At 43.0% G+C, this 144,179-nt stretch overlaps 1 protein-coding gene across 1 annotated transcript; it reads left to right on the forward strand.

The window, feature by feature from the left end:
• Nucleotides 1–8,233: 8,233 nt before the first annotated feature.
• Nucleotides 8,234–110,812, forward strand: sez6l2 (seizure related 6 homolog (mouse)-like 2; the record flags this gene model as incomplete). Its single annotated transcript, XM_080523017.1, has 18 exons — nucleotides 8,234–8,291; nucleotides 8,738–8,860; nucleotides 40,372–40,584; nucleotides 62,754–62,887; nucleotides 69,686–69,878; nucleotides 70,048–70,233; nucleotides 72,482–72,665; nucleotides 73,885–74,048; nucleotides 74,238–74,432; nucleotides 75,475–75,613; nucleotides 83,146–83,342; nucleotides 96,619–96,813; nucleotides 98,181–98,375; nucleotides 98,785–98,976; nucleotides 99,128–99,166; nucleotides 99,748–99,865; nucleotides 100,455–100,566; nucleotides 109,241–110,812. 18 exons carry the CDS (start codon nucleotides 8,234–8,236, stop codon nucleotides 110,810–110,812), a joined length of 4,209 nt encoding a protein of 1,402 aa, XP_080379143.1.
• Nucleotides 110,813–144,179: the final 33,367 nt, after the last annotated feature.

A 144,179-nucleotide genomic window follows, 5' to 3' on the forward strand; every position in this document is an offset into this window, starting at 1 on the left:
GTGACTCGTTAGTGTTACAAGGATTCAGGTGTAAACGATAAGCAGGGCTGTTAAATTTGGTGTTTTGGGGACAATTCTCTCTGAATGCTGGACAACATGGCACCTCATGGCAAGGAACACTCAGAGCGGCTGAAAAAAAGGATTATTGCGCTTCACAAAGATGGCCTTGGCTATAAGAAGATTGCCAACACCCTGAAAATGAGTTGCAGCACAGTGGCTAAGATCATACAGCGGTTTTCCAGGACAGGTTCCACTCGGAACAGGCCTCGCCAGGGTCGACCAAAGAAGTTGAGTCCACGTGGTCAGCGTCATATCCAGAGGTTGGTTTCCAAAAATAGACGTGCGAGTGCTTCCAGCATTGCTGCAGAGGTTGCAGAAGTGGGATGTCAGCCTGTCAGTGCCCAGACCATACACCGCACACTGCATCAAATCGGTTTGTATGGCCGTCGCCCCAGACAGAAGCCTCTTCTGAAACCGATGCATAAGAAAGCCCGCAAACAGTTTGCTGAAGACAATGAATCCAAGAACATGAGTTACTGGAACCATGTCCTGTGGTCTGATGAGACCAAAATAAACCTGTTTGGGTCAGATGGTGTCCGGCGTGTGTGGCGGCACCCTGGTGAGGAGTACCAAGACAAATGTGTTTTGCCTACAGTCAAGCATGGTGGTGGCAGCATCATGGTCTGGGGCTGCATGAGTGCTGCCGGCACTGGGGAGCTGCATTTCATTGAGGGACACATGAATTCCAATATATACTGTGACATCCTGCAGCAGAGCATGATCCCCTCTCTTCGGAAACTGGGCCGTAGGGCAGTTTTCCAACATGATAATGACCCTAAACACACCTCCAAGATGACAACGGCCTTGCTGAAGAAGCTGAAGGTTAAGGTGATGGACTGGCCAAGTATGTCTCCAGACCTAAACCCAATTGAGCACATGTGGGGCATCCTCAAGAGGAAGGTGGAGGAGTGCAAGGTGTCCAACATCCGTGGGCTCCGTGATGTCTTCATGGAGGAGTGGAAGAAGATTCCAGAAGCAACCTGTGCAGCTCTGGTGAATTCTATGCCCAGGAGGGTTAAAGCAGTGCTAGATAACAATGGTGGTCACACAAAATATTGACACTTTGGGCACAATTTAGACATGTTCACTATGGGGTGTACTCACTTTTGTTGCCAGCTGTTTAGACATTAACAGCTGTGTAATTTTCAATGGACAATAAATCTATACTGTTATTCAAGCAGCACACTGACTACTTTAAGTTATATCAACGTTTCATTAAGATAGTGTTATCCCCTGAAAGGATATGACAGAATATTTGCAAAAATCTAAAGGGTGTACTCACTTTTGAGATATACTGTATCTCTCTCTCATTGGAGAATGTGATGTGTCATGAATTGGCTGCTGTCCCACCTTCTCTCTTCTATGACGATGGGGCGATGAGAAAAACCACAAAAGCAGACCTTGCAAAAAAAAAAAAACTGGAGTCGGTAGTAGAAGTGATACAAGAGCTGTCTGACACCACAGAGAAATCTGCATACATCATTGATGGCATGGCTATGATTCAAAGCCTCCATGATTCAGCCTTCCAGACCTTCAGTGAGCTAGCAGAATGCATCCTGAAGAAGATCTTGTCACTTCTAAATAGAAAAGAAGAAATGCAGTGTGTGGTCATGGTATTTGACAGGTATGACGGCCCACAGTCAATCAAAGACCTGGAGAGGCAAAGGAGAGGTGCAAGTGATGGAAGGCCTACACATGTTATCACTGGCAACACACATGTCCCAAACTACAGGAAGTACTTGAGGAGTAGTGGAAACAAGACTGCACTGTGCATGTTTGTGAGCAACTACATTGTCACTGCAGCCCCACAGAGACTACACTCAGATGACTCCATCATCTTGGATTTGACAAAGGTGAGGAGGTGAAGAGCATCTGCACAGCAGGAGTCAGCAGCTTGACATCACTGTACTGTGATCAGGAGGAGGCAGACACAAGGATGGTGCTCCATGCCATACATCTTGCAGAGTCATATTCCCGCATCATTGTGAGGTCTGATGACACAGATGTGGAAGTACTGCTCATAGATTATGCAAGCAAAGAAATGTTTGGTTCATCTCTGGTGTACATGCATACAGGCCACGGAATGAGAGAGAGATATGTCCCCATCAACCCCATATCTGAGAAAATTGGAAAAGACATGTCTAACTGTCTACCAGCATGTCATGCACTCACTGGCTGTGACACAACAAGTAGTTTGTACAGAATAGGAAAGACAACAGCATTCAACAAACTCAAGACCCATCTCAGCGAGCTCAAAGATCTGGCCCATTTTGGACTCTCTGCCAGCTTGGAAGAGTCTTTGCCAGTCGCAAGAGAATTTGCGCTACTCCTATATGGAAATAAGAAAATGGAAAATGGATTGATGTGCACAAACCTAGATGAACTGAGGTTCATAATTGCATCAACATCAGATACAGCCTCTGCAAATCTGCCGCCAACAGAGGATGCATTTCAGCAGCATGTGCAGAGAGCAATGTTCCAGACAGCGGTATGGTGTCACAGCCACATGCCCAAACCCCTGTTATGGAGTCCTATTGGCAAGGGGTGGATTATCAGAGATGGGGCCATTCAACCTGTCCTTTTTACAAAACCCCCAGCACCTACAGAAGTGAGAGACATCACTCACTTATATTGCAAAGATGCAAAGTGTGGAGAGAGTGGAAGGTGCCAGTGCCTCTCTGTTGGCCTTCCATGCACAGAGTTCTGCACCTGCTGTGCAGAATGTCAAAATGTGTCCCCTAATGTTTGAGGACTTTATTTAATTGTACTTTGAATTAAGGTTCCAGTTTTAATAAAACCTGTACTATTTACACCTATGTTTTAGAGGCTTGCAATTTAGAACTAATACACTTTATTTTATTGAGTTACTCTTATTCTGACTATTTGGTGATGTAGTTCAGCCACCTGGTATTTCCCTCTCCAAATATGATGACCATCAGAGTGAGCATTCTTAACTTATAGGCTATTATGCCACTTATCCCCCATTCGGAATTTGACTGTATCAGAGAAGATGTAGGCCTATGTCTAAAGAAATCTAATTTGCAATAGAACTGTATGAGATATGTCCATACAACTACTGCTTAGTGTTCAATAGCACCCTAGACAATTCAGTAATGATATATTTTTCAGGGATTTCTGTTTTTCTGATAAATGAGAGAAAAGTGATGGAGTCCTATGTTCCTGTCACCAAAACGTACAATTTCCGTCTAAACTAAAGCTAAGTTTACAGGACTATAATTCAGCATTTATTTAGGTAAATAGTTGTCTGACTATATGGTGATGTAGGACAACCACCTGGTTCATACCTCAGCAAATTTGAAGAGGAAAAGAGTGATCATTCTCAAGATATGGGCTTTTTTGTCACCTTCCCCATATTCGGCCTGGTCTAATTTGGGTCTTTTTCAGGGATTGGGGTAGCTCTAAAGAACAACCAAAAAAACATATTTTCCCCCCAATTTTTTTTTTGACAATAATCAATTTCATTAATGGGAGACCCTAAAGATAAGAAAAATCATTGTTGTCATTTGTTCTACCTCGGGTAGGGGTATCTCGAAAACTAAAGCCTTTTTTGAGGACTTGCTGCTAGACTTGTTATGACACGGGGGCGAGGGAGCTCAAGGACACGACACCGGAGGCAGAATATAGTGTTAGCCCCGTAGGGTATTTATTTACAGTGCAGGTGGGTGGAAACACAGATGATGAGTCCGGAGGTTTCAGCCTGGCGGGCTGGGGGTTTCAACCTGGCGGGATGGCGGTAGTGGTTGGCATAGGCAGGTCATTCTTAGGGAAGAACTGACGATGATTGAAGGGAGTCCAGGGTAGATGTAGCCAGAGGGTTGATTGGGGAGTGGAGACAGGTGTGTGGGTTTGACTGTGGCTGGATAACCCTCCAATCACCGGGAACGAGCTTCACCTGCGGCGGAGAGCACGCTGTGCTCGGGTTGTGGGGGCGGGGGAGGGCGTGTGTGACGGCCCAGCCGTAACAAGACTAAGGCTCTCCAAACATATGTTTTCTATTAAGTAGGTATTCACGCATATTTTCCAACGAACTAATGTCTAAGATATTCTCATTTGATTTCATACCCTACCAAAGACATTGCGGTTGCATGATTTAATTATTCGGAGGTAATACTGGCACAGGCGATAGACGCTAATAGCTGATAGCTGATCGCTGCCTCTTCAAGTCGTGTGCACCACGGCTAATGTCCGACAGTGCTCCGTGCCGCTTTTAGCGGAAGGAATTGGTGGAAAATTGCCTCCGGGGGGAGGACTGACTGTTCCAAACTATATTTCACATATAGGCCCTTTCACATGACAGGCCATTGTGCACTGACAGCTCTATTATTGCTGATGTCGGGTTTCCTACCTCACTTGCACTCGCAGAATTGTTTTAATCACAGATGCGCCCTAGTGGCTGTGCATGCTTATTGCATAAACATAATCATAATGGTACTTACAAATGGATCATGCAAACCAAAAACGTATAGCTACATTATATCTCTCTCACGTTCGACTTGTTGGGCGAACATATTTTGTGGGGTGAAACGTATAGCCTACTGTCTCTTCATTCACAACACGGTTTGCCATGAATGACTTTAATATGTGTTGTATATCGGCCTGCCGAGGTATTCCGTTCAGTGTATTCATTATTCATTCAGCTGCATGCCTGCATGCCTCCCACAAGGTAAGTCACAGGCACCAGCACACACATCATTGAGCCATTTCACAAAACGTGTTTTGATATGTTAAATAACAATTGCTTTGTCTTTACAGACTACTTGCAATTGTGTTGATGAAGACATTAACATTGTACACTCACACAGGCATCCAAATAGGCTACTTGAAAATGCGGTGTTTTTTGTTTTGTTTTTTAAAATCCACCATTAAAAATCGGAAGCAAATCCTAATTTAGGGTCATAGGCCTATGCGTGCTGTTTTATAGTTGACTGTTGTTGATATGACTTACCACTCCTCCGATGTGTTTTTCTCAGTGGTTCAGTGTGTGTCCTCCTCCATGCAGGGGTCTGCTATCTGACACATCCAGCTCCGAGCTCGGAGGAGATTTCCGCAAAGCACCGAAGTACAGCTTCCTCCTCCTTCACGGAAAATACCGAAATGGGCAACCATACCAACCAGTCTTATATAATAGCATATAGCCTACCCCCCAACTCTGATTGATCATATGAAGTGAAGTGAACGACACGTGTAGGCGACGCTACATGTCTATCTATAATAGGCTACTATTTCAGTGAAGTGTCACTGCAGGCTAAATGTGAATCAATAGGCATATCCTATGGAAGTCTTGGATGGCATTTCAGCACTATGTTGGTGGACAGCTCCTCAGTGATGACTGCATTGAGTTAGTTTGAAGCAATAACTGTGCACAGCCGCTAGGCTACATCTCTGAGCTTTGACTCCCGACACAAGTGCCACTACACACACTGGCCAGCCACACGGAGACCTGCTCCTACACGCACTGACAAGCCACACACACAAGTGCTCCTACACACACTGGCCAGCCACACGGAGACCTGCTCCTACACACACTGACTGACCAGCCACACGGAGACCTGCTCTGCTGCGGCCCGACACAGACAGGCGCAGAGAGAGACCGTCAAGGAGAAAAAGGGGAGAAGAGGAAAAGGACAGCGGAGTACCGTTTCTCCTATTTGGTGAGAGTGATGGTTGTGATCGTTGAAAGGTTGGGTGTAGACTGTAGTCTTACCAAACATCGCTTCATGCTCATAACGAAGGAGGCCGGGTGCGAGCGGATGATTCTTTCAACCAATCTGACGCTCAGAATCCGCGCTGGTATTTTCGATAGGCGTATAGAAGGGACATAGTTGCTCGCCATTATCTTTTCTATTTGTACTGAAACTGGGAGTCGAAAGGACGTTTTGCAGGTACGTAGCCTAATTTCAGGCCTAACTATGTATTTTTAGGAGGTTGTCTTTTAGCGCTCCATCACCTTGCATTGGAAACGCTACCTGCAACGAGATCGGATGCGTTGTCATTTCAACACGAATTAGGATTTTATATCTGATGCAAATGCGTTTTTGATTGTCGTCTGGGGAGTGGGGACGGATTGAATTTGGCAGATAATTTGAACAGAACACATGGGGAAACGCAATTAACGGCCTGGAGGAGCCACATGAATGGGCGAAGGGATGGAATGAGATTTGGATATTCTTCAGCAGCACCTTATATGTTTGATCTTGATTTGTATTTATTTATTTATTTTAAATGATCGCTTGAGTCATTGGTTTCTCATACATTGTGGAGTGATGTGACAAGGTGACACAGGAGGTACATGTTAGAACAACACGTCTGCCGCGGATCCTAATCATGTGGCCTCGGGACTCGCATCATCTAAATACGTGTTAAAAATCTGAATTTCGAGACTGTTTTTACCTTTTTTTAGTAGTCTTTGGTGATAGGACATTTCTGGAATGGCAATAACAACCCAAACAATGATGATACTTCACTATGCTAATAAATATTACAATAGATCGTTCTGTTTTTGTTGGTCATAGCTCTGGGAAAAAAATAAGAGACCACTGCAAAATGATCAGTTTCTCCGGTTTCACTATTTATAGGTACAGTATAGGCTATAGGTGTTTGAGCAAAAAAAATATTTTGGGTTTTATTCTACAAACTACTGCCATGCCAATATTTCTCCCAAATTCCAAATAAAGATATTGTCATTTAGAGCATTTATTGGCAGAAAAGGCTGGGCAAAATAACAAAAAAGATCCAGTGTTTTCAGACCTCGAATAATGCAAAGAAGTTTGCATTCTTTTTTAAACAAAACAATGCTAATGTTTTAACTTAGGAAGAGTTCAGAAATCAATATTTGGTGGAATAACCCTGATTTTCACCCACAGCTTCCATGCGTCGTGGCAGCTCTCCACTAGTCTCTCACATTGCTGTTGGGTGACCTTATGCCACTCCGGGTTTAGAAAGTCAAACAGCTCAGCTTTGTTTGATGTCTTATGACCATCCGTATTCCATCTTGGATCACATTCCAGAGGTTTTCAGTGGGGTTCAGGTCTGGAGATTGGGCTGGCCATGTCAGGGTCTTGATCTGGTGGTCCTCTAACCTTACCATGGTTGACCTGGCTGTGTGGCATGGAGCATTGTCCTGCTGGAAAAAACAATCCTCAGTTGGGGAACATTGTCAGAGTAGGAGGAAGCAAGTTTTCTTCCAACCTTGTACGTGGCTTGATTCATGTGTCGCTCACAAAGGTCAATCTGGCCGTTTCCAGCCTTGCTGAAGCACCCCCAGATCATCACTGATCCTCCACCAAATTCCACAGTGGGTGTGAGACACTGTGGCTGGTAGGCCCCTCCAGGTCTCCGTCTAACCGTTAGATGACCAGGTGTTGGGCAAAGCTGAGAAGATGACCTGACTCCAGTCCTCAGTTCCAATCCTTATGGTCTTTTGCAAAACTCAGCCTGGCTCTCCTTTGCTTCTCATTGATGAAGGGCTTTTTTCGAGCTTTGCACGACTTCAGCCCTGCAACTAGGAGTCAGTTTCAAATCGCCGTGCACTTCACCCCAGCTGCTGTTTGTCTTTCTGTTTGTAGTTCACTTCATAACATATTATGGTTGTTGAGTGACATTCAAATGAGTCATCCTGGTCATCCTGGTCAGTGGAGAGTCAATTTCACCCTCTGCTGGTCTGTAGCTGTGTCGTCCCCATTGTCTGCTGATTGACCTTGTTCTTATGAACCGCCATCTTTGACATTGGATGGAAGCAACCTGCACTCACTGTATCCCTCTGCCAGTAGAACCAGAATTGAACCCTTCTTTTCCTCACTCAAAACTTTTCTTTTCACCTCTTTTGGCATGGTCAATAGTTATGTTTGGATTCCAGGTACCTTTGAGGTACTACTAGCATAGTAGTTAGCTGGTCCTATGATCACTTATCAGTACCTCACTAACTGTAATCAGGTGTGCCTGTGTTAGGATTCAACAGACACTGATTTCCAGAGCTGTGATAGAGGCATTGCCAAAAGAGGGGAAATTGTGTTTGCAGCATAATCATCTATGTCTGCTGTTTTTCTGCATTGTTATGTTGCAAAGCCAATTTCCAAAATAACGTTAATAATAATGATTTATCCTCACATCTTCTTTGCTTTCTTATCCCTCTCTCTTTAGGCTGTTTCAAATCATGGTGTCCACATTTTTGACTGTGATTATATCGGTCACCATCCTCCACCTAACTACAGGTAATGTGTGTGTGTGTGTGTGTGTGTGTGTGTGTGTGTGTGTGTGTGTGTGAGAGAGAGAGAGAGAGAGAGAGAGAGAGAGAGAGGGAGATAGAGAGAGATGGAGAGAGAGACAGAGAAAGAGAGAGAGAGAGAGAGAGAGAGTGAGAGACAGAGACAGAGACAGAGACAGAGACAGAGACAGAGACAGAGACAGAGAGAGAGACAGAGAGAGACAGGGACAGAGACAGAGAGGGAGAGAGAGAGATAGACTAATGATTACACACACAAATACACTGGTACACAGTCATGAAGCGAGAGAAAGAAACAGAGCAGGTCACAGAGGAGATACTGTATCTGAAGATAACTGTACATTCTGTGTGTAAACTCTTTTTTGCTTGTGATATAAAACCACTGTACTTGCTTGTTTGCTTATTCTAGTTTCCATTCCTCTACTTCCCTCTCAGGTGTGAGCTCTGTGGCCCCTGACCCTGGGGCCTCTCCCAACCCTGGCCCCCGCCCCCAGGGCGAGCTGATCCATGCAGCCCTCCGGAGTAAGGAGTACCTAGGACACACGCCTACGGACACAGGTAGGTCTGGAGTGGACATCGTGGTCCACTGTGGCTCAGTTGGTAGAGCATGGGCGCTAACAACGCTTAGGTTGTGCGTTTGATTCCCGCTGCGACCATATATACTGAAATGTATCCACTAATTGCAACGTATGTTGCTTTGGATAAAAGCGTCAGCTAAATGGCGTATATATACAGTATACCATGGTATGTTTGTTGGGGGGAGTCTATGTATCTATCTGAACCTGTGTGTGTAGCCGAGTTGAGATGGTCAATTCCTCACACCCGTGCCATCAAATGATCCTTTCTGTGGCGTAGCTGGTTTCCATCCAGTATACTTCGGACAGCAGTCTTGTGTCTTGGTAATTCAGAGTTCAAGACTTGTGTGAGAAACTCAGAGCGCGAGAACTGTTTACATTAACTTGATGTTGCACACATGTGCTTTGTTGTTGTATGCATTTGTAGGGTTCTGTGTCTTCAAATGTTGACAATTATTTAGACAGTAGAGGAAAAATGTATGGCTTAATCCAACTTGCCTAAGGACCATATAAACTACAAGGTTGAACTATGACTTTACGTTGCCAGGGTGGATATGGTGAATCGCAGTGTTGGGGAGTAGTTCCACTATATATTTGTGTTAACCTGTTAAGTTCAGAATTGATTTCAAGATCCTTCTGCTTGTTTATAAAGCTCTCACTGGCACAGCACCAGAATATCTGAAAGACCTTTTGCTAGCATCAGCTAGCAAGCAGCATCAGCCCAATAGAGCTCTCAGGTCTTCTGACGCTGGTTTTCTCTGTGTACCACATGTACAAAAGAAGAGATTTGGTGAGGCTGCATTCTCATTTTATGCACCCAGATTGTGTCTCACTGCCAGTTTACATTAGGGATGCAACCTCAGCAAATATGTTCAAGTCAAGACTAAAAACCCATCTTTTTAATATTGCCTTTAAATGACTAAATAATTAAATTATGATTATACAATGATTGGAGCACTTTGAGCTGCAACGTTTGCTGGAAAAGCGCTATAGAAATAAAGTTATTATTATTATTATTATTATTAATATTGTTATTATTAGTAGTATTATTATTATAGCTCTACTATTAGAGTAACAACATGTTGCTGTAGCTTGGTGGTTGTTAAACTACATTTAAGTCTAGTAGTTTTCAGTAGTGAAGTATTTTCTTTGTGCCATGTAGCAGTGTTGTGAGGTACTGTAACTACTCACTATCTTCACAACAAAACATTTTTTTAAAAATAATTGACCTATTATTATATATACCTATTATTCCAGCCCTTCAAATGTTCATACTATTTATTCCCTCATTGCTTTCTGTCTCCCTACTTTGCTCCATGTCACCTGTTGTCTTTCAACATTATTATAATATTTTTTACTTTTAAGTTTTCTTCTTTTTTTAAAGTAGCTTGATATTGAAAACTATAGCTTTAGTGTAGTTTAACTTCTTCCCTTGGTAACTGGTAATTGAATGAAATCCATGTTCAGACGAGCTTCCTCAACCCTGGGTGAATCATCACAGAGCTTTGGTCAGGACGGAGCCAAGCCTTCACAACTGTTTCATAGCTGAAAGTAGATGAATGAAAGTGAAATGAATTGTGTGATTTGTGCTTCTATAAGAGATAAAAATTCGAATATAGAATGACTAGACAAGCCAAGTAAATATCACTACACAGGTGATCTTGTTTTGAAGAAAGAGTCTGGAACACATATCAGGGAGTCAAGTCTTGATCTTTATTTCGTTTGACAGGAACAAGTACAGTCGACTTGTAGGTATATATCCTCACTAGCTCTGCAGCTAGGCTTCACTAGATCGGTTTTTGCGGGCCGTCCCTTTGTGATATTATCACAACCATGTACACCCTGGGGTTATCTCCTTCTAAGGCAAGGACAGATGTCCAGACATTAAACACTTGGATGTACACACACGTCTTAGCCTTATCATCTGACTGTCAGTTGACTAGCTGGGGCACAGCTTCTACTTGATCTGTTGGTAGCCACTTAATAATCATTGTTTTATTTGCCATGCAATCAACGTGTCAGTCAATTGTTGCTCGAGGCACGTGCCTTGCTCAATGGCACATGCAGCTCCCTCCTGAGGCGGGGATCGAACCAGCGACCCTCCGATTGCTAGCCAGCCTCTCTAACCTCTAGGCTACCGCTGCCCCCAACTCCCCATGAAACAGAACAAAATGTACAATAACAACGTCCTCAGTCCTCTTCCACCCTACTCAGCCTTCCCTGAACTGAACGTACTATGTAAATGGACTGGTAAATGGACTGCACTTATATAGCGCCTTTATCCAAAGCGCTTTACAATGGCCTCTCATTCACCCATTCACACACTAATGGCGGCAAGCTACCATGCAAGGTGCCGGCCCGCTCACTGGGAGCAATTTGGGGTTCAGTGTCTTGCCCAAGGACACTTCGAAATGTGGTCAGCCGGGGCTCGAACTGCCAATCTGCCAACCTTGCGATCATTAGACGGCAGCTCTACCTCCTGCTCCACAGCCGACCCCTATGTATTTATCTCTGTGTTGTGTTCTTTTAATATAAATATAACATGACATCATAATATCACCCATACTCTATGACAGGGTAAGCTAATACAACGATAGTACCTCTGCTAAATAGTTGACTATACAGCATGTAAACATAACACTATAACATCTACACACTGATTGGGTAAATAAGTAATTACAATGACTGGCAAATAGAGACTTAAGATGCATGAAACTGCCCCACGGAACTGCCCCCCCCTACCTCAAGGAACTCCTCCATACCCCTCAGACCTCCTCACGCACCCTCCGTTCTACTGCCACCCTAAGGGCACCACAGTCTGTGGATGCTTTTAAACGAGGCCTTAAAACCTACCTTTTTAATAGAGCCTTTCATTAGCCTTTTAAAACAAATATTGTATCTTTCTTCTTGTTTTTAGTCTGTAGCACTTTGATATTTCTTTATGTAAAGTGCAATACAAATACAATGTATTATTATTATTATTATTATTATTATTATTATTATTATTATCCTAGAATACACACATGTGCAACCCATGGCATGTTACAGCTCTATAACCTTCCTCTATTGTAATGTAGCACCCAGCACATGCACTCTACATGTGACCAAGACCTAACAAGGTGTACTTGAGGCTTGAAAGTGTGTTACATTGTGTCCTAGTATTGTTACAGTTTTTCTTGCTTTAATATGTTTTCTCAAAGCTTAGCAAATTTTCTCTCAACTCTTAACACAAATCCAAAAACTCACACACAAAACCCTGAACTCCACAAATCTCTTGCAAAAGCAAACACTGCATTCAAAATAATGTTATGTCTTAAAAATGACAATAAACCCATAAAATGACATTTTGACATCAAATTACAAACACACAGCATCAAATGAATATACACTTGTAACAACCAATTGAACACTGATGTGCACAATGGAAAACACTATGATCAGCGGAAAACAGTTTTTGTAAAGTGTTCTTCATACAGAACAAAAAATAGGAAAAAAGAAGATACTCTACACAAAGGCCACAACACCTCGTCGACATCACAGGCAATGTTCTCCCTTAACCAAGCAGAAGGGAAAGTATCGCCTGGCATGACGAATCCAGCCCTAAAATATATTTCATATATTTTCTGAGATATATTTCAACACAGGAGAGCTCACCTTTGGCCCTTTTATTGCTAATTCAAATGCAATAGGTGTTTTCCCATATGAGGAGTGTGATTGTGTGATTGGTGGTTTGAGTTTAGCATTCTGAATGGTAGCGTTTTCCATGTGAACACAAGAGATGTTACAAGGTGTGTGCCAAATGTAGAGAATTGTGTTTAGTGTGTTGTTAACTGTTAACTGGAAAACACTATGAGTCATTTCAACTGTTGTACAATTCAATTACATCCCCAAGATAGCATTCGAAACAGGTCCCATCTCCATTTCATGTATTCGTACCGAAAATTGGCGGTATGGGTCTTTCAGTTGACGAATGCAGTGTTGTTTCAACTACTGCTAGTGCAGAACTTTATGTTGAAGTAATCTCAGCCACTACGCATGCGCACACAAATGCCAAAGAGAGATTGTGGCAGAGCTGCCAAGTTTCACCAAAAGTTTGGAGTGAGATCTTTTGGCGGTGGAGCGACCCAAAACTGTGCGCGTTTTGGCAGCGGCGGCCCCTCTCTCCCACCCAATTATTTGTGCTAGTTTCCTGCAATTTTACATATTGTTCATAATAAACCAGCACAAGAAATGAAAATAATTAACATTTTATAAAACAAGAAAAAGATTCAGACAATATCTCATATTTATGAACTCTTAATAAACAAATACAGTAGCCTACAGACTCTAAAAGAAAAATGGGCCCCTTTAACAGGACTCAGCCCCTTGGTCAGCAGCAGAAAGACCCTTGATCATCATCTTATAGTGCATTGCTCATAGATGGCTATCATGTTATACAGTACATACCAGGGTTTTTCCTGGGTCAGAATGAGGGCTTGGTGGTTGCGCGCAGCGCACCCACATTTTTTTTGAGGGATCCCCAATTGTTGTATTTGTATTGTAAATTGAAATTATTATGAATTATTATTATTATTATTAATGTACCTGGTTATATTACAGTAGAGAAACAAAAAACAGTTACCAAAACTGAGTATTTACTGTTACGGCTGGGCCGTCACACACGCCCTCCCCCGCCCCCACAGCTCGAGCACCCGCCCCCACAACTCGAGCACAGCGTGCTCTCCGCCGCAGGTGAAGCTCGTTCCCGGTGATTGGAGGGTTATCCAGCCACAGCCAAACCAACACACCTGTCTCCACTCCCAATCAACCCTCTGGCTACATCTACCCTGGACTCCCTTCATTCATCGTCAGTTCTTCCCTAAGAATGGCCTGGCAAGTATCCTCTATTACCAGTCGTGTACTTTGCTCTTGTTACTATTTTTTGTGATTTGTATTTTCCCATATACAAACTCCCTTGTGCTTTTTTGGATGCGCACATACCTTTTTGTACTGGCCTACCGTAGAGACTTACGCTGTTTCTCTGTTCCTCTACAGCCCACGCCAGCCACTACCCCCAGCCCGCCAGGCTGAAACCCCCGGACTCATCATCTGTTTTTCCACCCGCCTGCACTGTAAATAAATACCCTACGGGGCTAACACTGTATTCTGCCTCCGGTGTCGTGTCCTTGAGCCCCCTCGCTCCCGTGTCATAACAATTTACTAGATTGGCGTGGTGCAACCGAAATTAGTAAACAACTAGTTTGAAACTAGCTAGTAACAACTAGGGGTTTAGTAACTACTGACTTACGCCATATTGGTGCAACCCAGTCCAGTAGGCTACCAGATACGATGTTGTAATGTACAGGTGCAACTCAAAACATTTGAATATCGTGCAAAAGTTCATTTATTTCAGTAATTCAACTTAAAGGGTTAAACTTAGATATTATATAGACTCATTACATGCAAAGCGAGATATTTAAAGCCTTTATTTGTTATAAATTTGATGATTATGGCTTACAGCTTATGAAAACCCAAAATTAAATCTCAGAAATGTTTCATATTACATGAAATCAATAAGAAAAGGATTTTAAATACAGAAATGTCAGCCCTCTGAAAAGTATAATCATGCATATGTACAATGCAATGAGTCTATATAATATTTAAGTTTAACCCTTTAAGTTGAATTACTGAAATGAACTTTTGCACGATATTCAAATTTTTTTAGTTGCACCTGTATGCACATATTTTGCTTGTGTGGTGATTCACAATAGGAGAGACATTCACCAAGGAGAGCTTGTACCTTTAAAAGTGGGTGTTAAAGGGGCTATGGTTTCCGGTTCCGGGATATACTAGTATTGTTACTATGGTTACTGTTGTTACTTACTGAGTGTATGTTTTGCATGTATCTAAAAGTGAGGAGAAGTAAACAACCTCGACTCCAGCCTACGTCTGTCGTCTCATTGTTACAACTCCCACACTACCACGGTTGCCAGACGGAATTGACAATGTCCAGCCCAACCAGTCTAAAAGCTGCCGAATGCACCCGTCCAGTGTGACCAAAGTAGCCCAATCTGGCAACCCTGCTTGCTACGTTCTTGCAGCTCGCGCGAACACAGGTTCTTCCATCAGCGCTCGCCTGCCGCTTCAATTGCAGACTCAAGTTAACGAGCGTGCAGAAAGATGCCACGAAACTCATGTCCGGTTAAACAAATTGTTATTTCTCGCCGTGAGAAATAGAGATGCGGCGTGAGAGCGTGAGAACTGGTTGAAATGCGTGTGTCTCACGGTGATTGCGTGAGACTTGGCAGCCCTGGATTGTGGGTAGGCCTACTTAGCAGAGTCCAAAAAAAGTTTGCAGACGACACCACCGTGGTGGGCTGCATCTCGGGGGGGGACGAGGCGGCGTACAGGGATGAGGTGGAGCAGCTGGGCTTGATGTTGGTATACACCAACATCAAGCTTGCTTACAAGGCTAGACCGCTAGCTCATCTAGGCATGTCTGACCACGTGTCCATCCTCCTGATCCCAGCCTACACTCCCATGAGGAAAAGTGCTCCCATCACCACTAAGACTGTCAGAACCTGGCCAGCAGGGTCCGCCCCACTGCAGATCTGCCTGAATGACACCTCATGGCAGGAATATGAGCATGAGGACCTGGAACAGTTCACGTCGTCGGTTCTGAACCACATAGTGAACTGCACCAACTCAGCCACCGTGGACAAACGTGTCCGGGTCTACCCCAACACGAAGCCATGGATGACTGAGAAGGTCCGAAAACTGCTCAAGGAGAGGGACAACGCCTTCTCAGCGAAGGACACACTGCTGTACAGCACCAACAGGGCTAACCTAAACCGTGGCATCCGGGAGGCCAAGGCAGACCACAGAGAGAAGATTGAGGAATGCTTCCTGAGCAACGACTCCAGGCGAGTGTAGCAGGGGGTTCAGCACATGACAAACTTCAGAGCCAACAGGCTCACAGCCGCGGAGGACGACCCCCTGCTGGCGGAAGAGCTGAACTCCTTCTACGCCCGGTTCGACGAGGGGCGAACGGAGGTAACCACAACACAAACACCACTCTCTCCAGCTCTCAGCAGCCTCACCCTTACAGAGCATGAAGTGAGACGCGTGCTGAAGGCGGTGGACCCCAGAAAAGCCTCAGGGCCGGATGGCGTCCTGGGACGGGTGCTGAGGGACTGCGCCGACCAGCTCGCCGGGGTTTTCACCAAATACCTTCAACCAGTCCCTGTCCCAGGCCACCATCCCACCCTGCCTGAAAACCTCAACAATCATCCCAGTCCCGAAGAAAAGCACGGTGAGCTGCCTAAACGACTACCGCCCGGTGGCACTCACACCAATCATCATGAAGTGCTTCGAGAAACTGGTCCGGACCCACATAGTCACACGCCTCCCGCCCAACCTGGATCCATACCAGTTCGCCTACAGAGCCCACAGGTCCACAGAGGACGCCATCGCGACGACTCTCCACTCTATCCCACCTGGAGAGGGGGAACAGCTACGCGAGACTGCTCTTTGTGGACTTCAGCTCTGCCTTCAACACCATCCTTCCAGACAGGCTAGTGACCAAACTACTAGACCTGGGACTATCACACTCCATCTGTGCATGGATCAAGGACTTCCTGTCTGACCGCCCCCAGAGGGTGCGGGTGGGCTCCCACACCTCCACAGCCCTCAGACTCAGCACTGGGTCCCCCCAGGGCTGCGTGCTAAGCCCCATCCTCTACAACAGTGGTCACCAACCTTTTTAAGCCCAAGATCCCTGACCTCGGCCTTGGTGAAGGCAAGATCTACCTATTGAAGCGTTGAGAGAAAAAGACAGCCAAGATAGTACTTTAAACTTAATGACGTTTATTTGCCTGTATTTTAATTAGATGCAATGCATTGGTCCAACATTAAAATTGATGCAAAAAAAAAAAAAGACTGTATCAAGCATATCAGGCAGCTGTCTTGCTTTAAGAATTGTACATAACTGAAATTCAATTCAAAGTTTGATTATGTCATTTCATTACAACACAAAAAAATAAAGGCATGGAATGATGGAATGGAGGAATGTATGATAAAATCATTTTGTTCATAGTAACGTTAGCTGACATTCTTGACATTTTGACACTTGACTGACTTAATTATTATTCTTACTTATTAACATTGACAAACATATTTACAATTAGCATTTTATAAAGTAGAACTGTAATGTGTACTTTCTCAGTAAGTGCTAAGTGCAGTCATCTTATGCAGCATCACTTTTCACATCAAAACAAAAGTAAAACTAATGTGTACTTTCTCATATTATTAACATTGACAAACATATTTACAAGTATAGCATTTTATAAAGTAGAACTGTAATGTGTACTTGTGTCTCAGTCAGTGCTAAGTGCAGTCATCTTATGCAGCATTACTTTTCACATCGAAACAGTCATGTTACTCACTCAAGTCAGTGTGATGGTTGTGACTGGATACTGTCTACAAGTGCTTTGTAGTTTGGCTCATAGCTACTGACTGCCAGTCTGAGACAGTCTGTGAGGTGTCTGTCAGTAAGGCGGCTCCTGTACTTTGATTTGATTATTTTCATCTGTGTGACAGAAAAAAAAAATGACATTTCACAGAGATATGTGGATCCAAAGTAGGCTCTCACTCTTAGTGCACATGCAGTGAGAAGAGGACACTTCTCTCTGCTGACAAGTCCCCAAAAGTCACTGTCCCTTGACCTGGCTTTCAGCTCTATGTCATTTTGTAAATCAACCATCTCCATGTCAACTCCACTTGGCAAAGTAAATACTTGCTGGAATTTGGCTGCTACCTGCTCTATATCAATGGGCACAAATGGGTTTGAGCAGGGCTGGACTGGGACAAAAATTAGGCCCTGGCATTTTTGGCCCAGACAGGCCCACCCCAATCGGTCGGACCACACCCACCAGCACAAAAATACTTGCCTTATATACTCGTCTTATATATTGTGCTGTACAGTCATATGACAAACTGTAGTATTCCCCCAAACCACTACAAAGACGACTACATACAGTAAGCAATGGTACCAGTGCAAGTAGACCAGTGTACTCAGTGATCAGATTCCAGAGCGAATTTACGAACGCAGCCTTGTTGTTCTAGATTTTTTTTCCCATTATCAACCTATCATTGCGCTTTAGAGTAAAACAAAGCACGCAACTGTCGCGTCTATCTTTTCATGGCAACTCTACATTGTGATTTACAAGGGATATTAACTAATATTAAGTAATATTATTACTTGGTTACATTTTGCAATTGATCCGCGGTACACATGCGTGCCGAACCGTGGGGGGCGATCCGTTACACCCCTAACAGCTACCTATATTTTCCTTACCGGGTCAACGGTTACAGGCTGACTCGGCCCCGCTTCTTCTGTATCCTCTCTATCCTCTGTATCTGTACCCTGCTCCCGCTCCTCCCTGCCAGCCTCCTCTTCAACCTGTTGCTGTTGCTGCTGTGGTAAACTTGAGGGTGCAGCAAACATGTCCCTAATGTTTACACATTTGGCAGCATCTGCCTCGAGTTTCTTTTTGTTTTTCTCCCTAAGTTTTTCCCAGCCTCCCTTCCGTTTTAGTGTGCTTTTGCGCTCCATCTCTCTCAGTATCTATCTAGTAACTATCCAGGCTAACTACATTTATTTTGCCGGCCGGCTCGGCCCAAAACTACCGCGAAACTGAGACGGAGGTCTGGTGCTGCGTGCGTGCGTGACCCCTGACCCCCCCCCCCCCCCTTCTCTCTGTTGATTGGGCCAGCCCAGTGTCTGTATAGAAAATTGACCAATGGGCCGCTGTCCCTGATTTATGGGCCATTCAATGGTAGCTTTCGATTTATGGTCCGTCCGATGGTAGCTTTCGGCCGGGCCGGCTGGTTAAAAAAAAAAAAAAAAAAAAAAAAAAAAAAAAAATATTTTGCCGGTCGGCTCAGCCCAAAACTACCGCGGCCCACCGGGCAAATGCCCGGTATGCCAGATGGCCAGTCCAGCCCTGGGTTTGAGACAAATGCAGCAATATCTCCCATGACATCTAACTCACCAAAACGCTGATTGAACTCTGTTGCCAGTTTGTCCAGGGGAGCACAGTACTGCTCAGGGTGAAAAGCATCATTGTCTTCCAAGGCCTGTGACATTTTCTCCAGGTTGGGAAAGTGTGTCAGCCTCCCATTCTTTAGGTGTGTGTGGTCCAAACACCGAGCTTGACCTTGAACCCATTTACTGTGCTTATCATGTGGGGAAGGTGTCGGTCTTTTCCCTGCAGCTCGTAGTTGAGTGCGTTCAGTTTTGCGGTTATGTCTGTCAGGAACCCCAGGTCCAGTAGCCACTAGGGGTGTAACGGATCACCTAACTCACGGATCGGATCGTGTCACGGTTTTTGAGTCACGGATCGGATCATTTTTCGGATCAACACAAAACATTTTTGTTTTTATAAAAACTGCTTTTTCCTTAAATTCTGTAAAAACACCACTTTTACTATGTGACAAAAACCAACAACATTCAAGATGTCAAAACTGGTAATATATATATATATATATATATATATATATATATATATACATACATATATATACATATATATATATATAATATATATATATATATATATAACATATTCTACACTCAAACATTACATAATTATACTGAAATACACTCAATTTAAATGATAGGAGAGAGGGAGGAGCCTCGCCTGGTTGCAGCAGTGAGTCACTGGGCTCTAGCAGATGAATAAACATGTTTTATGCCACTTTTAACTAAATAATAAAGTGAACCCTTATTTTGAACATGGTATGAAAAAAATGCCTACATTATCAGAAGTTGTCGAGCTACCTTTTTCGTGCCTCCCGTCATAGTTGACAGAGAAGCCAAAGTGCTCCAATACATGGGATTTAAATGATGAGGAGGCATTTCGAGTTCTTCTCCGCCGAACAACGTAACATGATACACTTGGGCCGCGTTCGTAAATTCGCTTTGAGAGCGCCGGAGCGCACACTGGGTCCGACGTCATAAAGGGACCAAGTAATTTGATTGGACAAGAGGCGTTCCTTGAACGCTGATCAGATTCCAGAGCGAATTTACGAACGCAGCCTTGTTGTTGTGGATTTCCAGCTTCACGTGTAGTGAGCAAACAACGGATTCTTTTTCTTTCGCATTATCAACCTATCATTGCGCTTTAAAGTACAACAAAGCCCGCAACTGTCGCGTCTATCTTTTCATGGCAACTCTACATTGTGATTTACAAGAGATATTAAGTAAGATATTAAGTAATATTATTACTTGTTAACATTTTGCAATTGATCCGCGGTACACATGCGTTCCGAACCGTGGAGGGCGATCCGAACGGATCACGGAATTTCCGTGATCCGTTACACCCCTAGTAGCCACGCATCGTCTGCCAGTTCCTTGTGCTCCTCGTTCCTTGTAATTAAGTAGGCCTAAGTAAGTAAAGCTTTATTTATATAGCACCTTTCATACAAGAAATGCAGCTCAAAGTGCTTTACAACAGGAATAAGAACATAAAGTGAATAAAAACATATATAAAAACATATACATGCATAGAATGAATATAAAAGCAGGGGGAAACAGTAAAAAGAAAAGGTAAAGATCTGACTTTCCACACCAATTTAAGTCCTTTGCCTATGAACATATTTACTACCACTTGCCTTGTCGACAGGAACGTCTTGATCTCGGGCAGCAAGTCGACAAATCGCTGCAGCACTTTGCCGCGACTCAACCACCGCACATCAGCATGGAGAAGCAGGTCTCCGTAAGCAGCGTCGAGCTCGTCCAATAACGCTTTGAATAAGCGGTGCTGAAGCGCTTTCGCTCGAATCGAGTTGACTAGTTTCACCACCAGTGTCATTACATGGGAAAAGTCCAACACCTTACCAGCCAAGGCCTGCTGATGGATCACACAGTGATAATTGACGAAGGAGGGAAAATCAGGGTCATTACGACACAGTCCCACCTTTGTTGTAGAATCCTGGAAAACCATTTTGACAAATGTTTTTTTTGCGAGTCACGTAGCAGTACTATTCTCTTATCTGATTGGTCACTTTCATGCAGCATTTGCGACACAACAGTTTGCTAGAGAGAGAGAGAGAGAGAGAGAGAGAGGCGCGTGCAAAACATAGGCTCTTTGTGTATTTTTAATTTTTTTAAATGTAAAATGTATTATTAAATTTATTTATTTTATTTTTTTTTATCAATCAAAGATCTACAGGGAAAGTCTCAAAGATCTACCAGTCGATCGCGATCGACGGGTTGGTGACCACTACTCTACAACCTCTACACCTACGACTTCACCCCCGTCCACCCCAGCAACTCCATCATAAAGTTTGCAGACGACACCACCGTGGTGGGCTGCATCTCGGGGGGGGGGGACGAGGCGGCGTACAGGGATGAGGTGGAGCAGCTGGGCAAGCTGTGCAAGGTTAACAACCTGCTGCTGAACCAGTCAAAGACCCAGGAAATCATCGTGGACTTCAGGAGGAAAAAATCTGAGGTCCAGCCCCTGCTCGTCGATGGAGGGAGCGTGGAGAGAGTCTCAACCCTCCGATTCCTGGGGGTGCACATACAGGATGACCTGTCCTGGAAGACCAACACAGCAGCCATCATCAAGAAGGCACAACAGCGGCTCTACTTCCTGAGAATCCTCAGGAAATACCACCTCAAACAGGAGCTGCCTGTGACCTTCTACCGCTGCACAGTGGAGAGCATCCTCACCTACTGCATCTGCGTGTGGTTCTCCAGCTGCACAGCCGCAGAGAGGAAAGCGCTACAGAGAGTCGTGAGATCGGCCCAGAAGATCATCGGCGCCCCCCTCTCCTCTCTGGAAGAGCTGTACAACACACGCTGCCTCAGGAAGGCCTCCAAGATCTCCAGAGACCCATCCCACCCTGGGTACGAACACTTTGCTCGGCTGCCCTCGGACAGGCGGTTCAGGACCATGTCCGCAAGGACAAATAGACTGAAGCTCAGCTTCTACCCTAGAGCCATTCAGGCCCTGAACACAGCAAAGACCTAGGTTCTAGGCCCTGGACAATCTAGACAATTTGATGGCAGCTACTAGATTGTAATCAAGTGCAATACTGAAACAAAACTGTGAACATTTCAAACCTGCAAACTGCGACACTTTAAATGAATGTGCAATAATACTATGTGCAATATGACAACCCTCGTGCACATAAGGTTCAGAGATAGGAAATGTTAGGATATTTATAGCATAGCATAGAGTACAGCACAGTGTTTTATTTGTATAGTATAGTATAGTGGAGCACCAGCACGGTGAGATCGAGGGGCTGCAGAGCTGGTGCAGTTTTAACAATCTGGAGCTCAATGCTCTAAAAACAGTGGAGATGGTGGTGGACTTCCGTAGGAAAGCAGCCCTGCCCCCTCCCATCACGCTGGGAGGTACCCCGGTGGCCTCCGTGGAGTCATGCCGCTTTCTAGGCATGACCATCTCCCAGGACCTCAAGTGGGAGCGGAACACCGAGGCCCTCACGAAGAAGGCCCAGAAGAGGATGTTCTTCCTCCGGCAACTGAGGAAATTCAGGCTGCCGAGGTCCATGATGGTCCAGTTTTACACGGCCATCATAGAGTCCATCCTCACCCACTCCATCATCACCTGGTTCCCTGCTGCAACGACCAAGGACAAGGCCAAGTTGCAGCGGGTAATACGCTCAGCAGAGAGGGTGATCGGCTGTCCCTTGCCCTCCCTCAACTCCCTGCATGACACCAGGGCTCTGAGGAGGGCAAGGAAGATCATGGCAGACCCCTTCCACCCCGGCCACGGCCTCCTCACCCTGCTTCCCTCTGGAAGAAGGTTGCGGCTGCCTAAGGCATTAAAGGCCCGCCACAGGCTCAGCTTCTTCCCCTCAGCCGCCAGGCTGCTAAATTACTCTGGCTTCCCCCTCCCCCCCGCCTCCAAGTCTGCCCAGGACTGAACATGCACTGGACCTTGAATAACTCTGCACGGCACTTTATATACAGCACTATTCATGCACTGTCTGACCTGTGTTGTCCTGTTTTTGCCTGTCTTTGCATTTGTATTTGTACTTGTTTTGTTCATGTATATGTGAAAAAAGCATAAATGCACCTTCTGTAAATGCCAAAGCAAATTCCTACATGTGTCAAGCATAATGGCAATAAACGTTATCTGAATCTGAATCTGAATCTGAATAGTGTATATAGCCTTTATTAAATGTAAACCAGCTCTTTTCCCTTCTTGTTTTTAGTATTTTTTTCCTAGCACCATTGGAGCCCCCCCTCACAAATTTCGTTGTATGGTACCTGTACTATATTAATGACAATAAAGACCATTCATTCATTCATTATGCTTAGCCTAGCCTAGCCTAATAGTTATGGTTAGCAGAGTCCAACCTAGTAGTTATGGTTAGCAGAGTCCAGCCTAGTAGTTATGGTTAGCCTAGCCTAGCCTAGTAGTTATGGTTACCAGAGCCTAGCCTAGTAGTTATGGTTAGCCTAGCCTAGCCTAGTAGTTATGGTTAGCAGAATCCAGCCTAGTAGTTATGGTTAGCCTAGCCTAGCCTAGTAGTTATGGTTAGCCTAGCCTAGCCTAGTAGTTATGGTTAGCAGAATCCAGCCTAGTAGTTATGGTTAGCAGAGTCCATTCTAGTAGTTATGGTTAGCCTAGCCTAGCATAGTAGTTATGGTTAGCCTAGCCTAGCCTAGTAGTTATGGTTAGCAGAGTCCAGCCTAGTAGTTATGGTTAGCCTAGCCTAGCCTAGTAGTTATGGTTAGCAGAGCCTAGCCTAGTAGTTATGGTTATCCTAGCCTAGCCTAGTAGTTATGGTTAGCAGAGTCCATTCTAGTAGTTATGGTTAGCCTAGCCTAGCCTAGTAGTTATGGTTAGCAGAATCCAGCCTAGTAGTTATGGTTAGCCTAGCCTAGCCTAGTAGTTATGGTTAGCCTAGCCTAGTAGTTATGGTTAGCAGAGTCCAGCCTACTAGTTATGGTTAGCCTAGCCTAGTATGTATGGTTAGCCTAGCCTAGCCTAGTAGTTATGGTTAGCAGAGTCCAGCCTAGTATGTATGGTTAGCCTAGCCTAGCCTAGTAGTTATGGTTAGCAGAGTCCAGCCTAGCAGTTATGGTTAGCCTAGCCTAGCCTAGTAGTTATGGTTAGCAGAGTCCAGCCTAGTAGTTATGGTTAGCAGAGTCCAGCCTAGTAGTTATGGTTAGCAGCCTAGTAGTTATGGTTAGCCTAGCCTAGCCTAGTAGTTATGGTTAGCAGAGTCCAGCCTAGTAGTTATGGTTAACAGACCCCAGCCTAGTAGTTATGGTTAACAGACCCCAGCCTAGTAGTTATGGTTAGCCTAGCCTAGTAGTTATGGTTAGCCTAGCCTAGTAGTTATGGTTAGCAGAGTCCAGCCTAGTAGTTATGGTTAGCAGAGGCCAGCCTAGTAGTTATGGTTAGCAGAGCAGCCTAGTAGTTATGGTTAGCAGAGCTAAAGCAGTGCTTGACATATATTCCTTATTGGTGAGTTGATGAAATAAAGATAGTCTGAATTTGAATCAAACAGGTTTTGTGTTTATTCTATGCGCACAGAATTCTCAGTTCAATACAGAGTATACAAGTATGTCTGATGAAGTCAGCCCCTAGCAGAGGGAGAGATGAACATTCGTACTCAGACAGGAAACATACGTGCGACAGTTGTTAGCTGTTGTTTCCTTCAGACATAGATGTATGCTTACAGACAGGATTCTGCTTAAGCTACAGGGTGTTCTTTGCAAACTAGCAGAAGCGGAAAGTACCCAAAACTGCTCACTCTGCACATTGTTATCACAGACACATCAATGACATTTCCTATGAATACAATACAAAATAAAGCATTTATAAACCCTTCAATGATACGTAACAATTCTGCCATCACACGCGTTATGACACCTTTCACCTTCCTTACCCAGAGTGCATTGTGACCGTTTTCTCTGTGTTGCAGACAGAAGCCCTCTCAGACACCATCCACATCCGGGACATGACTTGTTTATATATAAAGGCAATGGCAGGGTGGAAAATTAATGACTAGGGATGCACCATACAATTTTTTATTTTCATTTTCAGTCCCGATAACAGACCTGTGAGTATTGTGTTATTATAGAAAGGTTTAAAGCTCTGTCACGTTTGGACCAATGGAACTTATATTGTCCTGCCCATATGCAGCCTCTGGATATACTGAGTCCTCAATAAAGAAGTGAAAAGAAATTAGATTCATTCTTTTTTCAAGTAAGCTAATCTCGTTTTGAGTAGGAGTACATTTATCTTAGTCAGGATTACTTTTTTTAAACGCAACATGTACATTCCAGGGTATATAGCCTTATTTCAAGACGTTTGCAATAGCACTAGATGCTTAATTTAAGCACATATTCCTACATATATAAAATAATTCTTAAATCTTTTCTCTGTATCCAGACAAATGTACTTGTTTTTAGTGTAGTTGTAATGGTTTAAATATATATTTCCTAAACATATAGCCTTATTTCAAGATGATGGCACTAGCATTTGTTAAATGTAAACACATTTTCCTACATATTGAGAAAATCATTCTTAAATCTTGTTTTTGTATCCAGACAAATGTACTTGTTTTTATTCTGACTGCACTAGTTTTAAGATGGGTTCTTTGAGACTAGATATTTATACTTCTTGGAAAGTGAAATCTTCCTGTTCTATTGGCAGATCATTGCTATTTCCCCCATTTTATTGCTTTTTTGTTTGTTTTTGAGAACTTACTTTTTGTAGTGATTACCTTGACTTTATTGCCACAACTTTGGAAGTATGCTTGGGGTCATTGTCCATTTGGAAGACCAATTTGCAACCAAGCTTTAACTTCCTGCCTGATGTCTTGAGATGCTGCTTCAATAAATCCACCTATTGTTCCTTCTTCATGATGCCATCTATTTTGGGAAGTGCACCAGTCCCTCCTGCAGCAAAGCACCCCACAACATGATGCTGCCACCCCTGTGCTTCACGGTTAGGATGGTGTTCTTCGGCTTGCAAGCCTCCGCCTTTTTCCTCCTAACATAACAGTGGTCATCATGGTCAAACAATTTAATTTTGTTTCATCAGACCAGAGGACATTTCTTCAAAAAGTAAGATCTTTGTCTCCCTGTGCAGTTGCAAATTGTAATCAAATCAAGTTTTATTTGTATAGCGCATTTCTCACAAAAGGTGATTCAATGCTCTTCACATGATGACAGAACACGCAAGCAGGCAAGGGTAAAAAACCTGTACACTGTGTATCGAGGAAAATTCCCTTGCAGCGCTCTACTCATCGAGTGACTACTACCAGTTTCGCTACCAGCGCTCAGCAGCGGCCCCCAAACTCCCCCCGGGGGGCCATAGCCGCCCCACACACCGACTTGCCCCACCACCAGCACACCCGGCCCAGCCAACCAAGCACAGATCATAATAGCCCCGCACTTGGCTAGTCGAACCAGGTGCCCCAGCGGCGGAACAGACCACCGGCGCACAGCAAGCAAGCAAGGGCGAAAAACACCTGTACACCTGTAAACCTGTACACCTGTAAACCTGTAAACCTGTACACCTGTAAACCTGTAAACCTGTACACCTGTAAACCTGTACACCTGTAAACCTGTACACCTGTAAACCTGTACACCTGTAAACCTGTACACCTGTAAACCTGTAAACCTGTACACCTGTAAACCTGTACACCTGTAAACCTGTACACCTGTAAACCTGTAAACCTGTACACCTGTAAACCTGTAAACCTGTACACCTGTAAACCTGTACACCTGTAAACCTGTACACCTGTAAACCTGTAAACCTGTACACCTGTAAACCTGTAAACCTGTACACCTGTAAACCTGTACACCTGTAAACCTCTATACCGTGTATCCAGGAAAAATTCCCTGCATCTTATCAGCGTACACACTGTCCACAAATAATTTAAAATAATGTCCTCATCGTCGGAACTGCTTTGTCCAGCTCTTTCCTGTCAACAGAAGATCTCAAGCGCAATTATGATGCAACAACACAATAACAATAACAACAACACAGCCTGGTGCAGGTCCTGGTACTGGTCCAGGTGCTGCTGATAGCTAACAGTGCCCCATCAGCACCCAGGTCCTCTTTCCTGTCAACAGAAGATCTCAAGCGCAACAGCACAGTAATCCTAGTTCTATAATCCCGAAATTTGCCAACTTTTCTCCCTAGTTTCAAAAGGTGAGATTGAATAAGTAGGTTTTGAGTTTTTTTTTTAGGAGTTTTGGACAATCTCAGGCTCTCAGGTGAGGTGTTCCAGGCTGTCCCTCCATATCTCTTGTTCCTGGCTTCTGGTACCATCAGAAGTTCAGTGCCACTGGACCTCGGGGGTCTACCTGGTGTGTATTTTATGAGCATGTCCATGATGTATTTGGGTGCATGGCAGTGGAGTGAATTATAGACTAATAAAAAGTCTTGAAGTCTATTCTATAACTGACAGGGTTAGGGTTAGGTGATCTCAGGACAGGTGTGATGTGTGCTCTCCGTTTGGTCCTAGTAAGGACACGTGCAGCAGCATTCTGAACCATTTGCAGTCGACTAATCACTTTTTTTGGTAGACCTGTCAGGAGAGCATTGCAGTAATCTAGCCTGCTAGTGACAAACGCATTAGCATGAATTCAAATTGTAGTCTGGCTTTTTATGTCCGTTTTGGAGCAGTGGCTTCTTGCTTGGTGTGCGGCCTTTCAGGTTATGTTCATATAGGACTCGTTTTCCACCTAGTGTGGATCTAGGTAGAAACTTCCTCCAGCATGTTTCCTCCAGCATCTTCACAAGGTCCTTTGCTATGAGCTAATATTCATTGTATTTTTTATTTTTATTTTTTTTATCGTAATTCCTTTTTTTCACTCTGAATTAACCGTACTGGCAGCCTTGATGAATTATGTGAATAGGAGCTTATGAATTGATACTTCAATTTAGAGAAGAACACATTATTGTCTGGTTGAAGAAATTCAAAATGATGTTCTTCGTTAAACCTTAATTTAGAACAAATCATGTCTCTGTAGACATGTCTCTGCAAAACGGCATATTAATAAACAAATAGTGATAATGTAGCAGGTTTATAATGTAGCAGGTTTATAATGTAGCAGGTTTATAATGTAGCAGGTTATAATGTAGCAGGTTTATAATGTAGCAGGTTTATAATGTAGCAGGTTTATTATGTAGCAGGTTATAATATAGCAGGTTATTATGTAGCAGGTTTATTATGTAGCAGGTTTATAATGTAGCAGGTTATAATATAGCAGGTTATTATGTAGCAGGTTTATTATGTAGCAGGTTATAATGTAGCAGGTTTATTATGTAGCAGGTTATAATGTAGCAGGTTATTATGTAGCAGGTTATAATGTAGCAGGTTATTATGTAGCAGGTTTATAATGTAGCAGGTTATCCTCATCTTATCCACCTCATTTTTCTGGTTTTCTGCTCGAAATGACATGCCCACAGTGAATATAGAATATCTCCACAATCACAAGGGCCTTCATAATGATATTGTTATCAAATGAAAGCTAACACCTGTGGGGTGTCAGGATCAAAATATATGTTACTGTGTCAGCAAATAGAGCTAGAACATTATAAAACATCTCAAATTCAGTGTCCGCCTAAAAAAACAACAGCTTTTACAGTGAATATCACCTTGGAAACCTGATGAATAAGCCCAAATCATCTAGGAATCAGTACTCCAGGGTCTTATTAGTACTTGTGCCAAAGTCGATGCTAGTAATGTGAGCAAATGCAACTTTGTACCTGTTTTAGTACAGGTATGTTTAGGCGGACACCTATATGTTTAGGCCATTTGGAGATATGTTGGCACCATCTTTGACCTTTGACCTTTCTCATGTATCAGATTTTCTTTTTTTTTTGGCGGGGGGGGGGGGGGGGGTTTGGGTTGGCCGACCAATGGTATGGAAATTCGGCGTTGAAACCGGACATGACACATTCTCCAGTTGGAGAAAACTGGATGTGACTTAGGCCGTGTTTACCGTCTCTGGAAAAAAATGGTGGCATCGTATAGCATGCAAAGTTGTGAAAAAAATGTGATATCTTTGAAGAGAATTGATCGAGGTAAACTCTTTATATCACTTCGGATGCCCATGGGGGTCCGTTGGCTCCTATGAGGTTATAATGTAGCAGGTTATAATGTAGCAGATGTATAATGTAGCAGGTTTATAATGTAGCAGGTTATAATGTAGCAGATTTATAATGTAGCAGGTTTATAATGTAGCAGGTTATTATGTAGCAGGTTTATAATGTAGCAGGTTTATAATGTAGCAGGTTATTATGTAGCAGGTTTATAATGTAGCAGGTTTATAATGTAGCAGGTTATAATGTAGCAGGTTTATAATGTAGCAGGTTATAATGTAGCAGGTTTATAATGTAGCAGATTTATAATGTAGCCGGTTTATAATGTAGCAGGTTTATTATGGAAGCATATAGCTGACATAATTGAAATGCCAATGCAATATGAGATTGCAATTGCATGTTCCACTTTTGCATGCATTCTTTCAGACAATATTCAAATTCAAATGCAATTCTAATGATTTGCATTTGCATTTTCATGTACCTGATGTGCATATTCGCTGTCAATATTAAAATTATAATGCAAAGCCATTTGACAAAGTCATGCGCTGCTTTGTAGCTGACAAAATTCAAAAGTTCATTCTAATGTGCAAATGACTTTGCAATCCCAAAATAGCATATTCATTTGCCACTTTTGCCTGCGTTATTTGAGTCAATATTCAAATTGTAATGCAATAATGTGATTCGCAATTGCAAAGCCATTTGACAAAGTCATGCGCTGCTTTGTAGCTGACAAAATTCAAATGACTATGCAATCCCAAAATAGCATATTCATTTGCCACTTTTGCCTGCGTTATTTGAGTCAATATTCAAATTGTAATGCAATAATGTGATTCGCAATTGCAAAGCCATTTGACAAAGTCATGCGCTGCTTTGTAGCTGACAAAATTCAAACTCTCTATGCAGTTCGGTGAAACGCAATTGCATTGACATGTTCTAGGAAACACATCCGTGTACTTTGCTCTCCCGTCATGTCCACGCCCCTTTTTGTGTGATAGCAGTGTAGAAGTTTGACTGGCGGTCAATGGACATTTCTGGTCTTTGCTACTTTAATCCGATAAAATAAGAAAACCGTAGTGCTTTTTAGTTATTAGGAGCCCAAATCCGATGGCCAGTTAGGCAAACTATTATATAGTGTCGTTGCCGATCAATGATTGACGTCGTTATATAGAGAAAATTAATGAAATAGGGGTTGATTCATCAGAGCAGTCATATGTCATCTCCCTGTCATCAGGGATTTGTCGATCTTTGATTTGATTTGCCGTGTAAGTCCCTAGATGAGAGTGTTACATTAGTTTTCTTAAGATAGGATAATGAATACATCTGTTCAATTGGCATTTGCCTACTGTTATTCAGCATACCTGAGGCTCCGACAGCTACAGCAGGACACACGCTCCAGAACTGCGTATGTGGTTGGACAAAGGTTACTTCCACCCATGGCCTGAAGATACACCAGGGCAAGAAAGGGTGCCTAAAGAAGGGTCAACAGGGAAGTCGCATCGACAGCTACTTTTTGAGAAGCAGGCCGAGTCAGTCGACTGAAGTTCAGCAGCAGGACACACACCACAGTCTGCAGGACATCAACACCCCTGTCCCAGAGGAGGAAGAACAAGGCACAGGAGAGCAACCTGAATCCAACACATCACGACCACCAGCAGAGAAGAAGATCCAGGGGCTAAGGCCATTAGTCAAGTGGCCAAAGTCCTGCAACAAGACGCTGTGGAAGGAGGTCAACACTGATCTCTGCAACATCCTAGAAGGGATCAGAGGCACCACCATGAAGAAGTTGGAGAGAATGGGCAACCTCATCTATGCCTATGGAGTGGAACAGTTCGGAGTGGTCGAAGGCAAACGATCTACTCAGTCAATTCCCACCAAGTCCAGAAGGCAGACAGAAATAGACCGACTAGTCAAGGAGAGGAGGCAGCTGAAGAAGCAATGGAGGAAGGCCACAGAGGAGGAGAAGGAGGGAATAAACCTGCTGCAGGAAGAGATTAAGAGCAGGCTTGCAACACTGAGGAGAGCTGAAAACCTCCTGAAGAGGCGCAGAAGGAAGGAGCAAACAAGATCACGCTTCTACAAAGATCCTTTCAAATTTGTGAAGACTCTCTTCACAAAGGAGAAGAGCAGAAGTCTCTCAGTGGCAAAGGCCCACCTGGAAGAACATCTGAAAAAGGGCTGCACAGATGACCGACACCAGGAAGAGGTCACGCTCCCACCTGACATGCCACCAGTCAATCCACCAGAGCACGAACTAGATATCAGTCCACCCAGGTGGAGTGAAGTAGACAACACTGTGCGTAGAGCAAGGGCCGCGTCAGCTCCAGGTCCCAACGGAGTTCCATACAGGCTCTACAAAAACGCACCAGATGTCCTGAGATTCCTCTGGAAGCTGATGAAAGTTGTGTGGCAAAAGAAGGCGATACCAACGTCCTGGCGGAGAGCCGGAGGGATCCTTATCCCCAAGGAAAAGGACTCAACAGAAATCGGACAGTTCCGGCAGATCAGCCTTCTAAATGTCGAGGGAAAAATCTTCTTCAGCGTGGTCGCTCATAGGCTGGCAGGATACCTGCAAAGAAACAACCTGATTGACACGTCAATCCAGAAAGCAGGCATCTCAGGCTTCTCAGGGTGTGTCGAACATGCTAGTGTCATCTGGCATCAGATCCAGGTCGCCAAGAAGGAGGGAACGGATCTCCACGTGGTGTTCCTGGATCTCGCGAATGCCTTTGGCTCAGTCCCTCACAACCTCCTGTGGACAGCCTTCGACTACTTCAGGATCCCACCAGCTCTCACAACCCTTGTCAAGGCCTACTTCCAGGATGTCCAGCTCTGCGTGACCACAGCAGAGTACACCACAGCATGGCAACATCTGGAAGTGGGAATCATGGCCGGCTGCACCATCTCCCCGCTGGCCTTCACCCTGGCCATGGAGGTCATTATTCGGGCCTCTCGATGGGTGGTTGGCGGACAGCGAATAAGACCTGGGCTGAGGCTGCCGCCGATCAGAGCCTACATGGATGACCTCACAACACTCACCACGACCAAGGCTTGCACAGTACGGCTACTAAGAAAGCTCCAGGAAAACATTGAGTTGGCTCGCATGAAGATCAAGCCGAGCAAGTCCAGAAGCATCTCCATTGTCAAGGGGAAGCTGTCAGACCACCGCTTCCACATTGGCAAAGAACCCATTCCAACGGTCTCCGAGAAGCCTGTGAAGAGCCTAGGTCGTTGGTATGATGCCTCCCTCAAAGATAAAGAGCAAGTAGAGCAGCTCAGGAAGGAGGTAGCCAGCGGCCTGGAGAACATCGACAGAAGCCTGCTTCCTGGCAAGCTGAAGCTCTGGTGCATGCAGTATGGACTACTTCCACGTCTCCTGTGGCCACTAACCCTCTATGAAGTTCCTCTCTCAAAGGTGGAAAAGCTGGAGAGACTGGTCAACTCATATGCAAGGAAGTGGCTTGGCCTTCCCAGGTGCCTCAGCAGCATTGGGCTCTACGGCAAAGGGATGTTACACCTGCCCATTTCCAGTCTGACAGAGGAGTACAAGTGTGCCAAAGTCAGACTGGAGATGATGCTTCTGGATTCGAATGATCTATTTGTAGCCCAAGCTGCCCCCATCCTGGCCACTGGGAGGAAGTGGACCCCATTGGCTGCAACTGAGCAGGCAAAGGCAGCACTCAGACACAGGGACATTGTGGGCCGAGTGCAGGAGGGGAGGAGTGGTCTTGGCCTCGGGATTAGTACACCGGCCTGGAGCAAGGCCAATCCATCTCAGAGACGCAAGCTGGTGGTCCAGGAGGTACGTCGGGAAGAGGAAGCAGGAAGGCGCGCACAAGCTGTGGCGCAGGCAAAGCAAGGGCAGTGGATGGCATGGGAAGGAGTGGAAAAGAGGAAGATCTCATGGAAAGATCTGTGGGAGATGGAGGCATTCAGAGCGAGCTTCACCATCAGGGCTGCCTACGATGTCCTGCCTTCTCCTGCAAACCTAAGCCAGTGGTATGGCGAAGACCCCACGTGCCCTCTATGTCAAAGTCCAGCAACACTGAAGCACATCTTAGTGGGATGCAAGACCAGCCTCACCCAAGGCCGTTACACCTGGCGGCACGACCAGGTGCTAAGGTGTCTTGCAGCAGTGCTGGAAAGTCAACGGACAAGTGTGAACGCCCTTCCTCCCCCATCATCCCGGTGGCAGCCAGCACCATTTGTTCGGGAGGGCGAGGGTCAAGCCAGCCTCACCACCATAAGACCAGACACTGGGCAGCTGGGCAGAGCACGGGACTGGAAGCTGCTGGCAGACTTGGACAAGAAACTCTGCTTCCCAGCTGAGATCGCAGCCACCAACCTGCGACCAGACCTTGTGCTGTGGTCAGCCTCGCTCAAGCTCGTTTACATCATCGAGCTCACTGTGCCCTGGGAGGGTGCAGTGGAGGAGGCCTACGAGCGGAAGAGGCTGAGGTACACTGAACTCGCAGCAGATGCCCAACAACAAGGCTGGACAGCGAAGGTACGCCCAGTGGAAGTAGGCTGCAGAGGGTTCGTAGCCACCTCAACATCCAGGCTACTCAGGGAGATGGGAGTGCGGGGGAAGACCCACCGGCAGGCAATCAAGGACCTCTCCAGGGCTGCTGAAAAGGGGAGCCAGTGGCTGTGGATGAAGAGAAAGGACTCGACCCGGGCGTTCAAATGAGCTGATCGCATCTAGGGAGTGAACCTGGGACGCTGGGATTCACTGCTGAACCCTCTGGAGGTGTCGTGGGCTTATCAGCGAAACATTCATGAAGGAGGGCGCCCACTTGACAACCCAAAGGATGCCATCGCTCATTTGAACACCACAGAGTCTCATCGGTGCCTTAAGTATGTATGTATCGAGGGATATCAACATCTAGTCCTACATAACAGATCCTACTGTTAAAAAGGGAGATGAAAGTGAAGCTGAAATATTGTGAATAACACCGGCTATGAAGGTGGTACAATCACAATACTCATTTGCTAACTTCACCATCGGTATACGGTCATTTTGAGCCCTTAACACTAGGAAAGCCGTGAGGTGTCATCGGGCACCAGTGAGTACAAAAAAATGTCTACCTTTGCACTCGATCAAATGTCAGGACCCTCCTTTCATGACTTTTCCTAGATATGTGCGTTCTACCACCCAGCATCTTTACATTTTCAAAATCGAGTTAGTATAAAGCGATTTTGCAGTATTTCTGTGTGTGCCTGTGTATTTGCCTTGGCATTCGGCTGCCATCTTTTTCTCCAAGGCTGCAATTCTCTTTTATATCAGCAGAGGTAGCAAGGGGGCACACACTGTGCTCAACCTTCAGGCTTCAGTGCTGAATTAGATACAGTGGATAAGACTGATATTTGTAACATAATGGGCCCTATTAAGCACTTCTTAACTTGCCGTCTTAAGTCTTAATTAAGACGCACCGCCAGGTTAAGACCTACCGCCACCCTTATTATGCGCTTCATACGCGCTACTGCTATTATGCAGGTGTCGATAGGCGCCCACACATAAGACGTAATACTCCCGTGCATATATTACTCATTGTGGGAGTGTTCATATGTTAATGAAGTGCACTAGGCGCCGCTGCTATTATGCGATCTGACTTTGCTCCTAGCGCTAAGAAGTGGTTTGAAAAGTTCTTAAGTTTAGACTTCATGCACGTTTTGAAACACGAGCGCGCCTCCGCGGTTTGCGCATGCATGTGGGCACACATGAACACACACGTGGCTCCACGGCAAGACGTCAATTACGGTCACAGTTTAAATGCTTTATTTCAGAAGGGAGAGGCCAGCACTGTACAGTAATGTTGCCTCCGCATACTGTGCACATACAGTACGAGCATGCCGTGCGTAATATAATGACATCAACATCTGTCATTCCTGCAGTCTTCCAGCGACCCCTCTGTAATACTTCTCAACTCACAAGCGGAGGTATTGCCGTGTTTATTCAGAAAATAATCATGCACGAGCTTGTTACTTTCTTCTGCAGAGAAGCGCGCTGACCTCCTTCTTAGGACTTCCATAATAGCATAGCGCTAATGACTCCGCAGCCGGTTCTTAAAGGGAATGGCACCTGGCACGCTGATTGGGTTGATTGAGAAGACGCCCAAAACACACTCATGACTAATTTCTGGGCTTAGCGCCGGGTCTTAGGCGCCCACTACTGCACGCATAATAGCAAAGTGGCCTTGACCACGCCTCCACGTCTTAAGTTTAGATCTACCGCCTCGTCTTATTGCTTAAGACTTATGAAGTGCATAATAGGGCCCAATGTGTTTATATATAGGCTATATATAGCAATAGTGATACATAAGATATGTATATGTACAGACAGTTATGAAAATGATAAACTGTACAGTATGTCTCCCAATCCCTTCAGATTTGTTGGAGCTGAGGGGTTTTTTTCACAGCGGGTTTACCCAAGTTCCATGCAATAGTGATAAGATATTATGATATGTGTAGCCTATGTACAGTTATGAATGATACACTGCACAGTATGTACCTATCAAGTTGTGTGGTGCATGCATAGCTACTGCAGCAAAGTAATTGGAGTAACCTACGTTTGATTATGCCTGTACTCATCAACGGATATTATATAACGAACGGATATTTATAATATTGTATATAATGTTTTTTTTGTATATAATGTTATTGTATAATGTTTTTTTCTGAGTGGGGCAGTCCCACTCATAGTTTTCATGTTATTGGACTGATATAGTGAAGACAGACAGGAAAGTAAGGAGAAGAAGGGCCGACATATGTGTGCACGACCACGGTGCTAGACCACTGGACCATGTTAAGCCACCAGTATATTGATAATTGATAATAAGATATTGAGGGTAATCTTATTCTCTAACTGTTTCTTGATCGTTTCCCATCAGCAAACAATAGCTGCCAATTCATGAGGGAGCCAAGCGGGTTTCAAAGCTGCCAAGCAGGTTTCAAAGCTTACAAGCTTACAGCAGTCGATTGTCGGCTGATGTTACGGCCGGCGTGAAGTTCACGACAAATAAACAGACTTTGTGAAGCTCATAACTATGATAACACAATATTGCAATATTTATTACTATTCTTTTTTAATATTGATAATCAACTTTCATTCATTAGTAAAGCTCCCGCAGTCTCAATCAATCTCCTCTCCATATATAGCATTTAATCTGTTCCATAGTTCGTTCTCAGCTGACTCAAGCTTCATATCAGATTGCTCTAATAATTTCCCCACTACTCTGCTCATAGGAACTTTATGCATTTTAGAGAAACATGCAGAGCATGTATTTGACAAATAAACGTGTAGGCTAAGAACTAGTTTCTAAAGTGAGTTACAATCACTTGATGCAATGGTTGATGCACGGGGGAGGGTAATCTTATTGATCGTTTCCCATCAGCAAACAATAGCTGCCAATTCATGAGGGAGCCAAGCGGGTTTCAAAGCTGCCAAGCAGGTTTCAAAGCTTACAAGCTTACAGCAGTCGATTGTCTGCTGATGTTACGGCCGGCGTGAAGTTCACGACAAATAAACAGACTTTGTGAAGCTCATAACTATGATAACACAATGTTGCAATATTTATTACTATTATTTTTGTATAATAATAATCAACCATCATTCGTTAGTAATGAAAACTCCCGCAGTCCCATTCAATCTCCTCTCCACTTTACACATTACATAACCAAGATCTCTTTTGACATCACAACAATGTCAACACAATCACAACAGAATCTTATTTTATCCAACCAGGTTTTATATTTTGATTATGACATCATGTCTTTCAACATTGTCACACTTTTCATTATACACATTAGCGGCATCAAAAATGATGGGCTGGGCGTGCGAGGGAGCGTGCTTATTCTGGCAGATTGTGAAATATTAAAACCAATAACATTCTGAATGATTTATCATTCTGTACTCTTTCTCTCCTTTCTTTCATGTATTTTCTTTTCTTTTTCTCAATTAGTAGTCTCATAATCTCGCTACAGTTTGAGCGAGACTGTAACTGTCATTGTTTGAATGAATGAATGAATGGTCTTTATTTGTCATTGATATAGTACAGGTACCAAACAACGAAATTTGGGAGGGGGGGCTCCCCTGGTGCTAGGAAACTAGGTGCTAGGAACTGGTGCTATAACTGTGTTCATGTTATAATGTTTAGTGAACGAACAATTGTTGGGTGTTTGCCACAAATCGGAATTCTCTTGCCGTGAAATGTGTAGCCTACATCAAATAACATGATGTCGGCGATCTACTAGAACTGCGGGACGACTGCAATGTAGGCTACCATATATATCTGCCATATCATACCGTTTTATATTGAAAAATATGATGGTAAATAAATACATGTGGGACCGATGTATGATATGGCAGAGGTGTGGTGTGTATCAGTCTGTCTCGTTCCAGCGAGTCAACTCGTGTTGACTCAATAAGACATGCGCTCTGTGCTGCGGGCAGTGGGGGGAGGGTTGATGGCTCTCTCAATGAACAAAGACATCGGGTTTCCCCCGCGGTGTGTTTCTGTTGCGTGTTCACGCTTCTCTGCTTCAGCGATTTTTGTGGGTCAGTACACACTCCCCCATTGTGAATAGTGGTCGTGTTATTCCACACCTCGTCGCGCTTTAGTAGGTAAAAAAACGTCGCGCCTGTAGTGTTAACCACCGCACTGACACCCCGAGAAGTTATGCTTTTAACCGTAAACTCAATGAACCGGGAGTTCACCCGCTGCTGCTCGCAGCACCGCTTGCTGCTGGATGAAACTCCCTTTGACAGCGGGGGGAGAGAATAGTTCTACCGGGGAATTAACTCTGCGCTGTGTCGACCGTGATAGGAGTGTAGTATCGACACCATTCAAATGGTTATGGATTCCCTGTCCTCTCCCTTATCCGGACACGTTTGAATTGTTATCCTAACCCACGGTAAATCACAGTTATTAACTCGCAAAGGGTGCCTCCGGGCACCGTCTTTGCCCGTGAATAACACCGGCTATGAAGGTGGTACAATCACAATACTCCTTTGCTAACTTCACCATCGGTATACGGTCATTTTGAGCCCTTAACCACCGCACTGATATAACATCTTCATATACACCATACAGGCTACTGATTAACAGTAGGCACTGATTAACAGTAGGCACATGCCAATTAAACAGATCTATTCATACTTACTTCATACTTACTTTGTATTCGTACTTCCTGAGTCTCTTAGATGGTAGGGTCAGGGGTCAGGGGTCAACCACACCGTGGCTAGGCTGCGAGCTATCCTTGATGATGCTTGCTGCCCTCTGTCGACAGCGGTCTGGCTGGAGTGACTCGATGGTAGGGAGTTTGGTGCCAATTTGAGTATTGTTGCTGACCATGTGCATCCATTCATGGCCATCTTAATGGCTACTTTCAACATGATAATGCACCATGTCACAAAGCAAAAGTAATCTCAAACTGGTTTCATGAACATGACAATGAGTTCTTCAGTGGCCTTCCCAGTATTGGATTCATATGAATAGAACAGCTTTGGGATGTGGTAGAACATGAAATTCACAGCTTGAAGGTGCACCTGAAATATCTGCAGGAATTGCGTGATGCAATCATGACATCATGGATCAGAATCTCAAAGGAATGTTTCCTACATCTTGTGGAATCAATGCAGTGAAGAAAGCTGTTTTGAGAGCAAAGGGAGGCCCTACCCAGTATTAGTATAGTGTTCCTAATAAAGTGTTGTGAGTTTATAGTTTTACTACCCATATCCAACAAGTCATTTGTAGTTGCCTGTACATTCTTTTGCCCCTGTCCATCATATCATGTATCATAGTTGGCTACAAATTAATAACTTTCATATTGCTGTAGCCTTGGACAGTCCTTGTATGTGTGACATTGACAATCTCTAGGCTACACATTTGTCTTTTTAGGAGTAGCCTATTCGGTTGTTAAGTCTGACGTCAAATGTGACGTTTAGCAATTTCCGGGTCCAAACCAGAAATTCCTTCCACCAGAATACCAGTGTACTACAGCGGTAGAATGACAGTTCAATCGTTTTTTAGACTTGGATCTATTCATACAACAAGGGATACAGCACTTTCCCGTTTTCCCATATTTGTCAGCGTCTTTGAGCCTCGGAAAAGCGCTATATGAATATAATGTTATAATTATTATAATTACTGAGGCATTTCGAAGACAGCGAACTTTGGACCCGGAAACACGTCACGACTTAACAACCGAATAGGGTGTTATCAGTCACAATAGGCTCTGTCTAAAATTCTGACAAATTAGGCTAAATCAGATAGAAGTTTATGCAGTTGATCTGTCTGGCCAATCGATGCTCAGGCCAATCACTGCTAGTTGAGAGAGCCATCCACTCGGCCATATCACGTGTTTCTTTCCATGTCATGTTGGTAGGTAGGCTACGATAGATAGTTACAGGTAGAGCTTAACTTTCCTCAGGTAAAACCCTAGACAGCTAGCAGGGGTGACGAGTCAGCATTCCTTTTTAAACAAAAGTAAAACAACATTTACTTCAACTGTCAGTAGTGGATTTGTCAGTTATCACTAGCTGGTACACTTATATTTAATATCCCCCAAATATTACATCATGTTGCCAGTTATGATAGACCCAATTATGACATTTTTAATTGATTGATTGATTATACTTTATTGTCCCCGAGGGGAAATTTGTCTTGGGCATGGTACTTTCATGCTTCAAGTGCAACAGAGACGATACATACAACATACAGTAGACAAAGTAAACAACAGGACAGCAACAAACATTGATAACAGTAATAATAATAATAATAATAATAATAATAATAATAATAGTGCATTTATTTTGTATAGCGCTTTTCTTAGTACCCAAAGACAGCATAACATTTCATGGACAGAGCAAGAATAGAGAGATAAGTAAAAGTAAAACAAAAGCGCAGTCGGTAAACAACAATACAAAAAATAGTTTAAAAACATGGGCTTTGGGGGATGGTTTGAAGGAGGAGGAGTGTGTGCTGGAGGATGTGATGTGGTCTGGGACGGTGTTCCAGAGATCTGGTCTCAATCCTACTGAAACCCATCATCCTTACTCCTCACTCTTATTTTGTAGTCAATACTTATGACTTATGAAAGCCAACTCGTGCTTATTCATGTCTGATTGGGTGAAATGCCTCCCGCTTCTCTGCTCTGTGGGAGGCATTTGAGACGATATGAGAGTAGATAGGAGTTGGTCCCATTGCTGTGTCTGCTGTGGCAGGGCATTGAGGAAGACCATCAATGCAATGGCAGCATGAACCTTTTAAACTCTGGACTAGTGTATGAGGTAGCTTGATGAACACAGGCCCAAACTTTTGGAAGAAAGAAGAAACAATTATTCACTGTCCAAATACTTACACAGGGTACTGTATGTCTGTGTGCTTCTAACCCTCTGACTTATTGGCAGGTACGACCACCAACCCTACTCAGGCCGTGCCCCTTGGGCAGACCGAGCCTGCAGCCACTGGGATGTCCCCAGGGGTGCTGACCACGGCCTTGACCGCATCGCCTGCAGCCAGCCAATCACGAGCAGGGATCACTGTGACATCCCCACCGACCGAGGAGGAAACCACCACCACTTTGATCACCACGACAACCATAACCACAGTACACATGCCAGGTAAAGGCATGCTTAGTTTCTCTACCTAAAATTGGGATAATGTTACGATTATGTAAACAATACAGAATAGTGATAGAAGATCTGTATGCATGCTAGGGGTGTACAGAGAGGTGGTTATCTGTATCTGTGTCTGTTCAGCCAACACAAGTATCTGTATCTGTATTCATACCGAAGGCTGGAAGTGGGCGTGGTTCATACCGGAAGTCAAAACGTTAAATCAGGCAAATGTTATATTTTATAACCTAATATTCATTGGCAATGCAATTTTTGTGCCTTAAAAACATAAAATGTATTTCATGTTGGCATATAATTAATCATGGAATCTCTCTCTTTTATTTTTATTTTTAACTAAACTAAGTTTTATGAACTGTCTCTTTTTAGTGAGCTAGACCCACTGGCTCAGCTCAGCAATAAGAGACGGCTCTTTCAGCTCCCAAACGTCTTCAGCCAAATCTAACAATGTTCTGACTTTGATTGGTACGTCTGCACATATCACTTAAATTATTAAATGTAATTATACTAAACCTTATACTTTTACCAGAATACCATAATTTTACATTATGTTTGGTACAAATAATAAACATCAAACACTATTACATTTACTCTATACAGACACACATACCTGTATTTGAAAATAGTTCTGCTCTGTTCTTTTTCTGCGATTTAAATTTGCGCTCTGAGCTCTGAGGGGGCGGGGGGGGGGCGACCGGTGCAACATACAAAAGTCTCACCATGCTTGACTCGTAATGTTATTACCAAAGTCTCACCATGCTTGGCTCGTAATGTTATTACCAAAGTCTCACCATGCTTGGCTTGTAATGTTATTACCAAAGTCTCACTATGCTTGGCTTGTAATGTTATTACCAAAGTCTCACCATGCTTGGCTCGTAATGTTATTACCAAAGTCTCACCATGCTTGGCTCGTTACCAAAGTCTCACCATTCTTGGCTTGTAATGTTATTACCAAAGAGAGATGTTTCTGGATCGTATTTACACATTTAACTCATTATATGATCATCCTATTATTCTCTCTTCCATCCAGCCGGCTTCCATCCTTCCACTCGTTCGTGACCGACACATCACTAAATCAGGAGTTTTTTAATTATTTTTAAAAAATAAATCTAAAGATTCTATTTTGCATTGGAAATTAAAAAAACTATTTACAGTAAAGATATAAACCTATCTTTCAATTGAAGGGAATAATCTTAAATTCCAATGGTGCTGCGTTCACATTTCTTGAAGTTAATGTTAGGCTACTGCAATTCGCTAGGTAAACTTAGCATACTTGCCATGCGAGAGTCTGCTTTGTGCTGACTCAGTGGGGCTGATTACAGAATAGGAATCACTTTTCAATAATGTGTAGTAAATTAAACGACTAGTTAGTGAAATCAAAGTTCTATGTTACAAACAAAATGTTTTTTTTATCTTGTGCCATTCACAATGATATGAATCCATCTGGAGAACCAGACGAAGCACAGACATCATGGCTTTGTTCTGGATAATAACCACTCTGATAGAATCTGTGTCTGTTTCCATCACATTATTTGTGCTTTTCCGAATAGCGTATTTGTATTCGGGTACATCCCTAATGCATACCTTGCATTTTTTCACACATATCTCTTCTTGGCAAGGCAAGGCAAGTTTATTTGTACAGCACATTTTATTCAACAGGGGCAATTCAAAGTGCTTTACATACATTATTGAAAATACAGCAAGAGGAGCATAGTAGGAAAATAACAATGAATAAAAGCAAATATAAGAAAAAAAAAAGTAATGTTAAATGTACACATAAAAAATATGTTTGTTAAAAACACTGAAAAACAGCTGGAACTGTGTAATGTAAGCTTGAGGTGTGTTTTTACAATGCATCATAACTTCTGTGCAATATTTATACCAAGAGACAAATTGATCATGGACCGCACATATGGCATAAAAGATGAAGAAGATAAAACGAAAGCAGTTATATTGTATTGTTTGGTTAGGTGGCATCGTTCCTCAACATGCAACATTATAAACCATTTGTTAACTCTCAATTAAACTCACATATGTTTTGTCAGCACATAATGCTTCTGTTCATCATTAACTAACATTAACTAATACATTAGTTAATGTCAATTCATGTACCAACATGTAAAGTGTCACCACCTTTTAAAAACATGATTTGAAGCTGAGATGTGCAGAGACACGTGTCACTACTCGTGTGTCAGAGGGAGGAAAAAAGGGAAAGAGTTGAGGATCATCAAGAGATTAGAGAAAGCTGTAGGTGACCCAGGACAGACCTCTGGTGGACGCCAGGTGTAAGTGCATGAATCTGGTAAGAGCCATCTGCCAACTGGTAGAATCATGCAAGCCAGGAGAGTGCAGAGCAGTGGCGGCTGACCGATAGCACTAGAACAGCCGTGAGGTGTTAAACAGCACCAGTGAGTACAAAAAAAAATCTACTTTTGCACTCGATCACATTTCAGGACCCTCCTTTCATGATTTTTCCTAGATATGTGCGTTCTACCACCCAGCATTTTTACATTTTCAAAATCGGGTTAGTATAAAGCGTTTTAGCAGTATTTCTGTGTGTGTCTGTGTATTTGTGGCTGCCATCTTTTTCTCCAAGCCTGCAATTCTCTTTTATATCAGCAGAGGTAGCAAGGGGGCACACACTGTGCTCAAATTCAGGCTTCAGTGCTGAATGAGACACAGTGCATAAGACTGATATTTGTGTTTATATATAGGCTACAATAACAATCAAAATAAGATATGTATATGTGCAGACAGTTATGAAAATGATAAACTGTACAGTATGTCTCCCAATCAATGTTCGTTCAGACAATACAACCAAAGGCGTAAAAATACTGATGTTCTCATAATGTAATTATAGATATAGCTAAATTAGACTGTAGACTGCTATGGAGGTATATTGAAACCAATATATAGATTATATATATAGATTATATATACAACCTGATTGGATTAAATAAGATTCTGTTGTGATTGTGTTGACATTGTTGTGATTGCAAAATAAATCTTGGTTATGTAATGTGTAAAGAACATGATGACACGAATGCCTATTATGATGATATGCAAAAGGGTCAATCTGTGTCTATGAATCTTGAACAATCACCGGTTGAATATGCTAATATAGGAACAGTGCCTAAAACCCCACTTCAAAAGGTTGTTATTCAAAGGCAGCATCCAAAGCCTACTAACACATTGCACAGTAAAAGAGAACATGATCAAATGTCAACAATGAATAATCAGTCAACAATGGATAATCTTATCAATCAAGACACCATGTCCAATGTAGAGCAAAAACATGACATCGCTGATATCCTTCTTACTCAGCAGAAACTTGCTTTACTTCCTGTGAGGGAAATGAATACATTTGATGGAGACCCAATGAATTTCCTACCCTTTATGCGTGCTTTTGAACATTGTATTGAGGACAAGACAAGTAGCAATCCAGACAGGCTTTATTTCCTGGAACAGTACACCACTGGACAGTCACGAGACTTGGTGCGTAGCTGCATGCATATGCAACCAGACAGAGGCTATGCTGAAGCTAAGAAGCTACTTGAAAAGAACTTTGGAAATGAAATCAAGATAACCAGTGCCTACATGGAAAAAGCCTTGAACTGGCCAAGCATAAAGGCTGAAGATGGAAAGTCACTTCAGGCCTATGCACTGTATTTGAGAGGATGCAACAATGCCATGCAAGACTTGCACTATCTGGAAGAGCTTGATAGCCCATCAAACCTCAGGCTTATTGTTTCTAAGTTGCCCTACAAGTATAGGGATAAATGGAGGTCTATTGCCTGCAATATACTTGAGATTAGTCATGGCAGGGCTAAATTCAAAGACCTTGTTGGCTTCATTGAAAAACAAGCCACAATTGTTTTAGATCCTTTGAATTTAGCCCTGCCTGTAATGTCAGCCTGTCAGCCCCTAAAACTGCTGTAAGCTTGAGAGCCGTGTTTGAAACCCGATTGGCTCCCCTTGGGAGGTGTGGGGGATGGAAATCCTTTGTTTGGCTGATCTGCGACAATCAAGAAGAATAAGATTACCATCCCCCATGCTTCAACCATTATATCAAGTGAATGGAACTGACTTTAGAAACGAGTTATTCTGGTTTATTTACGAGGACCACAGGAAAGGCCAAGGATTTCCACTTACACATGTGTGAGGAAACGTAACAGCGTTTTGTTACAGAACTGTTCGCAAATGTTCCATTTGTTCATTTGCTTTATTGAGGTGACTCTGCGAAATGACAATAACTAAACAAGTCCTGACAACAAAAATATATGTATAATATTGTATATAATGTTTTTTCTGTATATCACTGTAGACCACAGTCTCACTCACATATACACAACACAACACTGTTGTGTATAATACAGTTTTCTCAGTCGCTTTGGTGCATTTCTCACATCACTATTAACATTTGCACAACAGTTGTCAGTGTCATCAAAATGAAAAGTCCTGACACCATTGTTTATGAACAAGATAGTCAAATGGCTTTGTCATGTTTTCATTATGACAGTTCACTCTGTAAGTGTTTTCCAATGCAAAAAAGTCAGATCTTGGTGACACTACCTGAAAATGCTCAAGACAGTACTATACACTATTTGCACGGCCATATGAAATCTACAGTGGGTTACACATTACTGTATTTAGTGAGGTAAATAAGTACAAGACGCTGAATAGTTATGTTTCACATTTTTACTGCATATGCTCTTTGCAATTCAAATGTGTTCACAGCATTGTGCAAAAGAAAAATACAAACTTATTTACAACAAACATAAGAAACACCCTTTGGGTATAGCTGTGCACAACTGTAAACAATATTGCAGTACTTATTGGACATACAACATACACAGTACTGTAAATTATTCATTCGCATCCAGACGTTCCTGTCTGTCTGGCCACATATTTTCAAGATATATGAATGTGTGCAGCGGTTCCCTGGCGTCCAGCTCCAGTACATGCTTTATCCCAGAATAGAGAGAGAGAGAGAGAGAGAAACTATAACAACTTTTCCTGTGTAACATAATGCATTTTGGACAACACATTGTACAGTATGAACTGTCATGTAACCAGTTTACAGCACTGAACATTAGAGTATGCATAGAACACATAAATGTTTTACCTGTACATACTGGTGACGGATCTCCTTCACTCTGTCACTGTTCCGTTCAAATGGCACATTATACAGTTGTTTCATGCGCATTTCATTTCTCCTAAGCACTCTGTCAATTGTAGAGATTGAAACAGATTCAATATTGCCAAAGATATTGTCGTCCTCTATAACAGCGCTCTGGATCTCTCTCAACCTTATGGCATTGTTTGCAATCACCATTGCACAAATGGCTTCCTCTTGTTGCGGAGTAAAAATGGGCCCTCTTCCACCTCTGTGAGGTTGTCTTGCAATCCTATGTGGTGCAGAGTAAAATTAGAGTAATGTACAGTAAACATGAGATATACTGCTTTAACCCATATTACTGTAGTGTACAATAACAGTGCTTCCCACTTGTAAAATGCTGCAGTACAGTACCATACTGTAAATATGGCAAATATTTACTGTAACACTACTTTACACTACAATACAGTAAATATGTGCTGCAGTAAATCTGTAAATCTAAATGTAAAATGTGACGACAAGTTCTTGTCCCACTGTAAGCTTCATGTATGACACAATGACAGTAGTGCAGTGCAGATAGTTTAGTGCTGAATTACTGTCCAATATACACACCTGTTCTCCCGACGAAATGTTTGAATAATTGAATTCACAGTGGTTCTCCAGTTTTACACGGCCATCATAGAGTCCATCCTCACCCACTCCATCATCACCTGGTTCCCTGCTGCAACGACCAAGGACAAGGCCAAGTTGCAGCGGGTGTTACGTTCAGCAGAGAGGGTGATCGGCTGTCCCTTGCCCTCCCTCAACTCCTTGCATGACACCAGGGCTCTGAGGAGGGCAAGAAAGATCATGGCCGACCCCTTCCACCCCGGCCACGGCCTCCTCACACTGCTTCCCTCTGGAAGAAGGTTGCGGCTGCCTAAGGCACTGAAGGCCCGCCACAGGCTCAGTTTCTTCCCCTCAGCCGCCAGGCTGCTAAATGAGTTGCAGATGCCGTAGGTGAGGATGCTCTCCACTGCGCCGCGGTAGAAGGTCACCAGTATCTCCTGCTTGTTGTGTTCCTTCCTGAGGACTCTCAGGATGTAGAGCCGCTGTTGTGCCTTCTTGATGGTGGCTGTTGTGTTGTTCTTCCAGGACAGGTCATCCTGTATGTGCACCCCCAGGAATCGGAGGGTTGAGACTCTCTCCACGCTCTCTCCGTCGATGAGCTAGTCTAGTATCATAGTCTAGTATCATATATGCTAGTCTAGTATCGTATATGCTAGTCTAGTATCATATATGCTAGTCTAGTATCATAGTCTAGTATCATATATGCTAGTCTACTATCATATATGCTAGTCTAGTATCATAGTCTAGTATCATATGTGCTAGTCTAGTATTATGTGCTAGTCTAGTATCATATATGTCAGTCTAGTATTATATATGCTAGTCTAGTATCATAGTCTAGTATCATATGTGCTAGTCTAGTATCATATATGCTAGTCTAGTATCATATATGCTAGTCTAGTATCATATGTGCTAGTCTAGTATCATATTTGTTAGTCTAGTATCATATATGCTAGTCTAGTATCATAATCTAGTATCATATGTGCTAGTCTAGTATCATATATGCTAGTCTAGTATCATATATGCTAGTCTAGTATCATATATGCTAGTCTAGTATCATATATGCTAGTCTAGTATCATATGTGCTAGTCTAGTATCATAGTCTAGTATCATATATGCTAGTCTAGTATCATAGTCTAGTATCATATGTGCTAGTCTAGTATCATAGTCTAGTATCATATGTGCTAGTCTAGTATCATATTTGTTAGTCTAGTATCATAGTCTAGTATCATATATGCTAGTCTAGTATCATATATGCTAGTCTAGTATCATAGTCTAGTATCATATGTGCTAGTCTAGTATCATATTTGTTAGTCTAGTATCATAGTCTAGTATCATATATGCTAGTCTATGCTAGTTCCGGGTTCAGAGCACGCTGGCGTCCGCGTTGTGACTGCCGCTTCTGTTTCCCGGTCCTGTCTCCTGTCTTTTTGTATCCTGTCTTTTTGTATCCTGTCCTGTCTTTTTGTATCCTGTCTTTTTGTATCCTGTCTTATCCTTTTTGTATCCTGTCCCGCCGACCTCCGCTGCCTTCCCCCCCCGCCATCTCCCGCCTCTCACCGCCTTCACTACCGGACTGCAATACTCACCGCCTTCACTACCGGACTGCAGTACTCACCGCCTTCACTACCGGACTGCAGTACTCACCGCCTCACCGTTCCTGTCCCTCGGCTCTGTGTTGCCGACCGACCCGCTGCGCGCCGCTCTCAGACATCGCTGGCCTGGCCGTGCTGTGCTACTACCCTCGTCCTGGGAGGTAGCCACCGCTCCCTCCCCGGTTCGGGGGTTGCCATCTCCGCAGGTGAGTGTCGGTCCTTCCCAGCCTTCACTCACTGCTGCGCGATTTGGTCGCTGGCATGGCACGGCTAGGCTGGCCGGCCGCGCGGGTTCGGTCCCAGGCTGGCAATACAGATGACAACGGCAACGGCGGCACCGCGCTGTCGCTCTGGTTCACTGCCTGTCGTCTTGCCCTGGACTCCCGGCCATCTCACCTGCCCCCCACCTCCCCCTGCCCTTCTCTCGTCTCACCTACACTCACTGAACCACAACCATCGCCTCACTGCTGCTGCTGCCACCAAGGCAGGCATTCTCCGCTGCCGCCGCCACATCCATCGAGGCTCCCAGCAACATCATCACTGGACTCTACACCACCCCCCCCCCCCCCCCCTCCCCTCCCCGTTCGCTGACTCTGTGTTCCATGTTACTTGTTGTTGTTACTTGTTGTTTTTGTGTCTCCCCATGTGTATCCTATATTGTCAGCGTCTTTGAGCCTTGGAAAAGCGCTATATAAATTTAATAAATTATTATTAATATTATTAGTCTAGTATCATATGTGCTAGTCTAGTATCATATGTGCTAGTCTAGTATCATATATGCTAGTCTAGTATCATAGTCTAGTATCATATGTGCTAGTCTAGTATCATATGTGCTAGTCTAGTATCATAATGCTAGTCTAGTATCATGCTAGTCTAGTATCATATATGCTAGTCTAGTATCATAGTCTAGTATCATATATGCTAGTCTAGTATCATAGTCTAGTGTCATATGCTAGTCTAGTATCATAGTCTAGTATCATATATGCTAGTCTAGTATCATAGTCTAGTATCATATGTGCTAGTCTAGTATCATAGTCTAGTATCATATATGCTAGTCTAGTATCATAGTCTAGTATCATATATGCTAGTCTAGTATTATGTGCTAGTCTAGTATCATAATGTTATGAAACCGCAGGGTGCGTTCGTAAATTCGCTATGAGAGCGCCGGAGCGCACACCGGGTTCAACGTCATAAAGGGACCAGGTAATTTGATTGGACAAGAGGCATTCCATGGGTGCTGACCAGATTTCCAGGGCGAATTTACGAACGCATGCTAGCGAATTCGACGACGAAAATCGTCAGAGGAGATATATGGGTTATTTTGATAAACTGGACACATTTTGGGAATATATATTGGTACTTTCTCACCTGAAAACATATTCAAACTTCATAAAATGACATGGTAACACTTGTAAAGGCAAAATTACAGCTTTTTTGGGGGGGAAAAAAAATGGAGGATTCAAATCGCCTTCTGCTTGCCGGTGCGAAATGCATTCTGGGAAAAAGGCGTCGGAGCCTGGCAGACCTTGTGTGACATCGCCCTCCAGCGATCTTTGTGCGTCAGTACACTCTTCTCTATGTTAAACTATCATAGTGCTGAAACACACCTCATCGCGATTGAATAAGGTCGCGATCCGCCGCGGTCCTAGTGATAGAGGGCGCTGGGGCGCCGCCCCCACCTTCACTTCCTAGTTGCGATTTGTAAAAGTAAAAAAAATAAATAAACATTGTTTATTCACAAAATGCGGCTGATATTCTGTCGGCGCCTATCAGCATTCATTAAAAATCCTCCAATACAATAAACATTGTATCTGTGTGTGTGTAAAATTCACTGTTAAAATACATAGGGGGAGGAGTCGGGGCGCCGGCCGAATGCAAGTCTATGGCAGGCCAAATACTTTTGGCTTACACGTGAGCTGTAGCAGCGCTCCAATTGGCTGTCTCCTATTTCTTTTTTGCGCCCCGGCCGTCCTAAGTCCTAAGTCTGACGTCAAACGTGACGTTTTGCAATTTCCGGCTCCAAACCAGAAATACAACATTGTGCGCGCGACGCGAGAGAGTTTTTGCCGGGTGAGATGTCTTCAGATAGAAAGTAAGCAAGTTGAAACGTTAGCAAATATAATTGCTGAGTGTTCTGACAGAGAAAGTTGGTTAAAATTGGTCGTTATTATTGTGACTAGAAAGTGTCTGACTGACACTTGACAATGACGGTCCATGCCACCCCCCCAAGGCAGCAAACCTAGGGGAAACACTGTTATTCTCGTGCTAAAATCGACTGTAAATCCAGATTTTAAAGTTGATATTCTTCCCCGTGGAGCATGCCCCCATAACCTGTGCCCCACCCAAAATGTTTAGCACCAGCCGCCACTGGTGCAGAGGCTAAGATTCTCAGCTCTGAGAGTGTGGAGAGAAAGATGGTGGTTCATGGTGTTCACTGTGTCAAACACAGCAGACAGGTCTAGTTGAATGAATGAATGAATGATCTTTATTGTCATTGTAACAGGTACAACGAAATTCAAATGCAAACCCTAGGTGCTAACAAACAAACACAGTCCTAAGATAATAAAAAAAACAAGAATTAGACATAAATAGGGGGGGATATAAATAAAAATAGGGGGATAAGAGGTTGGTAGACATCTGAGAATGTATCTAGAATGTGAGCTTCTATACTTATATACACCTATATGTATGGCCTATTCACAGGGGGGTATATAGACTGGGGAGAGTTAGCATGTAACTGTGTACTTTTATAAACATATCATGCATGTAACTGTGTACTTTTTATAAACATATAACATATGGACTAGTAGACTTATATACAGTATATGATCCTCATCACAAGAATGTAAACATATTGCACGGTTATAGAACATAGTTCATGTTGTTCACTGTGTCAAACACAGCAGACAGGTCTAGTTGAATGAATGAATGAATGATCTTTATTGTCATTGTAACAGGTACAACGAAATTCAAATGCAAACCCTAGGTGCTAACAAACAAACACAGTCCTAAGATAATAAAAAAACAAGAATTAGACATAAATAGGGGGGGGTATAAATAAAAATAGGGGGATAAGTGGTTGGTAGACATCTGAGAATGTATCTAGAATGTGAGCTTCTATACTTATATACACCTATATGTATGGCCTATTCACAGGGGGGTATATAGACTGGGGAGAGTTAGCATGTAACTGTGTACTTTTATAAACATATCATGCATGTAACTGTGTACTTTTTATAAACATATACCATATGGACTAGTAGACTTATATACAGTCTATGATCCTCATCACAAGAATGTAAACATATTGCACGGTTATAGAACATAGTTCATGGTGTTCTCTGTGTCAAACACAGCGGGCAGGTCTAGAAGAATGAGAACAGAGGACCAGAGGCAGCTCTGGCATTGTGCAGGGCCCCTGTGACATAAAGGAGAGCACTCTCTGTAGAGCAGTGTTGAAGCCTGACTGATATGGCACTAGAAGACTGCACTGACTGATATGGCACTAGAAGACTGCACTGACTGATATGGCACTATAAGACTGCACAGACTGATATGGCACTAGAAGACTGCACTGACTGATATGGCACTATAAGACTGCACAGACTGATATGGCACTAGAAGACTGCACTGACTGATATGGCACTAGAAGACTGCACTGACTGATATGGCACTAGAAGACTGCACTGACTGATATGGCACTAGAAGACTGCACTGACTGATATGGCACTAGAAGACTGCACTGACTGAGGCCTAGGCTACACGACGACAAAATGACGACAAAACACAATTTCAATCTCTGGCCACATGGAACCGCGTATTCAGATACACTGGGCATGCGCGTACTGGTAGACCCAGAAAATTATTAAAATATAATTGAGACAGTACTGTTAAATAATAGAAATTCATTCATTTTCATTCATGTATACGTTACGTGGCATGTATACGTTATTCATCTGTGTAAATTTAGGTTGGATAAAAAGAGCTGATGCATAATAAACTTTATGATAATTGTTACAAGTGCCTCTTGCTAAGATGTTTCTAAGACGATACATAATATCACAGCACTAGTTTATCAAGTGTATAGGCTATTTATAGCACAAGACTTGCGCTGAATGGTTGGGTCGCAGGCAATGCGTCAATCAATAAATCAATACATCAATCAATCAAACTTTATTTATACAGCATATGGATGTTACGTGCCTAATGCCTAGACCTTTGATGCGCACACTTGTTACTTGCCGCTTTCATAATTTGATTTAGCTATATAGCACAAGTCATGCATTGAATGTAACCAAGTTCTGAACAGTATTAAGTAAACCACACTACATTTGTGGGTGTCTGCGTCATCGTTAACGAAAAATGCACCCAACCACTGACCACACGACTCCGACAATGAAATGAAAACACCCTCCCAGCGTTATCGTCTCAGCTCGACGAATTCGGCGGAGTCATGAAGCCGTGAGGTGCAAACGATATCAAATTACGTCAAATCAAAGTATTTATTTCAAATTTTAAAATGTTAAATCCCTTGAGATTTCAAGGAAGGTTCTGGAAATGGAAATGGAAAGAAAGGGATCAAATAGGCAGGCTGAATGTCACTTGTTCCAGGATGTCATCTTGGGGGAGGGGGAGTGGAGGGGAGAGACAGATGCTCAACACGAACCAGAGGGTACATTCTTTTCACTGTCAGTGACAAAATCATCTGCAAAGAGGGGGAGGAGGAGAAGGAAAAGGAGGAAAAGGAAAAGGTGGAGCATTTTGGAGTGGTAGAAAGTAGCTTGAGCAACAGACTGATGACCGCCTAGCTCAGCAACACTACAAACACAAACTCTCAACACAAACTACAAAAATGTCTTTTTTTTTTGTATGGTCCAATCACTGACTATAGTTCAAAGGTTCTAACGCCCAATGTTATTATTAACTATCCCTATTAGCTAACACTAGGCTAAGCATTGTAATTATGGTAAGCAGCAAGGTTTGTGACTGCTTATGACACAAAGGATGGTTGAAATTGGCAGTGAAATGTTACCACACCGGGTGCTCCGCAGAGTTGGGAGTAATGGAAGAGAGTGCCACAGAGCTGTCCTCATACAGTATGCCTACATTTGAGCAAGGAGGCACATCATCTCTGGACTCTCATACCATCCCCCTCTCCAAGGGAAACCATTCATACAGTGATGACAATTAACCACTGATCTATATACGCATTAGTGAAGGCATCGCATTGGAACGCTTGTCGTATGCAGCAGTAAACAAGCCCTCCGCAGCCATTTATTGATGCATGCCGATGGTGGTACCAGTTGATATTGATGTTCATAAATGTTCGTATTCCAGAGGTGTTTTTCAGGTTTTGATTTAAGGAGTGTCAAATATAAACAGTTCATCAAATGCCCAACCCAGGGAAGAGAAAACTTTGGGTCATTGTTACAGCGACATCAGCAGAGCTTATCAGGCCCTGCGTGGCTCTGAGACGATCTGCCCACGCTCTTATTCATCTGATCTGACATACAGGCAGAAACTAAAACCTCCTCCACCTGCTGTGTGGAGATCTAAGAACTGGAGCAGCAGAGAAGAAGTGGAGGAGCTGTGTGATTGGCTGGATAGTGCAGACTGGGACAGACATGTTTAAGACTATTTCCAACAGCCTGGACGAATACATAGAAGCTGTGATGTCATACACCAGCTTCTGTGAGGACAGATGTATTCCAACATGCACCTGTGTGAGTTAAAACAATGCCCTGGTTGACAGCAAGACTCAAACAGCTTTGTTTGGAGAAGGACAGGGCTTTCAGGAGTGGAGACAAGGGATGGTTTAGACTGGCTAACAAGACGTTTGGCAAGGAGATTAAGGAGGCCAGGCGACAGTACTCTAATGGTGCTTCTCCACTACCGTCCCATACCGTACCAGAACCTGTACGCCCGTTTTGTTTTGTTTTCTCCACTGCCAACTGGGCCGTACCGGGCCGTAGTACCCGTACTGATGTTAGCTACCCTTCCTGACTCGGAGCGAAAGGTGCTATCCGTGCTACGATGTGACGCTGCAGACGGTTGATTGGTCAATGGAAATCGTCACAATAACGTCATCCCAGGTTGATATTCGAGTTCACCTCTAACCGCCATTTTTAAATACCACAACAGATTTCGCTCTAGGCAATGCGGAAGTGTGTCAAATGTCATTTACTTTTTCTGTAATTACTTATTACAGTTTTTCCCAATTGCTAAAACACAAAAGCCAATTCTCTAAACCAAATGACCAGTTCTCTAAACACATTTAATACAACTAGCTCCCATTTGCCAAAACCATAAACACATTTCACATGAAGACACAATTCACAAAACACAATCCTCCTTTTCTCATAAATCTAAACACATTTTGTCTTGCTAAAACACAAGTTGCAAAAATCTCTGCTCAAATTCTCAAATTAAAGCTCATGTGATGCAAAATGTGACACAGCCCAATGAAAAGGGCTACCTGTAGGCGAAATCATTTTTCTGTTTTTTACATGTGCTTAAACTACAGATTGTAAGCTTTCAAATGATGCATCATACATTGAAATCGGAAACAAATTGAAGACGACATGAGTATTTGAAAGTTGCTACACCGGAAATCACTAAGCACAGAAAATCCCCATCAAAGATAATGAATCCCAATCAAACAACTAGAAACGAAGTCATTGTGTTATAGATTACACTGATTTAATGAACGTAAAACTGTTCGGAAAAATAACGAGTGGGTACTTCACATCTTCGAGTTGAATGTTAGCTAAAAAAACGAAAATCTGAAAAAAAAAAAAAAAACTTTAAAGACGAATTTGACGTCTTTCTCATTTCCGAGAGGTGTCCATTTACATCAGATTGCGTCACAAATGCTTCCCACAGTCAGCAAAATTTGAACACAATGAACAAACCTGGCTTCATTCATTAAACATAACGACTCAAAATTTAAGACACTTGTTGCAAATGATTGTGGTGTGTGTGTGTGTGTGTGTGTGTGTGTGTGTGTGTGTGTGGTATAGTTCCATAAAAAAATTAAAAAAGCATCACACCCTGAACATTGTTTTCAGTGAGTATTGTTGTGTGTAATGGATCCTTTGTAGTGTTTGCATTGAGTTGGGATACAGTACAGTATTGTACATGTTACGGTACATGTGGGAATACGGTACATGTGGGAAAACTAGGGTTAGGGTTAGGTGCTAGGGTGCTAGGGTTAAGGTTAGGGTTAGGGTTAGGGTTAAGGTTACGGTTAGGGTTAGACATGCCAGCATGTACCAAGTCACCCTAGCACCTAACCCTAACCCTAGTTTTCCCACATGTACCGTATTCCCACATGTACTGTAACATACATACTGTATTTTCTGTAGATTTACATACTGTTCATATGAAACACACAAATCTATGAATGCCCAATACTCTACAGCAGGGGTCGGCAATTAGATTTGAGCCACTAGATGGCGGGCCCGAACATAATCAAAGGCTAATTTAAGTAATTGATTGTTTAAAAATGTGACACTGTAGTTGTTGGTTTGAGGGATATGAAGAAGGACTAGGAGCACATGGTTAATGTGTAAACAAGAGCTGTGTTTATTGCACACTCTGCATTCACTCTCTCATTCACACTTCCTGGTCGCCTTAAATACACCTCATCACCCTGCTAAGGCACCTGGGTAATGTAGTGAATTCGCCCTGATCACTCAGTGGGTGTCTAGTCACCACACAGGTCCCCCCCAGAATTCACAAACACTGACTTCCCATAACGTGCCGGAGCTCGGAGGACTCGTCCAAAGCGATTACGGGACTCCGGAACTTGGGCTGGACGGAAATCTCTTGGCTGCTGACAGCCTGGCCCGGAACCACTGGGAGGTTTTTTTGTTGTGCTTGTAGGAGGGCGGCCACGACGTGGTGGACGGGCCACCTCCACAGCCCGTTCTCCATCTAGATGAGCTGTCTTCAGGCGGTCCACTGAGATATGCTCCATACTTCCCCCTATGTCAATGATAAAGGTCTTGTCGCCTGTCTCCACAACTCTGTAGGGGCCATCGTAAGGCGGCTGTAGAGGGTTCCTATGTGCGTCGTGGCGGATGAACACATATCTTGCTGATTGGAGATCCAGAGGGACATGGATACGTGGCAGGCTGTGATTTGAAGTAGGGGTCGGCATAAAGGCACTTGCCTTGTCCCATAGATTACGAAGTTGTTCTGGTGCAGACCAGGGAACGTTAACAGAGGGGAAAAAATCACCCGGTACTCTAAGGGCCTGGCCATAAACAAGCTCTGCCGAAGAAGAGAGGAGGTCCTCCTTAGGTACAGTACGAAGTCCCAGCATCACCCAGGGTAGCCTGTCGATCCAGCTATTGCCCTGGAGGTCCACTTTCAGGGCTGCTTTCATGGAACGGTGAAATCGCTCACACAGGCCATTGGCCTGGGGATGATATGCTGCAGTCCGATGGAGTGAAATACCCAACTGTTGGGTGATAGAGGTCCACAATTGTGAGGTGAATTGTGGTCCCCGGTCTGAGGAGAGGTCAGAGGGAACCCCGAACCGGGCGATCCAAGTACCAATGAATCCGCGGGCCACCTCAGCTGTCGTTGTTCCCGACAGTGGAACCACCTCTGGCCACCGTGTCGTTCTGTCCACCATTGTCAAGAGATGGGTGAACCCTCCAGAAGGAGGAAGAGGTCCAACTAAATCCACGTTGATGTGGTCAAAGCGCCTTTCTGGGACTGTGAACTGCTCCAATGGTGCCTTCACATGTCGATGGACTTTTGTGAGCTGGCATGCGATGCATGTTTTGACCCAGTCGCGAATGTCCTTCTTCATGCCATGCCAGACAAATTTTTCTGTCACCAGACGCTGTGATGGCTTCCGGCCTGGGTGTGACAAGCCATGTATGACATCGAAAACCTTCCGTCTCCACATCTTGGGTGCCAGAGGACGGGGCTGGCCAGTAGAGACATCGCATAGCAGTGTCGTACCCTTATCGTCAAAAGGGACATCCACCAACCGAAGCCCTGTAGTCGCCGTCCGAAAGGCCTGAATGTCAGGGTCTGCATCTTGGTCCACAGCCATGCGGGCATAATCGATGCCGAGGTGGACGGTGCTTGTGAAGGTGCGAGAAAGGCAGTCAGCCACGACGTTCTGCTTTCCTGCTACATGTTGTATGTCTGTAGTAAATTCAGAAACGTAGGAGAGATGACGCTGTTGCCTGGCTGACCATGGCTCCGACAGTTTAGACATGACAAAAGTTAAAGGCTTGTGGTCTACAAAAGCAGTGAATGGTCGAGCCTCTAGGAGGAAACGGAAATGTCTGACTGCCAGGTAAAGGGCTAGTAGCTCACGGTCGAACGTGCTGTATTTCTGCTCACTAGCACGGAGCTGCCGGCTAAAAAAAGCGAGAGGCTGCCAAACCCCGTCAATCTGCTGCTCTAAAACAGCACCAACTGCGCGGTCTGAGGCATCAGATGTCAAGGCAATGGGGGCATCTGGCACTGGATGTGCTAGCATGGTTGCATTTGCAAGAGCTTCCTTGGTGGCAGAGAATGATCCTGACATTTCACTGGACCAGTCAACAATGTGCTTGGGAGGCTTGCCCTTGAGGGCCCCATACAGGGGTCGCATGAGGCAGGCTGCTTGTGGAATAAAGCGATGATAAAAATTCACCATACCCAGGAACTCCTGTAGGGCCTTCACTGTTGTGGGGCGTGGGAACTGCAGCACCGCCTTCACCTTTAAGGGCAGTGGGGTTGCACCGGCAGAAGTGATGTGATGGCCGAGAAAATCAATGGAGGGCACCCCAAACTGGCATTTTGCTGGATTGACAATCAAGCCGTGCTGCTGCAATTGAGCAAAAAGGAGGCGGAGGTGTGACATGTGTTCTGCCTTGGATGTACTGGCCACCAGGATATCATCAAGGTAAACAAAAAGAAAAGGCAGATCACGCAACACTGAGTCCATCAACCGCTGAAAGGTTTGGGCGGCATTCTTCAGGCCGAAAGGCATTCGTAAATATTCAAAGAGGCCAAACGGTGTGATGACTGCCGTTTTGGTGATGTCTTGAGGATGGACTGGCACTTGGTGATATCCTCGAATGAGATCCACCTTTGAAAAAATAACTGCTCCTGCCAGGTGGGCTGAGAAATCCTGAATGTAGGGAACTGGATACCGGTCAGGCGTATTGGCATCATTAAGCCGCCGGTAATCACCACACGGGCGCCAGCCTCCATTGGCCTTGGGAACCAGGTGCAAAGGCGAGGCCCAGGGACTGTCAGACCTACGAATGATGCCCAGTCTCTCCATGGAGCTGAACTCCTCCTTTGCTATCGCCAACTTTTGTGGGTCCAGCCGGCGGGCTCGAGCATGCACAGGCGGACCACTGGTAGGTATGAAGTGTGTCACATTGTGTTTTATGGAGCCAGCCAAAAACGTTGGCGTTGTGATGTCTGAAAACTCCAGCAGGAGTTGGGCGACATCATCAGCCGGTGAAAGGAGAGCGGCCAGTCTTGTCGATGTAGCGGTGGTGTGCTCACAAGCCAGTGAGCAGAAGGTCTCAGCGTTGACAAGCTGACGGTTACCCACATCCACCAGCAGCCCATTAGCACAAAGAAAATCAGCACCCAGGAGCGGGGTGGACACCTTCGCCAACACAAAGTCCCAAGAGAAACGTTGTCCAGCAAAGCACAGTGTTAAGGGGCGTGTGCCAAACGTGGGGATGGGGGTGCCATTAGCTGCTTCAAGGTTGGGGCCCAGTTTGGCTGCTCGGATATCCAAGGCTGACGCCGGCAGAATGCTGACCTGAGCTCCAGTGTCACAAAGAAATCTGCGGCCAGATATAGAGTCAGTAATGAACAGCAATCCGCTGGAAGGGCCGACACTCAGGGCTGCTAACGAGTGGCGGCCAACGCGTTTCCCGACCAGCTACAAGGTGGCAGGCACTTCTTTGCTTTGTTGCCGAACTTGCCGTGATAGAAGCAGAGACTTGACTTCTCACGGCGGGCCACAGCGCTGGCGGAGACAGAGTGTGTGTGCGGTTGATGCATGCATTCCTCCCAGGCAGTGCTGGTGTTGGTAAGGGGCGTGACTGAAACAGTCTTTCTCCCAGCTGAAAAAAAAACATCAGCTTCTTTAGCCAATTCACGAAGGTTTGCCTTTACAGAACTGGCTAAAGGCAAACGAATCTGGTCTGGGAGTTGCTGCAAAAAAAGCTCTTTAAAAAGGAAACATGGTTGATGATTGCCAAGCACAGCCAGCATATGGTCCATTAACTCAGAGGGCTTTGAGTCTCCAAGCCCAGGGAGAGATAGGAGCTGCCGGGCTCTTTCTGGTTCTGACAATCCAAAAATTCCTTTCAGGTGCCCTTTAAGAGTGGTATATTTGTCCCTGGCTGGTGGGTTTTCTATCAGGTTTATCACCCATGCGGCAGTTGAACCCTTCAGAGATGCCACCACATAGTAATACTTTGTGTCTTCTGCAGTTATATCCCTGATGGCAAACTGAGCTTCAGCGTGCACAAACCAAGCACTAACATTTTGCTCCCAAAACTCAGGCAATTTGAGAGCAACTGCATTAGCCATGTTCAAAAAAGTTTCAGAAAAACGTCCAAAAAACTCACTTGTCAGGGTCACCAATGTAGTTGTTGGTTTGAGGGATATGAAGAAGGACTAGGAGCACATGGTTAATGTGTAAACAAGAGCTGTGTTTATTGCACACTCTGCATTCACTCTCTCATTCACACTTCCTGGTCGCCTTAAATACACCTCATCACCCTGCTAAGGCACCTGGGTAATGTAGTGAATTCGCCCTGATCACTCAGTGGGTGTCTAGTCACCACACCACGTTCTAATGCTTTGACTTTTCTTTCGACTGTACACATCGCTAGTCAACTAACACAGCTTGTTTTGTGAACCTGCTAACAATGTAAAGTAGTGTTCTAGTTAACTAGGTAGCTGTCCAATCCATTATGTTGCGAGTTTGTGTTGTGATTCTCAACAACGTTGAAACATAGTTTCACACTTTTCCATATTTTTGAATAATAAATGTGTGGACTGACGATGTAGCGTAGCCTAACTTATTCTAATAATTATGTAACATAGTTTCATTCTGATAATTATTCCCCCCTCCTCCCAGACAAGGTCACATTATTATTATTGGATTGGTTGTTTGCGTGCCGGGTGAAGTTAGCCAAACATTTAACCTGCTAGCAAGAGAAACATAATGTCACTCTCCAAAGGTCTAAAGAGGAAAGTTGACGGTGGAAACAGGGCATTTAAAGAGGAATGGACAGCGAACTATACGTTCATCCTACCTGGTTTCATCAATGCAAAGCCGTTGTGAGAGACATTTTCCGTGCTCACAATGTTCCCTTTCTATACGCGAGTCGTCCTTTTCGTCAATGAATGCGATAAAGACGCACGAGAGGAATCGATGGATGCATAAAAACCTTGAGAACTGCCTGTGGATTAAAGTGACGTCAATATCACCAGATATCAAGCAAATACTGACCGATGGGAGATGCTTTTTGTTTGCGCCGATTTTGTTTTCAATGTTTTTCAGAAAATTAAACAGAATTTGCGTTGTTACTGTTCATATGTGTGTTGCAGTCCCATATACGTAAACATTACGTTTGAATGGCTTACTGAGCTCGTGTTATTTTGTTCAAACCACACACGGTATGTCGGCTATTTCAGCACCGTGACGCGTTGTCCACCTGCTTATGATTCACTCTGAGGGGTTCAGCGTCAGTGCGCTTCGGTGCACCTTGCTGCCTGATTGTCTGTCCCTGTGTCATTCACTCTCAACATGGATAAAAGTACAATAAGCATTATTCAGGTGGAGTTCGATTCTCTATTCGGACATTATAGGCGCTATATGTGGGACTGTCGGTCCGATATTATTATAAAAAAAAAAAAAAAAAAAAAAAAAAAAGGGGATTCTCAAAATAATCTGCTGGGCCAAATATTATTGGTGACGGGCCAGCAATGGCCCACGGGCCGCCTATTGCCGACCCCTGCTCTACAGTGATATATTCTGAGAACAGATACTGTAAGGTTTCTAAAAATGTGCTTTGGCAGTTGTGAAAAAAAAGAACATTCTCACACACTGAACATTGTGTTTTCAGTTGTTTTGTTGTAGTCTGTAATGATGCTTATAGTGTTTACATTTTTGCAGGCTTTGAGCAGCTGTTTTGGTGTGAAAGTTTGAGTTTTGAAGAGAGAAGGTGTGGTTTTGTTTATGTAGCTTTAGAAAGTGTGTTGTGTTTAGAGTTTTGGGAAAATGGAGGAAAGTTTTGTGAAATGTGTTTTAGCAATTGAGAAAAACTGTAATAAAGATTAGAAAAATTATGATAACCATCTTCTTATCTTTATTTTTTATTTTTTTTATCTATTTCACAAATGAAATCCTCAACATGCTCACTTGATCCAATCCCAACATGGTTCTTCAAAAGTGTTTTTGACTGTTTAACTGACAATGTATTAGAAATTGTGAACTGCTCTTCATCAACTGGCATCTTTCCCACTCCCCTAAAATCTGCCATTATAAAACCACTACTTAAGAAAGGAAAGCAAGATAATTCTGTTCTCTGAAAATTCAGACCAATATCTAACCTTTAATTTCTAAGTAAAATCCTTGAGAACGTGCTTTTCAGACAACTGATCTTCTTAGCAAAAACATTTTATTTGAGAAGTTTCAATCAGGTTTTCGTTCTAACCACAGTACTGAGACTGCATTAGTAAAGGTTGTAAACGATCTCAGACTTATCATAGATGCTGGTGGTATATCAGTTCTTGTCTTGTTAGATTTGAGTGCTGCTTTTGATACAGTAGATCACAGTATTCTAATACATTGTTTAGAAAACTGTGTTGGTTATTAGAGTGTTTTAAATCTTATCTAGCTGGTAGGCATTTCTCTGTAGTTCTGGGAGACTCGGTTTCTGATAATATTGACATCACATGTGGGGTCCCTCAGGGATCTATTCTTGGTCCCTTGCTCTTCTCCCTGTATATGACCCCATTAGGTGGAATCATCAGAAAACATGGTGTACATTTTCATAGTTATGGGACGCCGGCTACACTACACAGTTTAGCCCGAAATTGAGTGCATTATCCCGCTAATAGAATACAGTTCCAGTAATAACACTTTTATCTCTATACATATACATACAGAGCATAAATACATACATAATTTTAATATATGCCATTTAGAAGACGCTTTTATCCAAAGCGACTTACATTGTAATGACTGCATACATTTTTCAGTATATATCCTGCAGGACTTTTAAGTTCTAGATTTATGATTTGTCATCTGTTATTCATCATGTGATATGCTGCATATGGGTGCAACAACATTTCATTTGAAAATATTTTAAAATCGTATATGTGGCAAAATGGAGCTGATTAGATAACAGATTTGATCATGAATCACAGGACAAACAGGGACGAGAGGAAGGCATGAACTGGTGTTTTTCAAAAATCATGATCTACTCTCCTACTGTTTGCTGTCGTCATCACACATTCTCTGTACCTAAGCTCTCGTCTGTACAGCCAGGACAATCAGGAGAAATGTTTTACCGCTATTTTAACTTAATAAATGAGAATCAACTTTCCTGAAGATATTATATTTATTCTGTAATCCATAAATTACTATGGATGTGGATAGGTTACTATGGATTACATAATAAATTTAGTATTTTTTAGGAAAGTTAGGAATTGACTAAGGACACTAATTACCCCCTTATCTTCCCCCACCCCATATCATACCGTAGATTGCTGGTGAAATCGCAGTGACATAATTATAACTCATTCACTTCTTATTTATTGTCTTTTTTTACTCTTCTTCTCTCCAGTGCAGTGCAATGCCAGTCTCTCAGGGATGGAGGGGATCTTGGAGTCCCCAGACCCTCTGTCCTCATCCCCCTTTTCTCCTCTGGAGTGCACCTACAGCATCAACGTGTATCCGGGGTATGGTGTGGAGATTCGGGTAAGGCATGTCATCACCGCTGGGTTCATAATGGTGGTGTCCGTTTAGGACATCCTCAGTTCTCAGTAGAGAGAGTCGGTGTCCAATCAAACAGATGTGGTTCAGAGATCAACCATCTATATATATAACCATAACCATCTATATATATAACCATAACCATCTATATATTTAACGATAACCATCTATATATTCCCTCATTTGTGAGACGAAACTGCCAAACTCCCTTAAACAAAAAGGCTCTACTCTCTATAGGTGAACAGGCTCTACACTTTACGGCCGTAGATGAAAAGGCTTCACTCTATACTAAATCATATCCAGCCTGATTCAACCATTTTCATCTATAAACTCTAAACAGTTTTACAATCCTGTCATGCACTGCTCGTGTTCCATAGAAAATGAATGGAGGTGATATGTGACAGCAGCTGGTGAAACCAGGAACAAGTTGGCAACCAATCAAATTCTTCAGACTTTTATTCCGAAAAATTTCAATAAATGTCAATGTTGTTGAAAATCAATGACACACTCACTAATCAAGCCAAAATATTGCAATGCGATGGATTCAGTGAGTAATCCCCACTACTACCTAGTTAACTATAACACTACATTGTTAGCAGGCTCACAAAAAAAAGCTGTGTTAGTTGACTAGCGAGGGTGTAATTGATTTTCAACAACGTTGACATTTATTTAGGGTTGAACATTTGATCTTGTTCCCGGTTTCACCAGCTGCTGTCACATATATCGTGATGGTGGATTTGCCCCATAAGAAGGTAGGGCCTTACGTTTAAGGAAGTATAGCAGTTTGATGTCAGAACTGACAACCTTTCGTAATCCTATTGAATGAACTGTGTTATTCCAAGTTAAGATATCTGAAATTCCAAGTAAACTAGGCTCATTTTGTAGGATACACCTTTATTAGGCTACGTGAACATGTAAACAAACATGTGAAGCACTTAATTTAATTGCATTTCCAACTTGCATCAAAGGGAACAATTCTAGGTTGGATCATAATGGTGCACTCAGGCAGCTATACTGCACATGGCTTGGTACTCAGGCAGCTATACTGCACATGGCTTGGTACTCAGGCAGCTATACTGTACATGGCTTGGCATGAAACACTTGTTTGGCTACAAATGGGGCACATTACAAGCTTTGATCCTCCCTCATGCAAACTAAACAAATTTAGCAAACACTGCAATATACTGGGCTGGACTCATCTCGAGCCCTTATATTGGTTGCCAGTGGGATACATTTTTACCAGGGAGGTGGTTTATACTCAGCAGCAGGGTTCGAGTTATAAGCTGAGCTTTGTGGGGGTCTCCAAAATAACAGTGCGAAATGTTCTCATGCACGCGCGCGAATCATGCCCACACAGCGATGGGACTTACAAGTTTTAATTAGCCATAGGCTACTCATTTCACCACATCAACAGCACCACATGAAACAACAGCTATAAGCGATAGTTACGGGTATCTCGGCCAATAATTTTGTTGTTTTTGCTATACAGTCTATTCACTTTCCCTGTTAGCACGACACATTGTCCACATCTCCATTTCCAGTGACATCGCACCTGACATAAATAATCATGTATGCTCATCCATGAATTGTGCTTTCATCTAATGTTATGCTACTACGGGAATCAAGTGATTTGACATTAGAAATAAATTTGTTTCATCTCTTGTGCAATGTGCTCTACAATCTGGGCACATGAATGATCGGATCGGTGAGCAGGGGCCAACTGTCGCGCCATTCATCTCATTAAGTTTCATAATTGGATTCAGTTTTGTATAAGGCATCCTTTCTTTAGACAGTATAGGCTGCCCTGAACGAACTAGCTAGCTGTCTCCTTATACATACTGGAGGTGAGTTCTGCTACTTTCTTCGGAAGCACTTGCTTTTGTTTGAGCTCTGCTATTTCAACAGTTTCAACGTTGGGTGTCATAACAGGTGCAGCTGAATTCAAGTTTGGTTTCTTGGTTAAAAACCCGAAACTTTCCAGGCTTGTCGACTCGGTCGGCAGCAGTGGCCTTTTTTGGGGCGGCATGATAGCTAGCTACTGAATGTTTTCTTCTCATTAATCACGTTCGCAAGCTCTCAACGATCATATTCTGCTGTTGCACAATATTCTACTGCGCCCCATAGTGTCTTGGTGGTAAAGTGCAGGCAGTCAAAGGCATACTGTCATTCACAGGAGATTAATGCTGGTGCGCGTAGTTCTTTTGGAAAACGTGTTTATTTTAGAATATTTATCATATAAATAAATATAAATAATACTCATTACATTGACATTTTTGATCAAATAATGGTTGTGGTAATGTATTATTAGCGACCCCCACAGATGCTTTCATGGGAGCTCAGACCTTCCTTATGGGAGCTCAGCTCCCATTGAATGAATGAATGAATGAATGGTCTTTATTGTCATTGATATAGTACAGGTACCAAACAACGAAATTTGGGAGGGGGGGCTCCCCTGGTGCTAGGAAAGAAAAAAACTAAAAAACAAGAAGGGAAAGGAGCTGGTTTACATAAATAAAGGCTATGTACACTATCCACTATACTATACTATACAAATAAAACACTGTGCTGTACTCTATGCTATGCTATACCCATTCTAACATTTCCTATTCTCTGCAACCTTATGTACCCTAGAGTTGTCATATTGCACATAGTGTTATTGCACATTCATTTAAAGTGTTGCAGTTTGCAGGCTTGAAATGTACACATTTGTGCCTCAGCACTACACCTGATTTCAATCCAGCAGCTGCCATCAATCCGTCCAGACTGTCCAGGGCCCAGAACCTAGGTCTTTGCTGTGTTCAGGGCCTGAATGGCCCTGGGGTAGAAGCTGAGCTTCAGTCTGTTTGTCCTTGCGAACATGGTCCTGAACCGCCTGTTCGAGGGCAGCCGAGCAAAGTGTTCGTACCCAGGGTGGGATGGGTCTCTGGAGATCTTGGAGGCCTTCCTGAGGCAGCGTGTGTTGTACAGCTCTTCCAGAGAGGGGAGGGGGGCGCCGGTGATCTTCTGGGCCGATCTCACGACTCTCTGTAGCGCATTCCTCTCTGCGGCTGTGCAGCTGGAAAACCAGTTGCAGATGCAGTAGGTGAGGATGCTCTCCACTGCGCAGCGGTAGAAGGCCACCAGCATCTCCTGCTTGTTGTGTTCCTTCCTGAGGACTCTCAGGAAGAAGAGCCGCTGTTGTGCCTTCTTGATGATGGCTGCTGTGTTGTTCTTCCAGGACAGGTCATCCTGTATGTGCACCCCCAGGAATCGGAGGGTTGAGACTCTCTCCACGCTCCCTCCGTCGATGAGCAGGGGCTGGACCTCAGATTTTTTCCTCCTGAAGTCCACGATGATTTCCTGGGTCTTTGACTGGTTCAGCAGCAGGTTGTTAACCTTGCACAGCTTGCTCAGCTGCTCTACCTCATCCCTGTACGCCGCCTCGTCCCCCCCCCGAGATGCAGCCCACCACGGTGGTGTCGTCTGCAAACTTTACAATGGAGTTGCTGGGGTGGACGGGGGTGAAGTCGTAGGTGTAGAGGTTGTAGAGGATGGGGCTTAGCACGCAGCCCTGGGGGGACCCTTGGCTCCCACATAACTCGAACCCTGCTCAGCAGTTACTGATACTTCTATTCTGAGGAAGTTACTGCAATTTAGCCGCTAACATGTTAGCAATGTTGCTAATGACTCACTGGTTAGCAAACTGGCTGTCTTGCATTAGGTTTAAAGTTTAGTTAATGTCAGCCCAAATAATGCCTGTCTTCATTTGAACCGTGGTGTGAGTGTCTGTGGTGCCGCGAGTGAAATGCAGTAACCTATGGATTTAATTTTCCAAATCAGTGTTCAGTAATACTCTATCTGTAACTGACTCTTGTTCACTGATACATGAATTTGGCATGGTTAGAAAGCGGAGATTCTTAGTTTTACAACAGTCATCAGAACTCAATATGTTTAGGGTTATGAGTGACTGAAAATGATGACTCACAAATAATAAAACATTATAAAACAGATAGTGAACAAAATAATGCCAAAAGGCTTAAACCACCACAGTTCTGTGCATTGCTAGATGAGGTCGTCAGCATATATTTTGGATCTCCTGCTGTGTAACAAAGTCTAGGGGCTGTTCAGGCAGGGGTCCTGAAATGCTTTGTGTTGAACATGTGAAAACTCTCCAGGAAAGCAAAGGCCTGACCTATGCAGAACTGGAAAAGTTCCACTTCATGGTGGACATGACAAGTCACCTTAACATGCTGAGCAAAAGTCTCCAGGGGGATGGAAGCACGGCCCGGCAGGTGCTGGAAGCTGTTTTAGCATTGACCGCGTTCGCCAGAAATTAACAGAGAGGCTCTCTCACTTCCCCTCCCTGAGAGAGTTCAAAGAAGGACACAATCAGGAGGGAGCGAGGGGGAGAGGGAGGGAGGGAGGGAGGCGGGGCTTGGCTGTCTTGACTGGGTCTGGATAGCTTGGCACTGCCAGGGTCCTCCACAGCAGAACTTACCGGAAGGACAGAGGGAGCGAGAGGAACAATGGTGGAGGAGAGAGAGAGAGAGAGAGAGAGAGAGAGAGAGAGAGAGAGAGAGAGAGAGAGAGAGAGAGAGAGAGAGAGAGAGAGAGAGAGAGAGAGAGAGAGAGAGAGAGAGAGAGAGAGAGAGAGAGAGAGAGAGAGAGAGAGAGAGAGAGAGAGAGAGAGAGAGAGAGAGAGAGAGAGAGAGAGAGAGAGAGAGAGAGAGAGAGAGAGAGAGAGAGAGAGAGAGAGAGAGAGAGAGAGAGAGAGAGGGGGAGGCCGCTCCACTCGAATCAAAATGGAGCCGTACAGTGGGAACTTCTTGAGAAGAATCTGTTGCTATCCACCAGGTTGATGAGGATGAGGCACGGGTGAATCTTGCAGCAGGACAACAATCCAAAACATACTGCAAAGGAGACTCATAATTGGTTCAAGAGGAAGAAAACAAAGGTGTTGGACTGGCCTAGTCAATCGCCAGACTTAAATCCAACAGAACATTTGTGGAAGGAACTGAAGATGAAGATTCACCAGCGGGCCCCTCAGAATCTTCAAGATTTAAAGACTGTGTGTTGAAGAATGGGCCAAAATCCCACCTGATCACTGTGAGCGATTAGTTTTTCGTGCAGGAAGTATTTTGAAGCTGTCGTTGGAAATAAAGGCTTCTCTAACAAGGAATAAATACATTTCAGTTAGTATGTTCAATACTTCTTTCCTGTCATTCCACTTTATTGCGCATAACTTTGTTATAGATTGGTTTTTATTTAGCTGTGTAGTTTTATTGAGTTCACACCAATGTCTGGTCTAAATGTCATGTAAAGCTGCAATGGAAATATGTTGAACAACAAAACATTGTTGATGTAATAAGCCACGATGGTATGAAAGCCAGTGTAGGAATATAGCCAGGAAACTAGCATTAAAAACCTCTTCTTATCCACCTCATTTTTCTGGTTTTCTGCTCGAAATGACATGCCCACAGTGAATATAGAATATCTCCACAATCACAAGGGCCTTCATAATGATCTTGTTATCAAATGAAAGCTAACACCTGTGGGGTGGCTGTAGAAGTGTCAGAATCAAAATCTATGTTACTGTGTCAGAGTAAATAGAGCTAGAACATTATAAAAAATCTAAAATGCAGTCTCCGCCTAAAGAAACAACAGCTTTTACAGTCAATATCACCTTGGAAACCTGATGAATAAGCCCAAATCATCTAGGAATCAGTACTCCAGGGTCTTATTAGTACTTGTGCCAAAGTCGATGCTAGTAATGTGAGCAAATGCAACTTTGTACCTGTTTTAGTACAGGTATGTTTAGGCGGACACCTATATGTTTAGGCCATTTGGAGATATGTTGGCACCATCTTTGACCTTTGACCTTTCTCATGTATCAGATTTCAAAAAAAAAAATTGGGGGGGGGGGGATTTTTTGGAGTTGGCCGACCAATGGTATGGAAATTTGGCGTTGAAACCGGACATGACACATTCTCCAGTTGGAGAAAACTGGATGTGACTTAGGCCGTGTTTACCGTCTCTGGAAAAAAATTGTGGCATCGTATAGCATGCAAAGTTGTGAAAAAAATGTGATATCGATGAAGAGAATTGATCGAGGTAAACTCTTTATATCACTTCGGATGCCCATGGGGGTCCGTTGGCTCCTATGAGGTTAACATGTCTGCTCTTGTGACAAGTGTCAAGGGATCTTTCCTGGCTGGGGCTTTTATGGGTCTTTTAGCTGATTACAGAGAAAATATGTGACCCGTTCTAATGCTTTGCTCCTCATATCGGCAACCAATCAAAATGTTCAGACTTTTCTTTTGAAACACGGAACTATGTTTCTACGTTGTTGAGAATCACAACACAAACTCGCTAGTTAAGCCAAAATACTGCAATGCAATGGATTTGTGAGTAATCCCCACTGCTACCTACTTAACTATAACACTACTTTACATTGTTAGCAGGCTCACAGGACAAGCTGTGTTAGTTGACTAGCGATGTGTCTTTGATTTTCAATGACGCGGAAATTTATTCACATTTTTAGAGAAAATAAAGTCTGATCATTACATCGGATCCTGATATGCAGACCAACGCATTAGAACGTGCCAATGGTCAGCCAAAACCCTTCCCGGGTCTGGAAGATGTCAAGCTGCCAAATGGGCAAATGTTTATCTGCGATAATGGATCGAACAGATTCAAGCCAACATTTTTCACCCAAGCAATCCGAAACCATCCACCTCTTAGTGTGTTTTTCCTTGGATGAATAAAGCTTAAATAACAGTCATCCACCGTTTCCTCTCTCCCCAGGTAAGGAAGGTTAACCTTTCAAAGGAGGAGTCTCTGGTCATCCTGGGGTTGGGAGGGGTGGGACCAGAGCTCTTAGCCAACGAGACCTTGATGAGTGAGGGTCAGGTGATTCGCAGTTCAACCAATCAGGTGCAGATTCACTACCGCAGTCTCCGGCAGACCAATCATGGGGCGTTCAGCCTCCACTATCAAGGTAATCGACTTTAATTAGCCCTTGTGATTAAACCACGAAACGGATGTAGCGTGATTGGTGAAATGTTATCCTGCCATGTCTTGTGTAATTAATCTCTTGCTCTATCCTCCATCTTTCCATTTATCCTCCGTCTCTGTGTCTCTCTTCATATCCCTCCCGCACATAACAGCTTTCCTCCTCTCCTGCTCGTTCCCTCTCTCTCCTGAGGGAGGGGGTGTGACAGTGACAGACATCCACCCAGGAGGTCAGGCCCACTTCCACTGTGACCCTGGTTTCCAGGTCAGGGGTCACGAGGTGGCTACCTGTCTCAACACTACACGGCCACACTGGAGCTCTCCTGAACCTCAGTGTGTTGGTCAGTGTTCATTTTTTGAGGATAACTGTTACGGCAGGAGTATAATTCAAAAGTAAAGGTACTCTTTATTTGAGCAAACAGGAATTAATAATAACCGCACAGTAAGCGATGAAACAAAAGAGGAGAAAGCAAGTCTCCGATAAATGCTTAAATAATAATAGGAAACAAAACAACAAAACAAAAGGGGAGATGGCTTTAGTCTCCCAAAAACGCTGTCAATAGAACAAGGCAGGGCAAGGTACTTACAATAGTCATTCGATACTTATTTCCTGAGCAGGCGAGGAACGATAAGGCTACGAAGACCCGTACACACACAATGAACGCAACATATAATGAACAACCGACAACAAGAGAGGAAACAGAGGGATATAAATAGCCACAGCTAAACAAGACACACCAGGTAGCAATCACAGTAGTTAGGACAGACAAAAATACATACATAAACACCAGAGGACGCCAAAGGGTCGCTCCACAATAAGAGCGACCCCCCAAACCTTACAGATAACCAACCATTTCCATAGTGGTTTATACCTGTTTTCTTCAGATTTCTCACCCTAATAATGGCTTATTTTACTTTGATTGACACCGCTTTGGTCCTCATGTCGACTGACACCAAGAACAAACTCCAAAAGAAAATCCAACACCTAGAATCAAGTGACCGCTCTCTTATGCCTGTACAGATGATGGGACAGAATACCCTTGACTTACCAGAAACACTTGTCAAGCCAATTGTTCTATTACTTTTGAGTTCCCTAAAAAAACAGGGACTATGCATAAAAACTGATGTAATTTCTGAATCCTGAAATGTACACAAATTCCATCAAATAAATAAAGAAATAACTTAGAGTGTACAGCCAAATGAAGGAAAAATGCTTCGCTGTCCCATTACTTATGCAGAGCTGTCTACAGTTTGCTGACATTTTCTCCCATAATGCATTGCTCAGTTTCTTCCAGTCTAGTCTAATTTTGCCATTTAGCAGACGCTTTTAATCCAAAGCGACTTACAATTACGAATTACAGGGACATTCCCCCTGGAGTAACTGAGGGCTAAGTGCCTTACTCAAGGGCACACTAGTAGTGGTGTGGTTTCAGGCGGGATTTGAACTCACAACCTTCCGATCACAAGTCCAACTCACTATCCACTAGACCACCACTACCCCCTAGTCTCTGCCCAGAGAGAGAGAGCATTGCATTGTGGGTCTGTAGAGGAGTTGAGCTCCAACAGATTTCCACAATGATTTTCACATATTGCTTTCTTGCAATTGTTATAAATACCAAATGCAATTGTTCACATATACAGCAATATATCTCATATACAGTATTAGCGCTATTTAAAGGCACCCTATGCATGAGTGTTCACGTTATTATGCACTAGACCTGACATTTCAAACTAATCCCCTCCAAATTCCCCAAACAAAAGACAAGCAGGTACGTTTACTATGAACAATCATCAGGATACATGTTACGAATGTAGAGATCGTGGTCTCAAAGGGACTCCACTGAATAAATAAAGGATAAATGAAAAAAACATTTTAAAAAATCTGCACACAAAGGCTTCCATTGCTTCCGTCGGCTTCTAGCACTGAGAAATGCTTACGGCTCCCAGGCAGTATGTTGCCAGCCGATGAGCCACACACACGTAAGTCGAAGGTTGCATGCCCTCAGCAAGTGATAGATGGCCCAGAAATCTGAACATTTTGGAAAAGAAAATGGAGGCACATGAGCAGGGTCTTGGCTGGTGCAGCAATGTCACAGACTCCCAATCCATCATAAGTAATGATTCAGCATGGTTACTTAGTGACATTTTCAAGTGGAAAAAGCTCCATATCGTACATTTAACACTGTAAATCATCAGAATAAGTCATTTGGAGTGCAGTATTCCTTTAAGTCATGCCAGGGATTCAGAATTAATGATTACAACATAACTGATTTGCGATCACTAGTTCAATCCCTTTCTGTGATTAAGCATATACCATACATACATATCAATATATATTTTTAAGGCAATATCGTGGTTATTGTATAACTTAAAATAATTTGTTTTCTCCATTTTGTGGCCAGTATGTGACACCAGTCTGCTGCCATTATATTAGAAACTATATTGAAATGCAAGTTGTTAAATAACTGTTACAATAAACATTTGAATTACTTAAACAAGTGTAATGGTGACCTGAAACAAGGTGCCTAGGTGCCTGGCTTCATCGCCTGATTCACATGATAGTTGAATGTTTTGGTCTTTCTCTCTCAGCTGTGTCATGTGGAGGGTGGATCCGAAACGCAACCGTGGGCCGAATACTATCGCCACCTCCTCCCGCCACGAGTAACCATAGCACCAGCAATAACCTCAGCTGCCATTGGTTACTGGAGGCCAAGGAGGGACATAGGCTCCACCTCCACTTTGAAAGGGTCGCACTGGACGAGGACGACGATAAGTAAGCCGAGATGAGTTGATGCGTGTTTTTCAGACATTAGTCAGACCCTCAGTGTGTTAGCAATGAGCCCATGACAGGCACCACCTATTGTGTACATCCACAGTAGGCCTGTTGTATCCTAGGTTTATATTATCCTCCCCTCCAAATGTAATTTATATCAAAATTAGTGGACTGAAGAATAGATGTTGCTCTCGTTAACATCGTTAATGTTATGTTCATCATAAGAGCCCACGTCAGTGCATTGTAAGTGCATTGTTATCTTTTTACCTGTTTCCCAAAACCCTTGCTACTAACGTCACACTTAAAACCACTCGTACAGCCTGGGAACACTCACACAGCAGCGCCGTCCATCTTAGATGGCTTTCTGCCATACAGAGTCACTTTACACCGTCAACATGCCTGTCACACGTAGACGTCATAGGTTCATTGTCCTCCGTCACTCATCCGCGCAACTGATTATGCAAACGTCATTCTGTCATGAGGATCTTGTTTCCTACTCTTAATTACATATTCAATTACATACGTTTAATTTCTATAATGGATGTATGGATAATTTGCAAAATTGTGATCACTTAGGCCTATAGATTCCATAACACGATGCCATCACTGTGCCATCACTGTGATCTCAGGTGCAAAATCTGGTTTCACAAGAATTGAGAAAGACCGTGTTTGCCGCTGTCATTTTGAGATGCACTGCCTATTTGGAGACAATTTCGGTGGTGTTTTTCACACCTATTAGGACACGTCTTTTCAGTCCAACCGGCTTTTCTGTTAGTCTTGAGGATCTGCCAGTTTTCGTCTCTAAGACGAACACTTCAAAAGTGATGTCTTCTCAAAGTTCAGATTAAACGTGTTGCTATAATAGCGCCCTCTTCTGGAATCCTGCCATATCTTTTTATATTTCAAAATGTCTGGAAATGCAGAATATTGAGTAGCATGTGGCAGCCACAGTAGTAACACCGTCATACTATGTACCCTGTGTTATTTTTTGTGATACACGTTTTTATTATTATTATCATCTGTTATCACAAATCAAACACAGTACAAAAAACTAAAGTGAGTGATTTTTTCCGCCGACCAGGTAATCCTCGTGTTCTCCCTCTTCCACTCCCATCATAACAATATTATTTTCCCTCTGCATGTCACATCCAGTATTTCTTCTACAATCTTTTTGAAGGATTGAAAACCCTTTCATCCTTCCTCCTATCTTTCTTGTCAGGTTGATTGTTCGCAGCGGGAACAACTCGATGGCTCCTCTCCTCTTTGACTCGGATCTGGACGACATTCCAGAACGTGGGATCGTGAGCGAAGGCTCGACGCTTTACCTGGAGCTCACGGCTGACTCCTCCTCCATCCCGCTGCTTCTAGCTCTGCGCTACGAGGGTGAGCGGAGAAGACACGCTCCAAAACGCTCCCGTCATTGACACAATCGTTTTGTCCCTCTCTCTGTCTCTCCTCTCCCCATAGACTTTATCTCGTTCACTCTTTATTTATTTCTCTCTTGTCTCAAATGATTCTGTCTCTCTCCTCCTTTTCCCCTCTTTCTCTTTCTCTCTCACTCTCACTTACCAGCTTTCGACGGGGAACATTGTTATGAACCTTACTTGCCGCATGGGAATTTCAGCAGCAGTGACATCACCTTCCCACTCGGGACCACAGTGACCTTCTCCTGCTCTCCAGGCTTCGTCATGGAGCAGGGGTCAGGGGTCATTGAGTGTGTTGACCCCAGCGACCCTCACTGGAACGAAAGCGAGCCAGTGTGCAAAGGTAGGGGCCAGGTTGGGGGTCAACTCCATTCCGATTCACTGGAATTGAAATCCTATTGAAAATAAGATGCACTTTAGATTTATGGGGGGATAAATGAAGTTAATCCTTAGCTTACCTAAAGTGCGACTTGTAAAGCTGCTTTTCCCACCGTTTTACAGATAACTGATTATTCTTTTTCACCGGCTCATTCGATAATATATTCAAAAGAAAATAAATTTGAGCTGTAGAGTAAGATGGTGGATTATTTAGGCAAACAATGTGTCAACACAGCAAGACTAGCATATCGAACAGCACACACATAATACACAACACACACACAGCACACACATAATACACAACACATAATACACAACACATAATACACAACACACATAATACACAACACACGGATATCAGAAAAGTCTCTATCCTACATGTTTGACTAGCTTCAGTGTGTTAACCATTTGAAAGTTTCGTTTTACGGCAAAAATAATATTGAGGTTTGAGGTTTTAGCAACACTGGCCTGTCTCGATTGCATGTTGTTTCCACACCTCCTCTCTGACCTATCTGACCTATCTGACCTATCTGACCTATCTGACCTATCTGACCTATCTGACCTATCTGACCTATCTGAGCAGAATGACATTCACATTTACATTGTTGCCATTAGCAGACGCCTTATTCCAATGCGACTTACAATCGATACATTTGACGATACATTTGACTCATCAATTCACCAGTTCTGTCAGGAAGAGTGATCTAGCTCAGGCCAGGGGCCATTGGCAGTCGTCGTGATAGAAGAAGAAAGAAAGAAAGATTGTATTTGTATCTTTATTAATAGACACTGGAGAGACAGTTCAAGGGGGGTAAAGAATGAAAGATGCCTATAGGGAAAGGAATCTCAATTAATCTTCCGTCTCCTCACTCCATCTCTACATCCTTCCCTCTCCTCACTCCATCTACATCCTTCCCTCTCCTCACTCCATCTACATCCTTCCCTCTTCTCCTCCCTGTCCTGTATACCTCCCTCCTCCCCCTATCTTTCTTCCTGCCCTCGCTAAGCTCTGTGCGGGGGAGAGTTGACTGACCCCTCAGGCACTGTCCTGTCTCCTGATTGGCCCCAGAGCTACTCCAAGGGGCAGGACTGTGTGTGGCAGATCCATGGCAACGAGGAGAGGCGCATTGAGCTGGACGTGCAGATGTGAGTGGAGCCTATTAGCCAACAAGCCTATGTTAGTTAGAGTCCATTATATATGGTGCCTTGCATAAGTCATGGGAAAGTGAAGGAGTCTTTTTGGGGGGGGGGGTTCTACTCTCCAAAAGTTTGAATTTAATATTAAATTCGGCAAACATATTGTTTTCACCATTCAATACTTAATTAATTAAACATAGTCCCCCTATTTTAGGGCAACAACAGTCAGATTTATAAAAAGTCCAAATGAAGCACTCATGCTCAAGCCCCCTGATATTTCACAGACGAGGTGGTATGCTGTGGATATTGGCCAGTTCCTTCCGTCTTATCTGTCCACAACAACATTTTCCAGACTTCTGCATGCCCTTTTAGGTCCTTTTTAGCAAACCATAAGTTGGCCATCCTATGTTTGTGGCCAACTATGTATTTGCACCTTGCAGTAAAGTCTCTGTAGTTGGGCTGGTGAAGTCTTCTGCAGATGGTAGTCTCTGACATAATAATAATAATAATAATAATAATAATAATAATAATAATAATAATAATAATAATAATAATAACTAGACAGGGACAATTCCTGTGGAAATTGTAAAGGGTGCTTGCCCCCCCCCCCCCCCCGGGCCACTCCACTGCATCCCCGGCGAAGACCATGTTTCTCTAGCTCACCCAGGGGCCGAGCTAACTAGTGCTAGCTAACTCCCCTGCACCCCCCGGCGAAGACCGCGTTCCTCTAGCTCACCCAGAGGCCAAGTTGTGGGGTTGTGTGTGTCTGTGTGTGTGTGTGTGTGTGTGTGTGTGTGCGTGTGCGCCTCTCTCTCTGTCTCCCTCTCGTTCTTACCCTACCTGCTGCTGTCGATCAGAGGGACACCTGTAAAGCTGCGTGCACACATGGCCATTGCGTTGCACCGGAAGTCATTCATCTCAATGGGGCCGTTGCGTTGATCAGTTGCCTTGCTCTGCATTGCGTTTCTTGACCGTCAGGGTGCGGCAATCAGTCAAAAAATGTCTGCTTTTTGCGTTGCGTTGGATCCGGAAGTAAACCGGAAGTAGTTTCTTGCCCGGAGCTCTCTGGCCGCCATTGGCTAAAATCTGTAATTTGGCTCTACAAGTGTTAATATGTCATTTTATTACGTTTTTATATGTTTTCAGGCGAGAAAGTAACCATATATATTCACAAAATGTGTCCAGTTTATCAAAATAACCCGTTTATATATCTAATCTGACGTTTTTTCCCCCACTTCTGTGGGAAACTTCGCTAGCAACACGAGTAGAGCTTTGCATCTGCATCGCACGTTGAAGTACGTCAAGTCCACTCCACCAGGTTGCGCCAGAACGGTGGGTCACGGTCCGCGGTGTGCACGCAGCTTAAGAGTTAAGTGACAGTTGGTGGTTGCTACGGCAACGTGCTCTGACCAGACCTGCTTTTGTCTTTGGCCAGCTCTCAAACAAACGTCTGAAACGTAAAAACTATTCATGTTTGGGCTTATATGTTGATATTTGAAGTGACAGTAAGAATTGCTCTATGTTTCCATGTAAAGATTGTTAATATAGACATACAATTGTAGCCGTGGGAGCAGTTTGCAAAATGTGTACAAAAAGTTCAAAAACTTTTTCTGCTCACTCTGTTCTCAAAGTTCCGCCATTGAATTTCAATGGCGATTTCTCTCCACAAAAAGTCTGTGTCTGTGTGTGTGTGTGTGTGTGTGTGTGTGTGTGAGTGTGTGTATGTGTGTGTGTGTGTGTGTTTTGGTCACCACCCTGCCCCCCCCGGCGAAACCCGCGTGTCTTTACGTCACCCAGAGGCCGAGCTGTGGCGTTTTCAATATTGCCCAATTCATTGTCTATGGCAGCGGTTCCCAACCTTTTAGGACTCACGGCCCACTTTACAGATATGTCCAGTATTCGCGGCCCACTCAGCAGCGCATGAAACGCGCACGAGCGCTCAAAAACATGACGTAATTTGACCAAAAACTAGAGGGAGCGTGGCAAAATTTTTTCAAATAAATAGCGGTTAAACCATTAAAGCCGAGCGGCGATGTTTTATATAGCAGGTGATCAAATACCAAGATCGTAAATGTTGTATGTGTTCAATATTTACGACCAAACATCCTTATGTGTGTGGGCAACTCCCGACTCCCGACTAGGGTTGCCAGATGGGCTCGGGGTTTTTTGGTGGAATTAGCGGTTTTAGACTGTGGTTAGGGTGGAAAATGTCGATCCCATCTGGCAACCCTGTTCGCGAGTCCGGGATGGAATGTAGCCAATCAAGAAGCGAGCTGACTTCTTCTTTGTCTTTCTTCATGGAAATATCGGCGGACACCACACACAATACGATCAAGGCTGTTCAATCCAAGATTTTTTATCTTTTTAAAATTAAAACGTTTTTGTAACAAAAAAACGTCAATAAAACAAATGTTTTGCCCATGATTTGGCGGCCCACTTGCAGTACTCTCGCGGACCACCAGTGGGCCGCGGCCCACAGGTTGGGAACCGCTGGTCTATGGGATTTTTTGACCGCTAAACGGGGCATTGTGGGTAAACCGTATGCCGTAACCTTCCGCCGGACAATAGCAATGCGAGTTGGAACGAGCCGCACATTTCATTTTGACACCTCTCATGTCTACCTAGTGCCAAAACTGTGGGACGAGAAGCCAGGAAAAATGTTGCTATAATAATAATATTATTAATAAGTTATATGTACAATAACAATAAGTGCTGCTTGCTACTGCAAGCACACTTAATAAGTGCTGCTTGCTACTGCAAGCACACTTAATAATAATAATAATAATAATAATAATAATAATAATACATTAGACTTATATAGCACTTTTCTAGACACTCAAAGACACTTTACAAACTGAAAAGATCGAGTAGTAAAATAAAAAGAAACAAAAAAAATTGATAAAAGAAAGTATAGGGGTCTAATAATTTTTTGATTACTAAATCAATCATGACATTCTGACCAATGGTTTTGGGAGTAATTTGACTGCGTAATTTGACCTTGTGTGAAAAAGAGGCGGGTGCGCCATAGGGGCGCACAGACAAGCGCGCAGCAGGGCCCTGCTTGGTGGAAACAGAGTCTAAACAGATGCAAATTATACCTATAGTAATATGTCAATAAAATATAATAAATTTTACAGTCTTGATACAAGAGAAAGTCTGATACACTGATGGTGACAAAATGTCTCCAAATGGCACAATTTGGTTTTCTGCCTAAACATACCTGTACTAAAACAGGTACAAAGTTGCACTGGTTCACATTACTAGCATCTAATTTGGCACAAGTACTCATCAGACCCTGGAGTACTGATTCCTAGATGATTTGGGCTTATTCATTTCCAAGCTGATATTCACTCTAAAAGCTGTTTTTTCTTTAGGCGGAGAGTGAATTTTAGATTTTTCACAATGTTCTAGCTCTATTAACTCTGACACAGTAACATATATGTTGATTCTGACACTTTGGAAACAACAAGATGGCGGCGCGCTACTCAGACGCGCGGCTCGGAGTGGCTTCAACGCTGGTGTTTTTTAGTGTTTTTAAGTACATTTGTATGTACATTTTTATTTTAGTACTTATAGGGAACGGTTGTGTAAATAGTACCTAGAAGAAGATTGAGGAATGCTTCCTGAGCAACGACTCCAGGCGGGTGTGGCAGGGGGTCCAGCACATGACAAACTTCAGAGCCAACAGGCTCACAGCCGCAGAGGACGACCCCCTGCTGGCGGAAAAGCTGAACTCCTTCTACGCCCGGTTCGACGAGGGGCGAACGGAGGTAACCACAACACAAACACCACTCTCTCCAGCTCTCAGCAGCCTCACCCTCACAGAGCATGAAGTGAGACGCGTGCTGAAGGCGGTGGACCCCAGGAAAGCCTCAGGGCCGGATGGCGTCCTGGGACGGGTGCTGAGGGACTGCGGCGACCAGCTGGCCGGGGTTTTTACCAACATCTTCAACCAGTCCCTGTCCCAGGCCACCATCCCACCCTGCCTGAAAACCTCAACTATCATCCCAGTCCCGAAGAAAAGCACGGCGAGCTGCCTAAACGACTACCGCCCGGTGGCACTCACACCAATCATCATGAAGTGCTTCGAGAAACTAGTCCGGGCCCACATAGTCACACGCCTCCCGCCCAACCTGGATCCATACCAGTTCGCCTACAGAGCCCACAGGTCCACAGAGGACGCCATCGCGATGACTCTCCACTCCACTCTATCCCACCTGGAGAGGGGAAACAGCTATGCGAGACTGCTCTTTGTGGACTTCAGCTCTGCCTTCAACACCATCCTTCCAGACAGGCTAGTGACCAAACTACTAGACCTGGGACTATCACACTCTATATGTGCATGGATCAAGGACTTCCTGTCCGACCGCCCCCAGAGGGTGCGGGTGGGCTCCCACACCTCCACAGCCCTCAGACTCAGCACTGGGTCCCCCCAGGGCTGCGTGCTAAGCCCCATCCTCTACAACCTCTACACCTACGACTTCACCCCCGTCCACCCCAGCAACTCCATCGTAAAGTTTGCAGACGACACCACCGTGGTGGGCTGCATCTCGGGGGGGGACGAGGCGGCGTACAGGGATGAGGTAGAGCAGCTGAGCAAGCTGTGCAAGGTTAACAACCTGCTGCTGAACCAGTCAAAGACCCAGGAAATCATCGTGGACTTCAGGAGGAAAAAATCTGAGGTCCAGCCCTTGCTCATCGATGGAGAGAGCGTGGAGAGAGTCTCAACCCTCCGATTCCTGGGGGTGCACATACAGGATGACCTGTCCTGGAAGAACAACACAGCAGCCATTATCAAGAACCCACAACAGCGGCTCTTCTTCCTGAGAGTCCTCAGGAAGGACCACAACAAGCAGGAGATACTGGTGGCTTTCTACCGCTGCGCAGTGGAGAGCATCCTCACCTACTGCATCTGCAACTGGTTCTCCAGCTGCACAGCCGCAGAGAGAAATGCGCTACAGAGAGTCGTGAGAACAGCCCAGAAGATCACCGGCGCCCCCCTCCCCTCTCTGGAAGAGCTGTACAACACACGCTGCCTCAGGAAGGCCTCCAAGATCTCCAGAGACCCATCCCACCCTGGGTACGAACACTTTGCCCGGCTGCCCTCGAACAGGCGGTACAGGACCATGGCCGCAAGGACAAACAGACTGAAGCTCAGCTTCTACCCCAGGGCCATCCAGGCCCTGAACACAGCAAAGACCTAGGTTCTGGGCCCTGGACAGTCTGGACGGATTGATGGCAGCTGCTGGATTGAAAAATCAGGTGTAGTGCTGAGGCACAAATGTGTACATTTCAAGCCTGCAAACTGCGACACTTTAAATGAATGTGCAATAACACTATGTGCAATATGACAACCCTACGGTACATAAGGTTGCAGAGAAATAGGAAATGTTAGAATAGGTATAGCATAGCATAGAGTACAGCACAGTGTTTTATCTGTACAGTATAGTATAGTGGATAGTGTACATAGCCTTTATTTATGTAAACCAGCTCCTTTCCCTTCTTTTTTTCTTTCTTTTTTTTTTCTTTCCTAGCACCAGGGGAGCCACCCCTCCCAAATGTCGTTGTTTGGTACCTGTACTATAGCAATGACAATAAAGACCATTCATTCATTCATTCTACAGTCACCCCACAGGTGTTAGCTTTCATTTGATACCAAGATCATTATGAAGGCCCTTGTGATTGTGGAGATATTCTATATTCACTGTGGGCATGTCATTTCGGGCAGAAAACCTGAAAAATACGACCGATGGCAGAAGTGGTTTATCCAAGCCCACACAGTCCAATTTGAAAAACCCCTGGGAAATCTACCCCGATTGACGTTATATTGTCAAATAGACCCTGATAGACAAAATACAGTGCAGATTTGTTTCATAGTCCCCCTATTTCAGGGGACCAAAAGTATTGGACAATTGGCTTGACAGGTGTTTCTGGGTAGTCAGGTATGTTCCATCACATCTTTTGTGCAGGCATAAGAGAGCTGTCAACATCTAGGGCCCTATTATGCACTTCATAAGTCTTAAGCAATAAGACGAGGCGGTAGATCTAAACTTAAGACGTGGAGGCGTGGTCAAGGCCACTTTGCTATTATGCGTGCGGTAGTGGGCGCCTAAGACCCGGCGCTAAGCCCAGAAATTAGTCATGGGTGTGTTTTGGGCGTCTTCTCAATCAACCCAATCAGCGTGCCAGGTGCCATTCCCTTTAAGAACCGGCTGCGTTAAGTCATAAGCGCTATGCTATTATGCAGTTCATAGGCGCTAGACTTCATGCACGTTTTGAAACACGAGCGCGCCTCCGCGGTTTGCGCATGCGCGCTGACCCACTTCTTAAGAAGTCGGTCGGCGCGCATGCGCAAACCGCGGAGGCGCGCTCGTGTTTCAAAACGTGCATGAACTCTAGCGCCTAAGAACTTTTCAAACCACTTCTTAGCGCTAGGCGCAAAGTCAGATCGCATAATAGCAGGGGCGCCTAGCGCACTTCATTAACATATGAACACTCCCACAATGAGTAATATATGCACGGGAGTCTTACGTCTTATCTGTGGGCGCCTAGCGACACCTGCATAATAGCAGTAGCGCGTATGAAGCGCATAATAAGGGTGGCGGTAGGTCTTAACCTGGCGGTGCGTCTTAATTAAGACTTAAGACGGCAAGTTAAGAAGTGCATAATAGGGCCCCTAGTCTCTTATGGAGCTTCCAATATACATGTTCCTTTGGTGTCTGCTATTGGTGTCTGTCAACATGTCCACACAGACATCAATGAAACTCAAGGAAGCCATTCTGAGGCTTCCTTGAGTTAAAGCCAAACTGTTTGAGATAAAAGAAGACACAATTCTTTCTAATACCCATGGAGGGGGCGCTGTATGGCATACCCATTTGGACCACAGGCTGTAGGTGGATTTCATGGGAGTAATAAGCAAACTCAGACTCAGGGTGGAGGCGCCTGACAACATTGAACTGCATGGGGAAACAAAGAACCTCAGATATGAATAAACAAATGGTCTATGAGAAAAGTATATTTTCGGAGGAATTGCTAATTCAACTGTCTGGTTGTTATTCTTGAAGTGAACCATTTGCTGCCCCATAGATGAGTACGATGTAAGATTGTCCTACAAAGACACTTAGATTTTGATTTAGGAAAGTCCTTTCCTTATGAAAGGACTTTCATAAAACCTTGATACAAATTTGAACTTTTCAAAAAGTCGGTCGAGAGAGGACGCTGGCGTTGCTTGTTCGCCGCTTCTCCGCCCGAAATCCAGGTGTAATTGCAGTATACAGAGTAGATTGTCCTACAAAGACACTTAGATTTAGATTTAGTAATCTAAAAATGTATTAGACCCCTATAGTTAATTTATTTAAATATTTTTGTTTCTTTTTATTATTACTATTCGATCTTTTCAGTTTGTAAAGCATCTTTGAGTGTCTAGAAAAGCTCTATATAAGTCTAATGTATTATTATTATTATTATTATTATTATTATTATTATTATTATTATTACGATTTCTCAGATGTATCTTCGTTCTTTCTTTCTCCCTCTTAAAGTTTGAATATCCGCAACAACGATGTCCTTACCGTATTCGATGGGCACGACCTCATGTCTCATGTGATTGGCCAGTACATGGGCTCGCGGGAGCGCTTCCAGGTGGTGTCGGGGGGGTCAGAGGTTACTATTCAGTTCCAGAGCGACTCTGATGATTCTACCTTCATCCTGAGCCAGGGATTCCTCATTCACTACCGCGGTATGTAACCATATAAACAGGAATGTATCCATATAGACAGGTATGTATCCATATAGACAGGTATGTATCCATACAGACAGGAATGTATCCATATAGACAGGTATGTATCCATATAAACAGGTATGTATCCATATAGACAGGTATGTATCCATACAGACAGAAATGTATCCATAGAGACAGGTATGTATCCATATAGACAGGTATGTATCCATACAGACAGGAATGGGTCAGATTGATTTTGTGATGTGATAAAAGTGTTACGGTCAGGTAGGGAACCCAAGCGCAGACACAGACAGAGACAGATTAAAGTAAAATAAAGTATCATTTATTTAAGGGAGTAGGCAGAGAATGGTCGTAGGGCAAGCGGGGGGTCAGGCAGGGGGAGTAGACGGCAGGCAGGCAGGGGGTTAGGCTGTCGGCAGGCAGGCAAGGGGTTAGGCAGGAGGGGTAGTCGGCAGGCAGGCAGGGGCTTAGGCAGGAGGGGTAGTCGGCAGGCAGGCAGGGGCTTAGGCAGGAGGAGTAGTCGTAAAGGCAGGCAGGGGTCAGGCCGGGAGGGCAGGAGGGCAGGCAGGCAGGAGGGCAGGTAGCAGGAGTCCGGTAGGGGTACTGGGGGTAAAGGCAAACAAGGGGTAAGTAGGAGGCAGGTACAGGCAGGGTAGTAAATAGGTAGGGGAGCTGGAAGCGTATCTTTACGGTAAGCTGAAGCTACGATCTGGCAGTGAAGTGAAGGCTGGACCGGGTCTTTATGCAGGGCTAACAATGTGGTAATTGTGAACAGCCGGACAAACGCACACCTGAAGCCACTCCTGCCAATTAGAGGGAGAGAGAGAGAGAAAGGGAGAGAGAGAGGCATTGCCTGCTACCTCGAGGTAGAGGGCGTGACAAAAAGACAATACGACACAAACAACAGGACAAGATATGGGGAAATGAGTGAGTGTCTGTCAGAATGGTGGGAGGCAGGTGAAATCCCATCATCGTAGAATAGGCTAGGTGCACGATCTCCACTACTTCCTGAAAGGCACCTTGCATGAACATATCCTGTCTCATCTATTGGTTTAATTGATTAATCAGCTGTGCAGTAAACTGTTGGAACACACAGTGCACAGCTGATTAATCAATTACCAGTGGTTCTCAACCTTTTTTGGGCCAGCGCCCCCCTGTCCATTATCCAGGCCTCTTACCGCCCCCCCCATCAAAAAAGTAGGCTTATTTTCTTCCCTAAATAATAATGTTGACTAATATTATGTGTTATATAATTTTAAAAGCATGTCACTGAATGCCAAATAATAGATTGGATTTAACTGGGCAGTTGGAATATCATTATCATTAGTTTACCAGAGAGCAGAAAAGCCATGTGAATGTGAATAAAAAAGGCTGTTTATGAGTGTTAAACAAACTCAGACAACATCAACAAACTCAGACAACATCAGAGAATACAAACAGACTGCTATGGAACAGCAGCAATTTCACACATGTCCGAAGCAGAACAAACAGTAGGCTGCAGAACTGTACATTACAACTAACATTGTTAGTTTTTTTAAGTGTGCTGGTGTTGCATTTCTCCAAATTGCTGTTTTATGATGCTAATATTTATTCATTTTTGATTGGACTTTGGGGGGGGTGGTGTCACAATATGGCGGCAAACGCTAGGGGGCTATTATTTTAAAATTGTATTTAGTATTCTATGGTATTATTTTCATAAACTGACCACTTCGAATTTCTCATATCAAAACATATCAAAACATAACAAAGTTCCAAAGTTCAGAGCTCTGCGCTCTGGGAGCGCTCAGAGATGGACGCTCTGACTGAAAACACGGTTTTGTCCGGTTTTGATTGATTGATTGAAAACTTTATTAGAAGATTTGCAGAAGTAGGTACATGAAAGTACATATTACATACAAGGTCAACTAACAGGATAAAAACCCAAGAAAGCCACTGGCTTATTTCAATTGGGGTCCTTGATTCTCAATTCATCGTTACATGTAAGACAGACAAAAAAACTAGTACTATCTACAAGATAATACAGACAAATAACTATTACTATCTACAAGATAAACATACATCCATCATGGGAAGAACAATACAACCCGTAATAACACTGCTGACAGCTGATCAATACAAAAGACGCTGCAGCTGATGCGTTCGTTTCCAGGACATCACAAGAGGAGCAACATATCACAAAAAAGCGATCGTATATTTTAGTTTGCAAACACATCGCAATGCTAACCTCAGAATGGCACTACTAGGGATAACATCCACAACAACAATTAACAGTAATGTAATATACTGTGATGAACCTGCGAGGGGAGGGGACATTCGTAGCTGATTTCTCTAGGTTCGATTATTGGTAAGCGACAGAGAACTTTCAGGACTGGTTTATTACAATACGATCGCTTTTTTGAGATAGGTTGTTCCTGCTGTGATGTTCTGGTATGGTGGTATGGTATTAGCACCATACCTGTCAACATTGGGATTTGAAAATAAGGGATATTTTCCCGAAAATAAAGGATATCCCCCGCACGCCCCCGGGCGTGCAACAAGAATTGGGTTAACTAGTTCCTACATATGATTAAGCAAGTGACTACAGGTGATCAGAATCAGATACCTGGTTGAAAGTAAAATACTTTGAACATCCCTGCATATACTGTATATGCATGAAAACACAAAAGGGCATATCAATTCAGCACATTTATTTATACATTACTTGACACCGTGATGTCAATGGGAAAAGACCGGCGCAATGCTACCAGCGATCATTTCAAAACGGAGATAACCGAGGCTGCGTTAGTAAATACGCTTTGAAAATCTGATCACCACTCATGGAATGCCTCTTGTCCAATCAAATTACTTGGTCCCTTTATGACGTTGCACCTAGTGTGCGTTCCGGCGCTCTCAGAGCAAGATTACGAATGCAGCCCAAGAAACGAGAGGAAAGCCCGGCCAAGTTCAGAGCGCTCAGAGATGGGTGCTCTGACTGAAAACACGGTTTGTCCGAGCGAACTGACCGTTCGTGCATTTACGAATGTGCCCGTAATAACACAGCTGTTTTTCATGAGAAAAATACTTTATGCGTCAACGCCCCCCAAGAACACATCAACGCCCCCCTTTTAAAAATATCTGCTCCAGCGCCCCCCGATGTTGTCTGAACGCCCCCGTTGAGAAACGATGAATTAAACCAATAGAGTGAGACATGATTATGTTCATGCAAGGTGCCTTTCAGGAAGTAGTGGAGATCGTACACCTAGCCTATTAAGTGTCAGTAAGCCCAATGTTGTTCCATTTCTGTGGGCTAACAGCATTTCTGTGGGCTAACAGCATTTCTGTGGGCTAACAGCATTTGACGCCCACAAAATTAATGCAATGTGGAAGTGCCGCCCTTAGAATTTACCATTATGAAACTCAACAAACCATACAAACTGAGGTACACTCTAAAAAAAGAATAGTTGAGAATATTTAAAAATTCAAGGCAACCTTATGCACTAAGAATTTTGAGTTTGTTGTTCCAACTAATATTAGAATGTTGGTCCAACTAATATATAGTGGGGTAGTGGTGGTCTAGTGGATAGTGAGTTGGACTTGTGATCGGAAGGTTGTGAGTTCAAATCCTGCCTGAAACCACACCACTACTAGTGTGCCCTTGAGTAAGGCACTTTGCCCTCAGTTACTCCAGGGGGAATGTCCCTGTAATTCGTAATTGTAAATCGCTTTGGATTAAAAGCGTCTGCTAAATGGCAAAATTAATAAAAAAATAATTTAAAAATTAAGAATATTAGATCGTTGGTCCAACTCATATTAGATTGTTGGTCCAACTCATATTAGATTGTTGGTCCAACTGATATTTGATTGTTGGTCCAACTCATATTAGATTGTTGTTCCAACTAATATTAGTTTTTCCTGCCAATGGTCATCACGTTTAATTCTTCATTCTGCCAATGCAGATTTGTTTGTTCAATAAATGGTTTCATTAGCCAAGGTAATTATATAAACTAAATTCTGAAATGAATCAATAATACTGTAGCATGGAAATGGATAGGACTCCGCACACTAAGTGTAATCACGTGAACTTTTATTGACCGTTGCACGGCATCGGACACTGACACAGGCACGGTTTTTGCTTGCGTTATCCCTTTAAACTCGAACTACCCCATACTTCCCCCTGTACGACACAGCTACGGTTTGACCCATAAAACTTACATAGAATGTGCCCATAATCCTTTGGGGCCGCTAATATGCAAATCAGTTGTGGCCAAGCGACCAATCAATGAACAAAAACAACGCAGTGAACAACAGTAGTGAACGTAACAGTAACCAGGCGATAACATTCACCACAATACTGAATTTAATCAACATTAATCAACTTTTATTCAGTGAGAACAAAGCTCCTGATTGATATTGTAGTGTGGATATTTATTGGACTCACACACAATGTAATCACACAAACGTTTATTGGACGTCAACCGCCATTGGAACACTGACACAGCATAACTTCCGAAAGCATGGCTGTAGCTTGACCTTTTCACCTTGAACTTGGAACTACCCCATACTTTCCCCTGTACAACACAGTCACGGTGTGACCCACAAAACTCACATAAATTGGGCCCAGAATCCTTTGGGGACGCTAATATGCAAATCACTTGTGGCCAAGCGGCCAATCAATGAACAACAACAACACAACGAACAACAGTCGTGAACCTAACAGTAGCCGTGACTAGCTGTAACGCGTAACCAGGCGATAACATTGGGGTGAAAAAGTGGGGTGAATATGTTTTCCACCCTAAAATAAAAAGTCATGCCATAGAGGGTTAATATCGACTGTGAGAACTAAAATACATGAGTACTTCCTACTGACCTGATCGCCCCTCCTCTACAAGGCCTAGCTAGCATTTTGCTTTATTATACGGCAGGGAAATAGACTCCTGGGGGACAACAACAAACAAAATAATTGTTGTTCTTTACCACAATGGCACAAAGATTCTCCTGAATGTATGTAAAATACTTCGCGAAGTGAAAACAAAAATGTTGCCGACATGACAACCAAAAAAGCATGTCACCGTGGACATTATGCCAAATCAAGATAACAAAACATAGAAACATTTAAATCCATTTCCGCGTTGTTGAAAATCAACGACACATCGCTAGTCAACTAACACAGCTTGTTTTGTGAGCCTGCTAACAATGTAAAGTAGTGTTCTAGTTAACTAGGTAACAATGTAAAGTAGTGTTCTAGTTAACTAGGTAACAATGTAAAGTAGTGTTCTAGTTAACTAGGTAACAATGTTAAGTAGTGTTCTAGTTAACTAGGTAGCTTGGATTACTCATCCAATCCATTGCGTTGCAGTATTTTGGCTTGACTAGCGAGTTCATGTTGTGATTCTCAATGACGTCAAAACGTAGTTCCGTGTTTCAAAAGACACAAACATTTTGATTGGCTGCCAACATGAGGACCAACGCATTTGACAGGGACATTTTGGGGCAATGACTCTGGGTGCCAAAGCACGTAATGTTGACAAGCTAGCTCCGACTACCTGTGCCTACCTGTGCCTAGCAGGAAGGGCCCTCAGATTTTGAGATACCCCTACCCGAGGTAGAACAAATGACAACAATGATTTTTCTTATCTTTAGGGTCTCCCATTAATGAAATTGATTGTTGTCAAATTTTATTTTTAGGGAAAATATGTTTTTTTGGTTGTTCTTTAGAGCTACCCCAATCCCTGAAAAAGACCAAAATTAGACCAGGCCGAATATGGGGAAGGTGACAAAAAAGCCCATAACTTGAGAATGATCACTCTTTTCCTCTTCAGATTTGCTGAGGTATGAACCAGGTGGTTGTCCTACATCACCAAATAGTCAGACAACTATTTACCTAAATAAATACTGAATTATAGTCCTGTAAACTTAGCTTTAGTTTAGACGGAAATTGTACTTTTTGGTGACAGGAACATAGGACTCCATCACTTTTCTCTCATTTATCAGAAAAACAGAAATCCCTGAAAAATATATCATTACTGAATTGTCTAGGGTGCTATTGAACACTAACCAGTAGTTGTATCGAAATATCTCATACAGTTCTATTGCAAATGAGATTTCTTTAGACATAGGCCTACCTCTTCTCTGATACAGTCAAATTCCGAATGGGGGATAAGTGGCATAATAGCCTATAAGTTAAGAATGCTCACTCTGATGGTCATCATATTTGGAGAGGGAAATACCAGGTGGCTGAACTACATCACCAAATAGTCAGAATAAGAGTAACCCAATAAAAGAAAGTGTATTAGTTCTAAATTGCAAGCCTCTAAAACATAGGTGTAAATAGTACAGGTTTTATTAAAACTGGAACCTTAATTCAAAGTACAATTAAATAAAGTCCTCAAACATTAGGGGACACATTTTGACATTCTGCACAGCAGGTGCAGAACTCTGTACAGGGAAGGCCAACAGAGAGGCACTGGCACTTTCCACTCTCTCCACACTTTGCATCTTTGCAATATAAGTGAGTGATGTCTCTCACTTCTGTAGGTGCTGGGGGTTTTGTAAAAAGGACAGGTTGAATGGCCCCATCTCTGATAATCCACCCCTTGCCAATAGGACTCCATAACAGGGGTTTGGGCATGTGGCTGTGACACCATACAGCTGTCTGGAACATTGCTCTCTGCACATGCTGCTGAAATGCATCCTCTGTTGGCGGCAGATTTGCAGAGGCTGTATCTGATGTTGATGCAATGATGAACCTCAGTTCATCCAGGTTTGTGCACATCAATCCATTTTCCATTTTCTTCTTTCCATATAGGAGTAGCGCAAATTCTCTTGCGACTGGCAAAGACTCTTCCAAGCTGGCAGAGAGTCCAAAATGGGCCAGATCTTTGAGCTCGCTGAGATGGGTCTTGAGTTTGTTGAATGCTGTTGTTTTTCCTATTCTGTACAAACTACTTGTTGTGTCACAGCCAGTGAGTGCATGACAGTTAGACATGTATTTTCCAATTTTCTCAGATATGGTGTTGATGGGGACATATCTCTCTCTCATTGGAGAATGTGATGTGTCATGAATTGTCATCTCTTCTATGACGATGGGGCGATGATAAAAACCACAAAAGCAGACCTTGCAAAAAACTGGAGTCGGTAGTAGAAGTGATACAAGAGCTGTCTGACACCACAGAGAAATCTGCATACATCATTGATGGCATGGCTATGCTTCAAAGCCTCCATGATTCAGCCTTCCAGACCTTCAGTGAGCTAGCAGAATGCATCCTGAAGAAGATGTTGTCACTTCTAAATATAAAACAAGAAATGCAGTGTGTGGTCATGGTATTTGACAGGTATGACGGCCCACAGTCAATCAAAGACCTGGAGAGGCAAAGGAGAGGTGCAAGAAGGACTTCCTGTCTGACCGCCCCCAGAGGGTGCGGGTGGGCTCCCACACCTCCACAGCCCTCAGACTCAGCACTGGGTCCCCCCAGGGCTGCGTGCTGAGCCCCATCCTCTACAACCTCTACACCCACGACTTCACCCCCGTCCACCCCAGCAACTCCATCATAAAGTTTGCAGACGACACCACCGTGGTGGGCTGCATCCCGGGGGGGGACGAGGCGGCGTACAGGGATGGGGTGGAGCATCTGGGCAAGCTGTGCAAGGTTAACAACCTGCTGCTGAACCAGTTAAAGACCCAGGAAATCATCGTGGACTTCAGGAGGAAATAATCTGAGGTCCAGCCCCTGCTCGTCGATGGAGAGAGCGTGGAGAGAGTCTCAACTCTCCGATTCCTGGGGGTGCACATACAGGAGGACCTGTCCTGGAGGACCAACACAGCAGCCATCATCAAGAAGGCACAACAGCGGCTCTTCTTCCTGAGAGTCCTCAGGAAATACCACCTCAGACAGGAGCTGCTTGTGACCTTCTACCGCTGCACAGTGGAGAGCATCCTCACCTACTGCATCTGCGTGTGGTTCTCCAGCTGCACAGCCGCAGAGAGGAAAGCGCTACAGAGAGTCGTGAGATCGGCCCAGAAGATCATCGGCGCCCCCCTCCCCTCTCTGGAAGAGCTGTACAACACACGCTGCCTCAGGAAGGCCTCCAAGATCTCCAGGGACCCATCCCACCCTGGGAACGAACACTTTGTTCGGCTGCGCTCAGGCAGGCGGTTCAGGACCATGTTCGCACGGACAAATAGACTGAAGCTCAGCTTCTACCCTAGGGCCATTCAGGCCCTGAACACAGTAAAGACCTAGGTTCTAGGCCCTGGACAATCTAGACAATTTGATGGCAGCTACTAGATTGTAAACATAAGTGCAATATTGAAATACAACTGTGAACATTCTAAACCTGCTAACTGCGACACTTTAATGAATGTGCAACAAATACTATGTGCAATATGACAACCCTTGTGTACATAAGGTTCAGATACAGGAGAAAGTTAGGATATTTATAGCATAGCATAGAGTACAGCACAGTGTTTTATTGTATAGTATAGTAGTATAGTATAGTAGATAGTGTACATAGCCTTTATTTATGTAAACCAGCTCTTTTCCCTTTTTTTATTTTACCCTTGGCCCTCTTGTTTTTAGTCTTTTTTCCAAGCACCAGGGGAGCCCCCCCTCCTAAATTTCGTTGTATGGTACCTGTACTGTATTAATGACAATAAAGACCATTCATTCAAGTGATGGAAGGCCTACACATGTTATCACTGGCAACACAAATGTCCCAAACTACAGGAAGTACTTGAGGAGTAGTGGAAACAAGACTGCACTGTGCATGTTTGTGAGCAACTACATTGTCACTGCAGCCCCACAGAGACTACACTCAGATGACTCCATCATCTTGGCAAGTGGATTTGACAAAGGGGAGGAGGTGAAGAGCATCTGCACAGCAGGAGTCAGCAGTTTGACATCACTGTACAGTGATCAGGAGGAGGCAGACACAAGGATGGTGCTCCATGCCATACATCTTGCAGAGTCATATTCCCGCATAATTGTGAGGTCTGATGACACAGATGTGGAAGTACTGCTCATATATTATGCAAGCAAAGAAATGTTTGGTTCATCTCTGGTGTACATGCATACAGGCCATGGAATGAGAGAGAGATATGTCCCCCTCAACACCATATCTGAGAAAATTGGAAAAGACATGTCTAACTGTCTACCAGCATGTCATGCACTCACTGGCTGTGACACAACAAGTAGTTTCTACAGAATAGGAAAGAGAACAGCATTCAACAAACTCAAGACCCATCTCAGCTAGCTCAAAGATCTGGCCCATTTTGGACTCTCTGCCAGCTTGGAAGAGTCTTTGCCAGTCGCAAGAGAATTTGCGCTACTCCTATATGGAAAGAAGAAAATGGAAAATGGATTGATGTGCACAAACCTGGATGAACTGAGGTTCATCATTGCATCAACATCAGATACAGCCTCTGCAAATCTGCCGCCAACAGAGGATGCATTTCAGCAGCATGTGCAGAGAGCAATGTTCCAGACAGCGGTATGGTGTCACAGCCACATGCCCAAACCTCTGTTATGGAGTCCTATTGGCAAGGGGTGGATTATCAGAGATGGGGCCATTCAACCTGTCCTTTTTACAAAACCCCCAGCACCTACAGAAGTGAGAGACATCACTCACTTATATTGCAAATATGCAAAGTGTGGAGAGAGTGGAAAGTGCCAGTGCCTCTCTGTTGGCCTTCCCTGTACAGAGTTCTGCACCTGCTGTGCAGAATGTCAAAATGTGTCCCCTAATGTTTGAGGACTTTATTTAATTGTACTTTGAATTAAGGTTCCAGTTTTAATACAACCTGTACTATTTACACCTATGTTTTAGAGGCTTGCAATTTAGAACTAATAAACTTTATTTTATTGGGTTACTCTTATTCTGACTATTTGGTGATGTAGTTCAGCCACCTGGTATTTCCCTCTCCAAATATGATGACCATCAGAGTGAGCATTCTTAACTTATAGGCTATTATGCCACTTATCCCCCATTCGGAATTTGACTGTATCAGAGAAGAGGTAGGCCTATGTCTAAAGAAATCTAATTTGCAATAGAACTGTATGAGATATTTCCATACAACTACTGGTTAGTGTTCAATAGCACCCTAAACAATTCAGTAATGATATATTTTTCAGGGATTTCTGTTTTTCTGATAACATGTATTTAATGAGAGAAAAGTGATGGAGTCCTATGTTCCTGTCACCAAAAAGTACAATTTCCGTCTAAACCAGGGGTCCCCAAACTTTTTTCTGTGAGGGCCACCTCATTTTTCCTTTCTGTGACGGGGGGCCTGGGTCAGTCTCTAACATAAAATAATATGGAACGGTGTGAAATGGAGGCGGTTGCGCAAAGCAATTGCGCGCAGGAGAGCACTGGTGGATGCAAACAAAGTCTAAACAGTTGAATTTGGATGGAATTTATACCTATAGTGATATGTCAATGAAATATAATCAGTTTTACAGTCTGATACATGAGGGAGGACCCTCATCATACACGGGGGGACCCATGAAGCAGGGCTGTCTGGGGGTCCTTAAAAGAGCATCAATCACTTAATTTCTTGCATTCTGGTGAATTTAGATGCACCAATTTGTGCCCTTTCTGCATCAATTTATGGTGGAAATGTCATTATTTATGTAAAGGAAAACACAATATTCAGGCACCAGATGATCATTCAAAATGTAATGTAATATAATGCAATATAAGGCTCTCAGGCATTCTGTACTTTCAAATATGTATTCTCCTTGAGCAGTCAACATCAACTATCAGCTATTTCGCTAGCAAACACGAAAGCTAACTTATTTGCGAAACAGCGCCCTCGCCACCACGTCGGCACAGTGCCGCAATTGCAGTTAGAAATGACAGAAATCCACAGAGTGCAACGCTTGTAGAAAATACGACCGTCAGAGTTTTGTCGAGAGCTGGAGGCGGCTAGAAATATGACGGAGGCGGCCGCCTCATAATTATCTATGCAGGAAAAACCCTGCTTGACACAGATCATGAACATATCGGTAACATTATGTTGTTTTCTCCTGCAGCTGGGCATCTACACAGTGGTGTAGTCTACGTGATACGCAGGACTACGCCGTATACCCACTAGGAAAGGCCAAGGATTTCCGTATACCCACTTAAACATGTGCGAGGATACGTAACAGCGTTTTGTGACAGAACTTTCACACTTTCATTCATAAAATTCACCCCGTCTGTGTTACGAAGCACTTGACTTTTGGACCATTGGGACTGACAATAATGTCATATACCATCAACGGGGGGGAATGCGACATGAAATATGTCAAAATGCAGCACTATCATGCACAGATCAGCCTTATAACATGTAATGTTAGATATATAACGTTAGACAGGGAGCGCAGATTTATTTTTATGGCGTTCCAAAATGAACGATATGAGGCTGAGAGGGAAAAATCACAGTATACCCGCTAGAAAAAACTAGACTACACCACTGCATCTACATGATCTAATCCCCCATTGTTTCAATTCATCTGGTGCCTACTTGCGGACAGACTCACCGCGGGACACATTCATACATTTATTGACAAACTCATCAGCACTGGCCCGAACGGATTACTGGTATAACTGGGTTTCGGGTACAAACGTATTCTGCTGAGCTGATTTTAGCTTCGACACTTGTCTGCTCTCATTTGGTCTTGTAAACTAGCATACTTGTCTTTGTGGCGGGCTTCATAGTGTCGGCGCAGATTGTATTCTTTGAACACAGACACCGCTTCTTGACAGATGAGCCTTTTCTTTGCATTTAACAATAATAATCACTTGTGCACTGTTGGTTAAAAACCCTGCATTCTGAATAAACTTTTCTCTTTACCAACCGTTTGGCCATTTTTCATCTCTCTGAATTTTCGTTCTACTGTAGTTCGCGTGCACCTGCTATAGATCCGTGCTTGTTCACTATGGAACGTTACGTTGAATGTACCGCATTCTGTGGGCGGGTGAAACTAACTAATAATGTTATTAATGAAAATAGTTTATAACTAAGGGACATTTTAATTTGAAAGCCAACCTTGAATATCAAATACAGATATGATATGATTAAAACATATATTTATTTATTTTCAAAATATGTTTCTGGCATTGTTGAGAGTGTGTGGGGTCGACGTTGTTCAAAGGGCCGGTCCAAGTGTGGGGGTGGGCCGTGTTTGGCCCGCGGGCCGTAGTTTGGGGACCCCTGGTCTAAACTAAAGCTACGTTTACAGGACTATAATTCAGTATTTATTTAGGGTTATGGGCTTTTTTGTCACCTTCCCCATATTCGGCCTGGTCTAATTTGGGTCTTTTTCAGGGATTGGGGTAGCTCTAAAGAACAACCAAAAAAACATCTTTTCCCCAAAAATAAAATTTGACAACAATCAATTTCATTAATGGGAGACCCTAAAGATAAGAAAAATCATTGTTGTCATTTGTTCTACCTCGGGTAGGGGTATCTCGAAAAATAAAGCCTTTTTTGAGGAATTGCTGCTAGACTACTAGTCCCTCAGCCCCAGTATAAACCGCTTGCTTGCTGGACAGAAGTGCGACATCTAGTGGACACATTTAGAACAGCAGTTTCTTTCTTTTAAAAATTGTATCTCCCTCGCATCTCATTTTTATGCTTTGCAAAATCATCTCATGGGGCCGGATTAAACTCGTTCACAGGCCTGACGGACGTTTGACAACCCTGGTGTAGAGTATGCAGAAGGCACATTTTCTTTTTTCTATTGTTTGGTCTGTATGAAGAACACTTTGCAAATCCAACTGTCATTGCTGAGATGTGTACAGATGTGAGATGTGTACAGTATTTCAGAATACCCAAGACCTCGTCGACATCACAGGCAATATTCTTCCTGGCCAAGCAGAGGGGAAATTATCGCATGACGAATCCAGCCCTGATATACTTCAGATATATTTCAACACAGGAGAGCTCACCTTTGGCCCTTTTATTGCTAAAGCTATGATTGCTAATTGAAAAGCAATAGGTGTTTGCCCATATGAGGAGTGTGATTGTGTGATTGGTGGTTTGAGTTTAGCATTCTGAATGGTAGTGTTTTCCATGTGAACATAGGAGATTTTAACAAGGAAGATTGTGCCAAATGTAGAGAATTGTATTTAATGTTTTGTTAACTGTGTGGTTTAGAGCTACAAAATGAGTGAAAAGCAAGAAATGTGTTTGTCATTGTGAAGAATTGGTGTGAGATAAAATACACCAGTTTCAGGTTTTGGTCATTGTGTTTGAGGTTCCGATGTTAGTGTTAAAGCGACAGAGAAAAACTGTAATATATTTTGTTTCATTCAGAGGTGGAGCCCAATGATACTTGTCCTGCCTTGCCGCAAATCGAATTTGGCTGGATTAGCTCCTCCCACACCTCCCCAGTGAGAGGCAGCGTGTTGACCTATCAGTGCCAGCCGGGGTATGACATCAGTGGCTCTGATATCATCACTTGCCAATGGGATCTCTCCTGGAGCAACAGTCCACCCACCTGCATCAAAGGTATGGCCGGTTTCAAACCCAAAAAGCACAGAACATATGCAAGTCTATTTTATGGGTCAGTAGTATAGCTGATGCAGGGGGAAAAAAAGGAAATGTAATACCAGAAAAAGCACTATTTGTGAAAGCTCTGGAGGTTAGAAATACAACATTGGAGTGTCGATTTCAGATGTGTGTAGCTCAACAGACCAGTGGTTAAGAAAGGTGGTTAAGAAAAGCAATAGCAGGCCAACATATCATATTGCTACGTGTCAAAAACAATGGGTTAGTATCCTACATTTATCAACTGGACTGCATTTCTGAATAACTTACCATGTTTGCTATTCTAACTTCTAAACAGTAGGTTACCTCCGTCTGCTGTACAGTTATAGGATATGATCCAGCCAACAATGCTGTCTGGGTGAAGTGAAATGGGAGGTCAACATTTAGTTTGCACATCCATGTACAGATTATTGAATTGACTCTTTAGGTAAAGTGAAAAAAAACCAAAACAAATACTTTCATGTGCTGTGTGTACAGTATGTCCTTTGTAAAATGTTTATTAGGAACAATATTAGGGCTTTATTAGGAACAATATAAGGGCTTTATTAGGAACAATATTAGGGCTTTCAAAAAAGATCACAGCATTTACTATTATGTCCAATTACAGTCAAATATGCCATTACATACCGCTATGACCAAACATGCATACCGCTATGACCACATGCTGTTAAACACTACTAGTAATATATGCATACCGCTATGACCAAACATGCATACCGCTATGACCACATGCTGTTAAACACTACTAGTAATATATGCATACCGCTATGACCAAACATGCATACCACTATGACCAAACATGCTGTTAAACATGCATACCGCTATGACCAAACATGCATACCGCTATGACCAAACATGCATACCGCTATGACCAAACATGCATACCGCTATGACCAAACATGCATACCGCTATGACCACATGCTGTTAAACATGCATACCGCTATGACCACATGCTGTTAAACACTACTAGTAATATATGCATACCGCTATGACCAAACATGCATACCGCTATGACCAAACATGCATACCGCTATGACCACATGCTGTTAAACACTACTAGTAAGACAAGGAGACCTCAAAGGTGTTTAGGCTAGAGCAAGTTCTCTAGTCTAAACACCTTTGAGGTCTCCTTGTCTCACTAGTATGGACTTCATAACATAAAGCATTAGTTATCTACCTGCTATGCAGTAATCTCCACATCTGAATTACATTTTTGAAGAGAAATTGCTATTACAGTTCTATGGGTTTTATGTACTGAAAAAAAAATCAAAGCCCTGATAAGTGTTGTGCGATCATTAAAAACATAACATGGCCTTACCCACCCCAGTCCAGCAGTGTCCTGATCCAGGAGAGGTGGTGAACGGAGCGCGCTCAGTGCGGCCAGAGTCTGGTTTTGCTGTTGGAACAGTGGTGCGCTTCTCCTGTAACCAGGGTTACCAGCTGGAAGGGCCCGGGCAGATCTCCTGCCATGGACGGGACACCGGCACCCCCAAGTGGAGCGACCGCAGCCCCAAATGTGTCTGTGAGTCACTGACTGTGCAAGAGTGTGAAGTTTGAAGAAAAGTGTGTCGGAAAAAAACATTATAATAATCGTCCTTCTTCTAGCACGACGACTGCCAATGTCCCCTGGCCTGAGCATAGATTACTTTTTCCTGGTATGACTGATGGACAGATGATTCACTCCCTTTTCACACATAGTTCCCTGTAAATTACATCCCAACCCGGGACCGCCAGTGATCTTTCGACGTTCACACATGAGCTAGATGCCCTAAGATTCCCATGTTGTGCCTTTACAAAGTCAAATGTATTTGTTGTAAAGTTGCTTCGGACAAAGGCGTCTGCTAAATGGCAAAAATGTCAACGTTTTGTATCTTGCAACGTAGTCAACTGTAATCCTAACACATGCACCATCTCTCTCTGCACCCAAACAGTGAAGTATGACCCATGCCCAAACCCAGGCGTGCCGGACAACGGGTACCAGACCTTGTATAAGCACAGCTACCAGGCAGGAGAGACGCTGCGGTTCTTCTGCTACGAGGGTTATGAACTCATCGGGGAGGTCATCATCAACTGTGTTCCAGGACACCCGTCTCAATGGAACAGCCCGCCGCCCTTCTGCAAAGGTGACAATGGGTGTTAGCGGTGTTGGACTGCTGCAAATATGGATGCGGTTCCAGGAGGGTTCAATTGTGTATTTGAACTGAAATGTTTTTTTAACATCCTTTAAAAATACTGTAATTATGAATGATGATTTTGCTCTTCTGTATCTTACAGTGGCGTATGAGGAGCTGCTAGATGACCATAAATTAGAAGGTGATTTTTAAATTATTTTTCTTCATCTTATTTACTCTCTTTAAAGCAGCTGTCAGTGATCTTAACAAGTCACTGTGGCTACATTGAGAATCACAGCAACAGTGCATTCAAACCAAAACCCTTTTTTCCATGCACAATATTTAGTTGCTGAGAGAGGAGTGAGCTTACTGCCAATGTACTGGTATTTGTAAAATAACTGATGTCTCTCAGACAGTTGCTGTGATCAGCTCACTGAACATTGTCACCTTGCCCTACTTTAAATTCTCAAAAATGCTCTACTTATAACAAAATTATAGCATGCGTGCTGTCATGTTATTAGAATCATCTCTACTTATAACAGAATGATAGCATCCGTGCTTTCATGTTATTAGAATCATCTCAAAGCATCCATGCTGTCATGTTATTAGAATCATCTCAAAGCATCCGTGCTGTCATGTTATTAGAATCATCTCAAAGCATATCAGTTTCACAGTGTTGCACCCACATGGCCAGCAGCGGCCATGCTACATGAGGTACTTGTTGAAAAAGAATAAAGTGATGACACCTGCTTTAACTTCCTCTTTTGGGTGTTATGTCTCTAGTGTCCCAGTCGTTTGAGCCCTCCCATCAGATGCTAAGTGAGAACATTGCTTTGGCGATTATCCTGCCAATCATCCTGGTCATCCTTCTGATTGGAGGAATCTACATGTATTACACAAAGTAAGTGCTGTGCAAATTCAGTAATCCCAAATAGAGTTCTTCACCGGTCAAATACGTTGTTGCTCAGTGACAAAAATAGTATCACCTTCACCATGAAAAACCAACATCTTGCAGTGTGCAGATGGAAAAAGCCCATTTCATCTTGCGCAAACTCAGACAGAATCTAAACATGTGCTGACGAGCTGGTGCGTTACAGACACTGGTGCTTGGGCCACCCGCCTTCACTGCTGTCTGGTCTTCCAGTGTGAAGCTGACTGTAGGGCATGTTTAGTTGAGTTACTGGCAGACTGACAACTGCATGGTCGGGTCCAGTTGGGTCCACTCAGATTTAGCAATTCACCCAATTAAAATAGTACTTTCTACTTCCTTAAGTCGCAGAAGTTAACTTTATTCTTACAGAACTAGCATGCCATGTTGCAACTGGCCGGGGACTTCAGCTGAAAATTAGCCGACTAGGCTAACGCTGCCTTTTTTACTGTATTTTATATGGTTAATGTATTTGGATTGTCCTCGATATAATAAACTAATAAACTAAACTAAACTAAACTAGAAGTCAACTGTATGTATTCTCTGTTGTCTTTCTTCCCAGTGTATGTCGACTGCAGTGGAAGCCTCTCTTCTGGAAGTCTCTCTCTCACACCCACTCATACAGCCCCATCACGGTGGAGTCTGACTTCAACAACCCTCTATACGAGGCAGGGGTGAGTATGAAGTGGTCATGGTTATTAACCTTTATTTTATCACGGCAGTCCCGATGACACCCGAGAATCTGTTGAGTCGTTGCCCTGTCTTTAAACCAAAACTATACAAACAACGAACAGTTAAAACATTTTTTTTATTTTTTATTACTGAGTGAATTATGTTTTCTTCTGTTGGCTCTATACTACTGAGGTTTGGATTTGAAATCAAACAATTATTATGTGGGTTGAAGTATAGTTTCTCAGTTTTTAGGTAAGGGTCTATACATGTTGGTTTCACCCTCTTTTCACCCTATGGTTTCACCCTTTTCGCCCCAAAATATATATATATATCTTATATATCATATACTTAATTAGTTAAGATATATATATCTTATATATCATATACTTAATTAGTTAATATATATATTATATATCATATACTTAATTAGTTTCTGTGTGCTTCAGGACACATCCTGCTGCTGCCATCAGCCGTTTATATCATCAGCTAAGACAAGTTAGCCAGTTATGAGGTGTATGCTGTAAATCTTGAGCAGATCTTTATCCAAACGTTACTCTTATAATCACTCTGCTACATGATAATAGTTACTCTTATAATCACGTTGCTACATGATAATAGTTACTCTTATAATCACGTTGCTACATGATAATAGTTACTCTTATAATCACGTTGCTACATGATAATGGTTACTCTTATAATCACTCTGCTACATGATAATAGTTACTCTTATAGTCACGTTGCTACATGATAATAGTTACTCTTATAATCACGTTGCTACATGATAATAGTTACTCTTATAATCACGATGCTACATGATAATAGTTACTCTTACAATTACTCTGCTACATGATAATAGTTACTCTTATAATCACTCTGCTACATGATAATAGGTACTCTTATAATCACTCTGCTACATGATAATAGTTACTCTTATAATCACTTTGCTACATGATAACAGTTACTCTTATAATCACGTTGCTACATGATAATAGTTACTCTTATAATCACTCTGCTACATGATAATAGTTACTCTTATAATCACTCTGCTACATGATAATAGTTACTCTTATAATCACTTTGCTACATGATAACAGTTACTCTTATAATCACGTTGCTACATGATAATAGTTACTCTTATAATCACGTTGCTACATGATAATAGTTACTCGTATAATCACTCTGCTACATGATAATAGTTACTCTTATAATCACTTTGCTACATGATAACAGTTACTCTTATAATCACTCTGCTACATTATAATAGTTACTCTTATAATCACTTTGCTACATGATAATAGTGTTAGGGTTTTCTGTCCACCGTAGCTTTCTCCAGACCCCTGCACGGTTATTTTATCAAACTGTAACCTGACCATCCTTTTCAAGGATAACTAGTGGTTTGCACCTTTCAGTGAAGCCTCTGTAGTTGGTCTGGTTATTATAGTCTGACATATTCACGCCTACCTCCTGGAGAGTGTTCCTGGTCTGTGAGTTGTCCTGAGTTGTTTGGGGTGTTTTCTTAATGATGTTGGGCATTCTTCATCCATGCACTGTAGAAGTCTCCCTTGACCTACAAGCTCCTAAGTATGAAAAGTGTTGTCATTTCTAAATGGTGAAATCAATATGTACACAACTGCCATCAAATAAAAACTGAGCATCTATCTATCTATGTTAACCTCATAGTAAGTGTTTGATACAAAACCTTTTTGAGTACAGAGCCAAAAGAAGAACAAAATGAAACCCAAAATGTTGAAGTAAATGTCATTACTTATGCAAGGCACTGTACCTTCAATGTCCATTAAAAAAACAAACATGCAGACATCAGCTAAATCATTTATCATTTGTGTTCTAAACTGACCCACAGAAAACAAATAATACAGTTGTCCAGTGTCAGTCGTTCCAGGACACAATACTTAAAGGCAGTCTTCCCAACCTCCGTGGAAACACGTGGGATGTAATACACTTTGAGATGTAATGTTAGAGGTATTAGCAGGGATATGAGATAATAAGGGAGCTCCTGCTGGAAAGCAGCACTCTAGAAGCTCCCTTATTATCTATTATTATTATTATTATTATTATTATTATTATTATTATTATCTAAGCAACTTCTGTTTAGTAATGAAAGCAAGCTGCAGGTTGTCAATGGCAACAGGTTAAAAAGGATGCATGTGAGTATACAACAATATCATCAGCATAAAGATGTAGTTTATAGTTTGGAAGCAATATCATTAATATAAATATTGAACCAATATCAGACCCAAAATCGAACGCTGTGGGACACCACAAGGAACTGCAATTGTACATCATCAGTAAGTGGATTGTTAGTTTTGTGTCATCAATAGTAATGGTAATAAATAATAAATAGTAACTTGACCCTAGTAATGCTTAGGCCTGGGAATTGTCTAGAGCAGCGGTTCTCAACCTTTTTGGACTCACGGCCCACTTTACAAATCTCTACAGTATTCGCGGCCCACTCAGCAGCGCGCAAAGCGCGTTTGTGCGTGCACGCGCATGAAACGCGCACGAGCGCTCAAAACAACGACGTCATTTCACCAAAAACTAGAGGGAGCGTGGCAAAAAAAAAAAAAAAATAGCGGTTAAAACATTAAAGCAGAGCAGCGATGTTTTATATAGCAGGTGATCAAATACCAAGATCGTAAATGTTGTATGTGTTCAATATTTACGACCAAACATCCTTATGTGTGTGGGCAACTCCCGACTCCCGACTAGGGTTGCCAGATGGGCCCGGTTTTTTGGGTGGAATTAGCGGTTTTAGACTGTGGTTAGGGTGGAAAATGTCGATCCCATCTGGCAACCCTGTACGCGAGTCCGATTGTGACTGGGATGGAATGTAGCCAATCAAGAAGCGAGCTGACTTCTTCTTTTCGGATGGAAATATCGGCGCACACCACACACAATACGATCAAGGCTGTTCAATCCAAGATTTTTTTATCTTTTTAAAATAAAACGTTTTTGTAAAAAAAAAACGTCAATAAAAACATTTTTTTGCCCATGATTTGGCGGCCCACTTGCAGTACTCTCGCGGACCACCATAGGTTGGGAACCGCTGGTCGAGAGTGAGGGAAATAATGTAGAGATCAAGGTGAGATACCTAGCGGACACCTTACGACTTACAACAAATACATTTGTGAGATGGTCTGGTGAAAGAGGTGTAACAAGTCGGGAATCATCAAGTCGTGAAAATAACCCCAAAATCTTTTCCTTTTTTTTCATATTACGAAAGTTTACGTGTTGAAGAGCCCACTAAATATAACAAACAACAGTTTTAGGATCATTAAATGCTTATAATTTGAAAGTGAACTCAGCTTGTTTTGGATTCACTGTATCGTCTGCCGGTCCTGCTTTATACTTGGTGAGTATTAGTGATACACAGCTTGTAAACAAACATACATTTTAGGACTGTTCAAAAGAAAGGACTGTACGATCATCTAGTTATGTGTAGTTGTATTTTGTTTAGCATGTATTTTAGCATGTATTTTGTTTAGCATGTTCATGTTCTATCAACATGTTCTGATGTGCTTAACATGTAGTTAGATGTTACATAGCAATGTTCTTTGTTAGCTGCTAGCTAGCTAGCAACGCGATGGTAGCTAATGCATCTGTTGATTCAGAGCGAGGTATTTGGTTTGATGGACTGCACTTATATAGCGCCTTTATCCAAAGCGCTTTACAATGGCCTCTCATTCACCCATTCACACACACATTCACACACCAATGGCGGCAAGCTACCATGCAAGGCGCCGGCCCACTCACTGGGAGCAATTTGGGGTTCAGTGTCTTGCCCAAGGACACTTCGACATGTGGCCAGCCGGGGCTCGAACCGCCGATCTGCCAACCTTGAGATCTTTAGACGGTGGCTCTTTTTTTTTTTTTTTTTTTTTTATTATAAAAATATTCTTTTAAATACAATCATAGCTATACATATTCACACATGTTAATTGTATAGCCTTCATTGTATTATAATTCAAATAAAATAAATTAAAAAACCAATAAATAAAACAAAAAACACCCATACCATTTTGGTATGAGATAAATCCATCTATTATTCAGTCAGTCCTTCATAACCAAAATAACCCTTTAATATAAATCAATAACAAATGAATGCAACAATAAAAACAAAACCACCTTCAAAAATCGAAATCAAACTCCAACCCTCCATCCACCCCCACCCTTATAAACCCACAATCCCTAAAAAACAACTTCTCCAAATCTTTTTTCCCTGTCTTGTGCATCAGTCCCACATTCTTCCTGACCAATCCCTCAACAACTTTCCAAACCGTTATCCACTTTCCCTCAAATCTTGCTAAATTTCTCCTCAAATAAATTGCATACCTAACCTGTGATAATACATAATTTAAACACCATATATTCACTCCCCTCCTCTTTCCTACCACCCAAAATACCACCTACCTCCTCCACTCCTGCATCCCCACCCCCCAATGCTTCTTCACTAGTCCTTTCAACCTTTCTTCAAATCCCTTCATTTCTCTACATTCAAAAAGCATATGCATTAAGTTCTCATCCTGTATCCCACACACATCACACTCCCTCGAAACTGTTCTGTCTACCTGATGCAACACCACCTTAGTATAAACCCTGTTATGTCTGAGCATAAAATCAAAATGTGTACATTCTAAACTATTATATTTCAAAAATAAATTCCTCCATATATTCTTCACCTCCAATCCTGGGAACACCTGCCTCCACACCTTCTCTGCCGCAGGCTCCTTCACTCTGCTCTCCAACAGTGCCCAGCACTCCTTCACCTTAACAGCTGAGAAGTCCCGCACTGTTTCCCCTTTCCCTAGTCTTAACCTAGGTAACTCTGTTTGCTCCTTCCCTCTTAACTCCCTATCTAACCTCCTCACCCACTCCCCAGGTATACTCTGCTTTATTTTATCATACATGCTCACTATTTCTCCCCTTCTCATCTCCTCATCTATTTCCCTAACAACTTCAATAATTGCCTGCTCTGATAGGAACCCTGGCACTACCTCATACCTAAAATCCCTTACTCTAATCAGTCCTACCCTCCAAAAACTCCTAGACTCTAACATTTTTCCCTCTCTTCTTATTAACGGGTTCAATACAACTGGAACATTTAGTATCTCCCCTCTCTTCTCACACTCATATCCTACCCCAGGCAAAAAACTACCCCAGGCTTTAAACACCTCTTTATAGAATTCCGGAACCCTATCATACATCCGTGCTTTAAAGCACATCAACAAACCATAATCCCCACCCCCCCCACATCTATGTACCCATTCCCTAAAGTATCCTTTCCATCCATGTCCTTCCTCCCCATACAAAAACCTTTTGACTGTTCTGACTCTCATTGCCCTCATCTTTACCTCCGGATCTACCAGCTTCAACCCTCCTTTATCATAATCTGCTACTAGTACATCATACACAATTTTAACCCCCTTTCCTCTCCACAACTTATTGAGCCTGCACTGTTTTATGTTTTTTATTGAATGTTTTTCTGTTTTCTGTACTGAATGTTTTCTGCCCTAACTGAGCTGTTTGACAACAAAATTTCCCCATTGGGGACAATAAAGGTTTTCAATCAATCAATCAATCAATCACAAAAAATCTGACACTAACATCCTGCTTTCTTTTAGAACCCACTCTGGTACATTCAATACACCTAATACATAAACATATTTTGACATTAACAGTGCATTAACAATTACAACTTTTCCCTTCAGTTTCATGTTCCTTTGCTTCCAATAATTCAATGTTGTTCTTATTTTATTCAAAACCCCTGTCCATGTGTAATCAACAGCCTCCCTGTCATCCTCTCCAAGATATATCCCCAACACTTTTATCATCCCCTTTACGATTTTCAAATCAAAAACACAATTGTCTGTATTCACTCCCCCTATACACAACATTTCAGACTTGTCAACATTCACTTTTGCACCAGAAGCCTTTCCATATATGTTTACACACCCCATTATTTTGTTCACACTATTTACATCCCTTACAGTACACGTCGTGTCATCTGCATATTGACGGATTATGCTAACTCCTCCCCCCGGCATATTTATTCCCTTAATTTCTTTCTCCTGCTTAATATAAGCTGCCAATGGCTCCACAGATATGCTATATAGCAATGCTGACAGTGGACACCCTTGTCTTATTGATCTACCCAAAGGGAAGGAGTCAGTCAATAATCCATCTATCTTTACTTTACTTCTAGCATTCTTATATAATAATTCAATCCAATCTCTCATAACAGTCCCAATCCCAAAATGTTCCATTGTTTTCAATGAAAAATACATGTTCCACCCTGTCAAAAGCCTTATTTAAATCCAAAGATAACAATAAACCCCCTCCCTCCCTCATGTCCTTCACAACATCCCTTAATGTGCACATATTCTCTGCCACATCCCTCCCTGGGACTCCATAGGCCTGGGTAGGTGCAATCATGTTTTTCATTACTTCATTCAATCTATTAGCTAATACTTTTGCTATAATTTTATAATCACAATTAAGTAATGATAATGCTCTATAATTCTGTAATTTGTTCCTGTCCCCTTTACCCTTATACAATAAAGTGAGCACCCCCAAGCCCATAGAGTCCGGAACCACCCTTTTATTCCCCATACACATATATACTCTGCACAATATAGGGGCCAGGATGTCAACAAATGCTTTATAAAATTCAGCCGTCAACCCGTCCGAACCCGGACTCTTATTTAGGTTTAACCCCATGATGGCTGTCTTAACCTCCTCCACCCTTAGATCTGCATCACACATTTTTCCTTCTTCTTCTGTCACCCTAGCTTCCACTGCTTCTAATACTTTTGTAGGAGCCATTTTAGTCCTACATGTTATTTATGTTAATCTTCTAATATGAATTTTGAGTTATTGATTCATGATATTGATTGCTTTAATTTAATTATGATAATATTTGCTTCTAAGCCTATATTCCCTATTTTATGTTATTTAGATTGTTCCTTATGGTCATTCCCCCCTGGTGGTTGGGATGAATGAATATTGGGGATATAAGGGAACAGGAAGGGGATGGTTAATTGGGAGCAAACAAAGTTTCAACGACAGTAATTGACAGTTCAGGACAACACGGTTGTGAACAGTAATTAACAGTTCAATATTAATGGACAGTTTTGTGGACAGCTATAGACTTTGCTGACAGGATTGTTAATGTGGACTATGTTGATGGAGATATATTTATTTTGAGTAAATAAAGGAACGTGTTTATTTTTATACACGCGTGACTCTGCCTTTTTAGGATACTGTTTGTTGGAACCTACGACTCACCCAATGTAGAGTCTATTTGGATTATTAAGAAGCCTCTACATTCAAGTTGAAACTTTTGCTCTACTGTTTTGGAAGGACAACGCAGGTGCATTCAAGTGGAAACTTTACGCACCTGCTCGGAAACTTTGTATCTATTGTTTGGAAGGACAACGCAGGTGGATCACAGAACGCGCTATATGACCATCGTTTCGTGAGTAGAACAAAGTTGAAATGCCTATGCTCTGCTCTGCCCTGGGACACATTGTTTGATACAATGTTTGATGTTTGATGGAAGCGCTTGTGAAGTGTTGATAACGTGGATGTCTGTCAAAACCGACAATTGAATAATTGGTGCGGGAAGGAATTCAAGCGCTTACGTACCTCAATGAAAGCGCTGCTTTTCACCGTCAATATAAAACTGTCACGTTGTTCCATGCAATAAAACAACATTACGGCTCTATCTATCTAAATAGAGGACTTGTGCGACGTAATGGACATCGAAAGTAACACAAAACCGGACGAAGGTCCAATTCAAAATGCAAATGAAACATTAACTAAATTAATTGGGACACGCAGAGGGAATCTGAGTGCTTTGACAAGAAAAATGAACGAAATAAAAGCTCTGATGCAAGAGAATGATGTTGAAAATGTTGTCAATCGTATGGATGTGTTCAATACAAATCTCAATGAATTCAAACGACTTCATAAATCAGTGCAAGTGCTTATCCCTGAGGAGGAGAAAGGGTATGACCAGACGGACTGGTATGAACCAAAAATTAAGCGTTTTATGGAATTTCAAGATGAACCTGATGTATGGTTACAGGCTGCAATGGATGTTCAACCTAAACAACACACAACTGAATCTCTGCACCATGATACTGTTGGGCCTCATGACAGTGTCTCACACACATCTAATAGAAGCTCCAATAGGAGTACATAATCTTCTGCACGCATAAAGGTAGAAGCAGAGAGAGCTGCTTTGCTGGCACGTGCAGCTTCCATGGAGAAAAAACATGCTCTTGAAATGGAGGATGCAAAATTAAAAGCCAGGAGAGAGCGACTGGACATGGAAATTAACCTTGCTGCTTCCACTGCTAGACTCAAGGTGTTGAAGGATGAGAGCTCATCTCAAGTGTCTCATACAAGGCTACCAAAGGATGGCATGAACGCATATCTGGAGGGTGCCCAGCGGCGGCAATCTAGAGGATTTCACATGTACAACCCCTCTCCATTGGAACAGTCATCTAAAACACCGCACATAACTGCTGATGATTTCACTGTTCAAACAGATCCAGGACACATCAATCAATTAAATCTTGCAGATGTCATGCATAGACAAAATGATATTGCTGAAATCCTTGTTCAACAGCAAAAACTCTCATCACTTCCTGTAAGAGAGATCCCAGTGATCCACTTCATTATGTCTCATTCATAAGGGCGTTTGAACACGGCATTGAAGACAAGACAGACAATGACCACGACAGACTGTACTTTTTAGAGCAGTACACCACTGGCCAACCCAAGGAACTGGTCCAAAGTTGCCAGCATATGAATTCAGAAAGAGGATTCAAGGAGGCTAAGAAACTCTTGAAATGGTACTTTGGCAATGAGGTAAAAATTACTGCAGCCTACTTTGAAAAGGCACTCAACTGGGCAGTCATAAAACCAGAGGATGGAAGGGCCTTGAACAACTATGCTCTATTCCTGCGAGCTTGCAGCAATGCTATGCGCGATATTCATTACATGGAAGAACTGGACTCTCCCACCAACATGAGAGCCATCATCTCCAAACTCCCATTCAAACTCAGGGACAAATGGAGATCAGTCGCACGCCAACTACTGGAGAGAGACAACGCCAGAGCTAAGTTCATTGATCTGGTGGAGTTCACCGAAAAGCAGGCCAGAATAATCTTAGATCCACTCTTTGGTAACATCAGCGATCCATTTCCAAAACAAAAGGTTCTAATGACGAGGAGCGAGGAGCCCATACCCAGAGTCAAACCAGCCAGTAGAGGGAGCAGTTTTGCCACAACAATCTATTGTGGTGAGCCAGCTCAAGATAGGACTAGAAACACCAGCACAGTAAATGCTCTACAACAGCCTTGCATTTTTTGTACTGGAGAACACACCATAGACTCATGCAAGCAGTTAAAGGCCAAACCCCACAAAGACAAAGTTGAGTTCCTGAGGTCTAAGGGTCTATGCTTTGGCTGCCTCACAAAAGGTCACATGAGCAAAGACTGCAGGAGACGCATTACCTGTCTCACATGTAAACTCAAGCACCCTAATGTTCTGCACATTTTAACCAAGAATACAAGTACTAAGGTGGAGAATTCATCTGAGGAGACTGCTGTCAGCAGTGCACTTGTTTCCTTGTCCCCTAGCAAACAAACTGGGGCTGGCAACAAGGACTGCACACTAGCCATCCTGCCTGTAAAGATAAAGGTTGCAAAGGGTAACAAGGTCATAAACACCTATGCATTTCTAGACCCAGGCAGCTCTGCCACATTTTGTACAGAGCAACTGATGAAACAACTGAAAGTTAATAGCAGAAAGACTGAGATACTCCTACGCACCTTGGGCCAGGAGAAGCCAGTGAGGAGTTATGAGGTGTCCGGCCTAGAGGTGTCCAATCTAGACAACGACACATTCATTCAACTTCCCAAAGTATATACTCAGAGGACAATTCCGGTCACTAAAGACAACATCCCTTCTCAAGAAGAGGTCAATAGGTGGTCATACCTGAAAGATGTTCAGTTGAAACTGATCAACGCTGATATTGGACTGCTGATTGGAGTCAACAATTCAAAGTTAATGGAACCTTGGAGGATCATCAATAGCCAGGGTAATGGACCCTACGCAGTGGAGACTCTTCTCGGATGGGTGGTGAATGGCCCACTCACTAGCAGCAGCAGCAACTTCAGAGACAAGCATGACCAAATCTTACTTCAAACAGAATCACCATAGCCAGGAATGAAGACCTGTTAATCCAACAATTCAATCAGGACTTTTCAGAAAAGAACTATGGAGATGAGAGGGAAATGTCCATTGAAGAGAAGCAATTCATGAAGGCTGCTTCTACTGCTGTACTGAAGGAGGGACATTACTACATGCGGCTACCTCTCCGAGAGGAGGATGTACTGATGCCTAACAATCGGCTGGTAGCAAACCAACGTTCTCTGAATCTCACTCGAAGGTTGAAGAAGAATCCTGCCTTCCATGAGGATTACCAAAGATTTCCGTCTAAGTTGATCAATGAAGGTCATGCTGAAAGAGTGCCACAACAACAGCTACACAGACAGGATGGTAGAGTCTACCACAAAAGGAAGAACACCATTCAAGTTGACTTCGACTGTGGTGCCACTTTTCAGGGCACTTCTCTCAACAGCAAACTTCTACAAGGACCCGACCTTACAAATACGACGGGTGTTCTACGACTTAGCCAGGAACCCATTGCTTTGATGGCAGATATAGAAGGCATGTTCCACCAGGTACAAGTACCCCCTGAAGATGTGGACTTCCTTAGGTTCCTGTGGTGGCCAAACGGGGACATAATACAAGGTCTCCAAGAGCATAGGATGACAGTCCATCTCTTTGGAGCAGTCATTTCTCCTAGCCGTGCTAGCTTTGCACTAGAAAGGACAGCTGATGACAATGCGAACAAGTTCAACACAGAGGTCATCGACACAGTCAAAAGAAACTTCTATGTCGATGATTGCTTGGAACCTGTCTCTACGGAACAACGCCAGAGGACACACCTTGGGTCTACCGATGCAGAGACAGAAGGACTGAACCACCGGAAGGACACTCTTATTAGGCTACAGCCACCACTCCGGCCACCACCACTACCACCACCTACCACTCAACAGCAGAGAAGGACAGCGGCAACGCAAACTTCTGAGCAAAGGAAACACAATTCTTGGTAAAAGAAGAGCCAGGAGGAGACAAAATGAGGAAGGAGGAAGTGATGGTGAATCAAGAGGACAGAGGAAACGTGGAGATGAAAGGAAGTGAGATGGATGAATATGAGATAAAGAGAAGACCAAAGGAATGAACCCATATAGAGGATCATACGCTCAAACCTTTCACACTCTACACTGGACACTCTGAATACATGAATACATACACTATGCACCACACTAGACATTATGAACAATGGACTAAATGATGCGAGCCAACAATGAAAGTTGTGCTTCATGGACACGCTCACAAGCATGTCTTAAAGACTGAAAAGTGGACACTATAATTGTGATTATATTATTGTGAATTATGAATTTGTAATGAAAAATTAATTGTTATTGCCTATGTATAGATCGGCTCATCATATGTTTTTGAGTAATTGTTCCAGAGTAACAATTAGGGGCCGGAAGTGTAGGAGCCATTTTAGTCCTACATGTTATTTATGTTAATCTTCTAATATGAATTTTGAGTTATTGATTTATGATATTGATTGCTTTAATTTAATTATGATAATATTTGCTTCTAAGCCTATATTCCCTATTTTATGTTATTTAGATTGTTCCTTATGGTCATTCCCCCCTGGTGGTTGGGATGAATGAATATTGGGGATATAAGGGAACAGGAAGGGGATGGTTAATTGGGAGCAAACTAAGTTTCAACGACAGTAATTGACAGTTCAGGACAACACGGTTGTGAACATTAATTAACAGTTCAATATTAATGGACAGTTTTGTGGACAGCTATAGACTTTGCTGACAGGATCGTTAATGTGGACTATGTTGATGGAGATATATTTATTTTGAGTAAATAAAGGAACGTGTTTATTTTTATACACGCGTGACTCTGCCTTTTTATGATACTGTTTGTTGGAACCTACGACTCACCCAATGTAGAGTCTATTTGGATTATTAAGAAGCCTCTACAACTTTATTCATACATTCCTCATTCACACCCCCAGATGTATACAGGTCTGTATAAAATGACTGCACAGTATCCATTATTCCCACTAAGTCTGTTATTATTTCACCTTTATCATTCTCAATTCCTTAATTTTCCCTTTCTCTCTCTGTCTCTTCTCTAAACCTAAAAAGAATGCTGTACTCCTTTCTCCCTCAGCCACATTCCTTGCTCTACTCCTTACTAAAGCACCTTCACACTTTCTCTTCTCTAACTCCCTCAAATCTTCCCTCACCCTCAAATACTCTGTTAAATCATGCCCTGGAATATTGTCTACTCTCTCCTGTTCTATTGCTAACCTTTTCTGCAAATCCCTTTCCTCCCTCACCCTCTCTTTCCCTCTCCGTTTTGCAAATGCTATTATTACAGCTTTTAATTTATCCTTCATCCCTTCCCACCACACACACACACACACATCACTCTCATACATCTGGTCTTCCATAGCCACACTCACACACTCTCTTTCTATCACCCCAAAACGTTTATCTTTAAGCAAACTTGCATTAAAGCACCATGTCCCTCCTCTTCCCCCTACGTTCCCCGCACCTAGCTGGAAAGACTGAGCATCGTGGTCACTAAAAGCCATAAACCGATACTCAACCTTTCCAACCAGGTGCCTCACCTCCCTCTTCACTAAACACAAATCTATCCTTGATTGTCTCAAAACCCCCATCACCATTTGTCTCCTTGAAAAAACCTGCGCATCAGGGTGCACCTCCCTCCATATATCCACCATTCCTCTTGTGCGCATCATTTCTAGCAATACTGGGCGTGACGGATCATTCCTACATTTCACCCCCCTTGTTACATCTAACCTATCTACCACCACATTATAATCCCCAACCATAATACAATTCCCAACACATTTCTCTTTCAAAGATGAAAAAAAAAACGTTTATCCACATTTGGTGCATATACTGTATACAATACAGTGCATACTCAATCCCTTGATATTCAAACCCCACTCCCACCACTCTTCCCTCATTGTCATTCATTATGTTCCTTACATTGTTCACCACCCCATTCTTTACCAAAATAGCCACCCCACAAGCATACACTGTTCCATTACTTATATACACTTGTCCATTCCACCTCCTTCTTACATCTTCCATTATGTCCTCTGTCCAATGTGTCTCTTGGAGGCATATGATCTCTTCTTTGTATGCTGCCAACACAAGCTCCATCTTCTTCCTATCTCTGAGTCCATTTGTGTTGACAGCAACAACCCTGACCATAGTCAAGATACAAAAAAGGAACACATGCACCCCCATGTCATTTTCCCATAGCCAATTTGTCTTCTTCCCTCGTGCTATTGCACCCCTTCCCGATCTTGTCCTCACCCTCTGTACATCCGCATATAGTTCTTCATCGGAACCTTTTCTTTTTCCCACGCCCTCTGTTGAAGGCCCTGCCTCATCCATTTCTCCATCTCTTACTGCATTATCGAAGCTGGCTCCAATCTCCTCTCTCTCTTTACCCTCCACTTCCACCGAACCAGGCCCCTCCGCTCCTCCCTCCACTTCCGGCTCCAACTGCGTCTCCTCCACCACCTCAGCTTGTCCTCCTCCCTCCGTCACGTCTTCATGGCTCCTTTCCCCACCTTCTCCTTGTGTCTCCACCTCTTCCTCCTCCACCACCTCCTCTTCCTCCTCTCCCACCATCTCCTCTTCTTCATCCCCCTCCACCTCCACCTCCACCACCTCCTCCTCCTCCTCCTCCTCCTCCTCACTGCTCACTCTCTCTCCTCCATCCAGAATCAGAATCAGAATCAGAAGACTTTATTGCCATGACATGTAAACATGTTAGGAATTTGGTTTGGGACAATGGAGCACGGTTTACAGCAGGACAGGTGCAAGACAGGACAAGACAGTGCATTCACGTGCATAATGTCCTGTTTATTACACTTAAAACACATACATTCTGGGCACTCTCTTAACACATGTCCTGGCTTAATACACAGCCTGCATACCCTTACCTGTTTGTCATGAATCACCCTAAAGTGATCCACTCCAGTGGTATAGAGGGAGAACAGTAAGGGCCCTAGGAAAGAGCCCTGGGGGACCCCAGTGGTATAGAGGGAGAACAGTAAGGGCCCCTGGACAGAGCCCTGAGGGACCCCAGTGGTATAGAGGGAGAACAGTAAGGGCCCTAGGACAGAGCCCGGAGGGACCCCAGTGGTATAGAGGGAGAACAGTAGAGGCCCTAGGACAGAGCCCTGAGGGACCCCAGTGGTATAGAGGAAGAACAGTAAGGGCCCTAGGACAGAGCCCTGGGGGACCCCAGTGGTATAGAGGGAGAACAGTAAGGGCCCTAGGACAGAGCCCTGAGGGACCCCAGTGGTATAGAGGGAGAACAGCAAGGGCCCCAGGACGGAGCCCTGGGGGACCCCAGTGGTGAGGGCTTGTGTGTAGAGAACAGTGATCCTCTCCACATCACCTAGTAAGAACGATTAGCTAGGTAGGATGCAAACCAGGAGAGTGCAGAGTCAGAGATTCCCAGTTCTGAGAGGGTGGAGAGAAGAATTGGGTGGTTTACTGTGTCGAACGCAGCACACAGGTCCAGAAGAATGAGAACAGACAAAAGGGAGGAAGCTGGAGCATAGTGGAGGGCCTCCGTGACAGCAACGACAGCAGTCTCAGTACAGTGCCCAGCCTTAAAGCCGGATTGGTGAGGATCAAGGAGATTAGAAGATAGTGAGACAGTTGGTTGGACAGCAGAAAGGTCAAACATTTCTTGAGAAGAAGCTTGACTCTGGCTGCTGGGACAGATCCTGTGGACAGAGAGGAATTGATTATGGTGGTAAGGAATGGAAAGAGGTCTTTGGAAATGGATTGGAGAAAGGAGGAGGGGATAGGATCGAGGGGGCAGGTGGTAACCCGCTTGGATGTGACCAGTTTTAGAATATCATCAGGGGAGAGAGGGGAAAGAGCTGGGGCCTCATTCATAAAAAAGTACTTGAACGTCATCTTTGACTTTCACGTAAGTACAGTTTTCTAAACGGACGTAAGCATTATTTATAAAACTGGCTGAGATGGTTTAAAATTGCGTACGTGCTTCCTTCTATAAATACCAAATATACTTGGAATTGAACGCAGGTGAATGAGGTTTGTATTAACACCCTGTGATAGCGGCTCAATTATAGCGGCTCAATTAAGACAAGTGCTATAATATAGGGTAGGCGTTCGTCTGGAAGTGGGAGAGGGCAGAGAAGGGTGGCTTCTCGGTAAATTGCATTTGTAACGTTTGATCATGACAACTAACCAGGCACATGCTTATACTCAGTACTCAAGTTGTAAAAGAAAATCAGGGGAGGTGGTGGATTTTATCATAAGAGGACAATTTTAGCATCCCCTCAGCGTCAGTGACTTCAGTGTCAGTAACTTGGTAAAAATGTCATTGCATGTGTGCGTGCCCCCTCGCACCTTGAAATAGCAGTAATACCACGTTCATTGATAAAATGACATTAAGTATGGAAAGAGGGGGGCGATTTTGACTGTTTTTATTTCAGGGGGGATGCCATCCCCCCTCAACTCGAGTGCTGCTTATACTGTAATAATATAATGGTCTTATTCTTATCAGGTGGTCTTATTCTTATATGGCTGCTCACTCCCTGACACCGGAGAAAATCCAGTATAATTTAGAGCTTGGCCGGGCAAGGTCCGTTGTGGAACGCACTAGGCATGTTGAAGGGGAGATAGACAGCTACGGAGGGATATAAAGGAAGACTGAAATACAATCATAAACATCAGTTCCTTTTAAATCTTGAATTAAACTCATTTTCTCGGCTGATAACAACATCGTTAATTTTATTACGAGCCACTTAAACTTCGCATGAATTACACTAGGCAGTGCGGCTCACATGCCTGTAATAACTCCGCATAACCAGTAGGGAATGTGCGTAAGCAAGTTGAATACTCGACGTCGAGCTACGATCGTTTCCAAGATCAAATTGACTCACGTTGAAATGTTATAAATCACTACGTTGACGTGGTTTTCTACGTACGACACGGGTAAGATCAACATTTGATCTAAGCACGTTCTATGAATGAGGCCCCTGGTATACCAGAGACCGAGTGTAGCTCAATGTTGGTGAGAGGTAGAGTGAAAGAGCTCCAAATGTCATCAACCTTCTTTTCAAAGTAGGTGACAAAGTCATCTGCAGACAGGGAGGAGTGACTTTAAACACGATTAAATTAACTTACTCAGGCTGGAGACAGGCTTCACCACTCACTCCAAATACATTTATTTAGTCCTAGTCAAAGTTAGTTGGGACTTAAATACCTAGCAGAATATTTTCGGGCCCACCCACTGGAGACAGCAATTAGGGGAATTGGTTTCCTAGTGGGTAGCGAGTTGGTGATCAGAAGGTCATGAGTTAGAATCCCACCTGGGAACACCACCACTAGTGTGCCCTTAAGTAAGATACTTAGCTCTAAATTACTCCAGGGAGACTGTCCCTGTAATCTCTAATTGTAAATCGCATCTGCTAAATGGATAAAATACAATTAGCTTCAAACAGACAGATAGCTTTCAACAGAAAGTAGCTCCCTGGCCTTAAGGCCAGATAACCACAGCAAACTACCAACCACACACTGATTTTAAACAAGATTAAATTAATTTACTTAATATAGAGACAGGCTTACACCACTTACTTATTCAGTTTTGTAAACTATTATGAAGTGCAGATTCATACAATTCAAATGATGAGTCATACATTGAAATCTGAAAATAGTTGAAGCAGATATGCTTATTTGTTGTTGAATGTTGGTACACCTCAAACCAAATAGCCAGAAAATCACCCTGAACCGAAACAGACTTTGCTCCATCGCGCTAGCTGGCTACTAGCTACCAGCTAACAACAAAGAACATCGCTATGTACAGAGCTGCCATGTTTCACGCTTTGGCCGTGAGACTCACGCATTTCAACCAGTTCTCACGCTCTCACGCCGCACTTCTATTTCTCACGGCGAGAAATAACAATTGTTTTACGGGACTTTTATTTTTGAAAAAAGCTACCGGACATGAGTTTCGTGGCATCTTTCTGCACGCGCGTTGACTTGAGTCTGCAATCGAAGCGGGAGGCGAGCACTGACGGAAGAACCTGTGTTCATGCGAGCTGCATGTAAAAATGTAGCAAGCAGTGTTGCCAGATTGGGCTACTTTTGGTCACACTGGATGGGTGGATTCGGCAGCTTTTAGACTGGTTGGGCTGGACATTGTCAATTCCGTCTGGCAACCGTGGTAGCAAAATATGTGCCTGGTAGCCTACTGGACTGGGTTGCACCAATTTGGCGTAAGTCAGTACTAAATGCAGGCATTTAGTAGTTACTAAACCCCTAGTTGTTACTAGCTAGTTTCAAACTAGTTGTTTACTAATTTCAGTTGCACCACGCCAATCTTTTGCCAATCTTAGCTAGTAAATACTCTGTTTTGGTAACTGTTTTTTGTTTCTCTACTGTAACATAACCAGGTACATTAATAATAATAATAATAATAATAATTATTATTATTATTATTAATAATAATGACAATTTACAATACAAATACAACAATTGGGGGTCCCTCAAAAAAAGAATTGGGCACGCTGCGGGCGCACAAGATCAACCACCAAGCCCTCATTCTGACCCAGGAAAAACCCTGGTATGTACTGTATAACATGATAGCCATCTATGAGCAATGCACTGTATATAAGATGATGACCAAGGGTCTTTCTGCTGCTGACCAAGGGGCTGAGTCCTGTTGATGGGGCCCAATTTTCTTTTAGAGTCTGTAGGCTACTGTATTTGTTTATTAAGATTTCATAAATATGATATATTGTCTGAATTTTTGTCTTGTTTTATAACATGTTAATTATTTTCATTTATTGTGCTGGTTTATTATGAACAACATGTAAAATTGCAGGAAACTAGCACACATAATTGGGTGGGAGAGAGGGGCCGCCGCTGCCAAAATGTGCAGTTTTGGGTCGCTCCACTGGCAAAAAATCTCACTCCAAACGTTTGGTGAAACTTGGCAGCTCTGGCTATGTAACATATCTAACGTCTGCATGTTTAGCACATCACAACATGCTGATAGAACAAGAACATGCTAAAAACACTATACAATATTTATAACACTATACAATAATTATACATAATAACTACACATAACTAGATGATCACACAGTCCTTGCTTTTGAACACGTCCTAAAACGTAAACAACACATGTACCTATCACCAACACTCACAGAGGACAAAGCATGATGGCAGACGATAGTGCAAATCAACACATTTAGTCATTCACTCATTTAGTGATCCTAAAACTGTTGTTTGTTATATCGAGTGGGCTCTTCAACATTTAAAGGTTCGTAATATTAAAAAAAAAAAAAAAAAAACACATTGACACAGGACATTGACAGCAATTTGGTTATTAAGTCTGACGTCACACGTGACGTTTAGCAATTTCCGGGTCCAAATAAAAAATTCCCCGCACCAGAGTACCAGTGTACTAAAGCAGTAGAATGACAGTTCAATCGTTTTTTAGACTGGGATCTATTCATACAACAAGGGACGCAGCACTTGCGTTTCTGTTCCTGTTTCCCCCATATTTGTCAGCGTCTTTGAGCCTCGGAAAAGCGCTATACAAATATAATGAATTATTATTATTACTGCAGCATTTCAAAGAGAGCGCCTCAGCCAACGTTGGACCCGGAAACACGTCACGACTTAACAACCGAATTGGCTTCAAGATAGCCACGGCAAAACAACCAACAACACACTGACTTTAACATGATTCAATGAACTGACTCAAGCTACACAGGCTTCACCACTCAACTCCAAACAAATGTATTTGACATGCAAAACTGATCATATAGGCAAAGACAATAAAACACAAACCAATCTGGAGAAAGAGCTTGAACATTCCAAACTAATTATGATGCTGTTTTGTTTTATTCTCCCCTGGTTGCTAGGACACACGGGAGTATGAGGTATCCATTTAAAGAGGACATATCATGGGGATCAGAGAACGATAGAAGTCTGTGGAAAAAGAGGATCGACTTTCTTTCTCTTTAAAGGCTTCTTTAAATTCCCTCCTTTCTTTCTACTCCTTCCCATGTCTTGCTCTTCCCTCCACTTTCTTTCTTTCTTTCCTTCTTTCTTTCTTTCCTTCTTTCTTTCTTTCTTTCTTTGTGAATTAGCATCTATGTTTACACAAGAAATGTTGTTCTCTTTGTAGGTTTGTGTCTTTCCAAAATCCCTATCTCTCTTTCTGTCTGTTAGTGTTTGTAGATTTGCTTCTCCTTGTCTTTGTCTGGGCAGCTACGCCTGTCTTCCAGTGGTGTGTTGTTTTCCACATTTCAACTTTCAGTCTAACATTAGGACCGGTGCCTTACAGAGGGTATGAGGTGGATGATAAAGAGGACAGAGAGGAGAGACATGGAGAGGGAGGAAAAGTTGGAGAAATTAAATGTTTGAAGAAATAAAATCTTATAGAGAAAAAAAGAAAACGATAGTCACAAGAAAGGAGACACTATCTCTCATATACTCTCTCTCTCTCTCTCTCTCTCTCTCTCACACACACACACACACACACACACACACACACACACACACACACACACACACACACACAAATACCCACTTGGAGAGATGAAAACACACAGGTTCTAAGACAGACAGACAGACACACACACACACACACACACACACACACACACACACACACACACACACACACACACACACATACACAGTGCCCTGCGTAAGTGATGGGACAGTGAAGCATTTCTTCTTCTTTTGGCTCCAAATGTTTGGATTTTAAATCAAACAATTACTATGAGATTAAAGTATAGGTTCTCAATGTTCTCATGGTATTAATGTACATATTGGTTTCACCATTCTGAAATGACAACACATAGTCTACATAGCCACTATTCCAAAAGTAACCAGACAGATTCCAAATGAACCAGTCATGTTCAGTATTTGGTGGACAGTCCTTTGCATGCAATAACAGCTTTAAGTCTGTGAGCCACTGACCCACCAGACGCTGCGTATCTTCTCTGGTGATGCTCTGCCAGGCCTGTACTGTGACCATGGTGATGCTCTGCCAGGCCTGTACTGTGACCATGGTGATGCTCTGCCAGGCCTGTACTGTGACCATGGTGATGCTCTGCCAGGCCTGTACTGTGACCATGGCGATGCTCTGCCAGGACTGTACTGTAACCATGGCGATGCTCTGCCAGGCCTGTACTGTAACCATGGCGATGCTCTGCCAGGCCTGTACTGTGACCATGGTGATGCTCTGCCAGGCCTGTACTGTAACCATGGCGATGCTCTGCCAGGCCTGTACTGTGACCATGGCGATGCTCTGCCAGGCCTGTACTGTAACCATGGTGATGCTCTGCCAGGCCTGTAATGTGACCATGGTGATGCTCTGCCAGGCCTGTACTGTAACCATGGTGATGTTCTGCCAGGCCTGTACTGTAACCATGGTGATGTTCTGCCAGGCCTGTACTGTGACCATGGCGATGCTCTGCCAGGCCTGTACTGTAACCATGATGATGTTCTGCCAGGCATGTACTGTAACCATGGTGATGTTCTGCCAGGCCTGGACTGCAGCCGTTTTAAGTTGTTGTTTGTTTGGAGGTCTTGTTGCCTAAAGTTTTATCATCAGGAAATGAAATGCATGTTCAATTGGATTTCAATCTGAAGATTGGCCAGTCAAGAACTTTCCACTTTTTGGCTCTGAATAACTGTATGTTAAAGCGCCATCCAATTAATTTGGAGGCATTAGCTTGTACTCGAGCAGACAAGATGTTTCTGTACACTTCAGAACACATTCTGCTACTTCTGCAGCTTGAACAGATCCTGTTTTCTCAAAACGTTTCTCTCCTGTAGCAATCAATCTGGTACATGATAATATCCATTGTATGTATCCATAATACCTTTTCCCAGACCTGTGGTTGTGCTTTTGAAGTACTTTTTAGCTAACTGTAACCTGACCATCCTTTTTGAGGATAAATAGCTGAAACCTCCTAGAGGGTTCCTGATCTTTATGACAGTTGTTTTAATTAAGTTGCTTAATTATGGTGAAACCTTCTTCAGTCACCCACTGTAGGAGTCTTCCTTGTCCTACCAGCCTGTTTACGATGGCTGAGCTCACCAGTGCTATTGTTGTCTTTTTTAATCATGTTCCAAACGGTTGCTTTTGGCGAGCCTACGGTTTTGTTTCTGGTTGTTGTTTTAGTGATTGTTCAGCCTAACGGCCAAGCTCCACCATGGCCATCGAGCGTTACGTCTAATGTGCGTTGCGTCCGAAATTGGGATCAAATGCATTGTAATCAATGAAAGGTGCTCCACCTGCTGCGGTGCGTCGCGTCAGCGTTGCGTCCGATGGCTGCGTCCAAAGTAGACTTTCAAAAAAGTTTGATTTTTGACGGTGGATGGACGCAGACGTCACAATGAGACGCCCCACGTGGGGCGTCAATCACCGCACCTGTGGTGAACTCTTGTTGCAGGAATGGACGACGAACAGCTCTATGTCAATACAACCCCAACTTGTGTCCTCAATAAGTGTATTAAAACCGCTAGCAGATGTGGATAAATTAAGCTATACGTACCCATAATTGATGAAAGAGATGTAAGAGAATGTAGGTGCTCTCCTGATCCAGAAATTCCCGCTATGAACGTCTTTGTTAATAACCTCGCGCTCTGAGCTCTCCTCGCGCTCGGTGGAGCATATGACAGTATGACATTTCCTACTTGACTGGGGTCACACTTTATTCCCTTATAGATGATCCACAGCTGCTCAAACTATCAACTGCAACTCTGTTGTTATGTAACTAGATTTATGGTTAAGGATAGGGTTAGATTTAAGGTTAGGGCAAGGTTTAGGATTAGTGGTTAGTTAGTTGAAATGTTGTTGACAGTTAGTTGAACATCTACTGAACTAGCAACTATCTATTTGGGAATATGTAGATAAAATATTACCCTGATTGGAAAATGTTCTGTATGATGTTGTTAATTGCAGTCAAGGGTGAAATTACTCCCGTATACAAAAAATGCCAGTGGAGCTAGAGTAGAACGTTGACGTTGACGCAACGTTGACACGACGCAGCAGGTGGAGCTTGGACAACGGGAAGTTGACGCAACGTCGATGGCGAGTTGACGTGACGCAGCAGGTGGAGCTTGGCCGTAAGGCTTCCTTGACTTTCACTGACACCTCTTTGGTCCTCATGTTGACAGACTCCAAAGACAAATGCAAAGGCTATAATCAATACTAGACATGGACAGCTATAATCGATACTAGACATGGATAGCTATAATCAATACTAGACATGGACAGCTGTCTTATGTATGCACAAGTGATGTGACGGTACGCACCTGACTTACCAGAAACACCTGTCAAACCAATTGTCCCACTTTTGCTACCCTGAAATAGGGGGACTGTATATAACACGTATTGTCATTTATACATGGTGGAACAAATACATACACAGACACCCTCACATAAAATAACTTCATAGTAATTGTTTGAGGAAGGAAATTGATAAAAAATAATAAAAAATGCTCCACTGCCCCATTTGTTATGTAGCACACTATATATATATATATATATACATACACACACACACACACACACACAAATTGAATGTAAATATTTGGTTGAATTTTCAGGCTTATGTATACAATAATTCAGTGCCAAAATATAACATTGCATTATGTAATGTACCTTCATGTTTCAACTCTTGTTGCCACAGTAATTCATCCATGAAAGGTAAAATGACAAAGCCAGCGTTTCATATTGTTCTTTGCCATTTCGGATGTGTATTTCCACTTAATATTGAATGGCCTGGAGAGGTGAGGACCTGAATGTCGTCATGCTTATAGCACGCAATGATTGTACATTTTACTGCTCCTGCTGCATCATGTTATTATGATTATGGTTATAAGCTATTATCATTGTTATCAGTGCAGGTTTGATGTTGTATATGCACTATGTTGATGAAAAAAAAAAGCTAACATGGCTGCTTGCTGTAATGCAGTACTACTGAAATGCTTTAAGAATTTATTTGCAGTTAATTGTCTAAACAGCAGACCTGGATTATATACATACAGCATGAAGAGGATTTGCGGTGTCCTTGATTTTGCTCAAGGTTTGGACTTTTGGGATGATTCCATTGGTTCCACTGTGCCAGCCAGGGGACCTAAACCAAGGAGCTCAAGTGCTTTTAAATGTTTGGCAGATGTATTTGACCCAGGTCTGCAAACTGTGAATTTAGTTCAATTCACTGTGCCAACATGGGGTTCCAGGGGACTGTTGCATTGTAAACTTATTCTACTCATATTGTTAGTAGCATTTATTTGCATCATATACGTATATATTGTCATGAAGGCATTATTTATTTGCTGAAAATCAAGATTAAATAAAGTTTGTTGAATGGTGAAAAGGAGGTCTTGTCATCATGATTTACCAAATCAACATGTGGTACACACATTGACCCAGCAGACACATGGAGAACATGGGAGACGAGGAAACAAGAATGTTTTTGAAACACTGTCCATTGCTGTACCTACACATTAATACAAACACGTAAGGCAAGGTAGCCTAGAGAGGCCGACTAGAAATCGGACGGTCGCTGGTTCGATCCCCGCCTCAGGAGGGAGCTGCATGTGAGCTGGTGACTGGAGGGTTGCTGGCGTCATATCTAAGGTGCCGACCACTGCATATCATGAGTTGTCTATGAGGCTCAATCATCTGTTTAGCTCCAGTGTGATGGGTCAGCCTACAGGTAAGTAACACCTCAGTGTGATGGGTCAGCCTACAGGTAAGACCTCAGTGTGATGGATCAGCCTACAGGTAAGTAACACCTCAGAGGACAGCCCCACAGCGCATCTACAGGAAATAGTTTACTGGTATGCAGTCTGATGATATTAGCAGATGATTAGGCATTTCATTCTGGGCGACCGTTGCAACACTAGTGGTAGTACTGTAGTCTGACAGCAACACTAGTGGTAGTACTGTAGTCTGACAGCAGCAACACTAGTGGTAGTACTGTAGTCTGACAGCAGCAACACTAGTGGTAGTACTGTAGTCTGACAGCAACACTAGTGGTAGTACTGTAGTCTGACAGCAGCAACACTAGTGGTAGTACTGTAGTCTGACAACAGCAACACTAGTGGTAGTACTGTAGTCTGACAGCAACACTAGTGGTAGTACTGCAGTCTGACAGCAACACTAGTGGTAGTACTGTAGTCTGACAGCAACACTAGTGGTAGTACTGCAGTCTGACAGCAACACTAGTGGTAGTACTGTAGTCTGACAGCAGCAACACTAGTGGTAGTACTGTAGTCTGACAGCAACACGAGTGGTAGTACTGTAGTCTGACAGCAACACTAGTGGTAGTACTGTAGTCTGACAGCAACACTAGTGGTAGTACTGTAGTCTGACAGCAGCAACACTAGTGGTAGTACTGTAGTCTGACAGCAACACTAGTGGTAGTACTGTAGTCTGACAGCAACACTAGTGGTAGTACTGTAGTCTGACAGCAGCAACACTAGTGGTAGTACTGTAGTCTGACAGCAGCAACACTAGTGGTAGTACTGTAGTCTGACAGCAACACTAGTGATAGTACTGTAGTCTGACAGCAACACTAGTGGTAGTACTGTAGTCTGACAGCAACACTAGTGGTAGTACTGTAGTCTGACAGCAGCAACACTAGTGGTAGTACTGTAGTCTGACAGCAACACTAGTGGTAGTACTGTAGTCTGACAGCAACACTAGTGGTAGTACTGTAGTCTGACAGCAACACTAGTGGTAGTACTGTAGTCTGACAGCAGCAACACTAGTGGTAGTACTGTAGTCTGACAGCAGCAACACTAGTGGTAGTACTGTAGTCTGACAGCAGCAACACTAGTGGTAGTACTGTAGTCTGACAGCAACACTAGTGGTAGTACTGTAGTCTGACAGCAGCAACACTAGTGGTAGTACTGTAGTCTGACAGCAGCAACACTAGTGGTAGTACTGTAGTCTGACAGCAGCAACACTAGTGGTAGTACTGTAGTCTGACAGCAACACTAGTGGTGTATTGTAGTCTGACAGCAGCAGCTTGGTATGGAACCCAGAATAAGTGACCATATCTACCAAAGATTAAGCTTTTGACTGATTTATTGTAGGCTAAAATGTTCCTATTGTGTTGATGGACATTTGTTCTCCATATATATTTAGCTTTGTCATACTGCGGGTGTGAGCAGCAGTTTGGCACCAGCGGTGGGGGTCTCCAGTAATAGCCTGTCTCCATACTTGCCAGGTGCTCCGTGGTTAAAGCAGATAAACGCCAGGGCTACTAAAACAGTTGTAGGTGTAGTATATTTCTACTTAAACACACACAGATGCATGGATTGTATAATAATGGGCCTGTATATATGCTGTGGGGGAGTGTTGTGGAATGGCTCTTGTGGTCTGTGACCTGCCCCCTGACTTAGGGCCAGGTGACATCATATTGGGCTCTCCCTTTTCACATCTTGACCATCTCTACAGTGAAGGTGATAGGCCATTGCCTTTGACTGTATTTGCATATTGTGTATAAATAAGGGTGTGGGGCCCAAGGGGGGCTCTCTTAACCACCCCAGCCCAGCAGAGCAGACCAGTCCAGAATCCAGCTTTGGTATCTGTATACTTTGTTTTGTACTTTTAATTAAATCGTCTTAAACTCAGAATTGTTCTTTGATTCATAACCAGCAAGAGAAATATACCACAGATGGCGAGCTGACCCAGTAGGCCTATAAGAGGAAATCTGCATTTGAAAACCACTAGTTAGATACAGGTAAAGGGGGGGGGGAAAAGCGCTATTTTTTCTTTAAACCGTGCGCAATAGCTGTGATTTTCAAACATTTCTTTGAGGCTAAAGAATCTTTTAATAAGTAATCTTGTTGGAATAGAAACAAACCTTTCATAATCTTTAAGCTGGGGTGAGAGCCGGATTACGAAGTCCGTTTTTGTAAATATGATGGTAAGGAAATGTGATTTGAGTAGAGTATTATGGAATATCGTGTGTGTGTGTAAAATGGTGTTTATGGAATAAGTATTCCTAATTTGATAAAGTGTAAGTAGACTGTGAAGTCTGTTTTGTAAGAAAGAGCATTATTGAAGTAGATTAAGAAATCAAATCTTTAAAAACTGTGGCCTACAAGTATTTTGAGAATCCATTGTCCATTGTCCTTGAGAAAGTGCACGCGCGGACACGCGGACACACACAGAGGCCTAGACTTCTCTTGGAAGAGAAACAGTGAAAAGCATAATGCATTGTAGAGTATTTGAATGAGATTTAGTTTGGTAACTAATAGTTTAACTGCATTGAAAGATAATCTTGAAATTGTTGTGTCGTGGAAAATAACATTATTGTGGAAAGCAAAGTATGGTGTAAAGTTTAATCCCACAGGCGTGGTTTTCCCCAGAGGACAAAGGCAAAGGAGCCCAACTCCTTTTTTTCTCTCCTCTCCATTTTCAAATAGAAAAGGGGGGCTGCGTGTGATTGTTTCACTTCCCATCTCATAAGATAAGGTTAAATCCATTCACATAGATTGTAGTATTTATAAAGATAGAGATAAAGTGAATTGATCATCGGGGTATTTTAAATAGTTTAAAGTTACGGTTAAACATTCATAGACTGGGAAAAGAGGCGAGTTTACACGCAGTTTACACGGAGACGCGCGCATGCGCATTGCAGGCGCATTCCACACACACACAGAGAGCGCGAAGCGCACTGAATCTAAGTGAATACCCATACTTTTAATTTCAACCCCTCTCTGCGATAAGGTTGTGATCGCTGAATCTCGAAAGTTTAAGCATTGTTTGTTAGAAGTAAAAGATAGATTGTGAGCTTTTGATAGATTCAAAGGAAAAGAGGCCATTCGTGCGTGAGACAGGGCTGCTCTCCCTGAGCAGAGTCACAGCAGTGTCACAGCAAGATATTTATGACCCCCAATAAAACGGCTCTGTGCCTGCTTGAAGAATGTTGACGAAATAACTTTACATTCATAGATTGATGTTTGTAAATGACTGTTGAATATTACATTACTTGTTTAATTACTAATTGGTTAAAATAATAATTCAGATCATTCATTGTCTGTTTCACAAAACAATTGATTGATTCCACAGATTTGATCAATGTCTGTGACTGTCTAATGAAAACCATTCTGAATAACCATTCTTTTGTTTGATATTTTGATAACAGCTAATTGACTCCACAGGTATTAAATCAATGTATATGATTGTATGAGGAATAATTCTAACTAATCATTCATTCCTTTCACTTGACAGTTGATTTATTTACAGGTTGTAATTAATATTTGTAATTTACATCTTTTATTTTAGTTAGGTCATGTCCACAGCTTTTGATTAAGGAATAGCAGAATAGTACATATTTGATAGTTGAGCAGTAAAAGGGTTTTTGTAAATCAGTGAATACTTAGGTGTTGACCAGGCTTTGTGATTTAATAATTGTGTTGACCAGAACTGTAATTAGTATTAAATGAGTAATTAAGTGACATATATTCATAAACAATTAGGAAAAACATTTAAGTATAAAGTACTTACACAGAGATTAGATTTAAGTTAATATTACACTGACATACATAAGAGGCAAATCCGTTGTTCTGAATTGTAGTGTTCTGTGTGGACAGTTGACACAGTTAAATTGGACTAGCATTTGTTTAGCAAACGAGGCAATAAGGAAAGTGGGTTGTAAGAAAAGTACACCTTATCTCATATAGAATATTTTCAGCATATTGAGTAGTAGAAATCAATCAACTTAAGATGGGGGCAGATTCAAGTAAGATGTTAAAAGATATTAGTGAACATAGTGGAATATTGGCTACTTTATCCCCTATGGCTATAGTAGAAAAAATGAATCCTCTTGTTAAGGTAATTAGCAAAATGTCAACGAAATGGAATAGTCGTTGGGCAGACATTGAACAGCCGTGGCCGAAAGAGGGCACCTTTGACTTACAAGTTATTGCAACTCTAGAGGTACTTATTGGGACTTATAAAGCACATAAAAAAGGAAAGATTAGATCAGAGAAACGCAAGTTAGAATTAGCCATTTTAGAGCTATTTAAGGTAGAGGGGCAGAAATTAGCATTGGCTTGGAATGAGAAAACAGCACAGATGGAACCGAAAGAAAAAGATGAGTTGGCCAAGACACTTGAGGAGAAATTGAACATTCCATTCACAAACATGTGTCCAGTCTCCAGTCCCCCTCCATATGCTAAGGCACTGGAGGACAATTCCCAGAAGAAGAAGAAGGAGCCAAGGGGAAAAGGGGAGGACAAGAGTGACAAGGAAGATGACAGCGAAGATGGCAGTGAAGACTCAAGTGATGACGACAATGCAGATGGAGGCTACAACGCTCAGGTCAGGAAGATGATAGCCACAGCCGAAAAGAAAGGTGGGAGAAGACGCCGGGAGAAAAAGGAAAGAGAGGAAGAAAGACACCACAGACGGCTTGATAAGATGAATGTCAGATGAAGGGCGGCAGGCCGAGATGCAATTAATTAATAGATTTGCTCAAGTAGACAATTAAGATAATAGTTTATTCCATTACAGCGCTGGGTCAGCCTCTCAACACACGGCAAGCAACGGTGAGAGGCACACACTGAATGACATCTTACAGTGGCTTGATATAGGCAAAAGTTGCTGATCAAGCAGCCAGCTGTTTGTCATGCAAATCATCCCCAAAGACAGGGCTCCGTTGAGTCTAGGTAGGGTTGTTGACGAGAAGTCCCCATCTCCCAAAAGTGGCTGATTGTCCTGACAACCCAGCTACCTGACCCTGGTCAGCTGACGGGCTGGTCCTAAATATACTGACCTATTGACCCATGTCCTATGCTGGTCCCTAGTCGGGTTCCCTACTGCAATGTATATGAGCCGTAGTCTAAATCTGGCTCCGTTCCAATTACACCGACAAGCTGACAAGTCAGTTTGTGCATGACAGAGAGTTTGCTCAATCTTAACAGTTCAGATATTACAACTTGATTATAATTACCAATTGATATAGTATTTAGAGTTTACCTAAGCACAATGATAAAACACATCCTATCAGCCCACTCTTTTTTTTCTTCTCTAATGGATAGTAACTTTAATTATTTCTCTTTCTTTCCTCATGGCTGAGATCTTGCATTCCTCCCCCGGAATTGTCATCAAAGGACTTTCCCCATAGACAAATACAATTCCTCAGTCATGTGGCCTGACAAAGTGAACAAACATCTCACTCCACAATTGACTTGGCATGAGTAAAAGGTCACTTTGTGGTTAACTATTCTGATTAATAATCACCTTCTTTGGATAAAAACCTTTGTTGTTTAAAGGAGAAAATATCCAAATAGGTTTCTCATTGCTATGTCTAACTACTCATTACAAATGAAGTAGATATCATTTCCATCATTAATTCAAATCACATGTTTTTCCATAGTTTGTTACATAATTATACATTTTTAACAAATAGGGATATCGTCAATCCGTTTCTTGGTTCTTCGATATCCTTGGTCGATCTTCAACATAGGGACCATCATGCTTTTCCGGTCGCAATGAGGCACTATCTGAGATGCTGATGGACCATTGTTGTCTTTCCGCCTTGTCGTCCTCTTGTATTGTTGCTGTGTTATTGAGAGACTCACAGTAGAAATTATTTCATTCACCATCATGATGCTTGCTCAAATGTTTTAACAGTGTTATTGAAACTCTAAATCCTTACCCCCTACTTTTCTCTCCCCTATTGTTCTATGTCCCCATTGTCTGATCTTAAAGGTTTAATCCTGTTGTGGTGAATACGTACAACAATTGTCAACAAACTGGCAAACTCCTGCAACTGAGTCTAGTGCGCTATTCGGTTTAACTCCCTGGATGTCACGAAGCATGCGAACAAGATTAGTGTCAGAGTCTTCAGTTAAAGTAAAGTCTGTTTCGTTAGTTAACACCCAGAGCGTATACAGAACCGATAAAATTGTGGCCATCCATCTTATCCACAATGAGGCCAGGATCACACGGTGACTCTCGGCACGCATCGTCTGTCCGGTATCTCTTGTCCTAGTTTCAATCTTAATTCACAACAACATCAAGAATAATTGTTAATAGCAGAGATAGTCATCATTATGGTCCTGAAATCAGTAATCGTTTGTCATAATACGTGTTTTCCCCTTTGCTTGGGTCTCATCGTCAGAGTCGAGAGTGGGTTGGGCCCCCTGTGATCCCCCCCCTCTAGTGAGTTCTGCACTTGCCTGCTGAGACATTTTTAGATACAGGGATTGCACAATCGTTAAGTACAGGTAGACAGACATTTAGTTTCTCTCAAAATGGTTAACTCGTCCTTCATCAATGCTCCTAGAGGAAACAAAAGGATTTGTCATTTGAAGTTCATGCCATGGGTATTCAAACTAGGACGTGTGTTGCGAAAAACCGTGAACCGTCCCTTTAATATCCAAATCAGTCTTCAATGCTTAGTTTATTCACTGTCAATGTGCAATCTGAGTCAATTCCCATAAGCATACTTTTAATGAGGTAGATAGGTTCTATTCTACCCGTATGTTAAAAATTCTGATCACAATCGTTACTGATGGCTTGAATACTTCCCCGTTGGTCTATGTACACTATGAGCTTATTTTGCATTAAGTTGTAAATTTGCTGTGAACATTTAAATGTTCTATCCCTTTCTTATAATCAAATATTTCTCAGTCAATCACCCGTTGGTTTTAGTAGATTTATCAGAGACACTCTTGAGTCAGTGTGAATGGTTCTTTATCATAAATGTTGCATCAATGTGTAATGCTCGTGCATTCAGCTGTTGGCCGATTAACACTGTTGATTGTGAAGTACTGTCATATTCGTATGTGTAATTGCTTTATCAAAGTCTGTAGTCTGTCATGTCATTATCATGTTTCCGCTTCCAAACAGAAAAACAACATTTTCATTTACAGTTACACAGAGAATTATTATTTGTGGTTTCCCCTTTCTCTCATCTGGTTCAATCGTTCACTGTCATTTCAGCCCCCACTTCTGTTAGCTTCTGTTAGATTGGCCCTCAGCAACGCCCCCGTTTTTTTTTTTTTTTCGTCGCTCAGTTTCCCTGCAGTTTCTTGGTCTGTCAGGAGATAGAATTGGCAAGAGTTGTGTTGTCCGTTCGGGATTATTCATCAATCAAAATGTCACATATTCCTCTTTGCTTGTGTGAACATCAACAGTCATCAATGCATGTCTCTGTTTACTAAGTAAATTCAAATGTTACGTTTACTGAGTCAATGCAGAATTGTATGATAATTACAATAAGAGACAACTACATTTTCATGTCTAACACTTCTATGTGTTCTCTGCGTGTCTGTGTCTCTGTGTCACCGAGCTGCGTCTTGTTTGCAAGGGCAGTTCTATTAATAGTGTTGGTTCAGAGCGTCGTCCCTGGTGCAGCTTTTGTGGAGCACAAGTGCACTCGTGTCTCTTACCACCTTTTGCTGTTCGTGCTAAGCTATTTAGCTTGTCCTGAAAATACAATAGTTATTCATTTCACTCTTTATCATTTGTTTACAATATGTTAATCAATACAAGGATTATTATTACTTAACTCAATGATTTCCCTATAACTCTATCACTCGACATGCTTCACGTAAGACTTCATTACCCATAATGCTTAGTATTCATTCCAACCCTCTAGGTCCGTGTATTGCGCAAGCTCCAAGACTTGTGGTTGGTGTCGCTTATTAAACAATCCCAAAGCTTCTAATTCCCTTATTCGTTTTTCAATCAATGCTGGTGTCATTGAGAAAATGTCTGGTGTTGATAATTTGAAGTTCTTTGCATCTTCTCCAATACCATCTAGAATCATATTTGTAAAGAATGCGTTAGGTTTGTCATCTAATTCCAAATTCGCCTTTTCTCTCCAGGTATTTTGGAATCTGATTACAAAGTCAGACATTGTTTCATTAGGCTTACGTTTACAGTTCAGAATTTGTGAGATATCACGGTTTTGGCTGGCATGTTCGTTTAGAAATTTGGTTAATTGTTCAATGTGAGTCACTTTGTGTTGTTTATTAAACCATGGGAATCGTTCATTAATTGTATTACCTCTACATGGCCCATCATTATCTTCATTCAAAGTTTCACAAGCATTTATCAAAGTATCAATTTCAACATCTGGCATTAACGTGATCAGAATGTATCTTAAATCCGTGCCATTCAAATTACCATGTAGCAACATTGTTTTATACCAATTTATGAATCCTTTTGGGTTAATCAAAGGTCTTGGTGCGTCAACTATGATCGCAGATACGTCGGTCAGGGTTAATGGTTTATACAGGACTTTCTCCTCTATAGTTAGCAGTGGCGCTTGTACCTGGATCACGCTGCGTATCACAGCCTGCTCCGCCTGTTCCGCCTGTACAGGAGGAGACGCGATCTGTACCTCCCTTATCTTGGGTATCGGGTTAGACCTATTGTGTTCCTTCTTTCTGACAATATTACCAGGCCATTGATTAGACATTATTACCCATGCTTGATAGACTTCTTTCATGTAATCAATATCCCATAATGGGTCGCAAATGCTTTTGTTCGATATCAAATATTCGTCAATAATCTTTAGTTTATTCTTTTCAAAACTCCCGATACTTGGGAAATTATCGTCACTCCATTCCGCAATCTTTGTTAGAAATGGTTCTGCATAGAATGGTCCTAATTTAAGTAAAATCCATCCTTTTGGTGTCACTGTATCAGTGTATTTTATCGGAATATCAATTATGTGTGGATCAATTTCCAATAGTTTCTTAATAGCTTTCTTTTCCCCTCGTGGCAAGTCCCTAACCGACTTATACTTAATAATCCGTTTCTCACAATTTGCCGTCCTAGACGTTCGATTACCCATGTTTGATTAATTACACTGCACACAATGTTAGTAAAAAGGAATTCTTTTATCTAAATTGTCTCGTTAGAGCTTTATAGTTACACCATTCGTGTCATATACTTTAATTCAGTCTGTTGCATTGCGTTTCATCAAGGTCATTTAAATCCACGTCTCATCTGTTCTCTCCTGTCTCAATAAATCACTCTTGTCACTCAAATCTGTTGCGCTTTAACATTAACACAAATGCCGTATCCGTTCAACTTCTTATCGTCCTACAACTGTCTTTTTACCGCTGACCTATATCTTTCATTATCCTGTTTAATATACCCACATTACTAGACCACTTATAAACACTTTCTTTAAATCACACTTCAAATTACATACCATAACCACTTGCGTGTCAATACCTCATTCATTTAACCATCTTAATCAACATTCTACTTCATAGTTTCAAATCCTGTGCTATAACACAATACCATATTTCTGTACCATACAGATAAACACATGTCTGTACCTTACAGATAAAAACATAAATAAAAACCCACGGAATGCCCAATTCCGTTTAATCAATTCTTCTATGAATTAATTAATATCCAGTATCAGTATGTCACCTCCAGAGTGACACCTAGCAGCTCTGTCCTTTTATAACGCATTATCCTATATGTGAATAAATGACCTTTATGTACACATCAATACTCAACCTTCAATATTCAGTCAAATTTAATCATTAGCCCCCCCATCATCAAATTCATTCCCCTTTCCTTCATTCAAGGAAAAAATTACAGGTTTTTCCCTCTAGAACAACAATTCAGGTCAAAGCACACAACCACACTGTGTTTATCTGCCTTACCTGTCTCGCTGAATCTAGGATCCTGTTCGTTAAACGCCAATTGATAAGATGAATGTCAGATGAAGGGCGGCAGGCCGAGATGCAATTAATTAATAGATTTGCTCAAGTAGACAATTAAGATAATAGTTTATTCCATTACAGCGCTGGGTCAGCCTCTCAACACACGGCAAGCAACGGTGAGAGGCACACACTGAATGACATCTTACAGTGGCTTGATATAGGCAAAAGTTGCTGATCAAGCAGCCAGCTGTTTGTCATGCAAATCATCCCCAAAGACAGGGCTCCGTTGAGTCTAGGTAGGGTTGTTGACGAGAAGTCCCCATCTCCCAAAAGTGGCTGATTGTCCTGACAACCCAGCTACCTGACCCTGGTCAGCTGACGGGCTGGTCCTAAATATACTGACCTATTGACCCATGTCCTATGCTGGTCCCTAGTCGGGTTCCCTACTGCAATGTATATGAGCCGTAGTCTAAATCTGGCTCCGTTCCAATTACACCGACAAGCTGACAAGTCAGTTTGTGCATGACAGAGAGTTTGCTCAATCTTAACAGTTCAGATATTACAACTTGATTATAATTACCAATTGATATAGTATTTAGAGTTTACCTAAGCACAATGATAAAACACATCCTATCACGGCTGAAGGAGCAACGAGAAAGGGAGGAAGAGGAAGATTGTCATCGAATGTCATCAAATACATTAAAGAACTGTCCAGTGCTGATTCGGGGTAACAAGATAGAATATCATCCTTGGAATCATACAGATCTGTCGGAAGTGATAGAAAAGCTCCCAGTCCTGGAGGATGGTGGCCACGCGTGGACGACAGAGGTAGACGTGAGACTGACAGGAACGCAAGCAGCGATGGGAGATCTGAAAAGACTCTTAGCTTTTATTGCAGGATTGGATACAATGCAGGAAATATTGATGAAGGCAGGACTTCATAAATATATCAACACATCAGTCTATGACCCAGAGCTCTTCGCAGCAAACAGAGGCAGGCTGTGGAAGGCAATCAGAGAGACTTACCCTACTCACGTTCACCCAGACAATATCATTGTGAAGCCACTAGGGGGAGATGAGAACCCCAGGGGATTTGTTGCCCTCAATGGAGAAGTGTGACAGGGAAGGACGCTGAAGATAATCCGTTAGAAAAAGCCATGATCAGGGAAAAAATACAAGAAGGTCTTCCTACCCCAGTCAAGGATAAGCTAGCAGAAGTGGTGGGGCTACGACACATGAACAAGGCTGTTTATATAGGCCACGTAGCTCATCAAGTTGAGTTATATCGAAAGAATATTCAGATACAGAAGACACAAGACGAAGAGTCACTCAGAATATTGACTCATGTGCAATTGACTGAAAGCAAGAGGAACATAGAGGGAGTGCAGGCTTTAGCTCTACAGGTCCCATCTCAGCCACAGCAACAGCCACCTGGGGTGCAGACTGCTACTTACCAGTCCTACTCACAGGGGCCACAAGGGGGGTATCCTGCTACTTACCAGCCATACCCACAAGGGCCACCAGGGGTGCAAGCGGTTCCATACCAGCCATACACACAGCCTGGCCAAGGACCACCACCAGGGGGATGGACAGCAGCAGGGAGGAAGATTCTAGGACCATGTTACCAATGCGGCCAGAATGGACATCTAGCCCGTACCTGCTACAACAGGCCCCAAGGGGGCGCAGGGTGGAGCCAAGGAGGAGGATATTGGCCTCCTGCTACACCTGCTCCAGGAGTGATGAACCCTTACGGAGGCCCAGCAGCTGGGCTATAGGGGTGCCCAGAAGATCCGAGTGGGAGGTGCCAGCTGGTGGTGACAAAGAAGCCTGAAGACGCCACGCACCTTCCTATGTCTGGAAAATATGTGAAGACAATCGGATTTGAGGGAATTAAACAGCTGATTCCTACAACTGAGCTTGTAGACTTAGAGTGCAAGGGACAGAGAGCAACTCTGTCAATACTAGTGTCAGAACACACACCAACAGGGCTGCTAGGGAGAGATGCTCTATGCCAATTGAACTGTACAGTGAAATGCACACCTGACGGCTGTCAGGTGATGGTGCCATCAGAAAACAGACAGCTGTCTGTCATGATGGACAACAACGCATCCATGGTGTATTGGGTGGGAGGGCTTAGCCCAGACCTAATGGAACCAGCAAGGATGTGGGACAATTACATCCAGGCAAACATGTCAGGGGCTAGAAGGCCTACTGACCCATTGCATTGTACACTCCAGTATTTTAGAAAAGCTGCAGACGCAAACCCAGATGAGTGGCTGAAGCATCAGCCAAAACAGGTACAGCTTAGCACAAGTTGTATAATCCTAGGCCCTCAGGGAGTGGCTATGAAGATAAACAGTGACACTTATCTAGATCAGGAGCATAAGGTTGAGGGTAGCATCCCACATGTGACACTTATGATATCTGAACACTATGAGCAGAAGCATTTAGGGGCAATGATGGCAGACTCAGAGAGAGCCAGATTTGTAACAACAAAAGAAAACCCTGCTATCTGGAGGAGCAGTGATGGACAGTTTACAAAACTGATGATCTCTGCTCAAGGAATGGGACATCCACACACTGTGAAGCTAATGAACAAGCCAATCCTTCCTGTACAAGCGGAAAGAGACCTCAGAGAGGAAATTATGCAGAATGTGCCAGCAGACCCGTGGGCAAATCCGTTAAGTAACACACCTCTTCTGCCAGTGAAGAAACCTGATGGTTCATATCGTCTGGTACATGACCCACGTGCTGTGAATGAGGTGGTCGTCAGCTACCCAACTGAAGTTCCTCATGTGCTGTTGACTCAGATTCCATCGACAGCCAGAGTGTTTAAGCATAGAACAGACCTACAAGCTTTGCCTTTAAAGGGAGCTGATATAGAATATTGGGTTGATGGGTCTTGTTACCGGATAGGAGAAACTTTGTGCGCTGGGTATTCCTTAGTTAAAGCACAAAATTCAAAGTTTATTGTGGAACAGGCTGAGGCAGTTCCTCAGCCTTGCTCAGCTCAGTTGGCTGAGTTGATTGCCCTCACAGAAGCATGCAACTTGGGAACCGGACGGAGAGTGACAGTGTACACCGACTCTGCCTATGCACATAATGTGTGTCATTTTAATGGAGCTGTATGGAGGGGGCGGGGTTTTAAGAGAACGGATGGTACGCCTATACAGCACCACGCACAGATCATGAAGCTGTTACAAGCCATGATGAAGCCAAAGGAATTAGCCATAGTGAAGTGTGCCGCACACAGGTCTGACTCATCACATGTCACACAAGGTAACAGGGCTGCAGATGATGCAGCCAAAGCCATTACAGGAGCAGACAAGGCAGGTAAAGTTCTTCTGGTCGCACATGAAGTGCAATTACAGGGCATGGTCACACTTGAGGATTTATTGATGTTACAGAGTAGAGCAACTACGTTAGACAAGAACGTTTGGCTAGCAAGGGGGGCAAGTCAGGATGACACAGGTCTATGGAGGAATCATGAGGGGTTGGTTGTAGCACCCTCAGATTTATTAGGCATGTTAATACGGGAAGCTCATGGATTAGCACATGTGGCTAGGGGGGAGGTAAGACGCAAGATCACCAAGGAATATGGGTTTTGGAGTCCATATTTGATGGAACAGATTGACCATGCTTTAGGTCAATGTGGGGTCTGTTGGAGAAACAACATCAGAGTGGGTACACCAGTGGTGTCTGGGCATATCCCTACCCCAATTGGGCCACGGGTGGTGGACAGGGGGTGGATGTACAGAGTAGGCAGGATGTTGTGCCAACAGGTGCCGAGGTTCCCAGAGAACCTGAGAAGGAGGAGCTACGACGAGATGCTGTGGTGTTGCCAGAGCCAGTGGCAATGCCAGTGGAATTGCCAGTGGCAATGCCAGTGGAATTGCCAGTGGCAATGCCAGAGTTACAGCCAGTGACATTACCGGCAATGCCTGAAACCGAGGGGACAGTGGAAAGCTGTCCAGATGCCAATGAACCAGAAACCAACGAAGCAGAGAGTGTTGACAGTCTGGAGGTCCAGCCTGGGAGTGTCCAAAGCCTGGACACCTGTGCTACTGGGGATGCTGGCGAGTGCCTGCATCATGCTTCAGATGATGCTGAGGGCGACTCCCCAGACCTTGATCAGCGTGGGAGGGGACCAGACGACTGCCTGAACCTCAATGACACTGACGGACGACGACCAGTTAGGAAAAGATTAAAGACTATGCATAGGGTAGTGAAGCAGCAGATCAAAGGGAACGACGGGAATGGACAGCAGATGATAGCATGGCTGGAAACGGTCTTAGGGGCATGGGAAACTTATTTTGTTAAGATAGGAGCACCTATTATAGCAGACATGATTTTTGACTTTCTTAGGAGACAGGGCCTCATTGACTGTTTTTGGAAAATCAGTCACTCAGTCCACGTTGATGAACTTTTCAGAAAACTAGTCCTCATCTGAGGTGAAGATCTATGCATTCATGCTTTCCCTTTGTCCTGTGCTTACTGTTGGGGAATTATGTGTTATGATAACTGAATGTCATTATTTGTGTATTGTTTGTTTATTTCTATATCGTATGTGATTGATGTCAGTTGAGAAGTGATGTGGTGGTTATGCAAAGATAGGAAATAAGTTCTGTTCCTAGCGCAACGAAGAAAAAGCTCCTGACTATGGAAAGGTTATCAATCTGAGACAGCGGTAAGGGTTGTTCTCCAACTGGGTTCAAGTGCTAGTAACCTCTGACCCTGAGGATGCAAGAACCAAGAAGACGTCGGTCGTTGGAAGTTTTTGTGTTGAAATGTGTATGATGTACTGTGTTTAGATTAATTTGTATTGTCATTTTTAGGATTTTTTTTTTTTTTTAATATTGTTGATTATTTTATATTTGGTTTGTATGTTATCTTTGGTTGCTGGTACTGGTGCTGGGTTGGTCTGTGTTATTATGTTTCTTGTGTTGTGTGTTGGTGTAGTTTTTCTGTCTGTTGTTGTTTATTTTAATTTTTAATAATAAAAAAAAATTCTCTTTGGTTTCTTAGCTGCAGTATGTGGGGTTTGTGTTTTTGTTTTGTTTTATGTGGTCGTTTAGTTTCGGAACACCCTCTGGGTGGGGAATATGTAGGTATATTTCTACTTAAACACACACAGATGCATGGATTGTATAATAATGGGCCTGTATGTATGCTGTGGGGGAGTGTTGTGGAATGGCTCTTGTGGTCTGTGACCTGCCCCCTGACTTAGGGCCAGGTGACATCATATTGGGCTCTCCCTTTTCACATCTTGACCATCTCTACAGTGAAGGTGATAGGCCATTGCCTGTGACTGTATTTGCATATTGTGTATAAATAAGGGTGTGGGGCCCAAGGGGGGCTCTCTTAACCACCCCAGCCCAGCAGAGCAGACCAGTCCAGAATCCAGCTTTGGTATCTGTATACTTTGTTTTGTACTTTTAATTAAATCGTCTTAAACTCAGAATTGTTCTTTGATTCATAACCAGCAAGATAAATATACCACATAGGCTAATTGAGTTACATTGAGTCATAAAAGGCCTATTCTAGTCATTTGTGCTTTCTGTATTTTCTTGCAAAAAATACTCAGGGTAGATCTGTTGACGTTCCCATTCATGGAGCTAGTTAGATAGATAGAGAGCGTCCAAATATAGCTATTCTCAATAAAAGGTGTTGAAAGGTTGTTTGACTCTTGCCGGTAACTGTAACCACGTGACACTAGCCACGTCAATATGAAATAGCATGCATCCTGCACATAGGACATTGTGGAGGAGCTAAGAAATGTATTTAACGGCCAAAAAACACATACTTTGACCTAAACAGTAATTTATGACATCATTGTGCAATACCATTGTGAAGCCCAGGATGTCATTTACAGTATCAGCTACAGCCATGAAGTGAGCCTTTAAGTTCAACGAAATATATCTCAACCAAATATGGGCAATTCAAACATACGTCATATAAAGCCCTTGAAGTTTAACAAACTATACAACTCTGCACAGGGACTAATTAAAAAAAGGACTACTTTAAAAACAAAACAAAAACACATTTACTTGAACTGAGCAGCTTCAAGGTTCCATAAACTTCCCAAGATAATCGATCATGCCAAGGAAAGGCTGGAGCAGGGGCAGGCATTTCGGTGATTGCTTTGGTCTTGGATGGATCTGCTCTTAGGCCATCACTGGTGAACACATGATCGACATAACTGACCTCAGCCAGCCGGAATTTGCACTTGACGCCTCGGTCCTTCATCCTATCAATTTCCGCCTTAACTCTGTCCTGCATGCAGGCACGCGGGAAGGTATTTTGACTGGGGGTGCTGAGGTGCTGTCTATATACGCTACAGGGCAAAAAATTGCCAGGGAAAAAATTATAACGATTTCTCTCCCTCCCTCTCGCTGATTGCTCGTTCGCTCACACGCACACAGTGGCATAACGACGGGCCCCAATGCACGGGCAATAATAGTTAAGCACGCACGCATGCACCCACACACTACAAAGACGTAACGTTAAATATTTTACCAACAATGTGTTGGAATTTACAGTAATTTCCACTCAGCTCACAGTGTCCCACAATGTCCACAAACATGATGTTGACCATTATTACAGACAGCACTCCATGTCGATTGGTATTGCATCTTAACGGAAGCCCTTCGCTGCCGAAGAATCGGATGGATCTGAATATCAGTTCTAATACGTTTCTGGCCGTCTGTTGCTCTTTCTCAACAACGTCCGACAGTAGAGCATTAATGGGAGTGTTGTTAAGCGAAGCAAGCAATCTCACCGATTCTGAATGTATGTCAGACATCTCGTGTTGGCTAAACTTACAAAAGCCTCCTACTGTAAATGCACTTGTCTTTCTGTCGTGGTGCCTTAACCCCTTCTCTATATAGCTTTACTGCAAGAGAAGCAAAGAACAGGGTCTCTTTCAGTGACATAATGCAACCATTTCCACCTGGTAAACCAGCTTTTTTTAAATGAAATGAAACTCGAATGTCTCTGTTCCAATTTTCCTCCCAGGAAAACGTATGTCTGGTCGACACGGCTCGTCAAACGGGGGTGGGGGTGGGGGTGTCAAGACTCGGATGTCAAGTCCCTAGCAAGATATGACCATGTGATCACTAACATTAAAACTAACAAACACATTTTTACATTTATTACAAAAAACACATTTATTTTTATTCCCAAAAGCAACAATAGTTATTATATTGTTTTAAATTATTGTTTGAATAATATTTTTATTTTTAAAATTCAGGCAGGAGGAGCTCCTTCTGCTTGCCGCTAGGGGGTGCTGCAGCACCCTCAGCACCCCCCTTCCCGCGTCCCTGCCTGCATGGCTACTGGAATGCAGTGCGCTGGACGGACAACGGCCTGTACATCTGGATCTAGTCTCATCGAGTATGTGACTGGTAGCATATCAAGTTCGTCCTTGAAGTGATCAGCATAGTTCTAGTTGATTGACAGATTTTCTAAATCTCTGTGTGCTATGGCGCTGCTGTGTTGATCTGCAAAGTTTTTTGTAGTGGTTCCATTTATTGCATGTGTGACACTGTTGAGCATAATCTGGGCGAGTTTCTCTCTTAGCTGTATGGCTGCCTCCACAATTGTTACAATTTGTGACGCGGTCTGAAATGTGTGCGATGTCATACATTGAAATCTGAGAAAAATTTAACAAGACAGGCGTATTTGAATGTTGGTACACCTCAAACAATGAATGGGAGAAAAGTGATTCTAAACGCAGCCACAGCTACGAACTAGCGGCTAACAAAACACATCTCTACGAAGGTCTAAACTGTATTTTAATAACATCACAACATGCTGAGAGAACATCGACATGCTAAAAACACATAACTACACATAACAAGATGAACACACAGTTCTTGCTTTTGAACACGACCTAAAACGAAAGTATGTTTACAAGTCAAGTCTCCCTTACCGGCAAACGAGAATAGAGAATCCGATCCACAAATTATAAGTATTTAGTGACCGTTAAACTGTTGTTTATTATATAGAGTGGGTAGTTTAAAACTTCAAGTTGGTGTTATGAAAAAAAAAAAGAAAACTAGATATTGTCGACACAATAAGTTTCACTTTCACTTTTTGACCCCTTCGAGTGAGCGCGTTGTTTGCAAGTTCACCAGACCGCGACACATTTGTGATTCCGTTCTGACTGTGGTGTCTGTCGTGTCTCAAATCTCTGTTTCCTTGCGAATTCGTACTGCACAGTGTCAACATTAGCAGATGTTTGCGGTGATGATAATGTATTTGCGTGCTGTTCTGACAGCTCATGTATTTGACATACAGATATAGCCTTAGTCTGGTACACACATAACGTTTTTTTAATCTGAGAGAGACCCCACAAATGAATATAAAAAATCATGGATTGAACAGTTTTGATCGTATTGCGCGTGGTGTGCTCCGATATTCCCAATACAGCACACCACATACATAATGATCTGTCCTACGACAGTCTAGAGCAGGGATCGGCAACCTATGGCACGCGACAGCTAAACGATGGCACACAATGCAATAACAATAATGTTTATTTTTATTTTTATGTTGGCCGCGTTCGTAAATTCGCGCACACTGGGTTCAACGTCATAATGGGACCAAGCTATTTGATTGGACTAGAGCAGGGGTGCTCATTACGTCGATCGTAGGTAGTGTGGGTAGATCACACGGCATTGGAAAAAAAAAAGTTTCACTCAGCCCCGCGCCGCCTCACAACACACACACACACACACACACACACACACACACACACACACACACACACAGACAAGCACACACACACACACAGACAGACAGACAGACACAAGCACACACACATGCACACACAGATAGACAGACAGACACACACACACACACACACACACACACACAGACAGACAGACAGACACACACAGACAGACAGACAGACACACACACACACACACTCCGCCGCCCGGAGACGTCGATGGCACCTGGCTTGGCACTGGCCAGTCTGGTGTAAACCACTCAGAGCTCCTGAGTTAATGTTAATGTTAATGGACTACCAGTGTGAATATTTGTTATATCGTTTAATAAATCTCTTCTTTGATTTTGAAACAGTGTAGCGTGGCCTTAATTTGTTATTATTACAGTACATTTTTGTGTTCGCAGCAATGGCAATATGTTTTATTTGGTTGGTAGATCTTGTTGAGCTGGTAATTTGAAAAGTAGCTCACAAGCCTAAAAAGTGTGAGCACCCCTGGACTAGAGGCAGTCACATGGACGCTCCGGCGCTCTCAGAGCGAATTTATGAATGCTGCCATAGTCTCTCATCCACACGCGTCGTATTCTGGCGCCAATTTTCTAATTAAAACTCTGAATTCTAATTAGAACTCTCTGATTCTACACAAGTTTAAAGCACACAGAACGACACACAAGTCATTAAAAATGTTTATTTTGAAAGTCTCACCCTGCGTCTGATCCTGATATTATATACAGGGGTGCACATAACTTTTTGGGGCCAGTGCTCAGAGGAGCACCTAGGGGTGCTGCTTGGTGCTCCCCGAGCTCGCGAGTCACGACCCGTCCCACAGGATGGATAAAAAAGGGATACATGGATAACTTATATTAGCAAAACGACATTTATTCATAAATAAAGATGAACGAACAAATGATTGTGTGCAAAACAAAAGAAACACATGCAAAATCAAATGACTGCTCTTTAACACTAGAACCGCCATGAC

Source organism: Nansenia antarctica, assembly GCF_963989245.1.
Source record: "Nansenia antarctica genome assembly, chromosome: 2".
NCBI lineage: Eukaryota > Metazoa > Chordata > Actinopteri > Argentiniformes > Microstomatidae > Nansenia > Nansenia antarctica.